The following is a 144,179-nucleotide window of genomic DNA, read 5'->3' on the forward strand; positions in this document are numbered from 1 at the left end:
TCATGCTTTTCAGTTTCTATCACGTTGACTTTGAAATCACTAAAGTGAGTATTTATGCAGTCCCTGTACTGTATGTATCACTGCCCTTATGGATGGCTTCCTTTGTTTTCGTGTTTCACATTTTTTAGACTGTTTCTGCTGACCACTTAATATTTCTGCAGCCCTGTATCCAGTGAAGACTGCAAACAGTTCCACACACATCTTAGTTTGATTCTGATGCATCTCCTGTACCTTCAGAAACAGCCTGGAGTTCCTCTTTGTCTTATCTGGATGTGAGACTCAGCCTCAGACTGTGGAGGAGGTGACACTTCAGTCTGTCTGCAGACTTTCAGTTTGTTATGTGAAGAAACAGATTAGGCGTGAAGAGTTTGTGGAGGGAGCTGCAGCAGACGCCTGGAGGGAATCTTTAGAGTGAATCAGATCACTGCTGCTCTCTGACAGCAGCTGCAATCGGCCTCCATTTAGACTCTTCACCCTGGGATATGAAGGGATGCGGGAGAGTTTAGAGAGTTAGCAGCAGGAACACACTGCAGAGGAGGCAAAAGAGCAGGGTTTTTCTTTTTTAGTCTGAGGACAGCAGGAAATCATTGCATCAGTCCAACACTTTGGTCTAGAGAAAGATCTCGACAGCTTCAGGTCAGACTCCCATAGAACATCCTGCAGATGATTCTTTAAGCAAATGTCTACCTGCGTATTTATCTGCAGTTGTGTTTAAACACTGGACCTTTACACCAGACCATGATCTTTCTCTAACCTGTGAGTGGTAGATTATAACCATGTATGTGGTAGTCACTACCAGAGGACATTATACTGCAAGATGGGATCTTTATCAAAAAAACTTTACATTTCTTGGCAGGTTGGGCTTGGAACAAAATTGTTATCATTGGACACACCAATGCTCAATATGCCCTTGATTTCTTTATTTTAGCCAACTGATCATGGCATGCATTGATTGATGTTCATCAGGTGCTGTTAAGGGTGGTTGCCTCCCTCTTAACATCGAAGCACCCCATGGCTGTGTTTTCAGTCCCCTGCTGTACACCCAGTACACAAAAACGATGAGTAGCCACACTTGACTCCAACACATTCTCTGACAACACAGCTGTGATGAGCCTGATCATTTAAAACAATGAAGGAGCCTATGTGAAGGAAGTAGAGGGTCTGACCCACTGAACAGCAACCTCCTCCTGAACGTCAGCAAGACTAAGGCTACTGAACTCTTCTGCATTCATGTTATTTAACAGAAACTTGACTCAACCCTTCTCTGAAACAGTTTCAACACAAACTGAACATTATTCATTAAGGTCAAATATCCTGCAGGACTGTTTTGGCTCTGTGTACCTAATAAACTGGAAACATGCATCACGAGAAATGAGGCTGAAAATGTATCTTACAGGAATGTCAGAAGTGGGCGACTAAACCACTGTGCGAATTCTTCAGTCAGCAAGCTGTTGCCAATCATCCAAAATGTGTCTCTCATGCCAGTACAGACATGTGTACTTGGCAGCAAGCTCTTATTTTCTGACTATTATGATTGTTTTATGGCTGTTTGGATGTTTAGAGCAGAGAAAGTTATCTGAATCTGCACCGTCTAGGACAAGTGGTTTGGTTGCTGTGGAAGCCTGGCCTCTGTCCACCAATCAGGGGCGGCAATCCTGGCCCTCCCAGGACGTCTGTCTCATTCCAGAAAACAGTCCTGGGAGCAGTTGGGAGAAGGTCAGTGAGCAGCCTGTTCAGCAGTGGAGCCTCAGTGTACCCGTTGCCCCATTGTCTCTGAATGAATGGGGGATGTCTAATTACTGGAGCAGTGACTGGGGCCGGCAGTCTCGTCTACAAAAGACTGGAACACGCAAGTTCGGTGCCAGAGAACAAATCAAAGCCAAACGGGTGATTAGAGGAGAATGTGGTTTACAGATGAAGAGTCCCCTCTTGGTGATTCTGTGATAAACACGAGACAAGAATGTTATATAATTATCCAAGGCATGAATGACAAATGAACAGATTTTCCATATGTCTTGGCTCTGATTAGTGTCGCTGATTACATTAAGAATCTTATTTTTGCCTTTTGTTTTGCAGCAGCATGAAGGATCTGCACTGATGGTTGAATGCTCTGCCTGCGATGAAACACTGCTTCTCGTCACGTCTTTGTTAGATAGGATTGCAGAAATATTTGGCGGTAACATTTTGATGTTCAAGCTTCACATGTTGCCTGCATTCAGGAATGTAAGTTTTCTCTGAGGTTCATGGGAGCTGCACAGGACGTCCAAATATCTGTCTAGTTCAACGACTTTCAGGCCAAGAGCCCATTTGTAACTGTTGGTTGGTTGTGAACTAACAACAGGATTTAAAGGGACACAAAGTTAAATAGCTCTGATGGATTGCTGTGAAATTTTGTACAGACATTAATAAAGCTCAGACAATTAATTATGATGATCCTGTAACTGGTTAAAATTTCTACTTGTCTGGTTCAAAACTGTTTTACTGTTTGCTTGCTAACATACCAAGCAGCAACCCTTGTGGCTGTGAAGTGAAGCCAATGTGGTGCCAAGAGTACCAAAACTTGCAGTTCCTCAAATGGCCACTTGAGGCTGGCTACAGAATAAGTCAATCTCCATGCACGATGTTAAAATGTCCAACCTCACAGCAGAAATAAACATGTTTACAGCCTGGTACAAAAAACTGTTGAGCTAATTTCACCACTCATTACAACTGTACTGAGTCTGAAATTATATTAGTTACGCATAATTTGCAGTGTGGCCACTTTGATTGGCAGGTGGGTGCGGCTACAGATTGCTTGTTTGAGCACCCAAGCATCATTCTGCCCACCTCAGGTCCACCAATGATCCACATCTTTGCTGATTTTTGTATTAGCAGGGAGGCGGAAGATGCAACTCAGCATATGCATGACCCGTGGGGTCCATTCTTTACACTGTCAGTGTTACATAATTATGCATGCTTAAAATGTAGAAATTATATTTTAAATGATTAATTATTATTATTGTGTTGCTAGACAGAAAGACCTACAAACAAAATATAAGCAGGCTATTACTATAACTGTACTGTACATATTAATACAAACATGCTATACAAGCTAGCATATATACTATGTTGTCAAGTTAACCTTTTAAATATCCATAAATCCATTAGCTATACCTGCTCATCCTTGAGGATTTCAGGGGAACTGGAGACGATCCATTATGTGTTGATATTAGGCGAGAGGCAGGATGCATCCTGGACAGAAATAGCATTACAGAATATGCTAGATGTTACATTGTAAAGGTTAACAGGTCAACTTCAAATACTTTTTTAGCAAAGGCCTACCTATTACATACCAACTGTAGGCACAATACCAGGATTATCACCTGTAAGACTCCAGGTTTCCAAACCGGTAGTTCACAATACTCACATTAATATCGTGTAGAGCTAAAAACAGCTGCAACTAAAAATATGTGTTTACTTGTACTGTCATAATTTGAATAGAAGCAGCAGCTCAGGTGTCCTGCAGGACCTGCAGTCCGCAGCACTCTGATGTTAAAGCTGTTCATCCAATCAGCAGTAAACAGGATGTGTTCTTTAGGAGGCAGACTGCACTGGATCATGCCAGAAACCATCAGTGACAACTTCTTTCAGTATAAATGAGCCTCGATGTGTAGTCTGTGGTATTGTAGCTCTGTTCACTGTGACGGCCAGCTGAGAGGCAGACTCCCTCCGTCGTCATGACAACGGGAGGCGAGGACAATGGCGTGCTGTGTCCTCCCTGGCTGGGCGGCGCTGATGATGACGACACGATGGCGAGAGAAAAAACAGCTGAGATTTGTGCTGAGCGTGACGCAGCAAATAAACTGTAATCAATGAAGAGTTGTTGTTTTTTTGTCATTTCAGCAAATAAAAGACATTTTTAATAATAGTTTGCAAAATATATGATGATCTTGCATTGACTCGTCAATGCCGGCCGCCATCTGTCCACGCCTGAAGGTTCGGTTTGTCGGCCTGGCTGTAACTGACTGTGGATGAGGACATGATGTTGTGTTGAGTCTAAACTGTACAAACAATAGCAGCTGTGTCCTCTGGATGGACTGGAGAGTCTCTCTCGTCTTCTGTTTGGATTGACGTGTTTCCTTTTGCAAAGCTACTTTCTTCTAACAATGGTTATATTTTGCAAAACCACATATTGTCAAGCTCCATTACCCATTTGGCTCTATTAATGGTTACGCTGTATGAATAATCTTATCAATGTGTTCTTTGTCCTGTTCAACACTTTCAAATCGTGGCCTTTAAGATATAATAGCAGGATCGATATTGTTAGTGCCCAGTGTCAGGCAATAACGTGGCACAGACATACTAGAGATACAAAGTTGAAGGAGCAATTGGAGCAGAAGTAAAAGTCCCATTCATTTTTCCCTTACGCAACTCACTTCCATGGCTTGATCAGCATGACACTACCTCGACTGAATAAAATATCATCATATACATTTGATAAAAGGTTGAAGATTAAACTCTCACAGTGCATCAGCAAGAAATGCCAAATCAGAATTCTGTTATGTGTGCAGCTAACGGTGGGTGGAAGCTAAATATTACAGTGTTGAGAGTGAGAATATTTTAAGGAAACACTGGATATGGTGAGAATGAAGTCAATATTTAGTCATGTAATGAGATTAAAGTTGAAATATTGTAACAAAGTTGTGAGAATTTGAAATTTACACCACGTGATAAGAGTATCACGTGGTGTGACATATTGTAGTTTCTAGTTTTACAGAAAAGTCCTGTGTACGGTACGAATATAATTTACACTTGGAATGTTAATGTGAACACTTATTTCATTTCTGCCTCTGATGGATGCCAACTTCTGCTAGCCAGCTAATAAATGCCAGTTTGAAAACAAGCTCAGTCACTAACAAGACATATAAATAATAAATTAGGTCAGTTCAATAATGGCAGATTGTGTAAAACTGGAAAATATCATGATATTCCTTCATGGGAGAATTTGCACTTTATTTTCGAAAATGGTAATTCCAGTTGTGTAGTCAGCCCAGATAAGCAACCTTAATTAGCGATTTTTGCTGTGTTACGTATTTCAAAAATCGACCTCAGATACAAACAGACCATACATAGCTCCTTTTGAATTAGATTAATAGATTCTATTGGTGTTAATTTTATATTTTATTTAGATGATACTGTCAGTGATGGCGGCTACAACCATTTTGACTAGTTTGAAGACAATGTAGTTCTTTTCAAAACTCCTCGATATCTCAGATTTGGAATTGTAACTTGGAGGTTGAATTGACGCATATTTACAAATCCACAAATCAATTTTTGCTTTTATAAATGAAAGTTAGACTTTTTGTTTAAAATTGCTGTTCAAACATGGGAAAACTACACGTTTCTAGAAACTTCTATAAGACTACACTGAGCTGCCATTGAACAAATAAATCAACTGTATAAATGCAAACCAGGTTCAAAAATCTATTTTAAAATACTTTTTAATCAAAGTGATACTAAAAAACGCAATAACTCTGTCATGTTGTGAACGTACAGCGGAGCAACACACTCACATCCAGAACTGATTCACAAGAACATCATCAGCAAACACAACACAGCATCAACAGCCATTTTCAATATATTACTGAGGATCCTTTTGACTCACTCACACATAAAAAAAAAACAACAACAACCAAGAACATCCATAATTACAAAACTACAGGTGATCATAGCGGCCATGGTCGAAGATCATTACCAAAATCAATTACTGAAGATAACTCAAACTTTTAGGAGTATGCTTCCTTGAACATGTCCCGAAAAAAGCAATGTAATTTGGCACTATGTACAGGGGAATGTGTTTGATTCATAGATGCCCAATTAATTAATTAATTCCAAATAATTAACAGAAAGACTCTTAGGGAGTGTGCAGCACATCAGCTAAACAATGTTGATGGACTAAGTCGTGACCTCAAGAAAAAGAAGCAGAAGTTTGGGGTCCATGTCGGCTCTCAGCTTCTGTGGAATACAGTGACAATGAACAGAAATAAGGTCAGAGTGCAGATTCAGTAAAAATACTGTGAGTTAATGAAAAAGGACTAAACAAATAAAGGCTATTAACTAATACTGGCTGTCTTTTATAAAATCAGTGAATGGACAAACAGTGGTGTCTTTAGTCACGTCAGTGACGGGTTGAGGTCGAATCCACTCAAGTTTTTAAAAAACTCATTTACATCATGATATGTCAACGTGTCCACCAGTCAAATTTTCGAATCACATCAGAGGAGCGACCCAGATGAAGCTCGGCCTCACACTGTTCATCTTTGACCTTTGACCTCAGCAGTGTGTCCCCACAACAGTGTAGGCGGCGGAGGTGGACGGCTCCCTGTGGATGGTATTGAACGGTGACAGCTCCAGCTCAGTGGTGGCGCCCTCGTTGTCGATGTCGCTGGCAGCAGTGGTGGGGGATCGGGGAGGGCCGCACTCATCGCAGCAGCAGCAGCAACAGTCCAGGAAGGCTCTCGTGAACGGCTGGCACAGGCAGAACAGCAGCACCGGTGTCACCGCGGACTTACAGAAAAGCAGCATCTGGCTGACCAGCTGCAGGATGTCCAGGGTTCTCCTGGGAATGCCGGCTGCCATGTATGTGTTGATGATGTTGCAGATGTTCTCTGGAATGATGCAGAAACCGTAGAGGATGGCCAACGCCACCACGGCACAGTTCATCTGGCTCTCCAGTTGGATCTGCTTCTTGCTGCCGCGGACGCAGGCACGCTCTGCGAGGCGGATTTTGCGGGCTGTGACCAGCGAGCTACAAATGGTGAACAGCGTTGGCAGGCAGAAATAGCAGCCAAAGTACCACCAGAGACGTGCGCCGTCATAGGTCAGTCCCAAGACGTAGAGCGTGTCCGGGAGGTCAGTGGAGATCCGAATAACGCAGCGTTCACAAGGCGTCACGTCGGGTGGGTCGCCATCTTCAGTGACCAGCTGCCGGATCAGCAACTCGGGCAGTGCCAGCAGCAGAGCGCCCACCCAGATGACGGCAAGCTTCGCTGTGGTGGACGCCCAGTTCTCGATCATTTCGTAGTACATCTGCACGTTGGTGGCGGCACGAAAACGGTCGATGCACAGTGCACAAAGTGTGAAGGTCGTGACCCCGAGAGAAGCCACCTGGGAGGAGAAGAAGAATGTCAGATGTTATGATTATATCCAGTTTGAATACATGCTTCCTGAATGTCCGTATTAATGGTACAGTTTCTATTTTTACTTTTAACATTGTGTGTTTGGATTTGACATGCAGTCCTGGTCTGTGTCTGCAGGCCGTCTCACCTCTCCACCACCGTCATATCAAGTGTGTGGAGCATTAGCAGACACTTCAATGCAGCGAATTCTCCAACAGTCGATTGTGGCTTTTTTTTTTTTTTTCCATACATCACATTATATGTTTACTAGGACTCTCTTTAATCTCTCTTTAAAATGAGTGCATACATTTTATGCTGTTAACAAAAACGGCTTATAGAAAAGTTGAATTACATATAAATAAGTGTATAAAATATGAACTGAATCATGAGTTAAACACTAACCAATGAAATATTTCCTCTGCTATGAAACTGGTGTATAAAATATGAACTGAATCACGAGTTAAACACTAACCAATGAAATATTTCTTCATTTACCCTGAATCCTGACCCTAATGTGAACCATGTGAAAACACACAGACACACACTCCTCTGCTCTGCATCAAGTCACAAACAACATCTGTTGTGTCTCAGCAGCTGTAAACACTTCACCCTGTCTGAAGGACAACAGACAGGCACACTAGTTAGCTTGTGTGTGTGGGAGGACACAGTGTGACGCTGCTGGTCATAAACAACCACAGTCCTGATGTCACTTCCTGTCCAGCTGCTGTTCCACGAGCTTCTGTTACTCAAAACAATAAAACATGTTCCTGACAAACGAGCATCGAGCTTCATATTGATGTTAACGATATGCTGTATGTTCATTTAGTAGCAATCAGCGCCCATGAAGATTTTCCACTCTCTCTCCTCTGATGTCTTCTTTCCAACTTTTATCTGGAATCTCTGCTGTCTAAACACTTCGACACTGTTTGGCTCTCTCTGTTCATTCTCATAGCTGTGCTCGTGTCCTATAGGGTGGACGGAGATGGAAAGACTCCCATGTTTACATCTCGCAAGAGTTCACGTCATCAGACAAGTTGAGATGGTTGCACGATTACAGAACCCTTTCCATTCAAAAGTAGCACAAACTTTACCATGAACTCTGTTGTTTCTATCCACCTATGTTCCGTGAATATTAAGAGTTGGTTCATGGTGATAAACAGCTCGGGCTGAAGAAGAAGACTAAAGCTTAAACAATAAAAACATGATGGAAATATGACACTTCATGTGTGCTTGTGAAGAAAGTCACAGTTTCTCCACACACACCTGATGTTTACGCCACATGCTTCATATACGTCAGGATTAAAGATTCTGCTCTTCTATAACCTGTCACGATGGGCAGAAGAGATTCAGAGGTTTTTTTTATTTTATTTAAAAACCTGGCACCTACATTACCCACAGTGCAACTCGACTGCCAACAGTTAGGCCTGAGATTTGGGTTCAAGCTTTGAGCTGCTAGTCTGCAGCAGAGATGAGGAGGGGAAGACTCACTCACTCATCAGCTCACTTCTTTTCGAACTCCACACTGATATGGGGCAACTTCAGCCACAAATATTTTGTTTATGTTGTGATATTTTGTGTTTTTTCTGTGCATATTAAATATATTTATAAAGACAGGTAGCTAGAAACACTTGGATGAGAGTTGGTCGTGTGAAGGTTAAAACAATTCATTTAATTTTAATTATTTATTGAAGTATCATGAATGATGAACACTGGTGACCATGAGGCATTGTTTGTTCTATTTTCAGTCACTTTCAGTATATTATTTAGATCAGAAATATCAAAGCTCTCAGTGGGCTTGTGGGTAATGGTGTTTATTAAAAATAAACAAAAAACAAAAAAAACAGAAACAAGTATTATTTGTGTTCGTGTGTGTGTGTGTGTGTGTGTGTGTGTGTGTGTGTGTGTGTGTGTGTGTGTGTGTGCACAGCAGTTTTCAGGTTTAATCCTCTTGATGTTTTGTGTGCTCCATTAAACATTAGAGGAGACAACAGGATTGATCTCAGATCTGCAGCTCTGACTGAACCTTTAACTCTGAATGAATGAACTACCAAGGAAGTAAAACACTGACATGTCTAATCTCAGCACTGTTAATTATTTTATTAAGGTCAAAAATAAATATTTGATAATAAAAATATTTTATTACTTCTACTTTTAGAGTGAAATCAAAGGACTGTCTACCCTAAAATGAAATATCTACTGTAAATAAAAGAGACAAAATGAAAAAAGAAGATGACAGTTGGTGAGATCAGTAAATATCACTGATGTCATGTAGGTCATCATGTCGGACAAAGAGCTGCTGCTGTTAAGAAGATTAAACTCAGTAAACATGACGTTTTAATATTTACATTTCAACTTCAGCTCAACATCAACAGGGATTACAAAATGTAATGTATAAAGTAGCCTATACGGACAGCTGAATATTGCAGCCATATGTGACGTGATTTCAATGGCCACAAAGTTGGACGCGTACTATGGCCTAAAGTATACTGTAGTTTTCAGATTTCATATCCAAAACAATCGATATTTATTGTGAAATTCAATAAAAAGTCTAAATATATCCAGATCTAATCTCAGGCCGCCATGTTTCCTCTGAGGAAGACTGATCAGAGGGGGGGTCGTCTTTCTCTAATCTGCAGCCTGATGTGAGGCTGATCAGATTAAAGACTCTTCACATTAGGCGACATTAAACCTGATTTAAATGCTGACTGCAGTCTGGAGCCACCGTCCACCTAAATCTACTCTGATCTGATCCGTTTACGTGAGCAGGAAAACGTGTCACAACAAAAACAAGACACATGCTGTAAAATCTTTTTTTTTTGTCTTCCAAAATCTTTGTAGAATTTTTTTCTCATTGCTTTTCTTTCCTTTGTGTTTCCTTACTGAGTTTGGGATTACCCACTTGAAGAGGGAATGTGGCACTAAAATGTCCTGCAGGAGCCTCATGTTATCTTTAATTGAACTTGAGAAATGATTTTTATATAAAACAGAGTTCTGTCCTATTTTTCCCCCATCTCTCACACTGGAAGGGACAATGATGATGATGTGAGACTTGAACTTAATGTCAACATATTGCATGTCAAAACTGATCTTTGTGCTCAAAATAAGGTTCTAGTGTCTGTTTTGATTTAAAAGCATGGCTCAGCTGAATTCTCTCGCATTCCCTGAACATCACGAGGCCAGACTCCGTGGTTCTTTGAGAGCCCTCAAAAGTAGCCGTGTTTCCATTCAAATGTCTTGCAAATTTTAACTGGATTTCAAACAATTTAGCAAAAGGAAATATGTAGTATTATTCTTATTATTATTATGTAAGTATTGTTATGCAACAAGATGGCATTATTTAAAGAGCACCAGCTGGACCTCAGCCGGTAATAAACGATGCAGAAAACAGCAAATCTGACATTTTGTGTTTGTTTCACGTATTAATGTGAGGAAGCAGTGTTGTAGTACTCTGGATCGGTTGAGACTGGCCTCGAGACCAAGAATTTGTCCCGCCACAGTTTCATAATGAACTCAAAATACTTTTAAAAGTCGTTCCACAGCTTTTCCACAGAGAATATATCAGCCACATGTTAGCTACCTGAGTAGACTGAATATTGTCTGGTCTTGGTCTTGACTCCAACACTGCGAGGAAGCTTACATCAGATCTGTGTGCAGTGATCATGGATGTATTATAGAGACATGGGAGGCAAGAGGAAGCTGTCAGAGCGGAAACAGCTGATCAGTCATGTGACTTAAATGTTTGTTACATTAGAATTTATTCCACCTTTCCAAAACACCAGAAGAGCGTGTGAAAAGGTTTTTGTGAAAAGTTTTTTAAAATGATGCCACTTCCATTGAACATCACACACAAGGCCTCCCAGTCATTGCTCCCTCACACCACTGTTTGCTTTTTATATGCCAGATGGGAGAGTTACAGCATAATTTAAGGGTGTTGTACCCTTTAAGACTGTAGCTGCACATCTTTGCAATCTTCATCTCTACATACGTCAAAATCCTGTGACTTTCTGCACTGACCCCATCACATCTATTGGAGAGATATTAGGAAGGGATCTCATGGCTGGTATGAAGAGGAGGGATGATTACAGAACCTGTCCTTTTAGGCTTTTTATTATGTTAGATCTACTTGTGTCACTGATGTGTGGCTCAAACATGATGTTAAGTGTCTCCACAGGCAGTCTGAAACTTTACAAACTACCTGTTACACCTGCTCTCGCCTGTCAACTGACATCTCACTCGTCAGCAGCATCAACCCCAGATTCAGACCCCCTCTCTCACCTCCAGGTATGGGATGATCCTGCACGAGAACTCCCCCAGCAGCCAGTTCTTGGTGAGCTCGTGGAACACCACGAGCGGCAGACAGAAGAAGATGATGACAAAGTCCCAGAGCGCGAGGTTGGCCAGCAGCGAGTTGGAGATGCTCCTCATGTAGTAGTTGTGACACACGATGCACATGACCGACACGTTCCCGATGATCCCCACACTGAAGATGATGGCGGCGGTGATGATGACCGCGTACGCCCCATACGACTCTGCAGTGACCGGGTAGAACGGGTTCTTCACCGGCCTCCCTCTGGTCCTCGGGTTCACCGGGACTAACGGCGTGGTATCGGTAAAGTCCGGCAGAGAGTAGTCCTCCTCATAGTCACTGGTGTTGAGTCCAAAAGGGGGTACCGGTTCTTGCTCCTGCGCCATGGCCGCGGGCAGAGCCTCCCACGCGGCCGTGGTTCCGTGCATCGGCTCGCTCCGCTTCCTCCTGCTGGATTTTGCGCTCCGTCGGTGCCGCCGGTTCTGTCCGTGTTTCCCCAGGCTACAGGTGCGTCCATGCGGAGTTTGTTTAAGCACTTCTCCAGGCCTGCACCCACCTCGCAGCGGCTCACTAGCGTTGTATTTATTCGTGCGCAAAGCTTCAGCTCTGGGTTCAGGTCGGAGGCGCCGCGCTCCATTTTGCGCGTCACTTTTACGCACAGCATGCCGGGGTATCTGTGTTCCAAGCTGATTACGGGGTGACGGATTTACAGTATCCAACCACAAGGCCCGCGCACTCGCACCGCGTGTCCCCCTATTGTCCTCCCCGATGGCTGTGCGCCATCTCCGGCTCTGCGCATTCCTGTCAGCGGCGGTGGATTCATAGTGAGGACTGAAAGTAGTCTTTGTTTTCTTCCACTGGAACTGACTCGCGCCGGCCTCGCTGCACAGCCACAAACACAGTAACCCCGAGAATGGAAGCAGCATCGTGTGGTTCTGTCTAACCCGTCAGACTGAACTGATGCGTTTTCCAAAATGATCGATCCATCTCTGATTTCTGATAATCAGTCCAAAAACAGCGGAGATTTTAACTGCCACAAAAAGTTAGTTTTCATTCATTTCTGAGCGCAAACAGCTTTCACAAAGTCTTTGGTTGTGTATCAGAGGTGCACCTGTCGGGTGTGGGTGCGTCCCGGAGCGGCTCCAGTCTGGAGGCATCACCAAAGAGACCAAAAACCACAGCGGAGAAAAAAGTCCTCAAACCAAGGAAAATGGAAACTGTCCGTTCAGACTCTCCGCAGCTGAAAGTGGTGGATGGGGGTAGAGTGGTCCACCTCCGTCTCTTGAAATATTTGTGCGCACAGCTGCTCCGGCGCGCTCGGAGTCCGGGATCGAGCGCGGTGAAATGGAGCCGGTTGAGACGCAGAGCTCCGTCTGAGAGAGAGGAGGTCGTGAGTAGGAGGAGGAAGAGGAAGAAGGCAGGAGGAGGAGGGGAGTCATCTGTCAAACCTGCTCTGACCCTATAATAAACTGTACAGACACACTGAAGTGTAATCTGTGTATCATTATGATATGATGTCATAATTATTATGTGAACAATCTTTTCAGGAAAACAAACAAAAAGACTTTTCCTGATTTTCCTCATTTTGGTGAAGTGACACTAATATGAATTTGACACATTTATTACAATTTCAAATGATTAATTTCCCAGATAGAAACTTTCTGTACTTGTAACTTTTTCTGTACAACGCAAACAAAAATATCAGTTCTCAAATTTATTTAAAAGTAGTTTGTAGTGCATACACTGTAAACCAAATATAAAATATTATACAACAATGCACATGGGCCAAGAAGTTTTGTGTTTTTAGTGACTCACGTACAGAAAACTGTATTCTATTACTGCGTGCAGACTAATATATCAATACACTTTTGACTTGAATACTTTGCTTCAGTTTATTATTAAATGACTAAAAGTCAAAGAGAAAAAAATGTCCCAGTTTGGTGAGAAGTCAAAGAAATAAAAGTAACTAGACTTTATTACGTTCTCATTGAATCCGTGTCAGAACAAGCTCTCAGGTCATTTGTGCCATCTAGTGCAAAGTCTGAGTGTTACACCAACACCAATCTGATGTCAGAGAATATTCAAGTGTTTGGTTGTTTTTTGACTCACAGGTTTTTACAGATCTATCTTCTGAAAGTAAAGCCAGCTTTAGCTTTGTCAGTTTAATCTGAAAATATTTAAATCCCCGTTTGGAGTTTTTTTTCCTGTGTTTGTTTCCACATATTTGATGGTCTCTAATAGCTGCTGGCCTTCAATGTACAGAAGAGAAACAGGAAAAGGCAGCAACAGAAAACTGAACTTCTGTGCAGACTGGAGACAGATGAAGATCAGACTCACCTCTGGACAATAAGGATGGTGTCTCCTGCCTAGAGGATGACTTTAAAACAACAAGGATATCCAAATAAGACATGAAGAACATGTGTACAAAGAAAGTAGACTGTACATTTATTTGCTATACTTACCATTTGTGTTCGCTCTGTACTGTATCATCTTTGGACCCACTTTATATCAATAAAGGACCAGAAAAAGCTTTTTATGAAGTGCATCATGCTGTCAGTTGACCAACAGATGGCACAATAACACTACAGATCAGGACGGAGAAGTTCTGCCAGAGAAGAGTTTGTTTTCAGGCTAAATGGTTTTCATTTGTCACTTTAAAGTTTTTTTTACTGATGAAAATGCATGCTGGGTGAGACTTGTGTCAGTTTAGACAATTAAAGAAAAACTCCTGGTTACAGAAACTAATATTTTTTACTTTTTATCTCAACAACAAAATCTGAAAGAAGTGTAACTGATCCTGGATCTGTGCAGGTGGTGACACACTGAACATCACAACCTTCCAGTATCAGAAAGCTTTTATTGTTTGTTTGCCATCATAACAACCTCCAACTGCATAAATACCAACAACCTCTTTTATTTTGAAAGTTATTAAAATGCTCAATGAGCTGCACAGGAAACATCAGATTGTTTAAAAATACACATCAGTCAGCAGTTTTATACATTTTTTGCAGCAACGCATTCTGTACATTTATTTTTTATGCAATGAACATGAAACCACGAAGGATGTAAATCCAAAATGTCTTTACTCGGCAGGTTTACCAGTGACCTTTGACCTGCAGGTGGTTCAGGCAGGTTCTGGGTCGGAGTGTGTGGAGGGGGGTTTGGTGAAAGCGGTGTGACAGATCTGATAGCAGGGTTGCTTTTGTCCCCCGTCGTCCTCTGTGCGGGACGCCATCAGACACAAATCGAGCCACGGACGCTCACCTGAGGACACATGCACACACCTGAACTCACTTTTACAGAGGAACACTGTATATTTCTGTGTATTGCTGACGTTGCTTCTTTGAATCTCATTATCTTAATTTGCTGGTTCAGACTTTGGGTTTTAAGTCTGCCACCTGTTGCTGGTAAACAAACAGTGATATGTATATTTGTAACTAGACGTTTTACTTTACGTTTAACTTTTTGTTACCATTTTGATGGTTTCAGTAACATCAGTGATTTCCTTCAGTTAAAGTTTCCTGCAACGTTAATACAATCAAACAAGAAGCTAAAACTTTAAGAAAATAAATTAAAAACAAGTGACCCTAAAATTATTTTCTTCCTTTAGGGCTGCAACTACTGATTATTCTAATTTTGGATTATTTTGCTCATATATTATTCTCAGTTAATCCTTTAAAAGTTTATTTCAAACTTTTAAAAGTCTATTCAATGTCAGAAAATACAGAAAAAATTGATCTGATGATTTAAAAAAGCTATCTTTTAGTTAAAAAAAGTTTAAAAAAAGAATAACTGAGAAGATCAAACTCGGCATTATTCTATTTTTCTGCTTTAAAATGACTTAAACAATGAACCTACTATCAAAATAATTTTTGGATGAATGATTATTTGCATAAGCAATTAACAATGTTTTATTTTTATAGTATCATTTTGAATCATTTCACTCTTGTGATGCACTTTGTGACACATGGTAAATAAACTAAAACAAAAAGGAATAAAAATATTTCTTAAGAAATAAAGGAAAATGAGATTAAAGCCAAGTCATCCCAAAGCACCTTAAATATTATATATGAGTTTTGGGGGATTTAAATGCTTTTGATTCTGAAGATGTCGCCTGCACACTGAAACAGCACCAAAGAAAACACTTCTCCTTTCTGTTAGCAAACTGTTAAAACTGGAAATCTTATTTCTTCTTTTATTAAATCTGCTTGATTAAAGAGTTAGAATTGAAGATGTACCAGTGCTGCCTCCTGGTGGACAGAGGGAGTCCATTGTTTGATGGATGCAGTTCTGAGCCTCCTGACTGGCAGCTACTTCCTCTGGAGACACCCCGAAGAACGACTTCTAAAGAAAAACACAAACCACGATTTGCACTTACTAACTCTGACTTTCTTTATCGGGTGTTTTTATCATGTTGTGTATTTTTCCTTTAACATGTTTATTTGATGTTACTACTCTTTACAATGGACATAATATATCATTTGGTAACATTTGGTAATGAACTCTTCCCTCTCCTTTTGATTTAAATCTGTCTTGAAATGTGATCTGAAACTCACGGCGTCTCTCCACAGGAAGGCTTCTAGCGTGTCGGTGGGATCCTGCACCTCAAAGGCCATCAGCAGGACGTACTGCAACAGCTGAATGCCGAGAGCTGCAGACCAGAACACCAGAGATGACAACACTGTGTAATATATTTCAGAGGAAAAAAAATGCAGCCGAGGAGCTTTTAGAACCTGCTGAATCAGGAAAAAGGAGAGGGAGTACTACATGAAACTCTGGACGAGCCTTTAAACCCCTGAACACAACAAGACAACACAGGACACAAACGGTAACAGTAACAGCTGAGAAATATGATTTAAAAAAAAATAAAAAATTGTCATAGTGGCTGCAGTTTTAAAACCCTCCATAATGGTGTACTCATGGATGAGGCCAGAGAATGTTTTTTGGAGAATGAACGAAAATCTACATTTTTCTTCGCATACAACAGGCAGAGGGAGAAGCTGACATTTTAGTGTGAGCTGTTTTCTCCGTGTTCTCCACCTCCACAGTTTTTTGTTTTCACCTTCCAGAGTTTGAAAGCAATCGTTTCCCTCACCTTTAGCAATGATCGTCTCATCGATCGGCTCGACTCCTTCGGCACACAACTCCCTGAGTGCAGGCTCGGAACATCGTCTGCACCTGAACCCATGCAGGAAATGACAGAGAGAAGAGATCAGCGCTCAAATGTTCTCAGTGATATTTGACAAAAAAAAATGGTGATTATTATCCCTTTTTATTAGTGGGCTCAGCTGCATAGGTTTAAGCACACAGCTACTGAACATCCTTTGGACAAATGTCTGTGGCCAGATGCTGAAAATCTACATCCAAGCCATTGTGTGTTTGTTTGTTAGCACTGCCAAAACCAAAGCTGTCCCTGAACACATCCTGTGTAGACACTGCTGCTCTGCTCTGATTGAGCAGCTAACTGTCTGATAAAGCTCTAACTGCGTGAAGTTCATCTGACCCGTAGTATTTCCTCCTGCCTCTGAACAGGAAAGGTGCAGACAGGTCGAGCAGAGTCAGGTGACCTCCCGATGACCTCACAGGGATGATGTTCTGGTATCCGGACACTAGTTGACGCGTTTCCTCCAAAGTCGAACCTGCAAGACAGCAGAACCTGTCAGCAGACGTCTGAGTTTAGAAGTGAAAACTTGACTTTTTGTGCGTCAGACTTTTGACCCGTTACCCATTAGGAAGATGAGCTCCTTGGTTCTGTTCTCAGACACGAGCTGGGAGGAAAGGTGAACAGTCAGAGGTTGCTTCAAGGATCCTGGGTTATCTCTGGGTGCGTCAATCTGCCCAGAGAGCAACCATGGAGGAGGACTGCAGGGTCCAGACTCTTTTGATGCCTCCAAGAAGAGATGTGCCACCAGTTCATCATCTGGGATGTCTTGCCTGGTATCACAGTGGTGAGTCATTTCATTACATTTTAGATTACATTACATTTAGAAATCAAACAATGCATACAGACACAAATGTAAAATAAACCTGAGGTTTTAACATTGTGTGTGAACCTACATGGATGTACACTTGCTGCAGTAGAGTTTCAGAGCCTGGTGGAGTCTGTGGGGTTTGTAGGATCTCAGCTGGGCTCTGACGTGGTGAACTCGACCCAGATTGGACCGCTTCAACTCAGACAGCGTCACTGGCTCTATGTCGTGAGTGCAGTTTCTCTCTGAGGCACGCAGGGAATCTATGACACATTAAACACAGTTGCCACAGTTTTCACAGATACAAGAGTGACTCTGATCAACTTCAACTTTTCTTATTAATGCTGCACCATAGAAACCTTCTCCTTAAGAAAATGGAAGTAGCATTTGACTGTATCCTGACCTTGAATATCATTAAAACATGACTTCACACAGGATTCGTACATACAACACTCATACACTAAGTGTGTCAGTACGGAAAACAAGCATGTTTAATGAACTTGTTATGATGGCACATTTAACCACAAGAATGAGCTTACATTGCAGCCTGTTTTGCATTTCCAATATTTTTCACATCATTTTTCACATAAAGGCTTATTTCTACCAAACCAGAGTTAATGATTCTTGGAAAATTGTTTTTTTTTTTTGCTTGTTTGTTTCTGTCCAGTTTGAATTGTGTTTATGATTATAATCCGTGAGGTAAAGTTACTGGTTTTGTCAGTGGAGTCTGGTCGCCTGTAGCAGTCATTTGTTTTAGTTTAAAATGCTGTGCTCTAGTGCAACATCTTGATATTTAGTGTCATATATAGAACCTTAAAAGTGTGTGAAGTTGTAATTCTGGAAACAGATGTATTTGTACACAGACAGCTGATAAACCAGCAATGTTCTACCAATCTGCTGGAAATGGGAAGGAAATCCAGAACCAATGAGAAACAACAGAAAGCGCTTAAAGTGCTTAAAGTGACATGTGGACTGTTTGCTTCTGTGGTGTGTTGCGTTTCATACCTGTGCTGCTCTCCGCTGTCACATCACCTACATCAGAAACAGAGAAACAATCAATGACTGAACCAGACACAGGAATACACAAATCAATAAGCAATAAGTAACACAGGCCTGTAAACAAACTGTACTCTAACAAACAGATTGTACTGCCTCACACATCCTGCAGCACTTGTGTTTAATAGAGAAAGAAAGAGAAAAAATAAGAACATAAAGACCTAATAAAGATTTCTTTAGAATGTGCTGTACAATAAGACCAGTGCGTATGAGTGGTTTAATGTCATAAATTCATTCTTCTCTCCTTTTTCATCCTTCACCTGCTGACTCTGGTATCAGAGCTCTTCAAAGACCTGGTTCGGATATGACTATGGCTGATTTTTTCCTGTCATTAAAACTGAATTACTTGAGTCCGTTCATAAAGAGGTTAAACAAATAAAACAAACAAAAAAAAAAGTCAGAGTTACATAACAGACATGAGGCCTGCAGGTTCGAACACGAGGAGAAGAGTTATTTTAAAGCTGTTGCCGTTTGTCTGCCTGTGCGGAAACCTTCAGGTCACAGTTGAAGTTTGGACTTTTTATTACATCCTCAGTGAAGCGTGGGCCTTTTACAAGGCTCTGCTAATGGAAGCAGCTCCCTGCAGCTTTAGTCCATCCGTCCTTTCCTCAGTGAAAAAAATTGGGAACGATGAGCAGTCATGATGTTGAAATTTCTGCTGTTGGTGAACAAGTTTTTCAATGAATCAAAATCCGGCTTGTTTTTTGGTCATGTAATGAAAAAAATTTCATTTTCAATCTCAGTCACTGGTACATAGACACCACAAAGGAGTTTTATTGGAGAACAGGACTGCTGGTGTCGTCAATTTGCTTCTATTTGAATCTATCCAGCTGTCTGCACAGGCAGAGTAACAGCTTGCTTTTCACACTCTACCCACATAAACACAACCTGGACATAAAACAGAACAGGCCTTATGTATCTGTTTTTTGCATAACTACAGTTTGCATCCTGTGTAGACACAGCGTTAGTGTACACAGGATGCATGCAAAATGCCGCTTCCTAACCTACTGCGAACGAGCAAACTCTAGTGACATTCCTTTTAAAAAATGTATATACTGTGAGCAATGTTGTGCTTACAGCCTTGTTTATCTATTTATAACTCCCAGCAGCTTCCAGATTTTGTCCAAATCTCACTTTTTTTGAAGATATCCTTAAAAAAGGGTGCTGTGGATCATATGGATGTGCCACTTCTCAACGTCTTAAATGAGGCAGGTATATACAGTATGTATCTGAAAAGACCTGATGATGACACTAATTGAAAAGATAAGGGATGACCATAATTGTTATATAATAATTCACCCTGGGTTAAACATGACACTGTAACACATTCCATCCCAAATTCCAGTTGATCTAGGCAACTTGGTTGTTTTAATATTTGATGGAAAAAAACGATAAATGTGAGACCCATCCAACATTCCTACCCAGAGACTCTGGTGGAGTTCCCCAGATCTCCAACAACGTCGAGTCATTCAGCTCATCATCCTCTGGGAAGGCCTTAATGGTTCTACAGATACATAAACAAGAAGAAAATCTTTAATGAGACTTACTCTCACGGATACATAAATACAGTGACATTAATCAAATTGTTAAAATTTCCTGAAAGGGATGAACCAACAAGGACTGATTTTAAACCCTGGATTATTTTATCTTATTGTATGTCCTCTCTAAACGGACGCTCCAAACTTTTAAACCTTTGAATGAATAGCAGCTGACACGCCGTGTCTACACTAGTGCTGGCCTAGTCTTTCCTGGTCTAATGGTGCAGCTAAAGCAGGACCAGTAAGAACCAGAGCGCAGTCTGCAATATGGAGTGTGTTTTCAACAACGACTTTATTTCTAGCCTCAGTTCTTTTATTTGTCCCTCGTCTCAGGCTGTACCTCTTCAGCTCCTGTATGTCAGGACTGTTTTCTGGAAGAACCCGGATCCCCCTGCCAAACGCCGTCCCTCCATGCAGGTGAAAAGCCAGGTGATCCACTTCCACTGACTGGCTGCTGGTGAGGCCGGGCACCTTACTGGATCCTGGGATCGCTCGTAGGTTGTAGATCCTCAGAAAGTCTCCAGGCTGATGAACACACACAAGAAAAAACATAAAAATGAAATATTAGAGGCATTTTATGAGTAAGTAGACATATGGTAAAAGAGAGGAAAACCTTGGAGCGCACAATTTTAGGTCATTGACTGCACTTATAAAGCTGTTCAATGCGAACAGGAAAAGGCTAACATTGAGCATAGGTTAAACCTCAAATTCTGATTAATGAAGGACCTGCTCACCCCAACAATGAGACAGAGCAGGAGAGTTTAGTGTCTAGCTTTTCAAGGGATCGTGTGGGTGTTTTAAAGGGTTGTATTACATTATATTATTAGAAGTAGACAGTGGTCTGCATGCCTCAATGTTACATTACAGAAGGCCTAACACCGAGCTTTGAGGTACATCCATGTGTTTTACTAGTATTTTATATATATTTTTTAACAATATATTTATTAACATTTTCTTACATACACATACACTTGTATATACATACATGTCGTTATATCAAATATGTAGGTCTATGCTCCAACGAAAGCACCTGTTATGGTACAAGTGTCATAAACAGAACAAAACCGAACAAACAAACAACCATTACATATACACATCACTAACACTCACTTCTCATCCATAAGACATTTTATGCGTATCTTAAGGGCTTAATACAATTGCGGGTATTTGAATTTATTTTTTGAATACGAATTTGTATTTAGTCCTGTTGTAAGGTTTACATGACTACTTATTCCTCCTCGTTATCATTTGCTAAATCAATACCATTAACAAACTTATTAAATGGTTTCCAGTTTTACTAGCATTTTAGTACTGGATTTGTCTTTGTATGCTCAATGATATTAGAAGTTTATAAATAGGACCTATTACATCCAAGAAGTAGTCTTACAGCAATACCACACAGCCACCAAGGAAGTGAAGCCAACGCAGAAGTGCCAAAAAACTGGAATGAACAAGTCAGTCTCCATAAGTCTGTGTATGTTAAAATGTCCTGCATTAATTGTGGCATTAATTGACGGATGGGTGCTGTGAGCTGTTTGAGCAACAAGGCTTCAGTCAATCCACCTTGCTAAGCATAAGCCCAACTGAACCCCACTATTTGACACTGCAGAGCTCAGATCAGAGTTACAGTGACAGAGCCAGACAGACACAACTTTCTGACTCAAACAGCTGATCTGCAGCTTTGTTTATTGTTTCATATCACGATAAATGATTCCGTTGTTTTGCAAATCTCCCTCTTTACAGAAAACATGTTTCGCACAGCATGGATGAACATGCAGGTTGCAAATTAGCATGACACAAACAAAGAAACACAGTGACACAGTACGGGGTAAAGAGAAGTCGAACCAGAGAAGGAATCTGACCAGCCAGGACAAAACGAGGAGCTACTTCTGTATGACAAGGGTGGCATGGACCAGAACGTGCAAATTATGCTGCAGACCTGGCCGCACAACAGACTCATAGAGCACTAACCTCTCATACCAAACCATAAAGGAGAAAGTCTACAGAGGAGAGACACAAAAGTACAATCAAGTGCTTAAAACAAACCCCAGATTCAGATGTTGTGAGTCTTTTACCCGTGGCTCACCATATGGCAAAGAATCCTGAAGATGAAAGATAGTGACTCTTTAGCGTTCACTCTCTTCAAGATGCAAACTTTAAGGAGGTTTGTTCCTATATGTATATCCATGTCGAATTAGACTAATCTATCTAATCCTCTTTTTGCAATACCTCAAAGACACAGTGACAGAAACATGCTTCATAAGGAGTGATCTGACATGCTTTGTTAAGGTGTTTCTAAATTTTCTGGTCTGTTAGTGTGGATCAAGTCTGGTGAATCAGCAGATGGCGATGTTGCACTGGTTTTACAATGAGTGTGGCGACAGTCATTCCGAGGCTGCTCAAAGGACTTGGCTCGAAGGGTTTGTCGTTTTTTTTTTTTTTTCTGCACAGCTCACCGTCACGACGAGCACGCAGTCGATAGAAATCTTTCCTCGCTCTCATCATCAACAAACACTTGAGTGATCAAGTATCAGAGGGATTCAGTCTGTTCAGATATGTCACTGAAGACTTTACACGACTGGTTTTAGAGCCAGATTCACACGCAGATACTGTACACGACCTATTATTGCATTATAGTTGGACAGCAGAATAAAGACTCAGGAAGTAAATCCTCTATAAATCCATTTTCTCCATATACTGAGTGAAGTTTGAGTCACTGTCAGGGTGGATTAACAGCTGATGTCCTGAGGCTTCTCCTCCTCTGAACGTCCACAGGAAGAGCTGTGAGATGAACTGGGAGGACTGGAGAGCTGCCAGAATTATCCTTTCACCTTGAATTATGCCCACATAACTGGATGATACCAAGACAAACTGGAGAAGCTCTGCCACTTACGTGAGTTCAAAAGGAATCAAAAGATGAAATAGTCTTGGTTTTACTTTCTCTGTCAAGTAAAACATTAAAGAGGAGGGTCTTTAATGAGATCAAGGCTAATTATGTAGTATCAATAGAAGACTAATATAAAATGATTTTTTTTCTTCTTCATCACACTCAATATTCCTCAACTGAAGTCAGCTTTCAGCAGCAAGGAGATCATCTTCATGAGGAAAATGAAGCACTGGTGGTTTGTGCAAACTCTCAAAACAACCTCATCCTGACAAGCAACTACTTATGGTTGTGTGAATAACACCTATCCTCTCTCATTGTTCCACCCTTAGAAAATCACAAAGGGTGTCTTTTGAAACAGTGTTAAGACATCAGAAATCACATCAAAAAAACACTCACTGGTCCACTAATTGTCCCAGTTTGTCAGTAGTTGACCCATTGCTTGCTGGTGTTTCTCAGCGAGTTAGCAGTAAACATTGTTACCACCAGATTGTAATCCGACATTAAGTCGCCAGTTAACAGGGTCACTCATTAGCTAAATATCTACATTTGATTTGCAAAGTAATCTGCAAAAACAACAACACAAAATGCTAATGTTGATATCACACTGTTGAGCCACCCTGCTGTGACAGCCCTGCTAGACGTAAGAACCTCTAAACTGTCCCTGATGTCATCCATTTTTAATCAAACAGATGCTAATTCTCTGTAAGCAGTGCAGAAAGAGGCATAGCCACATCTGCACAATTTGGAAATTCACACTAACCTCAAAAGATATTCCAAAAAGATCTAAAATGATGGAAAATATAACAGAATGATGTCAAGAGAAGCTTTTTGGTACATTTAGCATCTGACAGTCAGCTTCTACCAGGCGTAAATAATCTTGACATGATTTGGAAATATATCTGCTTTTATTATACAGAGCATCAAAAGAGTGTTTTGTAACATAAGATTTAAAATATCTTGGGCCTTGAAGGGGTCATCTGATCTGATCGTCATTAAATAAAAAAATGGAACAAGGCTGGGAGCAGTTCTCTCCTCTTTCTCTTTCTTTAAGTTTATGTTTTAGTTCTTGAGCAGGAAGGAAGGAAACATGCTATTTGAGTATGAATCATTAAGATCACATAAATCTCACTGTGGCAACGAGCAAACAATAGGACCAAACAGGCATTTTTTTATTTGCAGAATACCAGACCTTGCCTGGGTTTTACTGCATCTCTGGAGGCCTGGATGTTTAGCAGAATGAGACAGAAAAAAAAATAAGCAAAAGTAATCACAAGTCTGGCTTTGTTTTCTCAGAGCTACATGAGAGTTTAGCAGAATCCACCACCGTTTGTGTTTAAAAAAAAAAAAAAAAGTGTAGAAAGAACTGAGAGAGTGACTAATGCTGAAAAACACCAGAGGACAGACAGACAGAGTGAATAAAGGTGGTGCCATGTAGCATCCACTGTGATTCGGCCCTGTTGGACTTCCTGTTTGTATTCACATATTAAAGGCTCGGTAGCGGTCCTGAGGGTCCAGGTGGGATTATAATGAGCAGTCATTCAGCTGAGAGTAGCAGCACCTCTGGTCAGAGGATCAAGGTCACACTATGTCCAAGAGTGCAGTGGATCATTGAGACGGTTTTGAAGTTGGCAGCTTTTGATGGTAACAAAACTTTTCAGTTTTTTTTGTATCACCATTTCTGAAAGCATTTCAACACAACCTCTCTTTGTCCTTTTGGTTGTGGTGTACAAGTGACAGAACAGTGACAAAGACAATAACAGACTCAGATTTCAACTTTTGAGACAAATATGGGCTGCCGGGTGACCTTGTAATGCCCCAGTGCTCAGAGGTCTATTAAAAGGATTGTCCCGGTTTGCTGTGGAAGAACTCATTCTGCCCACAACCCCAACTAAACCTTTGGGATAAACTGGAATGCTGACTGACAGACCAGATCACCCAACATCAGCGTTGAACCTAACTGATGCTCTTCTGCTGGATGGGAGCAGATTCAACAGCTAGCGGAAAGCCTGACACCAGAACAGACTATTATGCTTATCCTGGTTTCATTTTCTCTTAAGTAACAACAAGATAATCTTAGAAAATAGAACCAGAGAAGAAAAGACAAAATGGCCTCATGGCTTAATCAACAATCCCGGCTTAAGAACCGACAGCAGGACAATCAGCGGTATCATTAGAGGTTGGTGACGGGCTTTTTGAGCTCTTTGACCAATCAGATCATTCAGCTGAGACCACATTTAGGATAATGGGTGCATTATCACCATCGGCATGTGCACAGGGGGAGTTCAGGGAACGTAGCTGTGGACACACTGGTCCACGGCTCGGAGAGTGATTGGCCTGTCTGACAGAAAATGGCTCCCTGCAGCTTCCCCTGCAAACAAACCATTTCCCTTTCAAAGAGGCTGAGGGAACAGAGTGAAGTAGCCTGTGGCGGCTTCTGTAAGCACTTGATCTGTATGAAAACTAAACACTCTACCGTCCGCCTACCACCAGACAGCGAAGATGCCACTGCCGCTGCCGCTGTCTCATGGTATTAGTGCTGCTCGGCTGCTCACTAAAAAGGGATTCCTTAAAATTCAAAAGATTGCTTTGGGCTTCCACGTCATCTCGTCAAGCTGAGGCTCAATATAGCAGCCAAAAACTTGTGCCCTCGCCGAGAAGAAGAAACTGTTCATTTCACACTGGTTTCTTTATGGAACAGGAAGAAAATGGGCTTTAAAAGCCAGACAGATTCAGTCTAATTCGACAGCGAGGCTCCTTGTGCTGGAAAATCAACTCAATGGGGAACTCGGGATGGAACAGATGGAAGTTCACATTATTTCTCGGCTGCACTCTGAGTCTTAAATAAAACAATCAAAGAAGGGACATACAGACCACTGTCATGACTGAATAATCTGTCATCATAGATATATTCAAATGGCTTATTTAATATCATCACTGGCAGCCGTGGCTGTGGCTCGGAGGCTTGTCCACTAATCAGAAGATTGGCGGTTCGATCCCAGGTTTGATCCCCTCCAGTCTACATGTTGAAGTGTCCATGGGCAAGATACTAAACCCCTAATTGCTCCTGAAGGCTGTGCCATCGGTGTGTGAATGTGTATGAATGGTTAGCTCCTCAAATTGATGAGCAGTTGGCACCTTTGCATGGCAGCCAGTGTATGAATGTGTGAATGAGATACATACTGTAAAGCGCTTTGAGTGGTCAAAAGACTAGAAGGCAGTCCATTTACCATTTAAATTATTATCAATGCATCTTTGGACAATTCATGACAAGAAATGTCAGTACAGGAATCTAGAAACAATGATCCCATTACAGTCTCTTCAGAAATCACTTAGAAGTAGAGCTGCAACTATTACTTGATGAATCAGAATGATTAATGAGAAAACGATCACACAGATTAGCTGATAATGAAAATAATTGTTGCAGCTGAATCAGATAGTTTTCAGTGCATCTCAACTTGTTATCAATACAGACACACAATGATAGCAAACAACCACAATGTTCTTTCTTACCCTATCTTCCTTCATATTTTTTTAAATCCACTATCCGATAAGATTAAAATAGGCCCATTCACAATAGAGCGGGATGATTGGGGAAAAAGTTGAGCTTGAAATTAATTAATCAGCTTTGGAAGCTTGAAAAGTCGAACTTTGAACTGTCACTACAGGATAGATGGATAGAGAAGCCCTGAAAGGTCCAGTGTCAGATTTAGGGGGCACTATTAAGAGAATGCCTCTCGCCCAATGTCAGCTGGGATAGGACACCACATATATCATCGCATATCGAAACCTCACATCACACTAGGAAGGAGAGATTAAGACGAGGGGGTTGCAATCCACAACTTTACCAGTAGATGCTATTAAATCCCTCACACTGGTCACTTGTGCATTAATACTCAACATGACTAAACCACTAAATAAACCACTAGTTTATTTACTGCATTCAGAGTGTTTGGAGAGGATCTCTGTTGTGCCTCTCAGTTTTCTCTCTTCATGAATAATACAAGAAGGAGGTTGAGGCAGTCATCGAGGCCACTGCGGAGTCAGACGGCCGCCAGGGAAGTGCCGAGCCTTACAACTCGGGGGGAATAAAACCCTTTAGCAGCAGAATGTTTTACTCAAACTGAGGAGCAGATTTGGACTGTTTTACTCTACATCAACATAACATTTGTTTTTCTGATTAAAAGGTTGATAAAGAGCCAAAAGAACAGACTGTCAGACAATCTGACAAAGGACAGTGCTGGAAAATAAAAGCTTCACACCCACTCACATTCACGCCGAGATAAATTTAAATAATCAAATGATCTGTACACGACATTCGAGAGCTGTGTAATGAAGCATCAGTGTGAAAGTGAATCTGAATTCTTTTTAACGTGACGCTCTGCTGACTCCTTAAGCGCCAGGAGAAGCAGCATTTCTGTTGCGGTCGCTGGTTTTTGGTGGAGGTTTGAGCCCGCAGGCTGACATGGAGTCTCATTTTCCTTAGAGCTGTGTTCACTAAACAGGAAGAAGAGTGGGAGTAAAAAGCGTGCTGCATTAGCGCCCGACCCCCCAAAAACATTCAGTGACATGGAAATGTGTACTCGGTTGAGTGTGAGTGCTAAAAATGAGATAATGAGCGGAAGCTGTCAGAGTTGAACACAGACTGAGGAGATCACGGTGACGATGTGAACACAACCATCAATGGCTCAGACTTTCGCCACAATATTTCAGGATGCGGCCATTACAGAAGCAGTTATGAAACACAACAGATGAAGCCAAATGTCCCCCCTTCTGGACACACAAGTAATTTCCACTAAGTATTTGGTCATTTATGCAGTACAGTGGAGAAAGATTATGCACAGTATATGCACAGTACAACTTATGATGAGTTTTGTCTGAGCATGACAAAATAGGTGGGCACAATTTCAAGTTAAATTGAATGTTTCGGCAGTGAAAAGAGACATTTGGATTAATCACGGTTAACCATCGCCCCCTTGGACAAAGAGCGTCAATCTTTGTCAAGATGGAAGTTGTTCAGCATGCTTCTGACTGATCTCCATTTTGAAGGAATTAAACCAGCCTGCATTACACGCTGGTTTATGATCAGAAATCATCAAACATGACTATGATTTCTTTTATTGTAATTTAAATAATTGTGTTGGAAAAGTACAGTCTAGACCCAAGTGGTGGGGCGACCGACATCACCATCGATCAAGCCATGCAGAAAAAAACAGATATTTGCTGTTTCAATTCCTGAGTGAGCTGTGGGGTTCAGGATTCACACTGAAGACAGGTGCAGGTTCAGCAGGAAGAGAAAATGAGGCGTGTTTAGAGGTAAACCAGGTAAACGTGTGCTGGAGAATCTGCTGAGGCGGGCAGAGAAAGACTGCAGGGGGGAGAGAGGGGAAGATAAATGGATGAATTAGGAATGGCAGAGTCAGGAGAAAATAAAAAATTAGTAATGGAGAATTGGAAGGGAGCAGAGACAGTAGGAGGAGCGAGAGACAGTGTGGGTGCGAATAATGGCGAGTGACGGTGGCTCTGGAGACAGGCGAAAAACTGAAATCCTGTGAAATGTGTGTATTAGTGTGTACCGCTCTCATGCTACACGGCTCACTCGATTCATGTCGGCATTATGAATTGAAATGGAGTGGAATCACACCAAACCATCGCCTTTGTGACTATGTCAGCATGCTGATATTAGCATGTAGCTCAGCGTACACCATTGTGAAATAGTTCGACACCAGCTTCCCCTCACAGAACAGCACAAGTCTGTTTATTTCAGATCACATAAAGCACACGTGCCTCCATTTGTTAGATTACAGGAGCTAAAGCGGATCAAAAGGTGGAGTTTTCCGTGCTCATGAACAGCACATTTAGCAGTTTCCTTCAGTTCTGTTTCTTCTTTTCAAAATGAGACTTGACAGCAGTTTACTGAGCTGAAGGCAGACAGAGCTGAGTGACAGCTGGAGCTGAAGAAGACCGTGTCAGATGTTTAAAGGTACTGACACAGAAAAAAAAAAAAAAACACAGTGCAAGGATTATATATTATATATGCAGGCAGACACATTCACATGTTAGGCATGTAAATGGCAGGTTTACTGAACAAATTCAAACAATTTTAAAAGATCTTTCCAGGCCCAAATGGATCAAGGTTAACTACCACTAAAAGCCTTTATGATAAAAAACAGCAGGCTAGACAGAAGCTCACAGACAGGGAGATGCATATGCTGACAGCAGAATGTAACCTATATAATAATGTTAGGTTGACTAAATATCAAAAGAAATTCTGTTCAAGCTTTTTTAATGACCCATGTCTAATTGAATCTATTCTATAAACTTTTGAGGGCTCAATTTTCCCTCAGATTCGCAACCTTCCAAGGATTTCAAGGATCTGTAAGGACCATGACGTGGTCATTCATTTGGGGCTATCCATGGAACCTCGGTGCAATGGACGGATGAAGTCTTTTAGTAAAGTTTATGTAACATGGATCCTCGCAGCTTTGCAGATAGAAACTAAGATATATTAATTGTACTTCTGTGACTCAAACGTAACCATCCATGTCGAAGTGTTAAAACCAGGAGAGACACAAAGTATATTCATTTACACAGAGACTAACAGCACACGGTGCATTATAATCTCCATGTTCATCACCTTGTCAATACAGTTTTATGTGTTCCTGCTGATGAAGCTGTGTAGGAGTGTCAGACTGACATTTTGTTGCTTTAAGGCTGCAGAGGTTTTCTTCCTTTCTTAAACAAGTACCACTCAAATAAATGTTTTCACACACACACACACACACACACACACACACACACACACACACACACACACACACACACACACACACACACACCTCCTTGTTTTCTTGTTCTCAGCTTCCCTTTTCATCATAATGGGCTCCTTTCTCTCCTAATGGCCTTCTTCTGACTGAACCGCCTCAGTCGATTTCACACAATATCACTGATGATTTCACCAGAGGAGCCTGGTAATTGGAGGAAATATTCCGGTTAGAACACTTCTTTAGCAGAAAGACCCTCACTGTGTGTCACTGCGCCTATGTGAAGTGAATTGACAGGTTTTAAGAGACACCTGTGAGAAAAAATCCAATCAAAGCGACATTTTACCTATAATACATCATTCAAAATCAAATCAAATCTTATTTGTATAGCCCAAAGTCACAAAGTACATTTGCCTCGGAGGGCTTTACAATCTGTACAGGGAGTGACACCCTCAAGACAATGGGTGCACATTATTAACAGGTTTGTTAAAGTCTGCAGTTTGGTTTTCTTGATGAACATCTTTGTCAGTCACTGTCAGTTACTGGAGTCACAAACTTCCTGTAGGAAAAAATGTTTTCTCAATTTTCTGTATTGCTGCACACGGCTACTCTTTTTTTTTTTAAAACCAAGTAATACACTCAGTCAAATTTGATTATTTATTTTGATTATTATCCGGCCAATAATCAACATTAGCAGGCTTAAATTTTTATTATCAATCATGTTCCGTCAATGCATTGATGTCACTGCATCTTAGAAGTGAGGTATTTCCACACCTCTAATAAACAGCATGTAAATCACAGAAAAAGGCCAGCACTGTGCCAGGAGTAAAAGTCACCTTAAGTCTTTTTTGTAGTTTAATTTGAAACTAATGGACCGACCCCTCAGATCTTGAGACATGTTGGGGGTCGGAGACCACTGAACTTAATCAACTGAGTGAGTATAACAAAGAGTATAATTTACCGACTCTGACAGTACAATAGGATTTAGTGTTAAGTTACTCTTAAGTAAATTTTTTTGAGGAAAAGCAGAAACCTAATACAATTATGATCTTAACATTAACATGATAGTGTTGTCATGGTAGCATTCATGAAGTCCATGGGGTAATACGCTAATAAGTATTTTTCCCATCTTCAAACACAGGAGAAGATCAGTCACAGTTTACAGTGATACTGTACGCACAAAGACGCAATTTCTGGTCAAACTGGTGAGACAAACAACACTACTCTACAATTATCTAATTAAAATCAGGGTACACATAACATGAGAAAAACATCTCCTGATAAAACCTGGTTAGTGTGCTCTGTTATGGAGAAACAACTGAATCTAAATTTAGCTCGCTGTTAATTAAATTTTTACACCTCAGACGAGAGTCTTCACATACCTGACGTCTTCTCGTACAAAAAAAGGAAAGTCTCTCACTTCTGTGACACAGAGCCTGGATTTCCTTTTCTCCAGGTTTTATTTCTCTGTGGTTAACTATGTGAGTTCACATCAGCTGATCATGGCACAGGTAAATGACTGTAAACGTACTACAACACATCTAAAGGTGGTTGAGGACACGTCTGGATGTAGAGTCTGATCAGTCAAAACAAGACCAGATTCTGGACTTCAAGTAAAATTATTCGTATCGCTCAAGATGACAAGTCTGTCTCTGTTTATAAAAACATATGGAGTACAGTGGTCCCTTGTTTATCGCGGGGGATACGTTCTAAAAATAACCCGCAATAAACGAAATCCACAAAGTAAGTTTTACAATTATTATACATGTTTTAAGGCAGTAAAACCCCTAACCACACACTTTTATACACCTTTTTACACGCATTTTGTACAGTACTCCCTTAGCCAATCAGGACGCAGAACACAATGCGCGTTCATACTGTACAGTACGCTGTAAAAAAAAACATGCAAAATTACACTGAAAAAATCCGCGAAACAGCGAGTCTGCGAAAAGTCAACTGCGTTATAGCGAGGGACTACCGTACTTTACTTTTGGGAGCCAGACAGAGTGAAGTATGTAATCCTGGACAGTTCAAAAGCTGATCCTAATAGAAATACCCCAAAAAGCCTGATCTGGACGGGGATACTCCAAAACCCTAATCCTAACCACCATACTCCAAAAAAACAGATCTTAAACAGGATACTCCTTTACCTCTTAAGCCCCAGGCTCTTTTTTCGGCGTCTGCTCGAAAATGACATAACCAAAATGATTATGAGTATATCTCTACAAGGTCTATTTGAATAATTTTGATATTATAATAAATAACTAATATTTTTTGGCTGCTGGTTTATTGAGTTTTCATAATTGAGTGACAGTGATGGTAACTGTTAGAACTGTCACAGTCTCAGATTTCAAATGACACATCGTTTGTCTGCGGAGCATGAAGTGTCAGAGCACTAGCAATGGAAATTTGAGAAAGTGAGTTGACTTTATGACGCTATACAGATTTTGATATTTGATAATTAATTTGCTTGGTGTTGGAGTTGTGTTTGGTGTGTGTAAATATGACTTATATGTGCTTGTAGCAGGGTTTCTCCTGTTTAATTTAATGTGACTGTATTGTTACGTGATTATCACAGTATTTCATGCTTTTTGTTGCACAGCAACCCCAGGGGCTTAAGAGGTTAAGCCAATCCTATCTGGGATACTCCAGAAATTACACTCTCATTTATCTGGTACTCCAATGACCAGATCCATAGAGGGATACTAGAAAAAAAAAACATCCTAAAAAAATTAAAAATACTCCAAAAAGTGAGAGATACTTGAGATGTCTGCTTTACTCTGGAATACTTGTGTGTATCGCAGTACTGTCTGTGGTTTGCAACATGGAACAAAAACACAAAGATGAACAATCTGCTTGGTTTCATGTGAATATTCTGCAAGTACATTTTGACTTGGTTTGGACATATTCAAGATATTTTTCAAAGATCAGTTTGAAAACTGTAATACTAAAGTGTGCAATGTACTGTGCAGTTCCTCCGTCTCTGACGCTTCAGGCTAGAGTCATTATAGTTTTCTCTCTGCTTTCACCAAGCTTTATTTAATCCTGTGTCCACAAGATGATCTCATTTAACACTGAACTTCAAACTCACTTCATGTTTCCAATTTAATAATGTGTTAAAGAAGTGTATGTTATAGCATTTAGATGTTGTTAAAAATATTCTGTGTAATGAACCATCTCTGCTTGATTGTGAAGAGCTCTTCAACACCTCCGGGGTCGAGTGTAAATGTGTGTCACGAGGACAGAGTGGAGAGTTATTCACAGTAAAGCAAATAGTCCATGTTCAGCCTCACAGGCTCGACATTTAACCGGCTCTGCAACAACAGACTCACAGATAATCACTTCATACATTGATTAATTAAGGAAATGAATGAAAATAAATTAACTTCACATCTGTAAAACATTGGTAAATAAAGCAAATATTAAAGAATATCATCAGAGTGATTTTCTATCATCATTAAAAACTCCACAGAAGTTCCCACTGGCTGTTGTGAAAATTAAACTGAGCTGTTAAGTGTAAAAGCAGAAAAACTTAAATCACTGCAGCATTTTTCTTTCATGATTCTGGATTTATTGATTCAAGGGCACACAGATGAGAGGTAGGTGATAGAGAAAGATTTTAATGATGCTCATCACCTTCAATAAAGGTCTGGTATGCTGGGACATGCTGTGATGTGCCCTTGATTTTAAACTTTAAACAGTTGTGATTTATTGGAGTGTGGTTGTATGAAGTACTTATTCATAGTCAGTGTATTACCTACTGAAGACAGTGGTCAGAACACCATCAGTTTGGAGAAGCAGAGGAGGACAAGCAGATTATTTTGTGTTAATGCGTGAGGTTCAGTGTTTTAGTTAGTTCAGATCCAACTGTGGACCAAGACAGTGGCAGAGCAGCAAGGTTTTATGAAGTCTGGTGTCTTTGTAGAGAGTGATATACTGTAACTGCTTGACTGCTTTCGAAAGGGCTGTCTGACATAAAGGTACATCCATATTGTAAACTCGTGATGATTTTTTTTGGGGGCCAAAATTTTCACCCACACAGTTAAATATAATTGTTCTTTTATGATTATATGTGAGAAATAAATTGAATTCAATTGAATAAAATATGTTTAGTGCTGGTCTTCCCATCTACTTTTCAGAACGGTGTGCAGACCGTCGTCTGCTGTAAAGAACACACTGATCAGTACTTCAGACAACCACACTTTCAATAATCTGAACCATCTCTTTCCAGGAAAATATCATTGTTGAATTGTTTTTGTTCATATATGTGTTCATATTTTTAGTGGAACAACTGTTCCTTTTAGACGTCCATTGTAGGGTTTACTGCCATTCAGCATTGTAGTTCCCAATTGCTCCATAGTGGTTCAACATTGCAGACTCCATGAAAGAGACCCATGACCTATGGCATCTGTAGATATATAAGGCTCAATCTAAGGTAACAAACATAATGATTCATATTTTACACTGGACCAACTTTGAGAAGAAAACACAATGACAGCCATACAGATGGCGTGTTTTTTTGGTTTTGGGGCACCTTCTCCAGTTTTAATATGAGTTATTTTTTTGAAGCGTCTTCACAGGTCACAGGTTATTATTGCTATAAGACGCAGGAAGAAAAATCCATCACACACAGCTTAAGATGTTATTTTGGTGATGTAGCAAAAAGTTTATTGTTCTTTCACATTTAGTTGTAATGTTTCAATGCTTTACCTAAAACTGACTTTATACTCTTAACTTCTTTGTTCACTTAATCATCACATCCATAGAGCCTAACTGAGCCCACTTACATTTTGTCAAGACACTGACACACCCCATGCCTAAAGAAAACTCCTCTTCCAAGTGGTGCAAAACTCCTGTGGTACAAACAATAACACTAACGCTCCCCCGGTACTCTGAGCTCCAGTCTGGGCAGCCTGGCTAACAAACTGAGCCAACATTGGCTAACAACTGCTGTAGTTCACAACACTTTACTGTACTGTCCATCAGGATAGGATCGATGGTGTGTAACTTGCCGAAAGGCGTTATGTATTCTCACAGGAGATTGTACCAGATGACAAAATTACGTAGATTACAAGTCAGATTGATATTACATTGATTGATGATTACAAGTCAGTGAAGCATCAAAATTATTTAAAATCTGTTATTTTATCTTAGAAAGGTTACACACAGATGTTTTTCCAACAAATGGAAAGCAGATTTTGGTGAGAGTTGCCAGACAATACCATGATCTCTATTCCTGGTCTTCAACCCTGATCAGAACGCCAGTGATCTGTGAGCACACTTAGACAACAGTAGAGGTGCAGTTGCCTTTGTTGGTGTTGCTCTATAATAAACTATACTCCCATATCTTACTTCTATTGCCGAGCCCTTGGGTGCACCTATCAAATGCCTTCCGCTTATACAGCTGAGAGCATATTCTATTGCTGTACTGAACAAGACGTCTGAAAACATCAAATTCTACTGAAGGTTGAGAGCTGAGCTGAAGCCAAAAACATCAAACCTCAAGCACTAAAACATCTGAGACCTGAAGGCTATAAAGATATGGGTCCGTTTAAAAACTTTCAGTGATGTTAAAATCAAGGTTACAGTCAAAGACAAACACTAAAGAGAAATGCTGCGACCCTATAGATGACTCCAAGTCAAGAAACAACAGAAAGGCAGTGAAACTACCCAGAGGTCATTGCAAACTCATTTATGCTTAAACATATTCAGACTCCTGTGTGTAGAGTCAAAAAGCAGCTGTGGCTGTGTGTGATTAGCTTTGCAGTAGGAGGTCAGGGGATGTGGTTTCCATAGCTATAATCAGTGATTTCTCCTGGTAGATGAGAGTTATTTGTGATTATTACAGGGAGGTTGTCCTTGTGAGGAAATAGTGAAAAGGACAAATGAGCTGCCGGGTTTCCTGCCAGCTCTCCCCTGATGCTACAGCCATCGTGCAGCTCCACAGGCGACTCTGCCCTTCTTTTGGTTTTATACATCGGTAATCAGTATAAAGGCCTCCGGGTGCTGAGATACCAAGAACAACATAAAAAGAAACAAAAAGGCATTCATGGCTCATACATAATAAATAGAAAGAGAGCTTTTACACTGGAGGGGATATTTCAAAGATGTTTTTTGATCAACTGTTCCCTGTATGAGAGTCATTCTATTGTTTTCTTTTTACCTACACATAGTAAGATGACACTGGAAAGCAACCAAACGATTGATATTCAAAATTATCAAAAGAAATATTTACATTTACCAACTTTTTTTGGATTTTTGACTGACTAGACAATTGAAATCAAAGGCACCTTCATTACACAATCACACAGACTGCCATTAACAACTTAAATAAGAATGAGTGGTTATGGAAGATGAATATATGATGATAATTCATAAAGTCTGGACCTTGAGTTGGTTCATGAGAATTAGACATCGATAGTGCTAGGGTTAACCTAACCCTAACCCCAGTGCTTTTTACCTCAGTATTATAGTACTCTTAATAGACTTATCTGTCAGTTATTTTTATAATGAATTAATGAATAATTTAGTCTATTAAATGTTACAAAATAGTGAAAAGTCAAAGCTTTTAAATACATCTGTTAAATGTGACAAACTGGTGTCAGGTAGATTGTCCTAAAACGATGCATTCAGGGTTCGATATGCTCAACAGAGCTTTGTAATAAACCTGTCTGAGAAAAACAGATCTGACAGCACAACACCTTCGACTACACAAGTGTGTGTGTGTGTGTACGTCTGTGTGTGTGGTTTGTCTTGTAATTCAATGTGACTTTGCGACCGACACGATGTAATTTATGTCTCAGAGCCTTGAATCAAGATGGATGTGCTTCCCCACTACAGTCACTCACTCACACACAGACACACACACACACACACAGACACACACACACAGGAAAAATCATAGCAAACTGAGAGAAATCATTATAAAAGGACTTGGGTGGATTTGTTCAGTGTTACATCCAATCTAACAAACTGAATGAACCAGAATCTCAGTGGACGCTGTCATTCCTCTGACCAACAACTACACACACACACACACACACACACACACACACACACACACACACACACACACACACACACACACAGAGAGGTCATATAACATGTAGGCGTTAAATCACATCACAAAATCATTTTTTAAAACACTCACTCTCATTTTGATGTGATTGTAGCACAATTTCAAAAGCCAAACTTCTTATAAATCCACATGCTGATCATGAAATCTGTTACAAAAGTGATCTTAAAGTCTGTGTAAAGGCAATTTTGAGATTTCTTTCAAAATACATTAAATATGTTGGAAAATAATGCTGAAAACATGTGAAAAGACTTTGAACAATTTATATTACTAAAATGTGTGTCAGAGAGAGATTTTTCAGTCCAAGATTCTTTGGGCGGCTCTAAAGGGTGTCTCGATGACACGTTGAGGCCACCCTGAGCATATCCCCGCAGTCACAGCACAGTAACTCATCTGACACGTTTCTTCAAAATTGCTGCTTGACTGCTCCCACGAGTGGGCGTGGCTTCATCACATTAAGTGGACACGCCCCCACAGTCCTGGAGCTGAGAATTCGTTTTTACCCGATTTTGACACCTAATTTCATAAACTTGTAAATATTTCTAATCATTCAAATTTGTCCGAACACATATTTATGCGTACTTTACACAGACTTTAACTTTATAATTGTTCTTTTATGATTATATGTAACAAATAAATTGAATTAATTTGAATGAATGAATTTCAAATTTGTCTGGGTGTTTTTTTTGTACTTTGTCCATTCATTATGTCCATTAAAAATGTGTGGCAGCAGTCCAACGGTAATAATCCACAAATCATCACTATACAAGATGCCCCCTTTTCGTCCTGTCTCTATGTGTTAGTCATTATTCACAACATCTATTTGCAGTCTAATAATAGCTACTAATAACGCTTACAATCAGTTATTTTTTGGTGAACACTTAGTGACACCAGAAGACTGTTAAATGTAAACAAGAGCATGTTCCCTCTTTGTGATTCACCACAGGTGCTAAATGACAACAACATAAAGTATAAGTGTAAAATAAAACATGTCAGAGCTCCACAGCTGTATGTTAATGAACCTCTGAGAAAAATTAAAACCAAATCTGAGAAGCTGAGAGGATCAAAGCTGCTGTTCTTTTGCGTGCGAGAGAGAAAGAGATGGGAGTGAGAACGGAGATCTCAGTATGCATCCTTTTTAAAAATTCACAGTGATTGTTGCGTGTGATCGGAGGTGAGCCTGAGGCGTTTTGAGCTGCAGAGAACAAACGGGTTTGTTTTGCAGAATAAAGAGTGAAATACATGTTAAACATGAAGACACAAGTCAATGCTGCACTGTCAGTCAATACAAGAGTCTCCATAATAACGGTGACTGGATTGGATTAAGGAGTTGCAGATTTAAAGTTTACTTGTTTTCTAGCTCACCATGCTTCATATTAAAGTGCTGATTCAATTCAGTATTTGTTGCCTAAGATAAATGAATTATAATGGGAATTATAATCTCAACAGGCCTGAGGTTTGTTTAAAATGTTTGGACTCGTATTGATACCACACCTCTGTCGTTTCTGTACTGATATTATAAAGATATTATTTGGAAGTTCTCAAAGCAGCAGTACTTTGCATTAATAAAACAATATAATACTGGTTATGTGTAGATTTGAATCAGGAATAATCTGATTAACAAAGATGTCACTGAGATTACGAATCTGACAAGATATTTAATGTTTAATTTAAAAAAAAATACTGTGACATTTTCGATTCTCAGACCTAGATCTTGTTTTTGATTGCAGCGAGCACACAGCACCACTGAACACAAACTCAAACCTCACCCACAGAAAATAATATCTGTAATCAATCATAAAATCCACAAAGTTATTCCTGTTTGTGTTTAGGAGTTAGATTTAGACACTGATTCCTCTGGTTCAGATCCAGTTGAGGTTCCTGAGGAACTAGAAAAGTTACTGTGGTGAGAAATTATGAATTTCACTTGATGGCATGAGCCAACACAAATCTGAATAATGTCATGTACTGTGAGTATCTGAAAGTCTATTCTGTGCACATTTCTGTTGATGACATGTCATGGTGCTATATTCATCACAGCACAGAACTCAGAATGCTTTAAATGTAAGAAAAGCACAAAGAAACAAATAAGTTCAGGGTGAAGTGAACACAGTACTGCACACACAGTACATATTAACCCTCTGAACATTCATGTAACTCTAAGTGTCACCATCCATCATTCCTCTTGGTTCAAACAAACATCCAACAGAAAAGATGACACGGTGCCTCTCTGATTCTGATAACTCTGTGAGCAGTCAGCAGCTTTTACATCAGGAACAATCACTCCATCTTAGTCTAAAATCTGAGAGAGCTCAGAGACATAACCTGTTTTTATCCTTTATTTATCAGGACAGCTGACTGAGGATGTGCACTTTACTACTCCAATAACTTTAGTGTGTTACTTTCATTGCATTTGTTTATGGCATGTCATACACAATAATGTTATTTTGCTATTTGTGTTGTTTCTTCTGTACTTTCTCAGTTTGACCAATGGAGTCTCTCAGTATGAGTTTGTCATGTTATTCCACCTACCTCATCCACCTTTTTAATGAATGATCTGAGCCGTCATTAGGGAGCTAAAGTAACATCAAAAGTTGGACAATTAGCAGAAACAGTCTTCCTTCATTCATATAAAACAAAGATTCAAAAACATTATCCTGTAATCTGACCTTAAACATCACCATCCTCTCTATGCCACGCAGAGGTTGGCTGAAATCAAAACTTTCTTCTCTTTAGCTCAGAAGCATTTGAAGCAAAATATCATCACCGCTGCTGTTAAAGCCAAGCTGATCACTTGTGTGAAAGATATAAGTAGAGCATGAAGATGTAGATAGTTTCTTCTTCTACAACAACAACGACGACACCAAAAAACAACAGAGGAAAGTTTAGAAGAGAAACCATGGAGTGTGTCATTGCTGCTGCTTTCTCTGCTTTCTTTTTCTGCCCACTTAATAAAGATATTCTGGTATCATTTATGGATGATTCACCCTGATCTGGATTTGATTAATCATTCAGGAACAGTATTCATGAGCTTAGTTTTTTTTGGAGCTCTTCACTTAAAGTTGTTTGATTTGTGACCAATTCTACTGCTTTAGCTGTTAGCATCTCCTGTTTGCACTGTAACCATGGAAATAACAACAACCACTGAATTACTTTAATACTGAAAAAAAGTAAATATGATGATTGAACGGGTTTGAAGTGTGTGTATGATGTCTATGGGTTCAGACTTGAAGGTGCTAGGGTAATCATAATTTAATAGATTGAACACAGTAACTCTAAACTCTGATGATTTCTTTTGTTTTTTGACGGTGAGCTCTGACCTTCAGCTGCTGGGCGAACTCCACATGGTTGTCATAGACGAGGATGTTAGCAATGAGGTTCTCTCTATCAATAGAGAAGGAGGTCGGTCCAACCATGACGTTCGGCTCAACTATCACCTTCAGCAGAGTGTGGGGACACCTGGTCCCATCCCACACCTGAAAAGACACAAAAAAATGACAGGTGATGAGATTCCGAGTCAAGGGCAGGACACACAGGTGTTCAGTGTTCTACCAAACATGGCAGAGGCTAAGAGACTGAGAAAGTTGAAGAGAGTGGAGACTGGCCCGAGCAAGAAGTTGTCAAAGTTGTTGACTTTTAGTTGTTGGTCAGAGCTTTGTGATATAAACGAGCTTCTTGCTGTCGGACTAGTAAGTAATATTAGTCTTGTGTCCATGTCTTGTGTTGTTGCACTTGCTTGATTCTTTGGCTGTTAGCAAAGTTGTTGCGAGTTTTTGATCTTCAAAACCCAAAAAATAGCAAATCTAACATAATGTTGATTTAAGATACAGTCAAAAGCTTCCAGTGAGTCAGAGTATTCATGTTCCTTCGAGGAGACATCTGCAGAAAGTGCAGCAGAGTATGACATGACTGTGCTGTAAAAAAATAAGTACATTATACTGGATTTACCATGTGAGACATTATAGTGCAGATAATTCAGCCACCCCTCTCTTTTTTTGTTTTTTACCTTGCCATTGTTTCAGGCTCACATAAAAACTCAATATTGCCATACAACACTGATTTGCAACACTGTCCATAATGGTATTGACACCAAGAGCTATTAAGGGAAAAGTTAGCACAGAATAAATGGTTTGGAAAAATCTGAAATGGTCAACAAATTTATATTATCACACAGTACGTATCATCATAACCAACCCTCTGTCCAACCCTAATTCTCCACAATTTCACTCACCTCCATTGTATCAGGGTGGAGGCAGAAAGAGACACCGAGACTCAAAACTTGGACACACAAGACCAAATCTAACTGACTGAGTAGATTCCACTAGAGAGAAAAAAGGAAAGTAAATACTGTTTAGGGGCTGCAACTAACAAATATTTATGTTGTTGTCTAAAAATGTTAGAAAATAGTGAAAAATCACTCTCAGCTTGCAGAGTCCCAGGTGACATCCTCAAACATCTACTAGTCCAAAATCCAAAAATATTCAGTTTACAATGATATGAAACAGAAAATCCAATCCAAAAATATTCAGTTTACAATGATATGAAACAGAAAATCCTCACGCATAGTAGTCATTTAGGTGCACAGACAAACATTTTTAGTCAGTTCCCATACACAGTGGTATCTTCTTAAAGCATTATGAAATTAATTTTAAAGATTTTTTTGGGCCTTTTTTGGGGGGGATAGAGACAGCTGAAGAGTGACAGGAATGTGGGGAGAGAGAGAGATGGGGAATGACATGTGGGAAAGAGCCACAGGTCGGATTTGAACCCTGGGCTTCCACAGCCTCTACCAACTGAGCTAAACACCTTGAAATTCATTTTAATCAGGAATAAAATAAAACAAATGCACAGCACACTGAGAAAATAACAAAGAAGAAAAAGAAAAAGAAAATCACCCATTGTAACCTCAAGTATATGTAACCCTTAAAAAATACTTGTGTAAAATACTCTACAAACTCAGTTAAATAAATCAAACTCAAATAACTTGAAAAATACTCCTGAGCACACATTTTACTGTTTTTGTTTTACATTTGAAGGATCTATTGAGATGTTCTAATGAAGCATCAAATGTTTGTCATCATATTTAATGAAGCCTTCAACTTAAAAAAAAAAACAAAAAAAAAAACATTCAAAAAAAAAGAAATTCTCAAAGGAAATATTCAGTTTGAATAAAGTGATTACATGCGAGTAAAAGCGTCTTAAGTGAAGGCGGAATGAATTGGATTTGTCGGTTGCCGTTTGTACACAGGATTTGAAGTTGGACAGAGACAGAGGAAGAAAGAGAGAGAGACCTGGGAAGTGAACAGAGTGAGAGGAAGTGCTGTTCAAAGCAGTTAATCAGAAAAAAAAATGTTCCTTGCTGATTGTTTCATGGTGGGTTTGTTCTAAAGAATGATGGTCGCTACGCTTTTAGTCCTATTGCATGTGTGACTAAGGCAGTCACACCCTGCTGCCCTGAGTGGGAGAAGACTAACCAGTCTGCTTTTTTTGTTGTTTTTTTTAAAAGGTATTTTTTTGGCATTTTTAAGTTTTATTTGACAGAGACAGCTGAAGAGTGACAGGAATGTGAGCAGAGAGAGATGGGGAATGACATGCAGCAAAGGGCCACAGGTCAGATTCAAACTCTGGGCGGTGGCGGCAAAGGACTGAGTCGTCTTACATGGGGCGGATGCTCTATTAACTGAGCTAACCGACAACCCACCAATCTGTTTTTGATGCAAAATAACATTCATTCAATTAGCCCTGTGCACCCCGCCTCTTGCCCAGTGTCAACTGAGACTGGCTCCAGCCCCAACCAACCCTAATAAGGAGAAGCAGTTAGGGAAAGTGGATGGCTGGATGACATTCAATTAAATGATCTCCTTGTAAAACCATCAAAATAGTGCCATTAGTTTCTGTCAAAAGCTCTAATTGTGTTAAACCAAACTATGATGAGAGCAAACTTTTAGCTGATGATGATCTCAGGTGCTTGAGGAAAGGTATAAAAAATGATTCTTTATCTAATAACCTTTTACGATTTGGAAGACTCTTGGTTGCATGTGTCCTAGTGTAAACAGCCGGCTCAGAGCAGAAATCAGTGAGAGCAGACTGGCAGCAGACCAGAAGTCATTGCCAAATCCTGCTCAAATGTATCAGCTCTATCAGCCTCGCTGGCAGGAGACCGGCTGCCACTAACAGCCTTGTTTCTGTTCTGAAAACTGAGGTGGCAGGTAAAACAGCTCAGGACCGAGATGAAATACGTGAGGCCAAATGACTGAAGAAGATTTAGTAGAAGACAGATGAAGACTGAAGGCAAACAGCTCTACTATTCCAAAGAGAAAAACACAACATGAACCACTTAAGCAGGTTGGAGATTTAAAAAGAAATCATATAGATGAAGGAAACAAGACAGCGACCAGCTTTCTAACAGGGCAACAAGGCTCATTAGCATCGGCAACAAGAAAAAAAAAACAGGTGAGTGTGGGTAATAAAAACAAGGCGGTAACAACAAATGGATATAAGATGACAGTAAACAGCCTCTGGGGAAGCTTCCTGGCGAGTGTGATGCTGCAAGTGTGAACACAGACTTTGTGTTGACTATTAGCAGGAAACATCACACACTAAATTTCACCTTCAACTCTAAAGTTAGTATCATTAGTATGGGCTGTAGAATCAACACAAAATTAAATCCCAGAGTCACGATAGAGAACATTAAAAAACATTAAACATTTTAGATTTAGGAATATGTGGAACACAGACACCCCCCGGTTAATCCCAACCACTGTGAAGAACCAAGAAAAGCTCGACGAAGCCACAAAACCCACCAAAGGATACGCTTAAAATTGACAGTGAAGGCCGACAGGCTGACATCCATCATGAACAACTCCTCTCACTGCCCACATGGGACTGTGGAGGCCTGAAACAGCTCCTTCAGTAACAGACTGCTACTCCCACCATGTCATTCAGACTCTTTAACACCAGCATGACTTTTTTCTATATATTTCTTATTAAGAAGTATTTCCCTATCAACTTTGTGTATGTGAGCGGCTGTGACAAGTAAATTTCCCCAGTGTGGGATCATTAAAGTCTATGTTATCTTATCTTATCAGGAATCCTGTTGCCAGAAGTAGCATAGTACTTATCTACTAGGTTTTCTAATAGATAAATAAAATGGTTAGTGGTTCTAATTCATCTACCTCAAAATCTCCCCTGTTGGGAGAGCTGCAGTTTTACATGATTAAGCGATTTGCTTCTACTTTTCCCAACTTGAAAGAACTCTGGAGGTTTTCTTTTGATTATCGTTCAATTCATCACCTGCTGACTTAAATTAGACACTAGATGACTATTCAAACAGTTGCCTCGCATATTAAAGATGTGGCCTTTACTGATGTAAACTGTTTATTTTCCCTGAAGCTTAATAAGCCGAATATCATGTTCCCTGTAATCATGTAAGAAATGGTAAATTATTATCATTATTATAAATTAATAAATAATTAATTTACCTACACCAAGGAGGTTATATTTTCTCTGCCATTTGTCTGTTTGTTTGTTTGTCTGTCAGTAGAATTACAGAAAAAACTACTGGCATGATTTTCAGAAAACTCATTCAAACTGAATTCCACTCATCCTGCATCTGGTTAGGCCAATCACAACCATTTATTTAAGATGTGGCACGTTCTATACAATAAAGTGACAGAGAAGCATCACTGGTCCAGATTTGGAGTCACACGTTTTGATGCTTTGCAGCAGGTCTGTCCAGTGGATCCACAAAGCTCATCAATCAAACATCATGTCAGTTGACATTTTAGTGCACTGTTTAGCTATAATTTGAGAAAGTTTGTGACACATTTTTAAAATGGACCAAGCACTGTCCCAACTTGCATGTGTCTCTCAGTCACACGTTTCCTTGCTCTGATTGGTTGTAGGTTTATATAATTGTGTCCAGATGCATTTTGCTCTGTGCCCGTTGATAACGCCCCCTGGAAATTGAAAATGAACTGAGACGTTCCAGACTAATTTGCATTTGCAAATTTGTGTGGTGATGCCAAGCTAATGAGGCGGAGAGCCTCCACTGTGAAACATATGAAATTGGAGTCAACACTCCATGCAAAGAGTTTCAAAATTGACTTCTAAGAAAAAAAACCTCCTTGGATCCGTTTGCAATATTTTTCATTCATAACTTAATTCTAGAAGTTCCATTAAACATGCTGGATTACGGCAGTAAGGGCTTATTTTTTTAATCATGCAACACTTTAATCCCAGAGTTTCAGTTTCATTCCACAAAATAAAAACAAAAACATATATAGTGCAGTACTTGTAATCTACACAGCAGTGCTGTGCCTGAATGCATCCTGTGTAGACAAAGACAGAGGGCTGAAGCTGCTGCTGCTCTGTTAACTTCAACTTTATTTATTTATATAGCACCTTTCATACAGAATTGGAGCCCAAAGTGCTTCACAGAGCAGAGTAAAAACAAAAATAGACAACAACTAACAGTTCTTAAGGTAAAAGAGCAGTTGCATTAAAAACTAGAGATTAGAACGTGCTGCTTTCACGTCACAGCTTCAGTCTTCTTCCAGTGCAGACTACAGCCCCATAATAAATACTGATGAACACAACTTGGCTCATTAGCCTGTAGAAATGCACCACATCGTTAGTAATTCAACTTGTTAGTTACTGCTGCAGTTTGTCTGTAACTTTCTTACCCTCAGCAGGGTGCAGGTAGTGTCGATGGGAGCTTTGGCAAGCAGCTGACATGTCAGATCGAAGTAGGCTTTGGGCTGAACAGCAGACAGAGGAGTTGTGGAAACCGAAGAGATGACAGCCTGCCTGGCAGCCCAGGATCGTAGCTCCTCCACGGTCCGACAGTCTTCCCGGTCGAAGTGGAAAGAGAGGCTGGAGGTCCGTGGCTCCACGTTTGCGCCCACCGCACCGTCAAATGTCACAACGGAGAAACCAAAGGTGTTGACCAGCGTGATGGAGTCATTGAAGAACTGAGTCTGTGACGAGAAACATGGAATGATTGGAAACATTGATTTATCTCCGAGCTACATTACGAGGCATCACAAGTCATGGTTACTAAAAAAAAAAAAAAAAAAAAAAAAAACCTTGACTCTGTGCATGCGGACAATGTCTCCGATTTTAAAGATTTTGGGATGGTTCTCCAGCTTATCACAGAAGATGGTGCAGCCGATCTTCTGGTTGGACTGATCAGTAATCTTCAGGCTGGAGCAGAAGTCTGTGGAAAGAAAACTTACAGTGGTCAGAGCTCAAACGTGAAGAGCCAAGGACTGAACAGTTCAGGTTCTCTTAACAGAGTTGTTGCATATCAACAGTTGTTCAATGAGTCTTTCCTCTGACCTTCTGAGTCAAATGGTGTGAGAGTTGATGTCGCAGTAATGTTTTGTTGATGAAAAGAGCAAGAACAGTCCTTTATGATGCTATGAGTTGGGAGTGTTATAAATCAAATCAAATCAATTCAAATCAAATCAAATCAAATTTTATTTGTATAGCCCAAAGTCACAAAGTACATTTGCCTCAGAGGGCTTTACAATCTGTACAGGGATTGACACCCTCTGTCCTTAGACCCTCGGTTCGAGTAAGGAAAAACTTGCCCACAAATGTCCTGCAGTAGTAGTGATTCAACATCAGTGATTAGGGCTATGTCTTTACTGTCCTGTGATGCATCAGGCCAAGCACACTCTCAGGGCTACATTGGTAAAAGTTCACAAGACTTTTGGTTCCTATATTGAGGAAGCACAGCCCCTGCTGTGCCTTCCTGAGGATACCTTTGGTGTTGAGGGACTGTATGAGTGTTGGTGTGATGCGTGTGACTTTCGATAGATGAGCTGTTGATAGAAAGTGAGTGAGTGTAATTCTCGCCTCAATCCTCAAGTCAACAATGATTTCTTATTTGTCTTATCGATATGAAAAGAGAGATTGCTCTCATCACACCATAGGGCTACATCTTCTACTTTGCTCCTATGGGCTCTATCTTCACGCTTGTCTGTCCACTCACTGTGTTGTCATGAGCTAATCTGATGTTATTCTTGTCATATTGTGTAGCATCTTCTTGGGTAAAATCAGCCATGTAAGAAAAAGCCCCACAAGAATAACTAAGGGAAACTGGGTCTACATTATTCATTTTTAATCTTAAACTTGACTTTGTTCAGCCGGTTAAGTTATCACCAAAATGACCTGGATGTAGATCCCTATGCAGTTGGCCAAATGTACTTTCTGTGTTCAATTTCTTAAACTTTGTTTTACCCTCACAGACTACAACAGAGGTGGTAAAAGCAAAGTTAGCATGACGCATAGCGTCACAATGGGAGCATTTGTGGGAAACACACAGGGGTGAAATAAACAGGAATGACCCTGGAAGATAGCACTGAATTATTAAATTATTTGACCAACAGGAAGCATATACAGGAAAAAAGACCAGGGTCAAGGACGGATCCTTTAGTAACATCACAGGAGAAATTAACTATGGAGGATGATAAATTGCCCTAACTGCTTCACATGTGTATTTAACTGTTTTGTCAGAGTATATACAGTATATGGGAGCTCTTATCCCACCTTTGGTGTTTGTTTTTGCTTTTAGTCAATATGAGCACCAGATTTGTGCCACTAGAGGTCAAGGAAACCATTACGTGGCAGAGGAACAATAAGAGATATTGGCCAAGCCTTACAGGCTTACCAATATCGACTGTTTGCAACTATATTAAGAACAGAGAACTTGCAAGCTTAGTAATCATAAAGGCCGACCTAAGAAGACCTTCTCAGCTGATGAAAAATTCTCGCCCTAATGCAGAAAAATCCCTGTATACGCCTTTGTGACGGATCACAGATGCTCTTCAGGAGGCAGATGTGCGTATGTCACCAGTCTGCAGAAGACTTCAGATGCCAAACCCGAGTGTGTGCACGTTCATGTTTATCTATCTGACAGGATTTGACTGTGTGAATATGACATCTTCATGGTGTGTGTGTGTGTGTTGCTACAGTGTCTGATCAGATGGATTTTTCTAAAATCTTTGTTTACTTTAAAAGACGCCTGAAGGATTCACAGAGATGATGACAAAGTCTGGACCGATTCCAACCTTGCTGCTTTCTCTTTATTAACCTTCCCAAAATACACAAGCATGAAGTACACAACTGAACATTGCTCCAGAGGTTCAGTGGTTTAGATTAATGCTGCTTCTTGTGTGATGTTCATAACTACTGAAGCTTTTAAAGCCTGAGCAGCCTGTTCAAAGCCAGACATCCATTATGAGATTATCAACAACAAAAAACTGAAAATATATTGTACCACTCCACTCCTCTCCACACCTTTCTGACTGTGTTACAGGGACATTTCCATCTGTTCTCACACAGCACCGATCCAGCTTTTATCACTCATTAAAGATTTTCTCTTCTTTTTAGTCTGACAGCTCATTTCTGTCTCTGAGGTTTATGTTCCCAGGTCTCATTTACCAAAAACATGATCAATCATTCTTACTTGCCAAAGTACTTACTGAACAAGTCACTAAAAAAAGTCTCAAACACAGCTGCTGAGCTGAGCGTCTTTGTCTGTTGGGCTGAAAAGGTTTTTAATACAGTATCTGTTCTTTAGCTCCACAGAACAGACGAGAAATTCATTCTAGAATCTTAGATATAAATTTTGTATTTGACAAAAGTAGAAAAATGTAGGGAATAAAACTTTTAAATAATTAATATAATATATATTCATATGTGTATATAACATAATATTGCAACCTGTCAAAACTAAAAATATTTTCAAAATATTTTATTTAATCACAGATTTTTAGACTGTGATTAGACATTTCTTAGAAGAAAATTTGACTTTATTTTTTTACAAAATTACTTTTTAATACATTAATACGATTTGAGATTTTCTCATCTTAATTCTGACATTTTGTATTTCTGACATGTTATTTGCTAAATCTATTTTCTATTATGAGCCATACTGAACATCTGTTGCAAAGTGATGTGACTGTCATTGCTAGTTTGTGACAAAAGCAGTGTCATTTTCACCGCCAGCGTACATGTATAGCATATATGCAGCAAATATACTATACCACCTTGGGCACATTATTCAGATAACACACGTCCATGCTGCTTGTTACACACAGCAGCTCTCCTCCTCCTCCACTAGCTGTACACATATGCTATTAAATCCTCATTTTTTGCCCTTCATCAGCTCTAGTTTTAAACTGACCTGTGCCACGGCTCTTGAACGGCTGTTTGAAGAAAACCACCACTCCGTACACGTTGACAACAGATCCAGTCTTCAGGTCACCCAGTCCAACGTACGTGTATTTTTGAGTCTTGGGTGGTCTGGAAACCTGAGGAGAAACAAAGCTGAGTTTAGAGAGGTGCCAGCATGCTATGTTCCATGTTAAAATTAACACATTAACAAACATTAAATTAGATTTATTTTGACTGAAGTTCTTCATGAAAGCAATTTAGATGTTCACCCCCTCTCACAAACCTCCGGGGAGGTAGTAGGTGTGTGGCAAGACACTGTGGGGTTCAATGCCAGGTATAGTTGAGGTATTTCAGATGGGATTACACTGTTCGACAGATCTTCCACCAGCATGTTTAAAAATTGTAAAATACTGTCAAACTGCTGTAACATCCCTTAACATGTGTTCTGATACGGAGCAAGAGGAGGCAGAAGCAGGTATGGGTTTACTCATTTTATGAACTCTAATTCCTGTTTATATTTACACAGTTTCCACTTCATTAATTCAGGTGTGGCTCCTCGTCAATCCCTGCGCATAATATTACCTCATTTATATGTATAATCATTTACCAACACATTGTGACAGCAGGAGCCTGACTGCTTTCGCTGCTGCTCTGTGTGCTGCTGTAACCTTCAGATGAAGCTACTGCTGATGCCAACACATCACTTTCTGCACGAGTTTCATAATAAATGAGTTTTAATGTGAAGCCAGAGGCAGGATTTAACTGTGAGACAACCACATTTGAATAATGCTAGCTACATTATAGCGCCTCCACTCCTCCTGTCACGTTTCACAGCCATCGTAGTTTTTCCTTCAAGAGGGCAAGAGGTTCAATCAGCAACTAAACCGCCAGATGCCACTAAATCCAACACACTGGTGCTTAAAATCTTAAACGTGCCCATAACAACAACAACAAAAAAAAGTACTGTACTGTCATAATGTCGTATTTGTACTGTACAGTCAATTACACTATTGCACTTTTGATATGAACAATATTTGCATTGTCACTGATGCTGTATTTTTCAGTGAAAGGAGAAAGAGGAAATGTTAATCAGAATTTCTGACTACTTTTTTGATCAAACTTTCTGTGGAACAACTAAATCGAAAACAAATGATTATTATTCAAGTCATTCTTAAATGTCTTAAACATGCCTGGAGGGTAAGTAATAGTAAAAACAGATTTTTTTAAATATTTTTCAACACTCTTGTCAGGAATTCAATTAAAACCCTCCACAGATGAAACAGACTGTTGTTACATTTCTGACAAAAGGTCAGACAACAACATTTATTGAAAATGATCAACTTTTTACTTGAGTGAAAAAAAAATCGATCATGCTGTGTAGTTAAGTTGTTGAGTTTGGTTTGGAATCAAAGACAAGAAAAAGATGGAGGGTGAAGTGATTAAATGAAGGGCAGTTTGGGCAAACCTCAAAGTCCAAATGCAACATAACAAAGAGGCTTCACAATAGAACAGCTCTGCATTGCATTAAGATCATAAAACCCTCTCCGTATTCTTTTCGGCTTGACGCTAGAATTTCTCTCTGCTTTTCAAATGGTCCTTCAGTGTTACCTGAATGAACATTATCCTGATGACTGTTCAACAATGAAAACAAACAGATTGCATTAATAAATGACTCTTACTGACCCTTTGGATCACCAGGGGTTTGTCACACTTGCAGTGGTTCTCTGTATAGAGAATGGAGGAGGAACACACATTGCATACAGGGCTTGGCAGAGTGGAGGAGAGTTGGATGACAGCTACGCTCATTGCGTTGCTGTGTGTAAAAGATTTGCAAGTAAAAACACACGGGTGACAGCTGATGTAATATAAACGATCCGAGTGGACTGAATATAGCTGATACCAATCAGTTTGAAAATGCCATGATTGATCCTTATACTGATCTTTGTGATCAGATCGGTACATCACTAGACTTGAGTGTTGCAGGTGATACAGGACGAGAAGCCTGATGTCACATCCATCATTACAGTGTTATAAATATGTGTAGACGTGGGTTAACAGCAGTCAAACATGCACGCTAACATCACCACCTCTGTATTATCACTGCTGACTGAATGACTGACTGTGATGAAGGTAAACTGAGGACAGGACTGTAAATGTTTCAAACTGTAAATGATTAATAATCCAGTTTCCTGAGATTGCCAGATTTAGTGTTCTTGGCATTTAACTAAACAAATGTCATTTCTGATAAATGTTAAAAGCTTAGACAACATCTGATCAGAGAAGCCAATTTCTAACTTCCTGCCTCTCTTTTAAAGTTTCTTGAGTCAGATGTGATTTTTCAGAGGATAATAGAATCTGAAAAATGAGCATATGCTCTTAAAAAGAGAAAAACAGACTTCAGTCCAACATTTTTTTTACCACCATTTGTTGTACAGCACAGATATAAGTCAGAGTGAATCAGTCTGCGTTGCATCTCTTAATTTATTCTGTTTTAAAATGTGAATCACTGCTTCATCTCACCTCTGTTACTGTTTTATACATCTGTCATTGGTTAAATATTTGATTTTCTTTTGGTTATACAACACTTCATACGTTTATTTTTTGGTATATTTTTTTTAAAAGATACATATAATTGTATCTTTAATAGTGTCAGCAGGTTATATCTGCAGTGTCTTCACCCAGAGTTCAGAGATGACTTCTATATTTGTTCCCATGTGTCTCTACAGGCCGACGAGCTTTAATCGCAGAAGTGCAACGTTATCACAGAGGAGCAGGACTGTGCCTTAACAACGTTCAGAATTTGGGATGAGCCATCATGCTGCTGAGTTTGTACGTCACTCAAAAAGTAAGGATAGTTAGCCTAGCTGAGTCACTGGCAGCTTTCAAAGGGTTACGGTTACCTCTGTTACAAAGGACTGGATCAGAGTGCACAGACTATCAACATTCACATAAACTGTAGGTCCTGTAAGCATGCAGGGAGCCCTCAAATCACAGATGGTACAAAATAAAGGTTAACAACATCAGCTTCCAGCTTCCAGTGTGGCTGTTGGCACTGAGGTAATAAAACGAATGTCGGTACAAAAAGTTATTGTATGAGATGCTGTAACTACAGAACAATCGAAACAAACAGTGAGGAGATATAAACTGATATCTGAGCAAAAATTGAAATAATTTAATTGGACACAGGGAAATCAAATTAGAATTATCATTTATTTATTTATTTATTGTACAGATTTAAAGGGGGCTGAGGGAATTTATTTCTAAGAGCTGTGTATTAAGGAATTATTCAGGTATTTTAAAGCTTTTTACAAAATATTTGTCTGGTAGTAATTGGGTTTTAAGTATTTAAGTATTTTAAGTTTGCATTGCGTAACTGGGCATTAATGGGTTATGAAACAAAACAAAATGTTGTAATATTAACACACACATTTATAATGGATTATGACACAAAGAAAAAGGACCATGAAGTTCACTTGAAACAATCTAATGTGATCAATACAATAACTCTGCTCTAACTTCTTCCTTTACAACGATAATAATGTCCAGATTTGACTGATAGTCAGAGAGGATTTAACTATATGTTTATTATTGGGGTTGTAGTTTGCACTGGAGTAGAACTGAACTACATTATATTGAAGGATGTTTTTAATACATGAGAAGGCTGTAATATTTGAAACACCTTTTAATCTGTCCTGTAAAACACCACCAACTAATACAACCTCACTAATAAACGTAAGGTAGAATTATGACCTATCTGACAATGTCAACAATAACTTGTAACATTTTAACCTTCATAAAGCTTCTTGGCAGAGCTGTTGTAGTAGATCACATTAGACTGTAAAGGTATTCCTGATGAAGTGGTTAGTCATTGTCCACTGGTCGGAGACAAAAGTGTGTCCATCAAAAATGCAATTTTTTATATAAATAATTAGATCAAGAGATTATTGAAAGTTATGAGGTTTAAATATCATCAAACACTGAAAACCTTCATCACCACCACAAAGACTCAGAGGTCTGGTGAGACCCTGACTCTGAGACAGCCAACAGATGACATGAAGTGTCCTGACAGATACAAGGCCTCCACAACACACTCCAGCAGCCTCTTCAGCTAACCAGGCTTTCGGACACTGACCTCAGTGGAGGGTGCAGGGCCCCTCTTGACGGCCGGCGGGGATGTGGGGTCACGAGGAGGCGGCAGGCGGAAGACCTGAAGGACGAACACAGAGAGGCGACATTATAGCCATCACACCACTGCTGCTGGAGTTCAGAATGAATCAAGTAAACAGCAACTAAATAGCCAACTGTACCTCAGAAAATAGTATTATTTAAGATTTGGTTTATGTAACAAATATGTCAATCAGCTGAGGGCAACCTGCATCCATAGACCCCTAGATCAAAATTGAGCTTTTTTTTCAATCCAAACAGTTTTAACCTCTTTCTCTCCACCCCCATTATAGAAATCAAACTCAAGATTACATTGAGATGCAGCTCAGAGCTATGGGTCAAGTTTTTTCGAGTCATATATCTGCGCTATTCAAATATTAAGATTTTGGAGTGTATAAAGGTCTGAACACAGTATAATAGTATATAGAAGTATATTGGTATTGGTGTAAAATGTAACCATTTTTGATCACTCTAAAATTAATAAAAATGTTTAGAATTCCTTCTAAACTTACTGCTACCAAGATTTCGAAACACTATATAAATATTCATGTTTTACTTTGGAATCAGAAACTTTTGACATTTGGAGATTTCTTGCAGAACTGGATTTTTCTACGAACACTTCTCTTGTGTAAATTGCTCAGAAACCCAGTTCTTGTCACGTAGGAAAGCCATCCATCCTCTGGATGCTCCAGCTCTCTAGTTTGTAGCTGTAAAGTTTCACGAGGCAGTGATTATTCTAGAGGTCAAAACAGGTTATTTTACACAGAAAGCTCAAGTTGCAGCCGCCTCACTACAATGAAATGGCTCCTATGAGGGCTACCAGCATCACACATGAATACAACTGGGCTCATTGAATCCACGAGAGTCTCAGCTTTCCCGGCACCCCAAGATTTATTCAAATACACTAGATGAGAATAACACACTTATACATGCAAAAGGTGCATGGTTTTTCCCAAAGCTGCATGGGATTAGCATAACATCGGCATGTGTGTGTAAAGAGGAGACTTGTGGGTCCCATTCTCATTCAGATGTGAGACAATGTCTATGTCAGTATTTCCATAGCCAAAATTTTGCCTCACTTGGGAGCATTTGGGGTGTTAGGCCGCTCCCTAACATGCTTGAAAATCAGTGTTAGGTCATCTAGTTTCATATGACACCAGTGTCTTCACTGTGGCTTTAAAACTCAGCCGGCACTGTATCTGAAGGACAGCAATATCATGTCGAGTGGAAGAGCTTTTGAATATTTTCTATTTGATTTTGTAAACCCTAAAATAAACTGGAATAAAGTTTTAAAAAATGTATTTGTAGTTCACAGTGTCTGTTGTGAATTTGAAGCTCGTTGTGTTCTTAATGTAGTGATGGCTGAGCCTGTAGGTAAAACATGAGAAGAAAGTCAAATTCATCAGCAGGTAAACAGAGACATGTCTCCAGGTGGTGGTGTTTTTGTTGTGTCTGTCTGACAGTAACGGAGAGTGAGACGCGGCTGAAGATGAGTCATGTTCAATTTACAGCTCGCAGACGATCTCATGCACTAAACACTGTTATAGCCTGCAGACTGAATCCATACACATGCACACACTTCAGTTCAGACAGAGAGGATGAGCAGTACCTGAGGTCATGACCCGACGCCTCGTTGCTCAGGCACCAGATGGTTTTAAAGTTTGCCATGTGATGCATTTCAAACGTGCAAAAAGATCAGAACAGGGCTTTTTTGTGTGTCTCATGCCTGATCATGTCATGTCGTTTTAACCTAGTGCCCAGAGACTCGTGAATGAACTGAAAACACCAACATGTATATGCATTTATACAGTGGATACCGATTTATATAAGCACTTACATAAATGCAGGCGTTGTCTCCTGACATCAGCAGGTTACAGGGGTGCAACTTGTCTTTATGGACTGTGGGAGATTTGCCCACAGTGAAGCCAGAGGCCACCACCACGTCCTGTCGATACAACAAGATAAACAATAAGCCGAGAAATCAGGGATTAAAGTTGCGAAAGTAGAGTCGTATAAATAAACATTCTTCCTTCCAGAGGGAGGACAGATTGAAGCAGCAGATGCAGCATCCTGGGAGACGTTAAGTAAGACTTCACAACAAGCCGCCGATGATAAGCTAGTGTGAAAAGTGGAGATTGTCTTTTGTTCGGCGTGTCAGCTGCCCCCGAGACAGCTTTAAATCCTGACAAAGGGACAGCAGAGTCTGAATAATCATGTTACAAAGACACACAGCCTGACAAGAACTCTGTGATCTACAGGCGAGCGCAGCGGCTCAGGCTGCGATGACTTTCTGACTTCACGAGCTTTATGGCACTTTGAGTTCCATCAAGACGGAGGATTATCCCTGATGTGTTCACTGTCCCCGTCCAGGTCAAAAACAGACTCACTGCTGTACATAGCGTCACACTGCTGTTGTGTACAGATGTGACAGTATCAGAGTAAACTGGCACAGCGGGCTACGACAACAATGTCTCAGACTTTGTAAAGTTCAAGGGAGCTGCAGAAAGTAAACTGTTCCATCAGAGCCACGAGACATGAAAAAACAAGTTAATGGAGCTCAGGATTACAGACCGGGAGGATGGCGCAGGGGTGGAGGACATCTCTGAAGCCTTCAGCGGTGACATAACTTCAAAGACAGGTGGCCTTGTAAATATTTATTTTTTTGCTGCAGGATCACATAGCTTACGCTTCTCTGTAATGGACAGATATTAATATCTGTGGCCGTGATTATCTGTGGTGCTGGTAGCCATGTTTGAGGATTATAAATAATTTACCTCTTTATAGTGCATGTTTGTAGGACTGTGTGCAGGCTGTGGGTTTAAAGGCAACTCTGATCTCCCACATGAATGGTGGACTCCACCACTGACAGTCTGATTTCATGAAAATCTAAAGGATGACAACTTCAGCCACTGTATGTGTGCTGCTATTGCTTAATTGCAAGTGTAACTTTGAGTTTAATTCTCTATTTATCTGTACCTTTTTCCTGCACTTGTGCTGCTGTAACACCCAAATTCCCCCTTAGGGATCAATAAAGGATTATGTTATTTTACCTCATCTTAAAGTTAAACAGATAGTTCCAGTTCATCACAACTAGTGTTATTGTCCATATCTACCTTCAAATGAAATATCATATTCTAGATAAACTGGTGGTACAGATTCATCAAAGCGCAGGATATTCAATTACTTCAAAGCATTGGAGGCATAACACGGCACGGTTCAGTGCGCATTTCTTCAAACTCACAATATGTAAATGAATTCATCTCATCCTACAGATTAACGCTACACTCATCATCACATCAGACGTATCACTTGGCTCATTACCTTATTCAAATAACAGGTTTTATGATCCAGAAAAAAACAAATTTCCACAGACACACCTCCCAAATATCGAAGCCTAGCTATTAATGAAACTACCATAATGCATTCTCATCATCATCACATGAATATTCATTATAAAGAGTCTTTCGAACTGTTCTTCACTCAATCTTCTCAGGCTCAAAGGAACCAGCCTCAAGGGAAGAACTTTTCCACACTGCTCTGTCTGACAAGGACACTTTCTCTTTTCATATTTATTATCTAATCAAATCAATCTGTCAAATATAATACATGTAATAAATCAGATATTGTTACAAGCAGAGTGATGGGGTGGGTGGAAAGCATAGACACTTAACTGTCTGTCTACCAGCGGGACTATCCATTAGTCCATCCTGTTACTCCTAGAATACACTCTCTCCAAGGAGTTGTTTGCCCTTAATATGAGATGACCAGTGTTTTCATTCTAACAACCGTCAGGCTAGTTTTCATTGTAGCATGATAATAATAAACATACTTAATTCTGTTAAAGGTTTGGCTAAGTTTAAAGACCCAAAACAACTCGGTTAGGTTAGTTTAAAACACATTAGTTACATCAATTAAGTTATGTACATAAGTTATGTTCTTTATATGTGATGTATGTTAAATACGTTAATTAAGTTATCCCAGGCTGGAATGTAAAACAGACAATGGAATTAGAAATGAAGGTCTGTGCCAAATTAAGACCTTGGTCTTTCTTTAGTATTTACAGTAAATCACAATAACGCACAAACACACATGTTGTTCTTAAAATATTAAGCAGCTGAATTGCTGATTGTACTGTCCTCTCTATGGGTTTCTGTGACATCTAAATAAAGACGGAGTTATCTGGGAAGGTGTAGAGCATGTGATCTTTACCAGAGAACAGACATCAACAGGATTTGTTAACACTTGGCGGTAACACAAGTGACACAAAGGAGAGAAAAGGAAACGGAAAATAACTCCAACTGTAAATTAGATTCAGCACCACCAGCCTGTACACGTACATCATCACCATCTCCAGCAGCATGTCTGCACGCACTAAATATAATGTATTCTACAGTTTGTACATCTTCCGTTTTTCCAGGACAGTAAGAAACCCTGAAGACTTATCAGTAGTGCATAGAATGTGGTGGATATTTAGATTATATTTTGATATACTGCATTTCTGTTTCCTTTTTTGCATTTACCTGACATAAGCACTGAAAAAACTTCAAGAAAAAAATAAGACCACAATAACGGCTCGACCCTCATATATGTTTCTATCCGAATAATATCTCTGATGACAGAGTGAACCTACTCCTTGGTTGACAGCTTGATTGAAGTCCTTGGCTAGGGTTCCCATCAGGACAACGTTAATGGATGACGCATCTGCTTGGGAATCTTCTTCTGCGAAACAGACACAGAACAACACAAAGAAGGAAGATCCAACATTCAGATGAGGATGGGGAGGCATACAGGTGATGATCTCTGTCATGTATCAAAGATACGTTTTTGAAATCAAGAATATGTAAATATTAAGTCACAAAGACAGGGAAAATAAGATTGACTGAACTTATGCAACCCTATCAACTATTTGCCTCATGTTGCAACTATAGATCCAAGTGGATGAATATCCCAAGGCTCAATCCTGGGGTCTCTATTATTCAATATTTACGTTTCCTTTAGGCCAAATTATAACTCAACAATAAAATCGCCTATCATAAATGTTCAGATAACAGCCAAATTTATCGTGCTTTGTCCTATCATAAATGTTCAGATAACAGCCAAATTTATCGTGCTTTGTCAGTAAATACAGTCCTAAAAAATGTCTAATTTGTTTTTTGTTGCTTTGTAAATGAACTTCCAATGTATCCTTGGGCTGGGTACCACAATATGACCCTCATCGACAAATCTGGTGCTGTGGTCATGTGTATTATTACAGTAAACTAAAATTACACATTTTGTTGCCCGTCTTAAAAATCTGGTGGACAGGAGCCCCTTGTCTTGCACTCTGACTGACACTTCGAATGAATGGGAAGCTAAAGTAATTTGTTTGCAAAATTGATGAGGTTCTGTTCATTAGTGGTGCCTCAAATGCCTCATTTAAGTAACAGATTAACAAAGCAGTGAAGCAGTTTTTATAAAGGCATCTGTGGTGTTGAATCCAAAGTGCTTCCACACATTACATCTCAGATAGCTTGCTGTTGTGCTTATCTGTTCAGCACAGCTCACTAGTTTTATCTGTTTTGTGGTAACTGTGAACAGTCTAGTTTACTGATCAAACAATAGGTCAAAAGATAGATACGCACACACACACACACACCCTGAATCAATCTTTTAAATGCCATACCAAAGGAAACAAATAGGAGAAAGATTAGTGAAAGCATCACAAATCAACCACAAAATTGCACCAGCAGCTCACTGTACCAAAGCTGACAGACGTTCTTTAAACCAACAATACAGAGGTGGTGGACCTGCTCATCTTGCAGCAGGAGACACAGGCAGCGTGTCAGAGAGTTTTAATGAATGGGAGAAAGAATGTCCCCGCCACAATAAGAGCCTCAGCTCTCTGTGGCTGTTTAATCAGGCTGCTCAGAGATAAGAAGGCCTCGGACAAGAAAACAATGAGACACAGTTGCCTCCTCCTGCTTCTACAATACAGATCGTCTAAACAGCTTAACACACACATATAATACACATATAATAGGTCTACCACACACACACTATCAACTCTGCAGTACTATGCAGCTTGAGCTTCTTAGCCTCTTTTAGGCTCCTAGTTTTAGTTTAACATATTTAGGGTCTGGTCATTTATAGCAAACAAGCCCAAACATACTGTGCTCAATCAAAACATGTGAAGTCTCATCAATTTGGACAAGAGGAGGTATGACGATCAAACCACAATCGCCCCCGTAGCACTGTACACTGTTCATGCAACACCTATCAGGTTTTTTTCTGGTCTTGAACGTTAGTTGGTCATGCCTTGTGTCATTTGTGATTCAAAAAATGTTATTCATATTTTAATTAAATCAAGTTGGTGGTGGAAGACACATATTTCAACTCACATTGAAATCAATGTATCCCAGGGGAGGCAGGCTAGTGTTTGCATGGCATGGTAATATTGAATTAACCACACTGTAACAAGTGCACAGCTTATATATTGGTTAGCCGCTATTAACGGCCGATATATATAAAATATAGCAGTATTGAACATTTGACATTCTTATTAAAAAAAGAAGAAACTTATTTCAGTCCCAACTCTGCAAATTATATTTTCTTTCCTGAGAAGAGTAAATTACATCATGTGTCAATTAAAAAAAAAAAAAAAAATCTAACATAATAAATTGAGGATTTTTCTCCTCTAAAAAACACATGGGAAAAGTTTAAGACAAATTTTCAAAACTTTAAACCAAAGTACACAAAGATATTATTTCTGGCGGTGACTGACAGGTTGCTGAATGGGCTCCTCATGGCAACAGTGCCCTTTAAAATGAAACAACACTGAACTCACTCATATATGAGCCTGCTCTGAAAACTAATTTCTAAACACAGAGAACCCAGCAGGCAGCTGCTTAAACCAAAAATGCAGGTACAAACAGACAGCTGATACACACACACACACACACACACACACACACACACACACACACACACACACACACACACACACACACGCACACAGCCAAACACACTTTGAGAGTTACCTTGGATGACAGTTTTCAGGATGAAGTTGTCAGCTGCTAACAACACCAGCGGACCTTTACGAACCACTTTCCCCTGGAAAAATACAAAACACCAAACTTTGAGACAAACTGAAAAGCGTTTAGCGCTGACTGAAGCTCTGCTGATTTTCTCTGAGGGCCTGTCAACTGATCAAAGCCACATCAGAAAACTGAGCAACGTTGATGAGCGCCTCTGGGAAATGAACTGCGAGGCGGAAGGTGGATTATCCTGCTCCTTTGGTTTTCGTAAATATATTCCTGTAGCGTATTAATAAAGAACATGAAAATAACCTCACATAAAGAAAAAAGAAACTTGCTGGATGCAAACAGATGGAGGCAGGTGACAGATAAATGAAAAGGGAATAAGGGGAAAAACACTGATAAATACATGAACTCTACAGAAAAGATGTAGTACGTGTGAAGTGCTTTATGAGTTTGGTTGAGTCTGGACTGGTTTTACTGTCTGGTGTCTGGTGTGCGAGCCTAAACCAGTCTGAGTTTATCTATGTTAACCCTTGGACGACGACTACAATACTCTCAGCATTAGCGGGGTAGCATCACAGCTGAGCAGACGATGGTGCAGAGTTAGCGGCATCTTCATGGAAAGTAAAGAAGTAAGAAACACTTCACTTCTTAAGGCTTATGGTTTATGTAAAAGCTGCAACTTCACTGTCACTCATGGTTCATATCATTTTCCACTTGAAAGGAGTCACATGTCCTAGTGGTAAAATACGGTATCAATTGTCAAGTCTTTGGCTTAATGTCAAACTAGTTTTTTTTTTTCTTTACATCAGTCAAAGCCTAATTTTTGTGAAAATGAGTGATGTGAGCTCTTTCTTTTGTTCCAGTTAAACCTCTGTCAGCAGCGTACTGAATGAGCTGTAACTGATTTATGAACTTTAAGAGAAAACACGTGAACAGTCTCACAATAATGCTTGTATGTCACAAATGTGTTGTCATAATGATGTTGTCGTGACAGTGATTCCTGTCTGAAGTACTGTATGTTTAGACACAACAGTTCTTAGAGTGAATGGAACATGAACATGTATTTATGTAACACAAGGAGGTGTCTGCTGCGGGAATGATTGTGATTTCTCTATGTGTTGGTTTTGGAATTCATTGGCAGTCTTAAAATGTATGTGCTGTTGGAAATGAGTTATATATAAATGTTATATGTTGATATTGCAGTTACCAAGTCGACTTGTACTAAAAGCAAACGTGAAATATTCTGTAAATTACAGGACACTGTTCTAGTTGTGGCTGAAACGTTAGACCAGAGTCAACGGTCCCACCCAGAGGTAACAGTATTTATAGAGTAGATACAGTTTCTGTCTTTGACACAAATATCAGTCTCATTATTGTGTAAAAATGAAAAGCCTCTCTGATTACAGGCCTAGTGTAAACAAACCTTGACTGTTTTGTTGGAGACGTCGGTGCTGTTGCTGATGAGCAAGATGGGAATGCTGGTCAGGTGTGTGGGTATCTGGGCGCCTGACCCCGCCCCCTCCGACAGCACACAGACAGGCATGATGTCAAGATGACCTGAGGGGCATGAATCAAAAATTAGTTTCTGTTCCAACAAACTGGGTGACAAATAGTTTGCATTAGAGTTCTGATTCATTAACCTGATTCTCGGTTTGTGTAAAATTGAAACGTGAAAATGTTTCTCTGGTTTGGACGGAAGCGAATGTCAGTGGTTTCAGGCTTTAAATCTGTTGCCTGTCATAGAGGAGAGGACACACACAGACAGCCACTAATCCGGCCTGTGATCTCTGATTTTAAGGTCTTTGGTTTAATGTCCAGTCTGACTCTCCTCTACCAAAGACCACTCATTACCAGGAGAAAACCTCTGTCAGAAAACGCCAGATCCATGTCGACAGCACGACGGGAGGGTTAAAGTCTGTGAGGCATTTCCGAGAGAAACCCAGAAAAGTGTTGGCCATGTTCCCAGCAGGTAGCACGTTGCTTCCTGTCAGAGCTTGTTAGTTAGATTTGCGGCAGATTTGACTTGCGAGTCCCTCTGTGGAACCGAGTCGACCGAGGACGGCAGAGTGGGAACAGCCTGCGAGGCAGACGAGTTGTTCACTCAGCCGTACAGTCAGCTGCTCGGTCAGGCAGAAAACCCAGCCAGGAAAAAATAAAATCAAGTAAACGTGATTTAGGCCAGAGGGGAGGAGCCGGAGCCGGAGGCCTGAATTAGAGCACGAGGAGTGATTCATTCATGAGTTCAATGCTGCACTGTGCAAAGGTACCACAGAGGATTTCTGCATCTGACCTACAGCTGCTACTAGTCACTCCAAACCTCACAGAGCGGCAGGTTCAGACTCACCCTGCCAAGAACCTGGAGCTGCAGCTCGCCTAGCAGCTCAGAGATTTAAGCAGCTTTCATTCTGGTGTCACTGTCACACATAAACAGGTTAAAAAAATAATAAGATTTTAGTGGGTTATACAAAACCTGTTGATTACCTAAAGCTGAGCAAACATTTGGTTCAGATTTTTTGTTCAGATCATCAAAACGCAAACTAAGACACAATAAGGCTATTACTCTTTTTAACCTTTTGAAAACTGACAAACTATGTGGGGAAAAAGGTAAATTCAGAATGCATGACACAGCATAAAGCAAGGTGATCTAAATATAGTAACAGTACAGGTCACACAGAGCAAAGACAACTTTCTACGTACAATAAAGCCTGGTGACCACATCCACACCGAAAGTGACCGAACGTGTTTATCTGTCAATTTTCTGAAGACTGTGAAACACATTACAGGTCAGACGTAATATTACGTAATATAATAATGCAGCTGTTTGTTGTTGAGCTCCTACCTGGATTTAAAACAGTTAGTCTGGGAAATTATTGGCCAGTTAAGCACACATACACTCAACATCATTCATGAGTGGAAGTGAATGCATACTTTCCCTCTGTGCACAAAATATTTCTCTTCAGTTGAACGATGAGTAAAAAAAGTGAGTCAAATCCGTATTAATGAACATCAATCCATCCACCTGACAGGTGTGGCATATTGACATGATGACTAGACAGCATGACTGTGATACAGGTGTGTCCTGGACTGTCACAATAAAAGTACACATATTTATCAGACACTGAACTATTTCACAATGGACTACAGATCACATTTTTTACTTTTTACTGTGCCAGGAGGGGAAAGTCATGACCCTCCCTACTCCATATTCCAACAATATTCCAATGAAGGCAGCAAGTATGTCATGCTCTCATTTGTGTTTTAAATTACTTAAAAAAGGTCCAGTGTGTCAGATTTAGAGGACTCTATTTACATAATATGGCAGAAATGGAAAATAATATGCATAACTATGTTTTCATTAGTGTATAATCACCTGGAAATAAGAATCATTATGTCTACAGACGTCTCCCACAGTATCCCAGAACACTCCCAGAAAAAACTAAACGCTAAAACTAGCTCGGACTTTTTTCTGCCTTTAGCACCCAGCACAGTTCCTTCTTCATGCTAGGAAGAAGAGAGTGAAGGGAGGTGGTTGCAATCATCAACTATACCACTAGATGCCACTGAATCATTAAATGATAAGCTTGTAACAATTGTACCATCTACGTGCGAGAGAGGTTGCTGTCACATACACCTATAGTCTTGTTGAGTCCTTCAGGACTCCTATATTTAATGTCACACTAAGGACATCATACTCGTGGAACAAGTGGCTCCTCCAACTTCACGTCTTTATTGGCAACTCCATGGCCACACTGCATCCTGACAAAAAACCCAGCTGCATGATGAGATCCTAAAACCTGGACCTGCTGGACCATATCTGTACATGCAGATATGGAGCTGACCCATAGCCCCTTGTAGCCGGTTTATATGTCAGCTTCATTTAAATGAATGGTCTAGACTGAGTTTCTCTCACAGAGCAGCAACATATCAGAGACCACCAGTCGGCTGTAAACAGTCTGCTGATCCCCACGGTGGGACAGCAGCTGATCCCTGCCAAATGATGGCTGGGCCACTACGAGCAGACGGCGGCCTTCCTGCTCCTCGGAGCGTCACAGTAACCCACCGCTCAGCTGCTCCGGGACACTCATTAACTCAAAGGGTAACTCAAGTTCATCCCAACGACATCGTTCATGAGGAACAGAGAGGCTGAGAGGGATAGACGATAGATCTCCAAGCAGCAGTGAGCTGCTGAACCATGGGCAGTTAGGAGTGCAAACCAGACACGACTGTGATGGTGGGAGGACGCTCGATGGTCTTACAGACTGAAATATTACAGTTCTGTTTCCATAAAAAGATGGAGAGTCGTGGAGAGTTTTACTCGCCAAAGGTCAGTTCAGTCAGTGGAGAGAAAGTGCACATGAATCAAGGATTTGTGATGCTGAGATGTTTATTGAAGCTTGGCCAAGGAGAATGGAGGATTTATCAATATACGTCATCATGGCGATTCTGAAGAAGCTGTGCTCTCTGGCTTGCACTCAAGACAATGACACAAATACTGTGTATATAAATGGTCATACTCAATGCTTCTACAGGATAAAGGTATTTGACAATTGGTTATTAGTCTATAAACAAGAAAAAATGTTTACACTTAGTGGTCCGACATTGTTATCTGACTTTTTCGAGACTTCTACTGTACATTATATACCTCTGACTATACTATACTTGGTTATCTTGCATAGAGCTGCTCTGCTTCTCAGGGAGAGACGTCAGTGTCCCCATAACAATGTAAGATTTAACACTGTCCCTACAGTGACCTCAAGACATATGCTTGACCCTGTGAAAACCTCATATGTGGCAGTGTGGGGTAGAAGATTCCCTCAATTGTCACGAGTCGACACATTCAGTGGAGTAAATGCACAGTTATTAATACAAATAGCACAGCAGTAGGGCTGGGTATCGATTCAAATTCCAAGAATAGATTTGATTCCGATTCTCAAGACTGAGAATCGATTATCATAATCTGATCCGATCCAATCCGATCCGATCTCGATTCAGGTTAGTGTTATTAAAACCATTTTTTTGGTCGCCTGAAGCCCTCGTTTTCGACAACGGAACACGGGCGCATATCTCTGCAAATGTAACCCACAATCGTCTCAGTTAATTTAAGAGAACGTACAGAAGTGGCTGGTAGTTGTAGAGTTTTCCTTGAGTGTTCTTTTGTCTGTAGTTTTATTATATTTTCGGTGAATTTCCATTTTTCCCACGTTAATGAACGCATCATAGTCATTCCGACGGCCATTGAACGCACCTTGCATGTGTTAGACGCCGTAGTGTAGTTTAAACACGGTGCACGCCTGTTTCAATTCAATGACGGGACTAGTGGGGTTAAAGTTCACCGGGGGAAAATGTATTAAAATTATAATTTAACTAAATCGATCTTTAGATGTACGAATCGATCTTAAGGAATTAATATGCAAATTGATTCAGAATCGGAAAATAGATTTTTTCAACACAGGCCTACACAGCAGCACTGTACATGACTCTCTCTGAGCACCCACTGAGACACAAACCAAACTCTCAACTTGCATATTTAATTACTATTTTACCATCTCCAATTTTCCAAAGTACACTCATTAATTGTGGACAGAGGTGAGCTCCTCACACATGCACACACAGCGAGCTCAGTGTTGGCTGCAACCCCAAGGTTCCTTTTCTACGACATAAAAGCTCCAGCTGCCACAGGTGTACGCTCCAGCAGTTTCACCTATTGAATAAATAAAAAAAATAAACTCGCACAGCTCAGTAGGTGATTTCAGGGGTTTTTATCAGGTCAGGAGCAGCTTGCGAGTCCAGGGCGTTGAGAGCGTGTCAAGGGAGAGCAGCTCTGCAGTGCTCAAAGAACCCCATTTATTAAAAACCATTTAAAACCACACTTGAGCACTGAGTCACGGCCTCTCTGTGGACAAGAGCAGGGGAAAAAAAGACAGATAGACCAACACACCCTGGACACAAACTCTCCTGTTTAAATTGTCTGACATTCACAGTACACTTCTTCCAGGGGTAAAAAATAAATAAATAAATAAATAAAATACGTTAAAAAAAGCCTCAAACTCAACCTTTTATTACAAACCTGAACCACAGACCACAGTTTGCTACACTTACATTAACAATGGATGAAATGGCTGTGCTTAATATGAAAAATGACAAAACCTGAACAAACGCTGCAGTTCCCCACAGCTTTGTGGACGATTCTCGCTTCTTTCAGCTCCAAGCTTTGGTTTAACTTTACATTTCATTTACTGTTTGGTTCATCAGCAGGCAGCTGTTTTTAAATAGACAAGATGCATAGACAGATGCTCTGATCAACCCACTGTACAATACCAGCCCTGCAACAAATGGCAGTCAGACAAAGTTAGAGACCAGCTGGTTCTAGCAGCTGATAACCCAGATATATTTCTCAGGATTGGTGAAGAACAAACCAGGAGATATTCGTAGGCAGCTGGTTGCACACACCATACCGTTTTTTAAGGTCATCATAATGATGATCTATGCTGTGTTTACTGTTAGTTTGTTGATTATGACTGGCAGAGCCACGTTCGATGCTGCTGTAAAACACTCACACAGACAGAAATTTGCAGATTTCGTTGTTAATTTTTCGATTTACTGGTGGATGAGTGTCTGACAGTGATGGACAGGATGCAGGAGGAAGATGAAAAAAAGAAGAGCTGGAAAAGAAAGAAGAATCAACTGTGTCCTGTCGCTTCATTGCTGCCGCCTTATCCACCGGCATTTTACCTGAATCCAAAGCAAAAGCTCAAACTACACCAATGATATGAGTTAACAATGTAACTTCAGCTAGCTTGCAGTCACAAACCACTGTACAAAGTTCTACATCTTATCACAGATCACATTAACTCATGTAATCATAGTGAAGCATGTGCACAGGGAACCATGCTGGAGGCAGGACAAATCATATCAGTGAGTGGACATGAATGTGTATCTTCCCCCAAACTACAACGAGCGAGGATGCTGGAGCGATATCCTCACTTCTGGCACAGCACAATTAAAAGGCACCAATCCAGAGTCAAACAGCCCTGCAGCAGCAAAGACGAGTGATCACTGAACATAACAATCGCACCATTTATATATCCAGACAAATGTTAATAATAACTCCAATCTTTAAGCATGCTTTTGACCTTGTTACCATTTTTTGTTGCAATTAATTTAATTGATGAAATCTTGCCACATACAGCAAACTTACAGACTTACAGTGACACTACAACAGCTACGTGGTGATGTCAGGCACAACGTCCTACAACTACACCAGTAAATCTGTTGTTTACTGCAAGTATGTAGGGACAGTTGGTTATTCAGTCATTTATTTTCATGTCGTTTCATCTGATTCAGAACAGGCTTGAAATGTTCAGTATTTCAGTAGACCTGGAGGAGGCACAATGACACACTGTCGTGTCGTGGAGAGGGTTTTTATCTATGCATCCCCACAAATCGTCTGTCTTATCTCCTCACCCTCAGGTTGGATACACAGACCTAAAAGCTTTATTTCCATGCAGGAATCAGAAAGATCCTCCCAGAGGGCAGTAAGAGGTGAACCTTCTTTCACCACATGCAGCTGATAAAAAGAAGCAGCTGACACTGGTTCATAATACAACATAACCATTGTACACACAGAGATGATTGCTGCGTCTATGAAATAACCACAATCACAAGATGCAAGAAGTGACTATAAAATGTCAAAACCCCCCAAATATACACGATGGAAAGCAGTAAAGCATTTTTGCTTGAAAAATGACTGAGTGATGAATCAATCGCCAAAAAAGACTCAAACATCCAGCTTCACATGTAAGTGACAGATTAGATAATTGTGAAAGGCTTTCGTAGATGGCATCAGCTCATAAACAGAAGCACTAACTGTTCCACAGATGCAATAAACACATTTCTACTGATGTTAATATTACATATGGCTGGTCAATTTCTGACTTCAAACTAGCTTCATATCTGTGGCAGACTGTACTGGGTAAGCATATGTCCAGTTTATGACTTTTAAACTAAGTTCGGTCTGCTGTTCGAGGATGTCACCTGCTGAATCCTGAGATTCAGGATAGGACATTTTAATACGGGCTCTTAGAGAGACCGACTCACTTCTGCGGCTGCTTGATTACAGTTTTTTAGCACTTCGCATTGGCTTCATTTCCAGGCACCAGAGGTTGCCGAACATTTACTTGACTCCAGAGTAACTGACAACATGTCAAAGAACCAGCACCACTACATTGATCCACTCCTACGCAGACTAGATAAAGTTTATTTCACTGCTTCTCAACAGTGGCCGGTAAGGAAGGGTTGATACAGATTGTCCATGAGCTTCAGACTTGAGAGTAGGGGTGGGCGATATATCGAATATACTCGATATATCGCGGCTTGTTCTCCGTGAGATGTATAAAATGACTATATCGCGACCATCGAGTACTTCTCACGTAAAAGCCGTCAGCATTTAATTCTCAGGAGTTTTGCCTGTGTCACTCCTGGTGCTCCTCACAGCACGCAGCACACTGCCCCGCCCACCCAGAAAAATCCCCTGCGCGCATGCGTACTTTTTGTATCAGGTGAGGAGAGACAAGGCCCACTCCGGAGGCGTACGCGCCGCGTAACAGCTGCGCCGCGGTCACCGGAGCAGATCGCCGCCAGTCTAGTCAATGAGAGCACTCACACAGGGCGCGCCGCGGAGCATCTCAGAAGCGTCTCCCCGCGCCACGGTGCGAGCATTCTATAGCATTTCTATTTTTGACGCGAGCCGCTGCTAAACCTCAATACGCAGTTCATGTAGCTTTTTACAACTTCACATCAACGTTACGTCATGACCGGTGGCACCAGGTGATCAAAGATCGATCAAAGGGTCTCAACATGAACGACGAGAGACTAATTGTTGTGGAACAACACACAATAATTTATGACAACAACATGCTTTTATAATCTCTCTCCATGTTGTGATCTTGTGTGGAATACGGCCGGCTCGCTACGCTGCCAAGACACCGCCCAGTGTGAGTTGACGCAGGGCAGAGGATGCAGCTAAAACGCGGCGCAGCCGTTACTAATCTAATAGAAGGGTCTACTTGAATCATCATACTGATGTTTTTTTTGCACAAAGGGTTGAATTTACATTCAAGTGATTTACAGGAGAAATAAATATCGGATATATATCGTGTATCGCGTATAGCTTAAAATATCGGATATTGGTTATAGGCCATATCGTGCAGCCCTACTTGAGAGCTGCAAGTTTGCCCAGGTGTTATGTTGTTTTATTGATTATTCTGTAGCTCTAGGTTAGCCTGTTTAATTTGGCATTAGAATTTTTCTGGGAACTAACATACAACATAATAAATATAATATATAAATTGATATACTATGATGCTAATATTGGGTGAGAGTCAAGTGAAACTATGTAAATGTTAAGCTTAGTTTGAAACCAACTAATAACCAGAGCTAACTTTTTTTTCAAGTGCTCTTTTATGAAATGCTAGCTCAGGATATTGGTCACTCTAATTGCCATGGGTGTGAATGTGAGCGTGAATGGTTTTTGTCTCTATGTGTCAGCCTTGTGATATACTGGCGACTTGTTCAGGGTTCTGCTGGGATTTGATCCAACCCCCCTGCAACCCTAATTAGAATAAGTGGTTACAGAAAATGGAAATGCCATTAAGGCTAGCAGGTGAGCACTGTGCCAATGTTGTTAATCTATATATACTAATTACCTGGGTGGCCATTTTTCTGTGTTTGTTTTACATTATTATTATATTATTATTATTATTATTATTATTATTATATTATTTATCAAATGACTCTTGGATTTTTTTTTTACCCATATCTGTATGAAAGTAGCTGTTGTGTTATTATCACATGCCTGATGATAATTGAATAAGTTCTAAACAAAGATGCCTCTATTATACCAGCAGCAGTTAAAACAGTGTGGAGGAGTTTAATGAGAAGGTATATAAATTAAATTTCTTTCCTCGTTTCAACACCTTTGTTCATCATCTGTGATGTGAAAACTTCACATTTCCACACAGTCAAAGATATAAAAAGTGTTGATCCTAATCATACTACAGTTCTAAAACCCTGCAGCACGGAGCGTTTCTCCAGCCTGGCTGCTGACAGCTTTGTCAGCTTAAGAGTCAATCACACTGAACGGTAGAGAGGAGGTGGTACCAACATCTGTTTCACAAAGTAAAAAGTTTAAAATTTGATAATGTTCTGCACCGGTGCCGAGCAGACAGCAGAAACAAGTTGCGCTGCCCTCTGTTAGATAATTTTGAGACAGCCTGCCATGCTGTTATCCTGCAGTGCTGTGTGCACACACAATGACACAAAAAACATAAAACTTGATGATCCAAATTACTGACATTTAAGTGGCAAATCTGACACAGTATGGAAAAGAGTGTGTATGTTAGGTCTTCTGTGTGGCTGATGTTTGAAAACCTCTCCTCGGGGTAAAGTAAAAAATATGACTTTAATATAGTGTACGTTCTGTGCTTGTAGAAGCAGATTTTTAGGGCTTTTCAAAACTAAAACACAGAAGAGTTGCTGACTGCAGGCCCCATAGTGACAATGGAGACGATTAGCTGTTTTAATGGGCTCCAATGGAGGCTGCACCTCACCTATAAACATTATTTATGATTCCAAAAACTTTTAGCTGTGAGCTACTCTGGGCTAAAGCTGTCAGATTAGATGACAGAATCAGCAGGTCTGTAATTACAGTATCAGAAAGATGACAACTTAATAATATCCTTTAATTGCACAGGTTACAATTGTACAAAAACCTCACAGCAACGTAAAATATCAAGAGGGTATTGTGGTGGATAACAGATATTAAAATGACGGCCCATCATGGTGAGGATGCAAAGGAAAGCTGACACACTCGATATCAACCTGTTAACTCACATCACAAATAAAAGGACAGACAGTGTAGATTCAAATATGCTTTCTAACACTAGTTTTATAGCTTTAGTGGTGCTCTACTTACTACTTCCATGTTTATGTTATTGTCACTTAACATTACTGTCAATGAACCCATGTGCAGATTTTGCACCTGAAAAATGTGTCACTTGAGCTGCAGGGACGTTTTTAATGTGAAAGCTACAGGATCCACTGTTTGGATGAAATTTAGAGTGCACCTAAAATGCACTATAACTAGGGATGTAATGATACACTTAACTCATGACTCGATTCGAGTCACGACTTTTTGTTCGCGATACGATTTTTTCACGATTTTTTAAATCAAAATGAGCTACAGACAAATTATGACCAAATAAAATTATCTTTTTATTTGTAGGAAAAACACATGACAAATATCTGCTTTCTTTAGAAACAATCTCACAGTAAACTGCTCTTAACTGGTGTGATGTGCAGTTTTCGTTCACAGGTGGCATAACCAGGGCTCTAAATTAACTTTTTTGATCACCAGCCAATGTGCGGGTAAGTTTCTGAAGTTACCAGCCAATCAGAATTTCCACTAGCCACATTTTTTCCGGCAAAAAAGACAGATTATGAGAGCAACTGAATTAATTTGATATTTTATTAACTAAAGCTTTTAATTAATCTTACAATGAAGTTGTGAACTTAAGTACATACAAAAATTATCCCAACATTTCATTACTCATTAACCCATTACAGTACATACTATCACTATCCACAGAGCACCTCGAGCAGCGGAAGCCAGACACAGAAAAAGCAAAGAGAATCCGGTGGATTTTCAAAAATAAATACCCCGTGCAAACTGCTGGTCGTAAACAGACAAAAGTGAAACTAATTTACTACGTAGCATATTGTACATGTAGAAGCATGTTTAGAAGAACATACACCGGGAAAATGTCAAATCTGAGCAAGTCTGGCGGGCTAAGTGCTCGTTCTGAAACATTCCGGTGGGGTTTGAAGTCACATGCAGGACGGACCAAATACGCCACGCCACGCAACGCGCGGGAAGCCTGTTCGACCAGTAAGAGCACGCGTGTGTGGGTTCCATTCGCCAAGAATCGCGATTCATTTTTTCTGTGAACCGATGCGAGTAGTCATGCATTTGTAGTGATTTTTAATCGTGTCACGATGCATCGTTACATCCCTAACTATATATACCTTTACAAGTGAACTTAATTTGACCTTCTTTAAACTTTTAAATGCACATGTCCAACTGTTCAATGTTTCAGTACTTATTGATAACCTGCTGTTCTCTGCCGAGGTGATCAACCACAAAATTGTCTGATCCATGAATCGACCACTAAATGTTCTGGTCAATTCAGTTTGTATTTTAAAAAGTCCTCTCATCATGCTGTTCACATTTTGACATCATGAACCTAGACAAAACCTAACAATCCATCAACAGTACCTGGTCAGTGCGAGGCTTCAAATGGGATGTACTCAGAGGGAAGTTGCCACCGAGCTTAGAGTGTCACTGAGAGTCACCAGCAGGCTGCAATAGTTGACAGCATCGTTGTCGGGCTGTATTTGATGCTCATGGACATTGACATTTTTTGTTGTGGTATACCCACCACTGTTGTTAGCTTTTGTTTCGATAAATTGTTTGTGAAGAAATTACCATTGCATGTTTTTACTTAAATGCCTACTTGCATGAATACTATCACTGTAGCATGAACTTTTTCCATTTTCCATAAATTCACCTGAAAGTTGAATACTTTAACTTTTGTGAGAGTGTATATCGAACATGAGTTTCAGACAAGTCATTGATTTTGTTCGAACCTGTCTCTGTCCCAGCAATGGCACACTCTCGAGAGAGGCTTCACAGAAGATATACAAATTACTAAAACTAATAATGTTCTGCAACACACATTCCCATCACGAAACGACGTTCAAACATTTCTAACAAGGTTTGGAGACTGGCCGAGGGAGATGTAAAGTATATAACACATACCCTACATATCTTTGACGGATCGCAATGCGCTGCTGTAACTCACATATATTATATCGTGGAATGAACTAGGAAAAAACACAATACCTCAACTCTTGACATACACCAAATCAGCATGTCCTAAACAGCAAGGCTTCTTACTAACATATGATGAAATGCATCAAATAAACAGACGAAGTTAGGGATGCAGGCCAGTTTCAAATAAAGCCTGGAGGAAATAAAGCCAATCTGAGGATTGAAAAAGAAGAGCCAGCTATATTTTGGCTGCCAATAGCCTATGGTAATATTGTGAGATTATGCCCAAAACATATTGTACTATATTTCTGTATTACAACAAATATTTATTTAGTACTAGAGTCAACTTGTGAGCTGATAAACGGTGAGTGAAAATGTCTGTCGGTGTAAGCTGCCATGTTTACTCTTACAATGTCAAAAATAAAGGAGACAGCACAAGAAGATGTGAATTAAACCATCGTGCCAAAAAAAGGACTTAAAACTTTCCTTTTTTCCACATCGTATTCAACATGATTTCTCTTGCTGTGATTTATTTGTTTCTGTTGCTTGTGTGCATATACTTTGTGTGTATTGTAGCACTTTGAGATTTCATTCAAATGTAAAGTGCTTTATAAATTAAACTTATTATTATTATTATTATTATTATTATTATTATGTATTAAACATCAAATGACTCACCAAATGATTTTTTTTTACCCATCTCTGTATGAAAGTAGCTGTTGTGTTAATTATCACATGCCTGATGATAATTGAATAAGTTCTAAACAAAGATGCCTCTATTATACCGATAATTGAATAAGTTCTAAACAAAGATGCCTCTATTATACCAGCAGCAGTTAAAACAGTGTGGAGGAGTTTAATGAGAAGGTATATAAATTAAATTTCTTTCCTCGTTTCAACACCTTTGTTCATCATCTGTGATGTGAAAACTTCACATTTCCACACATTTAAAGATATAAAAAGTGTTGATCCTAATCATACTACAGTTCTAAAACGCTGCAGCACGGAGCGTTTCTCCAGCCTGGCTGCTGACAGCTTTGTCAGCTTAAGAGTCAATCACACTGAACGGTAGAGAGGAGGTGGTACCAACATCTGTTTCACAAAGTAAAAAGTTTAAAATTTGATAATGTTCTGCACCGGTGCCGAGCAGACAGCAGAAACAAGTTGCGCTGCCCTCTGTTAGATAATTTTGAGACAGCCTGCCATGCTGTTATCCTGCAGTGCTGTGTGCACACACAATGACACAAACAACATAAAACTTGATGATCCAAATTACTGACATTTAAGTGGCAAATCTGACACAGTATGGAAAAGAGTGTGTATGTTAGGTCTTCTATGTGGCTGATGTTTGAAAACCTCTCCTCGGGGTAAAGTAAAAAATATGACTTTAATAATAGTGTACATTTCTGTGCTTGTAGAAGCAGATTTTTAAGCTTTTCAAAACTAAAACACAGAAGAGTTGCTGACTGCAGGCCCCATAGTGACAATGGAGACGATTAGCTGTTTTAATGGGCTCCAATGGAGGCTGCACCTCACCTATAAACATTATTTATGATTCCAAAAACTTTTAGCTGTGAGCTACTCTGGGCTAAAGCTGTCAGATTAGATGACAGAATCAGCAGGTCTGTAATTACAGTATCAGAAAAGATGACAACTTAATAATATCTTTTAATTGCACAGGTTACAATTGTACAAAATACCTCACAGCAACGTAAAATATCAAGAGGGTATTGCGGTGGATAACAGATATTAAAATGACGGCCCATCATGGTGAGGATGCAAAGGAAAGCTGACACACATCGATATCAACCTGTTAACTCACATCACAAATAAAAGGACAGACAGTGTAGATTCAAATTATGCTTCTAACACTAGTTTGTAGCTTTTAGTGGTGCTCTACTATATTACTTCCAATTGTCACTTAACATTACTGTCAATGAACCCATGTGCAGATTTTGCATCTGAAAAATGTGTCACTTGAGCTGCAGGGACGTTTTTAATGTGAAAGCTACAGGATCCACTGTTTGGATGAAATTTCAGAGTGCACCTAAAATGCACTATAACTAGGGATATAACGATACACTCAACTCACGACTCGATTCGAGTCACGATTTTTTCACGATTTTTTCAAATCAAAATGAGCTACAGACCAATTATGACCAAATAAAATTATCTTTTTATTTGTAGGAAAAACATCTTTCTTTACAGAAACTCTCAAGCAGTTTGTATTCTTAGAAAAAGTGCAACTTACATCTTAAACAACAAAACACATGACAAATATCTGCTTTCTTTAGAAACAATCTCACAGTAAACTGCTCTTAACTGGTGTGATGTGCAGTTTTCGCTCACGAGGTGGCGTAACCAGGGCTCTAAATTAACTTTTTTGATCACCAGCCAATGTGGCTGGTAAGTTTCTGAAGTTACCAGCCAATCAGAATTTCCACTAGTCACATTTTTACTGTGCAAAAAAGACAGATTATGAGAGCAACTGAATTAATTTGATCATTTTATTAACTAAAGCTTTACATTAATCTTACAATGAAGTTGTGAACTTAAGTACATACAAAAATGATCCTAACATTTCATTACTCATTAACCCTTACATACTATTCAAGGTCTAATATGACCAATTTTTTGTACATAACAATAAAATAAAAACATTCAAACTTGCGAGCAGCACGTGTCATTTTCCACAGAGCACCTCGAGCGGGCGGAAGCCAGACACAGAAAAAGCAAAGAGAATCCGGTGGATTTTCAAAATAAAATACCCCGTGCAAACTGCCGGTCGTACAGAAGTGAAACTAATTTACTACGTAGCATATTTGTACATGTAGAAGCATGTTTAGAAGAACATACACCGGGAAAATGTCCAAATCTGAGCAAGTAAACAAAGTCTGGCGGGCTAAGCGCTTGCTTCTGAAACACTCCCGGTGGGGTTTGAAGTCGCGTGCAGGACGGACCAAATACGCCACGCTCACGCAACCTGTTTGACCAGTGAGAGCACGCGCTGTGCGGGTTCCTATTCGCCAAGAATCGCGATTAATTTTTTTCTGTCAACCGATGCGAGTAGTCACGCATTTGTACCGATTTTTAATCGTGTCACAATGCATCGTTACATCCCTAACTATATATAATTAATTTGACCTTCTTTAAACTTTTAAATGCACATGTCCAACTGTTCAATGTTTCAGTACTTATTGCATAACCTGCTGTTCTCTGCCGAGGTGATCAACCACAGAAATTGTCTGATCCATGAATCGACCACTAAATGTTCTGGTTCAATTCAATTTGTATTTTAAAAAGTCCTCTTCATCATGCTGTTCACATTTTGACATCATGAGACCTAGACAAAACCTAACAATCCATCAACAGTACCTGGTCAGTGCGAGGCTTCAAATGGGATGTACTCAGAGGGAAGTTGCCACGGAGCTTAGAGTGTCACTGAGTGTCACCAGCAGGCTGCAATAAGTTGACAGCATCGTTGTCGGGCTGTATTTGATGCTCATGGACATTGACATTTTTTGTTGTGGTATACCCACCACTGTTGTTAGCTTTTGTTTCAATAAATTGTTTGTGAAGAAATTACCATTGCATGTTTTTACTTAAATGCCCTACTTGCATGATATACTATGACTGTAGCATGAACTTTTTCCATTTTCCATAAATTTCACCTGAAAGTTGAATATCTTTAACTTTTTGTGAGTAGTGTATATTCTGAACATGATAGTTTCCAGACAAGTCATTGATTTTGTTCGAGACCTGTCTCTGTCCCAGCAGTGGCACACTCTCGCAGAGTCTGGCTTTACAGAAGATGATCACAAATTAACTAAAACTTAAATAACGTCTCTGGCACAACACAATCTGTTCCCATCCATCGAAACGACGTTCACAACATTTCTAAACAAGGTTTGGAGACTGGGACGAGGGGAGATGTAAAGTATATAACACATACCTTAGATATCTTTGACGGAGATCGCAATGCGCTGCTGTAACTCACATACATTATATTATATCGTGGAATGAATTAGGAAAAAGCACAATACTATTCAACTCTTGACATACACCAAGTCAGCATGTCCTAAAACAGGAAGGCTTCTTACTAACATATGATGAAATGCATCAAATAAACAGACGAAGTTAGGGATGCAGGCCAGTTTCAAATAAAAGCCTGAGGAAATAAAGCCAATCTGAGGATTAAAAAAGAAGAGCCAGCTATATTTTGGCTGGCCAATAGCCTATGGTAATACTGTGAGATTATGCCCAAAACATATTGTACTATATTTCTGTATTACAACAAATTATTTATTTAGTACTAGAGTCAACTTGTGAGCTGATAAACGGTGAGTGAAAATGTCTGTCGGTGTAAGCTGCCATGTTTACTCTTACAATGTCAAAAATAAAGGAGACAGCAGAAGAAGATGTGAATCAAACCATCGTGCCAAACCTCAGCCAATCAGAACAAAGCAAGGCAGAGGGGAAAACAGACAGACAGACTGACGGCCATGTTAAGACACTGCCTCACGGGTTGTCGAGTGAACTGAACTGTACCATGATGATCGAGTTGTTCTTGTATATGAATTATGTAATATATGTGTAACTTCTTTTTTCTTATAGGGGAGGGGGACGTCGCCTGTGGCTAGTTGACCTCTCTTACATCTTATGTTTTGGATTTTGCACAATTTAATGTGTATGCAAATAAAATGAAATAAAGCTGTCTCGTGTTATTGTACTCCAGCGATGTTTGTGTGAAGAGCCTGTTTTATCTGCCTTGTAATACATAGTTTGTGTTTTGTTCACAGCCTCTAACGCAACCCAACAAATCTCCTATTTCCGGGATAATTAAAATGTCTTATAGCTCGAGAAACACCCAAGAAATTGTAAAGAAATGTTGTAGATGTACCTTCAGATTGATTAATCCTTCAGCCCTAAGTTCAACCTATCAGTGTTTTTTTACTACTGCACATTTTTCAGACCGGACATCGAACAGCTTCATCTCCTGCTGCACAGATTCAGTCTGCTCTTTAACCACAACACCAGTGTCTGGAGTCTCTTTTTCTTTTTTTACTCCAACCAACAAAGTTTCAGGTGAAAAGGGTGAAGTAAGTGGCAGGTGGTCTCTGTAATGCAGCAGCCACCGAGGCAGAAGAGGAGAAATATCAGGACGCCACATCCAGATGAAAGTCCAGCGTCCTCACCCGGGCACACAGCTGTCCAGCATGGGGTCGCCGGGGTCACTCATTGTGTGATCTGTCCCACAGCGAGTGGCCGCCGCTTCAAAAGCAGGACGGAGCGCCTGACTTTTAACTCTCACGGGCAGGTCCAGACAGGATGAGCAAGCTCTTCACGCCTCATCAATATTTGTCTGCAGCTCCACACGAGAGGAGAATACAGGAGCTGAATGATCAGTGGACTGAGCGAACATTTATACTAGGAGGGTTTAATTTGTAAAAGCATCTATTTATGTTGTTTCAGCCCTCTGTGGCATATTTCTTCCTTCAAACAGACCTCTACCAAACTGCCTCCAGAGTGTATGAAGCTTAAAATGCCTGCTTGGTGTTTCTGTGTGTAGACATAAACATATCTGGTCCAAAATGATGATATAAGCTGTCCGGCGAGGGTTGAAGGCTGCATAGCAGTAAATTTAAGAGCACAACCTTGCATCACCTCTAACTTTCTCTGTGATCATTCATTTTAAATGCCAATATAGCTGAATACACAACAGAGCTGCCGTCATTACCCTGTTGTTATGCTGATTTTGCAAGACAATATTGGGGGTCATAAAGATTTTAGCACCGCAGTGCATCAGTTTGGGAATGACGGCTGGTTAACATGTCGTGTTTACGGGCCAAGATGAAATAAAGAAGTAGAGCTATCTGAGTCATCCATCGAGGAGACACCAAATCGACTCACATTTTGTCATGATTGTGTACACAAATCAATGCAGGAGCAACAGCATGGCAGGATGTAAACTTTAGAAAGTCTCAAAATGACCACAAACAATGAAACTGTGATGGAAACGGACAAGAGTGATAGAGACGGAGGGCAGCATGACGCCAGATAGCGTGAGGCTCCCACAGTCTCTGCTCCACTGATGACTGTCAGTAAAGTGGGCTAATAAACAAGACGGTAGTAGAACGTCCTCTACTGCCGTCTACTGTGATTGACTTTTCGTCTGACAGCGCTGTCAGATGCCCGGCAGGAGAGACGCTCCGTGGTGTGCTGGGATGTTACAACTGACCTAAAAGCAGGACGCCCAGTTGTACTTTGCCTGACTGTATGGAAATGTGATCTCTTCACATCACAGATGACAGAGAAAGGCATTAAAACTGGATTCTTTTGATAAAACATGAGACTTTTGGGCTGACGTAGGCCTGGAAGTTTAGTGTGGCACTAAATGAACAGCTGAATCGTCGTGTTGAACAGTCAAATCAGATCTGACTGACAAATTCTGAGTCGGTTATATCCCCATAAATAAATATTTCAGACTCGTTCAGGTGGCTGACAACAGAAGCAGAACACAGAGAGCAGGAGGAGACTTAGCGGAGATGTAACCGGCTGTCAGTCTGCAGAGTAACAAACCATGTGTGAAGCCTACAGTCATGGGAGTGTGGCAGCAAAGTTCAGCAAAGACTTTCTGTCAAATGATTCTGTCAACTGTGTCTGTAAAGAGAAACAGATGATCAAACAGCACAGCTGTGTCAGTAGGGTTTGTTTCTGGTAATTTAGTCAGAAAACATTATAACCGTTAAACAATGATTTGGTCAGTTTAACTGTGGACAGAGGTCTCCACAAAAACAACCTGGAAACACTAATGTGGACACAAACCATCTCAGCCCCTCCACTCCTGTAGAAAGAAATAGGCTGTGACTTTTTTGTTTAAACTAGTTTGAAATGACAGTTTGTTCCAGTGAATTCTAATGTTGTCTAAAGGCCTGCAGCCTCTTTCCTTTTAGAAAGTAAAGTGGACTGCGATGCCATTTTCAATCACTTCCTCCAAAACAAAAGTTGTAAAACAGCAAAACCCATTTTCTGGGTTGTAAGGCCCACACGCTGTCATCCCTTCATCTGATTAACCAAGCAGCGCCTCAATAAAATGTCAGCAGCAGAGAAAACAGGCAGAGTTGTTTCCCAAACACGATAACAACCTAGGCTATCTGAACAGAGGAAGTGAAGGAAATAAGAAAAATAAACCTTAAAGTGGTCCACTCACAGCGGCTACATCACATCACACTGCAACAGCTGATCTGAACCCGAAAAATGTTAAATCACATCAGCTCTGTACGGTCTCATGTAATCCCATCAACTCCACGGGTATACGCTTTTTATTTATTGGGGAACAAAGTGACCCTGAAATATCTCTGCTGTTTGTTTTGAACGCTCACTGATGACAGAGACGACAGGCTGAAATGCTAAAACAATTATCACATCTGTCACATGAAGGACGAGGAGTCAAAGCACAAACTTAAAGAGCAGAGGAGAGTATTAGTTCCAAAGGAAAGCGAAGACAAACCGATCACTCATCAACAGGTACCATGGAAAAGTGGTAGGCTAGACTGTGCCAATGGTTCCCTCAACCAAAGTCTCAACCAATGACAGTATAAAGAATAGACAGTGTATATGTGAGGTCACCCACAGGTTTCCAAAGTGCTGTTTTGAAGCTCAAAACATGCAGCTCTTGCCGCTGACTCGTTGGCCGTCCGGCCTCTTCCGCCTTCTGGCTAATATAAAATGGGCCAAGACGTGGATCATCTGTAACCTGAGGGCACTTTCTCTGTGGCAAAGCCTTCTTGATGATACAGAAGGCCTAAGTCTTAGCATTTCATTGATTTCTTTTAAAAGTTTTAATTATTATTTAACATATTCAACGCAGGTTTTAAAAAATATCAGCCACAGTGAAAAGCTGAACACAAGCAAAATTTTTGGAGCCTTCACCCTCTGTTAAACGGCCTCGTCCTGAATGAGGAAAATATGCAGTCAAAACAACCAACGCTAACAGAACAATGGCCAATTGTCAGAGAGAAGAAAACCAATTTATTAAAAAAAGCATGTATGATTATTAAACATATATATAATAGAGACTCGTCTGTGGTGCAACATTCACAGGGAATAATCTGCTCAAACATCCTGCACTTAACACCTTCACTGTTTACGTTTGTCAGTTTATTCTGTCATTGTTATGCGTTGGATATAATATGAAACATGCATAAAAGATGTCACTCTTATAGAAAAGCAGCCATTAAGAAAAAAAAAAGGGGTTGGGAACCAGTGGCTTATGCCACAAAAACATAATGGAAAAACCACTCACTGTAGACAGCAGCCACACGATGTGAGCACTATACGTCGGAGGAAAAGCAGTGATATAGGGCATATAGCCATCACAACACATCAGGGAGGTGGCATGTGCTAATGTACCAAATACCTGCACGCATCAAAACATTAGTCAAGGAATCAGACACTAAAACAAAGTGTGTGCTGATAGGAGAGCTGCCAGCCACCTCACATTTATTGTATTATTATTATTATTATTATTATTATTATTATTATTATTATTATTATTTTATTATACATTTATTGTACTGGAGAACTGTGAGCCAGCAACCAGAAAACAGAGAGTACCAGACAGCTGTTTGTGTATTGTGACCTGTCACCTCCTGGGTTATGTAGTCTTAAGGAGAGTTATAACAACTAATGCTAACACGAACACTTACGTCTATGCCAGTATGTTTAGTTTAGTTTAGTTTAGTTTAGTTTAGTTTAGTTTAGTTTTAAGCATGTCTTCATTTCGACTACAGCAACTGTTTGCTAGTTAGCCTGTTAGCCACCTTTAGCATGCAGAGGAGCCACTCTCGTTTCTTTCACATCGAAGCAAACTCCATTAGAAAAAGCTCATGTTTAAGGTTATATTGATGCTCTGCACACACACACGGTGAACAGAAGATAATGTACAGGTTTGGATGAATAAACAGACCCTCTGTGTTACTTCGGCACACATATAATACATAATGGCACACGTCTTTGAAGAATATTTCAGCTTTCCCCTCGAACTGAAAGCGGTGGATATCAGCATGTTTTTGGAGGACAGGAAACACATCGCGGTGAATTGGCTGTAAGCCGAATTATTTAGGACGATGTACACATGTCTAACATGTCTAAACCTGATCTCTGCATGCTGTATGGTTGTCTCAGTGAGTAACGCAACCTAAAACGCAGTTTCACAATGGGGGTTTGCCATGTATTCAGACAAGTGGCGTAAAACTGTCACTAAACAAGCTTTCACAAACTATTTAACAACATGTCGTGTACTGTTAATGAAAGGGCAGATCATCGTGGCAGAATACCCATCGCCGGGTAAGGAAACAAAACATTACAAACTTACCGCTGCAGGAGTTTGGTTTGTTTTCCCTCGCCTGGTTTCAAATTGACAGGCTGTGATAACGCGCATGCGTGTAGGGAACCCCAGTACTGGCGAACAGTAAGACATGAAAACAATACACTACACTACAAAGTAATACAAATATGATTAAATAATAGTAATACAATTATGATTAAATCATACAATTATGATTAAATAATAGTAATAGAATTATGATTAAATAATAGTAATACAATAATGATAATAAGAAAAAAAATAAATCAAATAAAGGGTACATACAATTAAAAAGTAAAACCAAGTCTTTTAGCTTGGGCATTGTTGTTTGTTTTTTCCTTTTGTTTAATTGTTTTCATCATCAACTTACAGTGATAACACTTCAGTTGATACATCTTATCCCCAAGTCTTCAGACTTTATAACAAAATCTGAGGGTTTTTTTCACCCTACTCGTCATACTGTTAAACTGATATTAGTGCTTACACCTCAACTAATACTTAAAACAATACCTAATTCCCATTAGTTATATACTTTAAATGACACTTGAACTGACAATAGATCTATATCAGGAATTTCACTTCAGCTGAACCTTCAAATTCAATCTGTCAATTAAACTTTAACTAATATTATACATCAAGATATAAACATCAAGCGAGTGCAACAACACAGGCATAGCAGCCAGCTAATAGTCCAACAGCAAGAAGTCCAGCTCGGCGTCTGTCTTTCAGCCTTTTATTTTATGAAGCTCTTGGCAACAACTAAAAATAAATCCCAGGTTTACGCTTGTCCAGCGGTTTCTTGCTTGGTCACTCTATCCTTTCGCTTCTTAGCTACAAGGACTCAAACATTTTCAGACATTAAAACCAATTTTAAGTGTGTCGCCTGCAAAATGTCAGTGATGAGCACAAGCATTTTCTTCAGGAAATGTTGCATTGTCCAGTTAACAGTTAGGCAGGCTCCATTCCCTTTGTCCAAATTAGTACTTAACATAAAGTTAATTGCAGTCTTCATTACATCTCTTTAAAAAGCTGTAGTAGGCTGCACAGATGATGCATTATGACCCAGATACTTCAATGTAATTAGAATATTTTTCCATCATTGCACTGATGGCAGCCTTTCCAGAGCTTCACTCAGCTCTGTGTGACAGCAGTTTTCTGCCTGACATGATCTGGAGTCTGTTAAAGAGAGGACGTGTGATACTGACATCAGGCAGGTTGACCTGCCAGCATCCAGACTCCACTGGAAGTGACAGGAGACAACTGAGGAGGACTTCACACTCCTCCCGGTGATTGGTGTGTTTGAGAGGCACTGCTGCAGCACACTGCCCTGTCATGTCAAAATAAAGTGAGCTGCTGAAGAAGAAACCCAACCTGGGAGCATCTGTGTTACAATTATTCCCTGATCCATGCTGGCCTGTCCGTCAGACGTCATGTGTCATAGAGATCCAGAAAACATACAAACTATTTTCCTGCTACCTTGCACACATTGCTCATGTGAATCATTTTCACATCGTCTCTCTGAACTTTCAAAGGTTGAATTCCCAAGGACACAAGTTTGAAGTTGGTGTACTACTCTTCGCACAGTAGAGCGGAGCATAATTTGTATCGCTGATCATATGAAAAATATCCTTGAGCCTTACCACAGGCAGGGCTAAAAATCTAAATTGTGTCCAGTGGTACACAAGTCAGGATGTCTTTAAAATCATTAAGAATCACCTGCTGGTGAGCACAAATATCCAGAAGGAATTTCATATCCGTCTGTAAGCAATCAGTGAGATATCTCAATCCCTCTGTATAAATCTGGATCAATCAGCATCATTATGTGCAGGACAGAAACAGCAACTTCCCTTTCATCAAACAGCAGCTCTGCTCTGAGCTATCACAGTGTCATATTCATGTTACATTATAGATAGTAACCTCAGAAGCTTTTACAACCAGATTACTGACTGTTTAATTAAATTGAAAAATGCCAAACACTCACAGAGCCTGTGATAGAGAGCATAATTCTGCAGCTGTATTAGCAGGAGGCTCATTACTCAGCACTAATGAGTTTCTCCTGCAGAGACACACCACAGCAGCAGGCCCGAGGTTCTGTTCCTGCTTTATGTTTCCAATCAACTGTCTTGCTGTGTGAAGAATATCACCAATAAAATACATACATGAAGCTGTCTTCCAGATGGAAAACAACAACTTCCATATTGTTCGATTTGGCCCTGTTGCTGCCTGGGGGTGGAGGACAGAGGGGATTCATTAGCTGGTCCTGATGGATACTGATCACACTGACCTCAGGGTCATGACCCCAAGTATCTACTGGATGAGGCTGTGATGCTTCTCCATCATGATTTCAGAATCCACTATAAATGTTTCAGATTGATGCAGTCAAATTTTGGACTTTTTATGTTTTATGTTTGCTGTTGTGAGTGTGTTAGAGAGAGGATCTACCAAATTCTTGTCAAACTCGGTTTTGACAGGTCCAATTGTTCTTTAGCCTGGCCCAGTTTGCATAAATTAATGTTTCTCATGGTATGAATTGGCATATGTTTAGATGACTCACATGAGAACGATGTATGGCTATTTTGTGAGTAAGAAGGAGGGGTGTTATGTTTGGGTGCTGGGGTATTATTTTCACAATAACAATAGTGGATGAGAGAAATTGTCTCATATCAGAGATGTACCTGTGAAACCCCTTTATACACTGCTCCAAAAAATTAAAGGAACACTTTGAAAACACATCAGATCTCAACAGGAAAAGAAATCACGCTGGATATCTTTCCTGATATGGAATGTGTAATGTGTTAAGAACAAAAGGATGCCACATCATTAATGAAATGAAAACTATCAACCTACAGAGGGCTGAATTCAAAGACATCCACAAAGCAAAAACATTATGTGGCAGGCTAGTCCATTTTGCCAAAATTTCTTTGTAGCAACTCATAATGGTACTCAGTAGTTTGTATGGCCTCCACATGCTTTTATGCATGCCTGACAACGTCGGGGCATGCTCCCAATGAGACGATGGATGGTGTCCTGGGGGATCTCCTCCCAGATCTGGACCAGGGCATCACTGAGCTCCTGGACAGTCTGAGGTGCAACCTGGTGGCATCGGATGGACCAAAACATAATGACCAAGAGGTGCTCGATTAGATTTATGTCAGTCGAACATAGGGGCCAGTCAATAGTATCATTTCCTTCATCCTCCAGGAACTGCCCGCATACTCTCGCCACATGAGGCTGGGCATTGACATGCTCCAGGAGGAACCCAGGACCCACTGCACCCCAGCATAGGGTCTGACAATGGGTCCAAGGATTTCATTCTGATACCTAATAGCAGTCAGGGTTCCATTGTCTAACCTGCAGAGGTCTGTGTGTCCTTCCAGAGATATGCCTCCCAAGACCATCACTGACCTACCACCAAACCGGTCATGCTGAATGATGTTGCAGGCAGCATAATGTTCTCCACAGCGTCTCCAAACTCCAAATTCACGTCTATCACATGTGCTCAGGGTGAACCTGTTGTCATTTGTAAAATCGCAGGGTGCCAGTGGCAGACCTGCCAATTCTGGTGTTCTGTGGCAAATGCCAGTCGAGCTCCATGGTGCCGGGCAGTGAGCACAGGGTCCAGTACAGGACATCGGGCCCTCAGGCCACCCTCATGAAGTCTGTTTCTGATTGTTTGGTCAGAGACATTCACACCAGTGGCCTCCTGTAGGTCTTTTGTAGGGCTCTGGCACACAGCAAACCATCTGGCAATGGCACATATTGATGTGCCACCCTGGAGGAGTTGGACTACCTGTGCAACCTCTGTAGGGTCCAGGTACTGCACCATGCTACCAGTAGTGATACTGACTCTAGCCAAATGCAAAACTAATGAGAAAATGGTCAGAAAAGATGAGCAGGTAAAAAATGTCAGCAGCCTCCACCTGTAAAACCATTCCTGTTTTCAGGGTCATCTCATTGTTGCCCCTGAATGTTTCATTAACACCAAAACAGATGAAAATGATCCCCCAAACTACTTACCTGACCGGATCAATATCCCAGAAGTTGAAATGACTTGAATACTCTGATTAAAAAGTGTTCCTTTAATTTCTTTGAGCAGTGTACATGACTGAGGTGCAGATGAGGGACACAATATTGCAACATTTCATCAGTATGTGCTAGGGATAATCAGAGGTTGACGATTTTGGGATTTGCCGGTTTGAATGATCAGACCCCCGTCACTTTTAGTGATGTAGCTAAATTTGAAAAGATTCTGTGGCGCAAAATTGCAGTCTTTTACAGAACATCTCACAGCAAACCTCTCTCACATTTTGCTTCTCAGATCCGTGAGAAACATTCCGCCAACTTTAGTGCTGAACATATGCTCATTCATATCGTTAAAAACATTATGTCAACTTTAGTTATAAACATATGCTAATTTATGCAGCTGGAATATTACCTCACCACCGCAAAGGCTCAGTCCTTGCCGCGGCAGCCCAGGGTTTGAATCCGACTTGTGGCTCCATCCCGCATGTCATTCCCCATCTCTCTCTCCCCACATTCCTGTCTCTCTTCAGCTGTCCCTGTTAGAAATAGAGCTTGAAAAGGCCAAAAAAAAAAAAAAAGATATGATAATTTATGCAGCGGGAGGATTATATCAACTTAATTTATGCAAATGGGGCAGTGCTAAAAACAATAGGACCTCTCAAAACCGAGTTTAGCAAGAAGTGGGTAGATCCTCCCTCTTGTTGTGAGTTTTATGTGTGCATTGTGTGTATGTGTGTCTCCCCAGGAAACTTAGCATGATGTATAATTTATCAAAACCCTCTGGTTTGTCTTCAAGGTCTAAGTCTGCTTAAGAAAAAGAGTTGCGTGGTCCGACCATGTCTAATATGAAAGTGTTTCTACCTGTGCTTAACATTCCACTCTGGATGGTGAAGTGAAAAGCTTGCCGCCTCCTCCTGGCTACCTCCCACTGTCTCTCTCCAAAAACTTTGTGATGACAAAGACCTACATAAGACACAATGCCCTAATCGTACAAATGAGGATAATGGAGCGGACTGTCCTTGAGACATCAATTGTTTTGCACTCAAGTTTTCAAATAAAAAAGTGACTGAAGTAGTTGTATGAAGAATGTAAGAACTTGAGAGAGACGTTCATACTCTGCCTACATTCACACCTCCACACCAATCACAGAAAAGTGACCCTGATTGTTGGATTGTCTGACAATTTCACGACTTTTCGAATCTGATTTAATAATTTATTCTAATTGAATCCAATCTAGTCTAACAAAGTAAAGCCTATTACGTAGTGTAATCTAGCTTTAATAAGCTTTTGTCCATTTCCTAATGTAATCTACACACATTTAACAATGTTTTTGTCTGTCTAAGATAATCTGATCTGATCTAATTAAATCAAATTTAGTTTAATGTAATGTGATTAAATCTAATATCATATCATATCATATCATATCATATCATATCATATCATATTTATTTCACTCTTTTATTCAGCCCAATCTAATCTGATTTTAGGAATCATAATCATAATCTAATCATATCTACTTTGGTCTCATCTCATTTAATCTGATCCAGTCTAGCCAAATATTATTTTCTCTATTCTCTAATCTAATATAATTTTATCTAGTCTAATCTAATCTCTAGTCTAATTCAATCTAATCTAGTTTCAGGAGACTAAAAAATAAAAAAAACTACAGCAGACAGTATTGCCAGTACTCATAAATATTCCCATTAAAATAGGAGGTCAGACGTGGGTTGAGTGGGTGTTAGTGTCACCCAGCAGCAACATAGATGACACAAAAATATGTCCATAAATCCTGATGCCAACTTTCCAGCAGCCTCAGGAGCCCGGGAAGAGAGGGCGGAGGAAGAAGAAGAGGAAGAGGAAGAGGAAGAGGTGATTTACTCGTCTTGTCCACCCCACAGATGAGCTCCATCATCCATGTGAGTTTCAGGGCAGGCCCCGAGGAGTGGTGGCTTTATATGGTGTTGTTGCAGACAGAGAGCTGAGGGGACAGAGACCTGTGATCCAGACGGAAACATAACCTCAGCCCTCTGCTCTGTGGTCACAGCTGTTCATTAAACTGACAGTAGCCCAGTTTGAAACAACAAAACTACAGTTTGCTCCAGGTTCATGTCAGCAAGTTTCTACCTACAAACTAGATTTATCCTTTATTGGCCCTTTTTAAATGTATTTACAGAATACCAGTGAGTACTAGAGTATCAGTCGAAAGTTTGGACACATGATCTTTCTTTTTATTTATTTTGTACATAATAGATTAAGACTGAAGACTATGAGGTAACAAAGCTAAATATGATTTAGATTTCAGACTTTTCAAAGTTTCATGGGCTACCCTCCTGGAATTCTTGAAGGAGTTTGCTGGCTACTTTACCTTTGTTCTGTTCGATTGCGGAGGCCAGGTCATCTGATGCAGCACTATCACTTTCCTTCCTGGTTAGATTTTTAGTTTTTTGGTCACTGATGGTCCCACTGAGTACAAACTGGATGGGATGGCATGTCGCTGAAGAAGAATATAGTAATAATAGGGACCCTGAATATTTAATATTTAAATTGCAGTGTCATACATAGTGTCAACAGCAAAGCACCTCCACATCATCGAACCTCCTCCAAGCTTCAAGTTGGGAACCATACATGCAGATACCATCCATTCACTTTCTTTGCATCTCACAAAGAACCAAAGAAACCAAGTACAGTCCTTGTATTTTTTGGCCCAAACAGTTCTCAATTGACAATGAGTCTGTTAGTTGGGAATATTGGGAAGATTTCTGATTAAGTAAGTGTAATGAACCTATCCTGTGCAGCAGAGGTAACTCTTGAAAACTCTTGGTAATGAGCTATGATCAAACTGGTTCATCACAATTAACACTGTAGGGGACATAAATGTGTCTGTATCTACAGGTGAACAGGTGAACAGCATCATGGAGAACCTGTCATGGACATCACGTATCTCTACCCCAGGAACAGCCTGTTCACACTTCTGTCTGGCAAGCAATACAGAAACATTTGCTGCCGTACTACAAGATGGCTTCTTTTCTCAGACTATGACTCCTATATACATCCTCCATACTCTACTATACACATGATTTATTATTTATTTATCCATGTATATAAATTTTGTTTTGTGGCATAGAGGGACTACAACATGCATTTCATAGTACAACCTTGTGTTGTAGACTGATAAATAAATAATCTTGTACCTTGTTAAGCTGCAACAAAATATTGATTGATATATGAATATTACATTAATGCACTAAAATGTTTCATTTATATTACATTACATTTTGAAAAAGTTCACTAACAGCTGATTTTTTGTGGTCTACTGAGTACATCAACTTTGTACTTCATTAATGTTGCAGGAGGAGGTCAGGATGGATGGTCGGCTGCACACAGTGCAGGACTTTGACACCAGAAACAAGGATTCACATCCCGAGTCATGCATGTGGTTAGATTTAGGCTACTGAAACACTTAGGATCAGGTTGGGGAATGATATTAAGTTACTGTTGATTTTTTAATGTGTAACTGAGACGACCATCATTCCCTTAACTAAGTGCTTTGAGTTGTCTGAATAGAACAATACAAAACAATTATGCTTGTGGTTATGGTGGATATTGTAGGGAAACAAAATGGAAATTTTGCATTTCAGCACAATCTTTCTGTTTGCAGAAATGTATCTTTGCAGATACATTCATTCAGACCATTTCCCTTTTTTCTCTCTTTTTTTAAATATATGTTTATTGTTTTTCAAAATGAAAAAAAGAACATAGGACAAACAGAAAAAAGAAAAAAGACCACCCACCCCAAAACTAACAAATAAAACAAAAAACATGAACAGGATCAGCACATCATAAGTACAGAAATAACAGCCACAGTCATGACAATAAAATAAACATACATATTTACAAAAAACTGTACAAAGTGAAGGGTAAACTGAGCAAGGTGTTTCACAGTGACCAACACATTAGTCCTTTCCTTGAAACAGTTGCAGTACAGGGTCTTCATTATAAAGTCTGAAACTGCCCCTTTATCAGCAGGGTCAAATTTGTTTATTGCCTTAAGGGCCTCATGCTCTACCAGAATTTTAGTCAGGTAAATGTGCCCTGACATAATTTTGAATTTGAAAGAACCGAAAAAGGAATGTAGGAATGTCATATTTAGCTACAAGTTGTGGGCAAAAATGCCACTGATGTATAAATCACCTATGTTGCAAATGCCTTTCTGCTTCCAGAGGAGGAAAACACTATCAGTCAGACCTGGTAAAAAAGAATGGTTTTCACTGTGGGGTTGACTGATGCCACTGTGGGTTCCTTAGGCAGGTAAGACTCACACGGATGAGGTTTTAACTGGTTTATTTTCAGGATTTGTTATGCACAATACACAAAGCAGCTCTGTCAGTGTCGTTCGCAGGCTTCTGGTCCTTCAGGGCTGCCGACATCCAGGCACGCGTGTCTCTCGTGCGTCTCCTCTCTCAGGTCCAGCACGCTACTGTGTTTTAAAAGGAGAGAGTGATTAGCTCAACAGGAAACCGGTGTGCTAATCACTCTCACCTGGCGCTGCTCTCCTGAGCCCTCTCCACACCTCTGTCCTGGTGTTGCCAATTACAAAGCTGTGGGACTGTTAAGAAGAGTGGACAATTAAGTTTTTTTTGCAAAGCATTCGTTCCATACACAACCATGCAGGACAGGAGTCTGCCTCAAAAGCAGGACCCTTCTTCCACCATGTGGAAATGGATGTGGGTATTATGTGGAAATGGATATGTGAAAGTGTGAAGCCCAATAATACAACTTATAATTTGGTAAAGCAAAACCTCCTATATGCTTTGGTTTTGATAGGTGTTTTTTTTTAGAGATTCTAACTGTTTTATAACTCCAAAGTATAATAAGCGAGTTTAATTGCTTGAAGTATGATTGCGCAATAAAACATGGAATGGATTGGAAAAGATGTAGAAAGCGGGGTAATAGGATCTTGATTGCATTCATCTTGCCAATCATGGATATTGGGAGGGTTTTTCAAAACTCGATATTGGTTTTGGCTTGCTCAGTTTTGCTTTGCCAGTTTAATCGGAGGAGATCATTTGACAGTCACTCTTAAATATGTAAAAGCTTTGTAGGATTTCTTAAATGGAATGAATTGCAGATATGCTTTGTTAACTGCTGCGGAGACTGGCATAAGTTTGCTTTTCTCCCAGTTCATTTCCCTTATTTCTTAATATTCATTAAAACCATCAAGTATCATTTCAATTTCTTAAATATGCATTTGTGTTGGCTGATTAAACTGGAATTTTAGAGTAAAAGTTGTATGAAGAATCATAGTCAAAGTAAATAAATTCTAACCTATTATTTTATGATTTCTTATACTGTTTTGTATATTGTATTTCATGTACATTATGTGTGTTTTATCACTGAGCAAATGCTTAATCTTGTTACAGGGCAGATGTCTTAAAAACAGTACAGTATATAACTAACACTGTGTGTAACTGCTGGAAAATGTGTTTACTGCAGTGAGATAAGCAGTTATTTATAAATGAAAAGCTCACACATTTGATGTCAAGAAAGCTGTCAGAAATCTTTGGCACCCTCTCCTTGCCCAAACCTGGAAATAGTATTAGCTGTAGTGTACAAATCTCTCCTTTTACACACTGCCTTGAACAGATTTCTTCCTTCTCTGCTCACTCCAGAAGCCAGCTTTGTGACTTTAAAGTCTCCCCTGAGGACTCCAGAAAATTTAAAAAACAACCGAAAACAACAAAAAAAGGACAAAAAACTCAATAATTTAAGAACATCAATTTACAGAATTGGATATTGTCCATTAGTGCATTTTCAGTTCAGTTTCAAATTACATAGTAAAAAAAAGTTTAGTTCTCAGTCACGACTGACATCCATCAGTGAAATTACAGTAAGTGCAGAAAAGCTGAAGTGGAGGTAATTGTTTGCAGAATTAATATACAAGTTAACAATGAAATTGCAAATAATATTTTCATGAAGTTAATCGCCGTGGGCTGAAAGTGTGTGTGTGTGTGATCGACGATAATGGAAAGGAGATGAAAGAGCTGAATAAATGATAACAGCACAACAAAGAGGGATGAAGATCTGGATCATTACAGTTACAAAGCATGAGAGAAGACCTCAAATCTAATCAGGCAGACAGAAATATTAATTCTGAAACGTCTGATGAAATGAACATTCACTTGAGGTCTACAGAACTGAAACCATGATCAAGAATAACCTGCCAAAAGATTCCAACACACTGTGGTGTGATGTTCAGATAATGAATTTAATTTTTCACATATTCATACTTTCTTGAATTGACAATTCAATCAGTGGATACTGTCTGTTTAGACAGAATTGTGTGACATGAATCAATGATGAATTTGGTGAATGTGGTAAAATCTAAATGTTTTAGACTAAAACATACAACATAATGAAGCATTTTGCTGTACCGGTCACATCAAGTTAAGAATTGAATGCTCTGACCCCCTTGGTAACTGTTATTATGTCAAATGTCCTATTTATGTAGAATATGTACATAGTTTACAATATTAACAGCAGCAGGCATACCATCAAAATTCAAAGTCATTTTTTTACTAGCCGTGGTAGCAGCAATGTCGGCCCGTCTGTCCACCTCTTCTCTCAACTATTAACTATCAAGCACTGGATGGACTTGCACAGTTTTACCGCCTCCAGACAATGAATCGTGTTCCCCGAATGCCCACCATGATGATGACAGGTTTGCTTCTAATTACACTGAATTTTCTGCAGACATTATATGTTCTCTTCAGGATGGTGTTACCTCAATTTTTTATCCAAGGCAATCATGAGGTTGAAATTTAAATTTGTCCAATAATTTGGTTTATGACCAAACACTTGCAAAACTTAAAATATTACCAGCAGAGTCACTGGTACCATGTACTCTTTAGTGCTAATTATCAGATATTAGTTTGCTAACATGCTGAACTTTTCCATCCATATGTATTACTATTATGTGAATATTAGTTAGTAGAGTTAGTTTATAAGTTAAGCAGTAGGTAACGCCAATTCTCCAGTAGGAAAAACCAAAGAGAGTGCATCAAGATGACGTAATTAAAAGAGTGCATTATAAGCTCATGCATGTTTCATGTCAGGAAGATTACATCAGATCTGTGTGGAGTGATCAAGAATGGATTGTAGAGCTGTGAGAGCCATGAGGAGGCTGATGAGTCATGTGACTTATGCGACTATGTTCTCTATGTCAGAACTTGAAAAGTCTTTCCATTTCCCCTTAAGAGCATTCATTCTTTTAATTAAAGTAACAAAAAGTAAAAGGCAAAAAAAAAAGAAAAAAAGAATCAAATTACAACAAATGTCACATGAACATGTTAGTATGTTAACATTAGGATTTGGTTGAAAGCTTGGCTGTAAGTACATCCTCACAGTGCAGCTAACATGACTGTGGACTCTTAGAGTTGTTCAAACAGTTGATATTTGATTTCAGACAGAAGCTGACCCAAGCAGCTTCTAAATGGCTACTATGCATTTTGTCATTTCATCGCTCCAAAAGTTCCAGACAGATGATATTAGCTGTGGGTAGTGACATTAGCTTTATGTTTCCACGGGACACCTGCATGAAAGGTGTTAAATATACACCTTTGGTGGAGCAGCATTGTGTAGAATACAGCTACATTTGGAGCATGTGCACAGATGCTGACTCGTAATACAATCATCTAAGTATGATTATTGTCTGATAGAGAGGAATAATGTGATGAAGCTGTTTGTACACTGCAGTAATTCTCCTCCACGCTATGATCACTGATGGAGTAAACTGTTAAGATGCTCTGCTGTCACAAACTGTGTCCTAAACTGGAATTCAGTGGGTGAAGGCCTCACATGCAGCGTAGATTAACAAGCACCATGGTGTTGCTGTAAAAACTCTAAAGACTGTCCAAACAAGACAAAAGTAGAAACAGTGAATTTATAAGCAGAAACAGAAAGTACAGTACTTCCAACATACTGTATTAAATAAAGACAGACCAAGTGGATTACATTCTGTACACAGAGCTGTTAATTCCAGGGAGATTTCACTTCATGTTCATTACTTCAAAGTTTGAGATCGGCTTGCGTCCAGCAGCAGCTATAGGTGAGTAACTGTACATCATCAGTCGCTGCATAAAGACACACTCAGGAGACCTTGCTGGGGTAATAAAGGTTTACAGAAGAGCGGTGACCGTTAGCGCTCTCAGCTGGTCTCCCGTAGCTTCCCACCGTCTCGACACCTCGTCCTCAGAGAGTCATTAGTCTGAGCGGCAGGCCTGCAGGAGGCCTCAGGATGAAACAAACGGCATCTTTATGAGGCAATGCTGGACCAGAGGTGCAGATATAACGAGATCGAGGAGAAGGATCGTTATGGAGTTTGTGAAGTGTGAGTGGGCGTGTGACATCGTGTTTGACAGCAGTAGAGTGTCGTGTCAAGGCCTCTGGACAGACTGATATGGTTAGTTAAATGTCTTTAAGTCTCCAGAGTGTAGGCCAAGAGCTGAAGAGTTCCTGATAATCACTCCACGGTGATATCCACATTTAGTTCAAACATGCTGTTATACAGAGTGTCGCGCTGTAGGATGTTCTGTTATTTAATTATTTCACTCATTTAGCCTAATTATGAATCACTATGCTGATTTGATTGGTTTTATTCAATTCAAAGACTCACTCACTGAATATGTAGTTTGTTCAGACACATCTTTGTTCATACTTCTTCTGCCTGGTGCTGGTTCAAGCTGATACATTCAGTGTAACAGTAGGTCCATAAAAGTACTGTATATAAGGTTAAAAGTGTCCTCACTGCATTGTCTGCTCTGCTATAACACTGCCAGCTTGGCTGAAAGATTCAGCACCAGAGAAGTCGTCTGTTCGATTCCATTCATTCTTCTTCCTTGTCAAAACTTGGCACCTACATTTTCCACAATGCAACTCGACTGCCAATAATTCAGTTGGAGATTGATATGTTACCAAGACCACCATCTTTCTTTAAACAACTGCTATCATCTACTATCTTGCTGGTAGTTGGTGGATATCGTAAGAAAACATTGTCACAGAACATTTTGCATTCACATTATAATTTGGACGTGTTATGTTCGTTAGTATGTTAATGTAGCCTCAAGCTGCTACCCTCACATATATTTTTGAGCATGGCCAACTCCAGGATTAACTGCTTTGGCACAAAGAACGTCAGATCCTGAGAGCCTTTTACATCCACCTCTTTCCTCCGAGCCACCTCAATAGCAGGCTGCTCCCGTTGTACAGAGAGTTGGTCTCTGGTCAAAACACTGCTGCACAACAGAGCAGACCAGGTCCCAGGCTTCACACACCTCACATTTACACACATTTAGATACTCTATAATATGAAGCCAGGTACAAATGTCATGAGCTGACTATGTCCCTCGAGTGCTGCAAGCCACAAACAGCTGTTTCTATTTATTTTATTTTTTTTAGTGCTCTAATGAATGCATGCTTCAAACAGTAGCCTTATGTTGTTGTTATTAAGCCTTTCTGAGGTTATTGCATATTCATCGTGTGGTCTGGCCTGTATTAGTCAGGACTGTGCACTGCAGCGCTTTCCGTGGTTCTGATCCTGCTGCTGAGAGCAGCTCAGGAGCTATCCAGCTCCGTTGGAGAGCGTCACGGCACACAGTCCTGACAGCAGCACAGCTGTCGGAATGCAGGGAGGATAAATGGAAAAAGCCTCCTCTGTATTATTTGGAATGACATTCACATTCAAAGTGATGGAAATTTACTGAAATGGGTTCAAGTGGATTTTATTTTCCATCTTTTTACTTATAACATTACTTACTCTTACCATTTTCTTAACTGTATTTTTATTCAGTTTCATTGCCGGTACTATTCTGCATTCAGTGTATTATATTTTTGCTTACATTTAATTTTTTATTATTTATGTATCATTAAATATGACATTCTATCCCTGTTTTTATGTTAAGTTCATGTCTGTTTTAGGAGACTGGTGTGAGTCGTTAGTGTCGTTAAGTGAAAGTGGTGGCAATACATCAGGGGAAGGAAACACTTCATCTAGATTCTAGATGAAAACATGAGTAGATGGCCGAGTGGTTTTATGTAACCAGATTTCACTGCTTCCTGTCCTGTCTTTTCTTTTTGGGTGTGCTTCTGTGTGCTTCCCACACCAGGCAAGGATTTCAGACATCCTGAGGTCATGATTCAAAATTCCCAGAAAAGGTCACTTCCACCTTGTTCACTGGTTATTGTTTTAATGTGGGAAAAAAAGTTGCATATTCACAACTTAAAACTGTGTAAAACAGCTTACTGACTCTCGTAGAGACGCAGCAGCTGAGTTTGGTTTAGCTGGCTGCTCTCATAATGACATTGTGGAAACAGAGGGGGCCTTGTTTAGTCAGCTCCATCATCAGCACCATTACAGAAGCTACAATATTTATTTAGTTGTTTAATTAAAAACTGTGTGTGTGACAGGGACTTTCCTCTCAGTCTGATAAGACTCTGGAGAGGTTATTTGTAAGAAGACTCTAAATTGGGTTTCATGTGAAAGATGAAAGCCATTCACCTCGTACAGGATCTCAATTATCATACTTCAACAGTGGAGCTGTGCTAAGAGAGAAAAATGGCTCATTATTGGAATTGTTCTGGTGTAAACATTTGATTAAAGGCACTCTGAATTCTGCTCTGCTGCCCAATAACTTACAGTTATAAAGTGGTTTAACTTAATGAATCCTGGAGGATGGCTTTGCACCAGTTAGATTTAAATAATCTCAGAAGCTCATTAGTCAATCAGAACTTTAAACCGCCGTAAGTAAAAAAAAACTTAAGGAGAGGTTTCTCTAATCTTACAATTCTTCATCATGCAATTACAGCAACGCTGCTGCACACAAATGTGATGTGTTTGGCATTTTGCATAATGACTACAAATGTGCCAAATCCAGAGGGAGATGACGTTCCTCTCCTCCTGTTAGATCACACACCCAGAGATAAAAACAGAAGAGTGTGAATATGTTTAATCACGTTGAAACTGATGTTAAAGTCAGACTGCCACTCAGTTAACATGATCATATTTTCACACGGTGAAACACTGCTGGAGATGGAAAATATAATTACGCACTTGATGTTGATTTTTAGCTCAGTTCATATAAAAAATACCACCTAGGTTTTTACGTGTATGAACATGACGCACAGCTTTATGTGTCACACCAGATGTTCCAGGCAGGAGGAATCACCTTATGGATATGTCCATCAGGAGGTGTACGTGATGAAATTGATGAATGACACACTGACGATGCCTCTGGTGTATGCTTTAACAGAATGTAATGAATTTTAATTAGGATTTATAACATGCTTCTGTACGCCATGTGTGTGTTGCCTTTAGGACATTGTACATTAAAAGGGTTGCTTGATCAACTGTATGTGTAATAAAAGAGTTTCTGTATAAATTAATGCCACTCACTTCCTGCTTGGACTTTCTGTCTCGTGTGGAAGCTGGACTCCCTTTCCTCACCTCTTGCTGTGTGTAGCTCAGCTGTGTGTGGTTTTCCTATTGGTTCTGAGGGTGGGCCTTGGATGATGCTCGCAAACTGCCTAAAATTGTTTCCACTCCTTATAGTTCCCTTTGTCTCTACCAGAGGTGGCTGGGTTTACATGCTGTTGATGTCTCACATCGAAGGTTGATTCCTGGTAAGTCTTTTGAAAAGGAACTGGGGTTCACGTGCAAAACTATATTAACATTTCAGCAAATATCCCACGGATGGGGAAATTATACTCTATTTTTATTTACATGCATTTTAACTCAGATACACACACATGCAGTACAAGCCATAGACATACAATTTTGGAGAGAGATGGTGGAGTGATAGGCAGCCCCCCTGAGAAGCACCCTGCGAGCAGTTGGGGGGGGATCTGTGCCTTGCTCAAGGGCACCTCGGCAGTGCCCAGGAGGTGAACTGGCACCTCTCCAGCTACCAGTCCACCTTCCATATTTGGTCCTTGCGGGACTTGAACCGGCCACCCTCTGGTCCCAATGGACTGAGCTACTGCCACAACCATAGGCAAATGCCCTGGCCGTAGACTAATTGCATTATTGGTAAAAAAAAAACTCAAATAATCAAGGATCACTCAATAAATGCCTTCTTCTTTCTTCAAGCAACTAAAATTGATCCTGTATCAGCTTGTGGCTATAGGTACATAGTTTGTAACTGCTCTCAAACAGAGCATGCAACTGTTTTCGATCTAACACCGCTATAAGTAAATTATTTGTTACTACATTCGAAAACTGCAAATCCCGACTGGAAAATGAAATTTGTTTTAGGGTCTGACATGGCTCTGAATGAGGTTTGGTTAGGATTATGGAAACACTGTGGTTTGGGTTGAAGTGATTGATTCATGAAGGTTAAGGGTGGAGATGCACAGATTGATAAGCCGGTGACCAGAATCCGGTGTTTTTCAGCTCGATCAGCTTTGAGGTTAAATTTACATGCATACTGAACCTAAGGGAAAAGCAAGGTGAGCAGAATAAAGTAGTGTGTGAGTAAACACTAATATAAGTTGGGTCAGTAGTACTTTTATTTATTCTGAGATTTCTTTGAGTTGGGAGATAGTGGGAGTTTTTTGTTAGTGCTGTCTTTTATAGTTCTGAAAGAAAATGAGAATTGGTAGTTATAAAAAAACAAAAGCAAAACATTGACTGATGGTAGGAAACACATTGGTTAAAACCTTTGTTTGCAATCATTTAAGTCTTTGTTACTTTTGGGCACTGGCTGAAATGACTGATGCTGTCAGTTTTGTTTTGGGAAGGCAATCTCTTCACTACTTCCTCCTTTGTTCCCTGCAGACAAGAGTCTTAAATCTTACAGCCTTTGTCACAGAACAATTTTGTTGTTGTTGTTGTTTTTTTGGCTCTTTCCTGCTTTTGTTTCTCCTGGAAGAAAAGTCTTAATCTGAAAGGCTTTTTGTCAGTGGACATCAGGAATAACATTTTGCCGCCACGTTCACGACACAGTTCTTGGGGACAAATTTATGAAAATGTTCTCAGATTTCTACTTGCAGTTATATCCAGTGGTGTGCTTATGTTTGGTTTGTCAAAGATACTGGGTGTTAAAAAAACCCCCAAAAAACAAACTCAGAAACACATCTGTAATTTCCACGCATGTGATCAATAAATCAATTTGACTTAAAACTGATGACCTGGCTTACAATCAGACATTTCTCCTTGTAGAATGCAAGCACAAATGAAGGTTTAGTGTGGACTAGCTGGTCACTTTGTTTTAATTTGACACACTATAGATCATCACATCCTTGTTTTAAATTCAAGGACACCTTGCCTCTGGCAATTTATTCCTCACCCCTTTAATTAATAATCCCTGTTACATAAGGTTCATAAAACAAAGTTCACCACAGGTGTAGGTGTAACCCAAACTACCAACATAACAAGCAGGAAAATCACCAACAGTATGTGGCTTAAATTTAGACTTTACATAAAGGTAAGAACATTTCCATGTCAATGTAAGATTTTTATAAATAACTACTTGCATGGTTTTCTGCGTGACTCATACACAGAAGTCCATTTTATAAATGAGACCCCTGATCTTGTTAGTGAAACAGCACTCACATTGTATTCTAACACAACTAAAACCTGACATGGGTCATGGCAACTCCGGCCATGTCCAAAATTTAATCTCTCCAGATAATTCAGTTTCCAAAAACCTTGAAACTTCAGCCTCAATTGATTTCCATGTTTTCACCCCAGTTGAAGGTTTTTCAGGCTCCTTTGTGGGTTCAGAAAACTCAGTCAGACTTCTGGTGGCTGTTTACCTCTTCGCTGCACTAAATCACTCTCCAGTTTTATATCAGTTGTTAAAATGGGGAAGAGATTTTCCTGAGCCTGTAGAGTCTGAACTCTGTACTGCAGAGGGAGCTCCTTTATGACCTGCAGGTAACCTGCAGGACACATTTTATCAGCATCATACAGATGTTCATGTTTGATTTGATTTCTTTCATGCCTGATTACCTATTTACTCTCTGCTGTTTAGTACACAGTAAACTCATATTCTTTGCCTCTACAGTGACCCAGGCTCGTCTGCATTAATATTTCACGTCGCCTAAAAACTTTAAATGGGAGTGAGGCGTGCCAGTCTTTAATTCCAACACGTTAAATAATTGATGCTGTTGGATTTTGATGCACTGCAGAGCTTCAGCAGCGTCTCCACTGGAGCAAATTTACATCCACTTACCCACTGATCTACATTCCCCATCAGGCTTAGGGAGTGCCTGCCAAAACTAAACAGGGAGAGACAGAGAGAGAGAGAGAGAGAGAGAGAGAGACATCAACAGTATCAAGTTAATTCACTGTTCAAGTGCTGCAGGTCTTTGTATGATTGTTGAATTGCTTCCTTTATTCAACAATGAATGTTCTTGCATATTCTATATTTTACTTGCCAACAAATCTCATCCACAGACCAAACCAACAATTAATGGATGTACTAACAGGTATTGTGTGTATCAGTCTGAAATCTTCCTCCTGCAATAGAAATCACACTGTTGCACTGGGTCACATGTTCTTTCATAACCATGAACACACACTCCGTTCTGCTGCCACAAATACTCAATAGATCAATGGCTCTCAACCTTTTAGAGTTACAACCTCCCAGAATAATAACACTGGTATATGAAACAACCTCCACACCTTGTCTGCTCGAGACTATTGGGGATTGCTGTAATATAATACATGAAAGCTACTAAACTCACACAAGAGGGCTATTGATTTACCCACAGCCAGAACAACTAATGTAATTTTGGCTTAAATTTGTGTTTTCAGATTTATTCAAATAAAGGCACCCTACATGTTTGCTTTAGGCAAAGAATAATATAGATAGAAATTCATACTCAGATTACTGAGGTAACTGGGGCTGTTAACATGTAGGAATATGGTCTATAACACTGGTTCTCAAACTATGGCACAACTAGTGAGTGGTATGTGGAGGAGTCCTAAATATTTTTCTAAAATGGAATAAATTAATAACAACATATTATCAAAATACTACAACATTTTGAAAGGTGAGCTAAAATGTGACATCAAGATAATAAGAGACGTGGCTTCAAACAAGTGTGGAGCTCTGATTCTTGACATGGTTTATATTAGGAATAAACCTTCCTGCTGTATGAACTATTATTCCATATCTGCATAAGGTTGGCTCTGTTTCAAAATTTTAATTCCTGAAGAATCATGTGCAGCTGGAAAATCCAAACGCTTTGATTATAACGGGGGTTTTCGGGAAAGTCCTGGATTTGGATCTCTGGGTTTCTCTGTGTGGCCTTTTTACTTCCAACATTTTTATTTTAATACATGACATAACATGAATGAATGACTTCTTACTTCTCTATTTTCTCCAAACAGTTTTACGTTGCCCTTAACCTGTTATTTAAAAAAAATTAAAATTAAGAAATGATTTGGTACCACTCGGTACAAAAGTTACACAATGTCACCTTTAAGAATGTCTTTGTTTTTTTGTTTTTTTTAATATTGCATGGTTCAAAATGATCATATTTCAGTCAATGCTGATAACGTATGCTAATAGAAAAAGGAGTGATGATAATACAGTACATGCTTTGACTTCCTGAGATACAGCTCTGCAGTGCTGTAAGCTGACTGGATCGCATGCAGCAGATAGATAGATAGATAGATAGATAGATAGATAGATAGATAGAATGCAGTACGTTCCACCCACTTGGGACTATGAAAAGATTTCACATCATTTAAGTGAAAAATCAAGGATGTCACTGATGAAAGCCGCAAGCCAAAACATGTTGGTCTCACAACATTCTTTATACAAGAAGAGCTGCTGGAGCTCTGACCTTGTCATGTGAGAGGCGACCCCTGGTGGAGCACACGCTTATCAATTGTTGATGTAGCTTGGTTTTATGCAGTGGATCTCCTCACTAATGCAAATATGACTCGCTGTCACCTAAGAATGATGCATGAGTGTGACTCTAGATTGCATTCCTAATACGATTAATAAATGCAAAATTGCTGCAGGACTATTGATTGAGTCCTTAAAGGCTTTATTTGATTTAGGTCTTCATATTTTTGGAATCAATACTGTTCTATTTATTTTCACAGACTTGGACAGAGTTTAGCTAACTCTGAAGCTTCGAAACATCCAAGGAAGTCGTGTTTGGTGATAACATCAGGTCTTTTTCATACAACACTACAATCTAAAACATCGTACTTATCTACGCGCTTTCCACAAACATCTGGTACCATTATATGTTTTATTCTTGGTGAACCAAGTGATTCAGGTTTCTGCTTTGGTACTTGACCTGTCATGTTTTTTGTCTGTAGAAATCAGCACCAGAGGTATTTTAACATAACAGCGGGTAGCTGCTGTTTTTCCTTCAGCGGGGCAGAAAATGTGAAACGCTTCAGGGATTTTGAACAGGCTCTGAACCGAGACGTAAACTCCTAAAGTGCTTTCATCACTCCGGGGACAGACAGGATTTCACAGCTTTCTGCAGTGAATCCTGACGCCTGGGACTAAAAATGGCTTTCTGCTGTGAAATACCTGTAAGAGCAGCAATAAAAGGAACAATGATGGTGCTTCTACTAATGACAATCGTCATTTTAAAGACTTTTATAGACTGAAAAAGAGACACTGTGAAGTTATAAATCTGGATCTGAATGCTTTTCCCTACAAAACATACACACACATGATGTGCTCATAAAATGTGACATACTGTTACAATTTGAACCACAATAACATTATTGTTATACGCACACCGCACTTAAAGAGTTCCCACTTGACCAACTACAACAGAAAAATACTTCATACGCTTTTCTGCATCAGTATCATTAATATCAAATAATATATAATAATATAACAATCGCAGGGGTCCTTTGTCTGATTAACAATTATCTTTCCTACACATATTAATAATAATGTGAACATAATGAGGTCTGCTCTCTATCTTTATAAACAGATATCTGTATCGGGGGACCAAGCTTTTAGCATTGGAAGTGTTCTGGTTTCTGTTTGTAGTCGGGGTGGTATTGATCACGTTTGAGTCAGCTTTGGTTTCATGCAGGTGAACAGTCCATGGGGAGCACAAAAGGCTGAACACACTGGCCGAAACACAATCTCAGAACCCCACTGGCTGTCATTGCTTTGACTTTTTAGTAGCATTAAAAAAATGTATCTGCATTTATATGATGATATGTGTTTCTATAGATGAGCAAAAATCTTCCTCATCATCCTTACACAGTTACTAATCATAATCAGACAGCAGAGGAAGTCTTGGTCTGTATATCTGCAGGCAACACCGGAAACCCCAAAACATCAGCTGTTGCCCCCAGAGGATATATTGTTGTCAAACGATAGCCAATGGGTTCAGACTGAATGTGTCCATTGATCAGCATTATAATTATATTGTGGTAACAAGGTATTACGGTAATATCAACATTTGCTGATGACTCAGATCATTCACTACACATGAAAAACAACATGTGGATGAGGTTTCTGAGACAGAACAAAAGAAACTGACATTTTTTCACCATCAGAAACAGAAGAAGTATTGGTGAAAGACCTGACCTAAAGCAAAACTCTTTCAGTAAAATCCTCCTGTTCTGACATTTTTATCAACATTTTTCAATCTTGCTTAATTAACTTGAATTGCTTTATTTTGCCTTGCTAATTAGGGTATCAATGATGCACTGCTGTATCATTTTACTGCAGATTCATATACATGAATTATGCACCAGTTCATATACTCTATATGGATTCTATGGTTGTTGTAATGCAGCTATGAATCTTATCAACTAGAGATTGACTCAGTTCCCCACTCTAAACAGAAACAGGAACACACACATGCATACATGTGAACCATGGTAACAATGGACTGTCATATATCCCAACATGTAACTGGTGTGTGATAAATACCATTCCTCTGATGCGACTCTTCATAGCATTTTAATTTGCCCCTAAATTTCTTTCTTTTGGTATGATATCTTCAAGAACAGTTCAGAAAATAATAAAATCCCACTGAATTAAGAACTTCTATCAGTTATTCTTGGCACATCTGAAGCTTTGAGGAACCTCACCAAAATTATTTATTACTTATTGCATCATCATAGCACAAGAAGTTATTAAACATGAAACAACAGTAGAGAAAACCGCTGTGTTGCATTTAGTTTTCTCAAAGTTCTAAGTTCCAAGAATAATGAGCAGAGGCTCCAGTTTAATCAAATGTAAATGTTATGTAGGTTTTCCTTTAAATAGTACAGCCTGTGTATAGTGAGAGAATTGGGTGAGAGAATGTATGGCGTTATGTAAAGAATTATATAGATTTTTTAAGTCCCACTTAGTTTTCAGTCAAGGGGAAGCTCTATCACTAATTACAATTTTAAAAACAACCTTTTTCTTTGAGTGTAAAACATGTGTATAAAAACTAATCATAGAAAACAGTACTATTTTTTACTCCTGAATAATAATAATAATAATAATAATAATAATAATAATAATAATAATAAATGTTTTAAACATTTGACTTACTTCCAACTACTTCTGACTTTGACACAAACAAACTAAACAAAATGAGTCTCTGATTTTAAAACTGTGTCAGCTGATATGCAAAGTGACAATATACACAAACTGTCATAAAGAGGGAGAGACATGAGATGACATGCAGCAAAGGACACGGGATAGAATTAAACAGGGGTCACTGTGATCAGGTCTTTAAGCCTTGATACATGGAGCACTTGCTCTGCCAGGTCAGCTCCTGGGTTTCTCCCAACTGTGTAAATTTATCTGACCATGAATTTAAATAAGGCATGAGACATGTTCAAACAAAATACCTCTTGAAGACTAAGGCCTAAATCATAAGAAATATATTTATATAGGTAAATAGGTAGATAGAAATTCCTAATATACTACTACTAACAACTGATTGATCGCCCACACACACACACACACACACACAGGGATAAATACATATAATACAATGTAATACAAAATACATAATACATTTTTACACTCATGCACACTCCATTCAATAGAAGCATGCACACCCACAGACAATTACAATATAATTACAAAGTTCATTATTTGTCTCAGCAGGAGGTTCAGTGGTTTCTCCGTTAAAAGAACATTTTTAAATTAGCAGCTGGAACAAAAGACAGAAAAACCTGCAGACTGTTCACCACCACTCAGATTCAGCTGCTCGTACATCTTCAACACCAGAAGCAAGAAAAGCTACAACGGTTGGAGGTCACAGCTGTATGCACGATGACTGTGAGAAAGGTTTAGTTAGTCAGGTGTCAGTTTTTGACTGCTGGTTCTCCATTTTGTTTGTTGAGGACACACATGCATGTACACGATTATGGGGTGCCGTTTGTAAAGCGTCTCGCTCTGAAAATAACAGCAACATTTTGTCACATTTAGCTAAAAACAATGTTTAAAAAACTGGTTTGAAGAGATCCATGTCCAAGAGTCCATTTCCCCGGATAAGATGGGTTTTATTCGTTATTTGCCACTATAAACACGCTCTGACCTTCTCAAGCTTTTATTTTGGCACTTCCTGTTACCGGCATTTGAATTTGCATTTTAGCTAAATATTTAGTTTCACCCGAAACATTTAGCTTCAACATTTAGATTTATATTTATATTTAACATTTAGATTTATATTTAACATTTAGATTTATATTTAACGTTTAGATTTATATTTAACATTTATATTTATATTTAACATTTATATTTAACATTTAGATTCATATTTTTATTTAACATTTAGATTTATATTTAACATTTAGATTTATATTTAATGTTTAGATTTATATTTAACGTTTAGATTTATATTTAACATTTAGATTTATATTTAACATTTAGATTTAACATTTAGATTTATATTTTTATTTAACATTTATATTTATATTTAACATTTATATTTATATTTAACATTTAGATTTAGATTTACCATTTAGATTTAGCATTTAGATTTAGCATTTAGATTTTACATTTAACATTTAACATTTGGATTTAAATATTTAAATATTTAAAATATCTCTAAGTTCACAAATATTGTTCTAAATGTGCAAAAAAGTGACTCTCAAAAATTCAAACCAGTTTTTTAAACATTGTTTTTAGCTAAATGTGACAAAATGTTGCTGTTATTTTCAGAGCGAGACACTTTACAAACAGCACCCCATACACGATCACACAGGTGGCGTCACACATTTGCAGTGGTTCTTATCACTATTTGATGGCAGCAACATATCAGCATAGGCCGTGAAGAAGAAAACTGCTGATAGGTAAACAACATTTGGTTTCATGTCAGTGGAGTCCATCCATCCAGTTTACATAACCGCTTATGCATATCAAGCTTGCTGGGGCTGGAGCCTATCCCAGTAGACATTTGGCCATTAGTGGGATACACCCTGGACAAGTCACCAGTTCATTACAGGGCTGAAACATGGAGACAAACAACCATTAATGCTCACATTGACACTAATGGGCAACCTACTGACCTTCATGTCTTTGGACTGTGGGAGGAAGCCTGAGAACTTGAAGAGAACACAGGCAGGACCAGGAACCTTCTTGTTGTTAGCCGACAGTGCTAACCCACTGACAGCATGTTGCAGTTGTTATAACATCTGGGGAAAAACTGGGTGCGTGAGAGAGTGAGGAAGGAAGTCAGTGAATATGACTAAACATAACATGAATAAAACTTTCATACATTACCGTGTGACGTCACATTTTCTCTCTCATGATCTCACGCTACTTCATGTCATCAAACTACATCTTTTGTTATTGTTTTGTTTGATGAATGACGCCATAATGGCAAAAACATGGCATACTGTGCGATTAATTTACTGACTTTCTGCACCTTCAATAGACTTTTACTGAGCTCATACAAGACAAGCAACAGAACAACTAAAATATAAAAAAATATTTGATAAATAATCAGCAGGAAGGTAAGAAACTCATTTTTATTGCACACACAGAACAATTACCCTAAAATGTTTCTGTGCACGTTGTTAACTGTGGTTCTTAAGGAGCAACTAACTATTTGCATGATCAGATCAGTGACCTTGAGAAGCTGCAGGATTTGACCGTCCTCCCGCTTCACGGTGAAACACAGCAATCTTCTCTGTCAGTCACCAGCGGTGTAACTATTCTGACACTCCAAATTGAATTTCCAACTTTTGTCTTGCTCTGGCTTTTTCTCCATCAGAAGATTTATTGAAGTGTCACTCTGAGTGGCGGTACTGCCCATTTATTTTTCCATTATTCCTGCTGATAAATATTTTTTGATGTCTCTTGTTTTGTTGTGGCAGTCTGAAAGTGACACTTGAAAGTCACAAAAAGACAAGGAAATGCTGCAGGGAGCACTTAACGTTTTGTTTTATCAATGGCTCTTCAAATGCGACTCAAATTAAAGTAATTACAGCACAGGTGAGGCACACACTTAATGGTGTTTTGACATCTGGCTTAATTACTAACATGTGGTTATTTAATTTGTGATAAAATGTATTTTTCTATATTCATCAACGTTCATCATTTGTTGAACTGCCATCTAAAATCAAGCTACAGTGTCTTAAATGAGATGCTACAGAAAACATTGTACAGATGTAACTGACATGAACGGGAAAACATCTCTCTACAAATAAAAAGTGAAAAAATTAAATATTTCATACAAGTTTAGCTTGCAGTAGATTATTCGACCTCCTTTGATGAGTTTAGTATGGCAGAATGGGTTGATGTTTGGTTTATTGGTCATTCAGTGGGTTGGTTTACATGTTCAGTGTTCATCTAGTTTTCTATCAGTCTATCCCAGAGTTCATCTGAGATAAACTGACAGAAAAATGAAAAGTGCGCTGTTGATGTTGAGGTGAACAATTGTGGACTCAAGATGCAAACACAAACTCAAGAGACTGAATCAGTTAAACACAGTTTATTGATTTCACAAAGGAATGTTGATTAGGAGATTTAATGAGGTGGTATCTGGGGTGGTGTTAGGCTGGCGGTGGCAGGATTTTACGGTGCAGGCGTAAAGACGGGACAAAGACTAGAGTTGACCATTGCATAGTTACGACTAGGGAGACTGAATGATCTTGTGTCATGCTGGTCTTTTAAACTACAGTTTTTGATGAGGAACAGGTGGTGAGGTAATCTGGCAGGTGAGAGGGAAACTGGAGGTCTGACGAGTCCACATTTCAAATTGTTTGTGGAAATCATGGACGTCATGTGCTCTGAGCTATATTTATGTTTTGCAAAATGTCACAACTTTTCTAGAATAAGGGTTGTAGATAAGAGAAAAACATTTGTCAGCATATGTTATTTCTGATCTGATCTCATTATATTACTAATTCAGTTTCCTTTTGTGTAATTAGAGCCTCAATGGGGCACTGTTCCCCATACATAACTGCAGACTGCATGAAATGTGACAGGACAAGATCTTCACTGTCTCTGTACATGCAGACATGTTTCTGAATATGCAGCTGGATGATCTGATCTTGATCTCATGAGAGGATTAAACTTTCAAACTTTGAACTTTAAAACAGTAAATCACCAACAGTTATTAATCTAATTCCCTGTGGTGGATGTTCAGTGTTGAGATATCTGTTTCTGTTACAGTCAGTGATGGTTGTCAGGGGTAACAAAAGCAGATTAGATGAGGGCTGAGAGCTGACTTACTGCTGCATGTGACACAATTGTAATGTCAAAGAGGTGCATTTGATTTTTATGTACACAGACAAGACAGAGGGTTTCAGCCGCTGCACCTCAGCGTAAGGCGACGTTTGAAGACAACATGTCGGATGACAGTGGGGGACGACTGATGAGTAACAGTCGAGCTAAAGGCTCCACGTCTCATCTGCAGTGACAGATTCAGAACAATGACAATGCAGCACAAGACAGCAAGACAAACGACAATATTACACACATGTCATTTGGGATTGGACAGTAAAGCATGTTACATAATCTGAATTTGCCAGATACAATAACTGCAATAAATAACTCTAAAACGATTGTGTCCATAAACACAGCAACAAAACAGAAGACTTTACACATATTAATAAATCACAAAGTTAAAACATTTTTTTCAAGGAAAAGCACAAATTTATAGATCAAACGATGGATCCATTAATCGACAAAGCATTTGGGGATTGATTACATTAATTGATAATGATAATACACTGAACAAAAATATAAATGCAACACTTTTGTTTTTGCTCCCATTTTTCATGAGATGAACTCAAAGATCTAACACATTTTCTATATAAACAAAACAAACAATATTCTCTCCAATATTGTTCACAAATCGGTGTAAATCTGTGATAGTGAGCACTTCTCCTTTGCCGAGATAATCCATCCCACCTCACAGGTGTGCAGGCTGGCCACAATAAAAGGCCACTCTAAAATGTTCGGTTTGTCACACAGCACAATATCACAGATGTCACAAGTTTTGAGGGGGCGTGCAATTGGCATGCTGACAGCAGGAATGTCCACCAGAGCTGTTGCCCGTGAATTGAAAGTTAATTTCTCTACCATAAGCCGTTTCCAAAGGTGTTTCAGAGAATTTGGCAGTACATCCAACCGGCCTAACAACCACGGACCACGTGTAACCACACCAGCCCAGGACCTCCACATCCAGCATGTTCACCTCCAAGATCATCTGAGACCAGCCACTCGGACAGCTGCTGCAACAATCGGTTTGCATAACCAAAGAATTTCTGCACAAACTGTCAATAACCATCTCAGGGAAGCTCATCTGCATGCTCGTCGTCCTCATCGGGATCTCAACCTCACTCCAATTCATCGTCATAACCGACTTGAGTGGGCAAATGCTCATATTTGATGGTGTCTGGCAAGTTGGAGAGGTGTTCTCTTCATGGATGAATCCTGGTTTTCACTGTTCAGGGCACACAGCATGTGTGGCGTTGTGTAGGTGAGCGGTTTTCTGATGTCATTCTTGTGGATCAAGTGACCCATGGTGGCGGTGGGGTTATGGTATGGGCAGGCGTATGTTACGGACGACGAACACAGGTGCATTTTATTGATGATACTGTGAATGCACAGAGATACCGTGACGAGATCCTGAGGCCCATTGTTGTGCCATTCATCCATGACCGTCACCTCATGTTGCAGCATGATAATGCACAGCCCCATGTTGCAAGGATCTGTACACAATTCCTGCAAGCTGAAAACATCCCAGTTCTTGCATGGCCAGCATACTCACCGGACATGTCACCCACTGAGCACCAATTGCCTCACTGTCTATTCAGCATCTTGATATGCCACACCTGTGAGGTGGGATGGATTATCTCGGCAAAGGAGAAGTGCTCACTATCACAGATTTACACAGATTTGTGAACAATATTTGAGAGAAATGGTTATTTTGTGTATATAGAAAATGTTTTAGATCTTTGAGTTCAGCTAATAAAAAATGGAAGCAAAAACAAAAGTGTTGCATTTATATTTTTGTTTAGTGTAAATCACGTTAGGCTTTTTTGTTTAGTGTTTAGCTATGGAAACAGCTTCTACTTAACAACCTTGGGGGAAAAAAACACTGATAGCTCTATTTGTACAAGACTAGAATTACCAGGAGACCTCGTGATTTCAAAATTCCCCCTCTCCGTCTTGTTTCATGCGGCGTGTCCTTCATGAACGCACAGCAAAGTCTGTATTTTATTTGAATTTACCAAAAGCAATTACGTCAAATGGTGCGAAGGCACACCGTTTGGGAAAATATTCACAAAGACCTCTCCTCTAGTGCACGCTGCCATGCATGTCATCCATCTCTTGCGAGATTTCACTCTTCTGATGGATTTGAGCTCTTTCTGTGAGTGTGTCTCCATGCTGTGTAGCTCGAGATTAAATCAGAATTTTCAGTTATAGATGTCAAAACAGCCTCTATGATAACTGGGAAAAAGGAGAAAAAAAGGTGCAGAGAAAAATATTATCACATAACCTTTGTGTTTGGTGAAATATGGTAGGTAATTGGAGGTGGATTATTTATTTATTTTGCTTTATAAATGGCAGATTCACAATGGATTAAGATCAATTATTACAAAGGTCCCTGGGTGTTACTAGTCCTGTAGGAATAGGGTTTTTAGATTTGATTTTATTACTTGATAATCAATTCAAGTGATTAAGTCTCCTACAGTCTTGTAGTAAAGTGAAACCCAACAAAACATTAAAGTCTGTGTAAAGGGGGTGTTGACAAGCTCAGTTGGTAGAGCATGGGTTCCAGGGTTCGAATCCGACCTGTGGCCCTTTCCAGCATGTCATTCCCCATCTCCTCTCTCCCCACATTCCTGTCACTCTTCAGCTGTCTCTATCAAAAATAAAGCTTTCAAAAAAAATGTTTTCTTTCAAAATACATTAAATATGTCGGAAAATTGTCGCTAAAAACATGTGAAAAGACGGAACGATATTACTGAAATATGGAGTTAGAGGTTCAAACTGTTTTTTACCAGTTTTCAGTCTAGGATTTTTCGGGCGGTCCTAAAACAAGGCCACATGACGCATTGAGGTGCGCATACTCCTGCCCCCTAGTGCAACGGTATAAAAGCCTTCAGTGCAAGGAGGAAGATACACCTGTAACGGGACGTCTCTTATATGCAACAGCAGCTTGTAGCTATGACAGTGAATCTATGTAGTGAGGTCTGAGTTTACGTGTGCGCACACGTACGAGAGACACCTGCTTGGGTGTGACCACCTGCCAGGTGCGTCGTGCCGTGTGACCCCCCCCTTGCTTCATCAAAAAATGGCAACGGAGCGATAGCTGCAAAGTGACGATAGACAGCGTTTCACTGAGATACATGACTTATGTACGTTTGGACAGAGAGAGAAAGACACAGAAAGACAGATTCATTCAACTCGCCTAGAGTGGTTCAGTAGACATGCCACACAGTCCTGGAAAATACTGCTAATTTTTACCTGATTTTGACACCAAATTTTATAAATATTTTTAATCATTCAAATTTTGTCTGGGTGGTTAATAAACTGAAAACACATATTTATTTTGATTTACAGGGACTTTAAGGACAGTGCTGACAGACTAGAAAACCATTTTTAGTGGCATCAGGCCAGAAAATGCTTCTATGTGTTGTTCTAGAAGGTGTTGAAATATTAGGTGCAAGGAACATTCACTAACATTGATTAAAAGGCAATGAAAAAACTCTTTACCAACAGGCACTATGACACACACTGTTCTTGAACCTGACTGTCTAGTCTGTAGTCTGAGACCTGTTCTATTCTAAAGATGTTCTTTAGACTGCAGCTATGCACATGAAACATGAGCTGTAACGCAGTCTGTGTAGACTTATTGATCACAAGTGAAGTGTATCTGTTCCTTCAAATGCCCTTGATACAGCAGTAATGTGTCTAGAGCAAAGAGTTTTTTTTGTTTTTTTTGTCATTTCACAGTTTCAGTTTTTTTTTCTATGACAGCGAAAGACTAAAGCTGCTTTGAATACAGATAAATCATTCATTATATATTTACTGTGTCGATAATGAATTGCAAAAGTGACCCTGCCACAAATGATTCAATCTCATTGCTGATGAGATGTTGTCAAACAGCATCTGTCACCGCTAACAACCTCCTGCACGCTCTTATGACTGCATTTTACAACTTTTGTTACAGTTTGGTACAGTATACAGACATGCAGTGTAATCAGGCACATCGTAGTGAACTTGATGCAGATTAGTTCTGAATTTGAATTTAAAAAATGATGGGTTTTTTTGATGATTTATTTTTTTTGGCATCAGGGAACAGTGCAGTGGTGGAAAAAATATTCACATCCTTTACTTAAAAGTAAAAGGTCACTCGAAAACCTTAAAATGTGAGTATCATCATCAGGATGTACTAAATACAAAAAGTAAAAGTAGTAAAATGTTTCCTGTTAGTGTTTTAATATTATATCTCAATATCATATTAATATTACAACTGCATTAATGTCAGTGTTGCATTTTACTGCTGTAGATGCTGAGATCATTTTAACTACTTTCTATACTGCTGGCTAGTTTAATCTACAGCAATGCATCATGGTCTATAAGATTATGTTTTTTTATAGCATAAATGTCTTGTGAAAACCACGTATCTCATGAGCTCAGAAAAACTGTTTTCAGCTTTATGTCCATGATTTCTCCAGCTAATCCAGTATGTTCTTTTGTTGGTAAAGAAGTAGGAGAATTCTCTCATCACATGAAGGAACACTGTATCCTCTCTTTTTTCGCAAACATTCAAAATCAATACATCTGGAGATACATCACTCGAAATACTCTAACGTACAGGTTCCTTGAATTTGTACTTGTTATATTTCACCACTGTAACACTGACATGCTTCTTTCCACAAAACATCCTCAAATAAAGTTTGTTGTTTGTTTCTGGTTGCTTGTTGTTCCTAAGAAAACATCTCAGCATCCTCCTGTACTTCATTTTACTCCCATTTTGAGACATTTATGTTTATTCAGTAAAAAACCAAAACCTTTTGACTGAGTATATTTAGCCGCTTAAGTTAAGGCCAGTGCACAGCACAAGCCATTCATTGTCTATATTTTGAGCGAAGGTGTAACTGCAACGTGTTTTTGTTGTCTGACGGGGACTACCATGATCCTCTGCTGAATTTCTGTTTCTTCACAAAAGCATTTCTTTGTTGAATCTCTTTAGGTGTTACTCATCACACTTATCTGTCTACAGCATGTGTTCTTCGCGGCTCCTGCCTCATTCTGAATGCATTACACCAAAAACATTCAGCCCCTGTCAAACAGTACACCTGTACGCCTAGATACACTTCACTGACTCTCTTCTTCCCCGTTGTCCTATTTACATTCCCTCCACTGCTCATCTGCTGAGGAGAGAGAACAAGCTGCTGTAAAGCTCGCTGCCCAGAATTATATAAGTGTGTGTTTCTGCTGGCATATAAATACAAAAACAAATATAAAAACACAAGATCACTGCAGTGAAATGTTGAGCACTAAAAACAAATGGCACACATCAGCATCCTCATCGTGTTTGTTTTGTAATCAGGTTGATCCATTTCTAAGCTAAAGGAGTGTTTCCTACCTGATGGATAGATTGGAAAGTTTCCTCTAAACTGTTTTTCTAAAAACGGCAATATGAGAGGGCTCATTTGATTCTACTGAAAGCTTAAACATAGACCCTTCACATGAGCCAAAAAAAAGAGTTAGGAGTTGGGTGTCAAGACATGCATTACCACCACTAACTGTTAAACCATTGCAGAAGAAAACACCACGACAACATCTAAGAGGTAACACCCGATAAGGTGGATGATGTGGATGCCAGTATGGCATTAACAAGTGCAGTGGAGTCCATTAATTTCTGATTATGGACATCTCGAAGTTTTTCCTAAGCCATAACTGTCAAACCGAGCATTGCAGCAATCACTCCTGTCCCCCAAGGTTCTTATACAATGGAAAGACTGTTCACTACTATTTCTAGTCTATTTCCAGGCTGAGTTCATGGAGCGCTTTGGCTCAGCCACATACAAGCCAGAAAGCTAACATTGTGGTGTCCATTATCAGGAATTAAAGGACACCCTGCAGCCCATCAGAATCATAACCACGTTTTTCACAACTTTAAACCTTAATATCATCAGAACGGGTGTGTTAAAAAAATAAAATAAATCACCCCCTTCACAGTTGTCATAAACAGGGAAATTAGCTATAGAGACCAAAACATTGCCTGAACCATGCTGTAAACATGTTTAATTCTGCTGTGAAATTGAGGAATCATAGTTTTTAGCACTTCTGCATTGGCTTCATCTCCCAGGTTGCCGCTTATGCTGATGATACACAACTCTATATGTCCACACCAATACCCTCACTGCCTGTCTCCATGGTATACAACTATAGATGACAAACAACTACCTGAAATTCAACAGTAACTGTAATACACCTTATTGCTTCTAAATCCACACTCTCAAGGACAAATATCTGCTTCCTTCCATTTGTCCAGACCACCAAACCTATTGCAACACTGGTTAAGAGTCTTGGTGTAGTCCAGGACAACACCATTTCATTCTCCAGCCACATAAACAATATCTCTGACGGAAAGCTGGGTGGCATCCCCAACAAATGTATCCGACAACAACTCAGTCAGAACTCTGCGGCACACATTATCTCATGTATAAAGTCTACTGAACATGTCACTTCTTTGTTGATTCAGTTATACTGCTTCCATGTATCACTTATCAACTGTTACTGTTAACTGTCAAAGCACGTCATTACCTGTCCCCTGCTTCACAGGCCTTATTCAAACTTATACTCATTCCCATCAGCAGGGCTACTGGCACCACTGGCCATCAACCTCCTCGTACCCTGCACCCAGATTCCTTTCCACCTCACGCCCATATACTAGACTCCATCACAGACTTTAAAACTATTCTTAAAACACATCTTTTTACTCACTATACTTGTATTAACTACATCTTACTTCATAAGAACAATTCTAATTCATTATTGCCAAGTTGTTTATAGCATGTCTAATTTGTTGATTCTTGCTGCTTGTATGTTTTCGATAGTATTTTTTTTTTTATTTACCTTGATTGCCATGAAAGGCACCACTAAATAAAACGCCTGACACCAACAATGGAAGATGATCCATCACTGAGTTGGAGTAGTGTTTGTTTGCATTTGACTGGTCTATATATCCTCTGTCTCTTTGCATTTTTTTTCTGGAGCGCTTTGTTGCATATATTGCTTCTGGTTGTTTTCTTCTTGTCTTCTGAATGTTTTAAAGCAAAGAGACATCTCTCCTGCCTCCTGCTCTGTACTTAAGACACTGCTCTCTCTCCACTGGACATTTAGGTCACGTTTCATGTACATCATGAATTATGATCATGCAGACTGCTTTCACCATATTTTATTGCATCATGTTGCTCACCACACCAACTCTTCTGTCTCTGCCTAGCATAAAAAAATCTGTTAGACTTTTTGGCATTTCAACTCTGTTTCTAATGCACAAATTGAAAATGTAGGGGGGAAGAAGCACTGTGAAATCCCAACACAATATCCATTAGCTATACCCACTTATCCTGTTAGAGGGCACTGGGGAGCTGGAGCCAATCCCAGCTGACAATGAGCAAGAGGCGAGGTACAACCTGGACTGGTCGCCAATCAATCACAGGTCTGACACATAGAGACAATCATTCACACTTGAGTCACTGCTTAACCAAACCTGCATGTCTCTGGACTGTGAGGTGAAACCAGAGTGCAGACACAGGGAGAACAACACAAGGGACTTAGTAGGTTTGAATCCAGAACTTTATTACTATGAGGTAACGGTACACTGCACCACTGATCAGACTGACCAATATTAATATACCATTTTCATAAACCCTGCAGTGGAGGTAACCATCTTGGAACAGCATGGCATGACTACAGCATAAGACTCAGTGGAGCTGTTGATTGTTCATCTATGTGTTTTCTTGGTTTTACCATGTTTCAGGAAGTTTGACCTCAGAGGAACAAATTACCTTCATTTTTATCTGCAGGATCTCTAGAAGACTTGGAAGAAGCCTCAGCTCAACTCCCTCTGAGTCCAAATCAATAACAGCAATGATGTGGAAAAGAAATGAAAGTGAGTGTCCTTGTTATGTTATGAGGAAGGTTATCTTAATCACAGTTGGGATGTGGAGAGGCTGAGTGTGTCGGTAACCGTGACACTCAACTCATGTTCGTCATCATCATGTAAATTTCTGTCACATTAAAGTATTATGAATGTATTAAATCTATATAAATACATTAAGCACAATTTATTTCAATAAATGGAAGGGAAGTTGTTGCTGCTAGCATTCGTATGGTAAGTTATCAGCTAAATAAAATTTAGTGTTGCTGAATTTAGTTTTGTCTGTCTGTCTGTAAACGCACCCTCAGCTCCAATGTCACTTTCTTAAATACACTGGAAAATAAGACATAAATAAATTGATTGTGATTTGATCTAAGTGGCCTGCTAACCAGAGGCAGGCTGAGATCATGAATCACAAGAGAAGCCATCTTGCCAGGCATCAAGCTATCTGCTTGTGTTGGAGCACTGCGGTTTAAACCCACCTGCATCCTGTATGAAACTACTAGGAGCTATGGCATGAGCTATCAGGGTGATTTAATGCTATGTGTGCGTGAGAATGTGTGTGACTTTGCTTGAAAAAGGCTGATTAAGAGGTTAGTCTAGATGCTGTTAACAGCATTTTACCCTCTCTGCACTGGTACAAAGTAAAATCACCTACAAAGCTCTTCATGGTCAGGCACATCATATCTTAGAGCTTATAGCTCCCTATTACCCTACTGGAACACTGTGTCCCAGAATGCAGGGTTCCTTGTGGTTTCTCTAGACAGTCACGGCCAACATAAGCCGGGTTTTGGTTGAGGTTTCTGCCTCTTAAAAGAAAGGTTTTTCCTTGCCACTGATGCCAAGTGTTTGCTCATGGTGACCTGCTCTATATAACATCATATCTGATTACTTTACGTTTGCCTGTGACTTCCCAGATGATCTTGTGTAACCAACCATCTTGCACATTCAGTGTACTAGCCATCCATCATATAAAACCCTACTTGACGTTCAGCTCCCTGTACACATAATTGGGATAAAATTATTTAATAACATGGCTCTTGGCTGGATAGAATGGATCAAATTCAGATTTTGGGGGGTTTGTGACAGCTGGTCCTTTTCCAATGGGAAAATTCCCTTCTTAGTGCCATTGTGTCACATAAAGATACCAGATGTTGTAATACTTTTTGCTGTCACACCACAGTTCACACTCCAGCTCTATTCCTTGAGGCTTTATGATTGTAACTAGCAGCTATATCGTGGGTAAGAGGTGTATTTAAAACTTTTTCAAAGGACATAGTTAAAGTTTTATAGCTTATAAGGCTTTCATCCCATCTCATAATAATATCTAATAATTTGCAGCCTAGCTGTAATGGACTAAAAACGGGCTAATGAGCTGAAGAACTCAATCCTGTCAATCTCCTTCAAACTAATCTTTCATTATTTAAAACCTTTTAAACTGCCCAATCTGCCCAATTAAATAAAAATGAATAAATGATGAAAATTTAAAAAAAAAACACTGAGAAGGAGACAAGCGTATACCCTAACCCTAACCCACCCACTTTGATGTCACCCACTGGTTTGTGGACCCTTTTGAGGCCACAAATTTGGAATTATGGTCATTTTGGTTTTTGGTATTTGGAGTCTGGTTGCTTTTGCTTTTGACAAAATGGCAGCCTGTCTGGTCACAAATGTCCTCTTTCTCTACTTTCTCTTTTTGACTTTTGTGGGCCTGATGTGTCAAAGAAGACTAGCACTGAAACCATAAACTCATGAGAAAAATGTTTACTGAGGTAATAAATCAAGAGGGAAGTTGTGTCATTTCACCATAAGACTATAAAATCATACATCTATTTGCAGCCAAAGGTGGCCATTAAAACTAATGCAGGTTTAAGACAGCGTGTGTCGTCAGATGGTAAAACATATTTTTTATGTTGAAGGTTTGATTGATGAGTCTCTCTGTAATGAATCACGTAGTAATGGTTCATGTCAGTTTAATCATGTTTTTCGGGTCGGTACATCAAGATGGGATGTTTCATTTGCATTTTACTGTATATTCATTCATTCATCCATACAGTTTCCATGGTTTAAAAAAACAAACAAAAACAAACACTGTGCTGTGCACAATCTATTTGCTATTTTTAAGCATTCTTTGTTTCACTGACTCACTTGCCTGCACACGTCAGACACTAGTCGAACCTGGATCAGATGTTAAGTGTCACACTGTCCTGGTTTCTTTCTGGTTTCATGATGATCATTATACCTGTTTAATATCATCATGTTAGCACTGTCACTGAGCTCACAGCGGAGACACTTTTTTTTTCGAGGGATATGATTTAATTAGGTTGTTTATGACACGCTGAAGGTGATTTGCAGTAAAACCAACACTTCATGTAAAGTGTAACTAAAAATAGACACAGGTGCTGAACACACAACAGACACACAGTACCGCTGATACACACCTGCACATTGAGACACAATCAGCCCGACACACATTCTCTCCAGCAGCCTCCTCTTCATCATCTCCCTCCGGGTCGAAGGCTATAATTAGCTGTGGCCCCCTGGGGTCCCTGCAGGCACAGATGACCCATTCTGGATGCTCTACAATTAATGATTCACATGCTGTCCTGTCACGCACACAGTATATTATTTACTGTTAACTTTAGCTGTGAAGGAAACACCGCATTTTTTTCCCATCAAGGCATCGCTATGAGGCACAGTGTTTATTTACAAATACACCCCGAGGATTGTGGGAAACAGAAACCATCTCTAGAACCAAGGACGATGTCAGCAGGTAATAGCTGTGGGTTTTTCTTCTTCCCTCCCATCCTTCCATTTGTCTGCAGATGTCATTATCAGAGGCTTGTTGCACAGCCTGGGTCTCCTCAGTGTTATTTTTCATCATTTATTATTTTTTATTTAATTGGGCAGATAAAACAGTTTAAAAGGTTTGAGATAATGAAGGTTATTTTTTAAAACAAACCTCTCAAGTTTAAGTTCTTTATTTCATTTCAAGAACTTAAAAAGGTAATTCATTCTAATGGATTTGAGAGAATAACTCTCCTTTCCTCAGATTAGCTTGAAGGAGATTGACAGGACACTGAGTTCATCAGACTTGACACACAATGACTGATGACTGACAAAAACAAATGACTCCTCAGTCCATTACAGCTAGGCTGAAAATATTTTCCTTATTCAAATTATTATGAGCCTCAACTATGTCCTGACAAGGCCTCCAGTATTAGAGCTGGACTGTGAACTGGCATAGTAGCAGCACAGCTGGTATCATTACATGACACACACTGGCACTAAAAGAATCTTCCCATACACAGTCATTTGAAAGGATCAAGGTCAAGTCAAGGACCAGTATCACAGTCTTTGACTTTGCCTCTCTCTTGCTCTGTGACTGCTGATGTGGAGGCATGCATTTGCTAACATGTTAGGTACCGTGAGGGTGATTTATAAGCATATACATTTATTTTTATTTTTTTTACTTTTTGCCTTGGCTACACCAGGGCCGGCCACTGGCTAAAGCGGGCTATGTGGTTGCTAAGGTCACAACTGCTAGAGGGAGCCACACATTAAATTGGACTAACGTTCGTAAGTCGCTCTTCACTTTATCCGGTGTTAAGTTGACTGACTCGCTCAGGACCTGCCAACTCTTGAGCAATAAACATGCTCTCGCACCACACTTCCATTAACCAACATATTTATATTTCTTCCTTTCCTCCTGATCCCAGACTGCAGTGCTGCATGGTGTGACGTCATCAGTTATCAATTTGAAGGCATCACAGAACTGTATTGTCATTCTGAGTTTCTCAGTATATTTGTGTAATTGGCTTCATTCAGCTGTTCTACTGGCAGCAGCACAGTGTCTCTACCTCTTCTCTGGCACTGTGAGTTACTATGGTTACGGGAACACCCTGAAAATTTGGAATGATTTTCATTAGTGTTATGTATTATGTAGCCTGATTGTTCCTCGATGCTGAAATCTTGTATCACAACATGACAAATCTCGCACCAAGTAAAAGTGAAACCTCAAAGCCTCTACCTCATGAAAACTTTATGTTAAATTTCCCAGCATGCAGCATGCATCATCATCATGCTTTGGTAGTTATCCTCGCTCCTATTGAACAGGCAGGACCTCTGCTTAATATCTTCATTTGGCTTTGGTTCTTTGTGGTCTTCAGTAAATATTTAGTTCAAAAATCTGACAAAACCAAACCAAATAGTTCAGATAAGAACTCTTTGTGTCTCACTTTCCAGTTTAATAATAACTATTTCTTTTCAGTTTTCTGGACGAAATGATCCTGCAGGATTCATGATCTGTGAACAATTTGTGTTTACTGTTACACACATGATGTTTCTGTTTGTAGCTACTTGCCAGTGATTTGTCCATCTCTATTGTGTGTGTGTATGTGTCTTCATTTAGTTATTAGCAGTGTGTGTGATTTGTTGACTGCACTAGTATTTTGGAGCCACAAACAAAACTTGTTTAGGGTTACTAAATGCCTAGGGCCCTGTGTTGCTCTACGCTACAGTTAGAAGTGGCATGATGAGGTATGTCTCACTGCATGTTTGGAGTTTATTCTCTGGCTGCAGAGAGATGAAGAATGTTTTTCCTCAGCCAATCACAGTGGAGGAGCAGCGGGACAAAAACCACAAAGATCGTCACAACCTTAATTTTTAGGTGCTGAACAAAGACAACAGTGGAGAGGAAATTAATGCTGCTGGTCTCCAAGTATCCATATCTACACCACTATGCATGCTTGAAGAAACATTTCGTTCACTTCAGGTCTATCAGGTAAAGCAGCAGACAGCTGAGTCATCCAGTCACCTCTGTGGATATTTCATATAGTAGCAACCATAGTGTCTTAGCTGGACAAATGTCTCCAAAGCTCTCCCTGGGTTTTTTCAGCTGAGAGAAAAGCACACTGTCTGGACACAGTCTCTGAGTGCAGCTTTACATTTAAAGCTGAAATGCAGACAAGACATTGTGCTGATGTTCTTGACTTTCAACAGTTTATTGTGACTGTGATGAAAAGGTGTACTGTACCGACACATTTGACTTAAAACCAGCCCATTCATCCAACAGACACCTCAGGAAACAATCTGATGTGTTTCTGCTGAAGAAAGAAAGAGCCGTCTGCAGAAATAAACTGTCTGCAGACTCATGGTTATGGATGAGTTTACATTTAGAAAAAGTCAATTTGTTAAAACCATTTTCCATTGTGCAGTTTATAAATAGTCCACGAGATTCCCATGAGATGTAAAACGCAGATTTCACATGCTAATCATCCATCTGATTTACATGTTGATATCACACACAATTCATCCTTATCTGAATATGAATATGTTCAATCTGCAGAAATAAGCACATGCCTCCTCCTACATGTGCGGAGGCATTATGCTCGGAAAATGTCAGGCATAATGTGTTTTCAGAAATAAAAAACAAAACAAAGGAAAACAGCATGTGGAGTGTGGCAGCAGTTTTTTTTTCAAAGGGAGCTGATGACGAGGAACAGACAAGCTGTCAGCTCAAGTGTAGTTTTATTCTTTATGACTTGGGAGGATTTGTAGTTTCTGGACAGTTTAAAGAGCAGAACAGGGAATCACTGCACTTTACTCCTGCAGTTTCATCACATATGGCATTTTGAGTTCAGATACAATTTTTGTTTTTTGGGGCCAACCCATAAATCAAGAGTGCGAAACGAAAACTCAGCTCTTTGGGATTAATTTTTTCTGAAATTATCAGTTAAAACATCTGAGATCAGTAAAGACAGTATTATCTAAATTGAAGCATCGTTTGCTGACAATATTGTTGTGGCAAATTTAAAATGGTACCGAATCTACCATTAACCCCTGCAGGTTTATGTATTTGCAAAGAAGTTGACTTCTTCGACTTGTTATTTCATTTCAGCATTTATTAACAATAAATGTGTGTCAGCAAACAGAATCCTGGTTGACTGTCGAAGAAAGAATGCTACGTTTTCTTTGATTTTAGCCCTCGGAGCAATTGGAGGTTTCATTCAGACAGTGATGACTGAAAATTGGAGCAATTGGAAGTTTTGAAGATGGATTGATGGTACATGGGGTCCTGAGGAAAATTTGTCTTTTTTTGTGTGTCTCTTTAAAGGGAGCTCAGGAAGGTCCCTCCTCATCTTGTAAAATAGCCTCTTTGATTGTCTGGAAAGTGTTCATGCTCATCAGTGTGACGATCAATGAAGCAATCAATCCCCCAAACTAAATATGGTGAATTTGATTGGGTAGTCCGACGGCAAACAACTTTGGTTTCATTCCCTCATCCATGTTCACAGCTTTCCTCATCAGTGCTTCAGTCCTCTACAGCTTTATCCGTTTTTCTGTTTAAATCCAGACCATATTTTACAAAATGAACATCCTGATGTATGGAGGAAGACTTGAAACTGGAGAGTGAGACTATTGATGAGGAAACTGTTTAGTGAGGTAATAAAGTGGGAAGTAGTACCCTTTCCTCATAAGACTCAATACAATCAGACCTCTTTTTGCAGCCAAAGGAGCTGGCTCTGCTGGCAAGTACTAATAATGCAAGTTTAAAAGTTTAAGTCTTGTATAATGCATGAGGTTACAGTGATTCAGGCACAGGAAGATGAAATCAACAGTCTCAGTCTCACTGACAATGGGCTGACAATGAGCAGCAAACCTGTTAGTATCACTGAACAAATAAGAGATGGATGCAGTGATTCAGAACAGTGGTTCCCAACCTGGGGAACCTGTGACCTCAGTCAGTCCCATCAGGTCATTTAGCTGTTAGCTCCCCCCTGCAATCAGAGCATCACTATTTTATGAATGGAACATCAAAGTACTGGTGACTCAGCAATACCACAAGAGAAAGAGCTGCTATATCTTGAGAGTTTACTTTGGTTTTATTAAAAGGACGAGACTCTAGCCTCTGCCAGAAGGAATGAATGAATGAAACATCAGGACATTTCCTTAGTCGTCTTTAGTTTATGAATGCACAGGATGTGTGTATAGGACAACTGTTGGGCTGTAAAAAAAGAAAAAAATGTTTACCTCGAAACCCAACCGTCTGCGTCTGCGGCGCATTGTGTGAGCGTCGTGTATTTGGTCCGTACTGCACGTGACTTCAAACCCTACCGAGAGCAAGCGTTTAGCCCACCAGACTGTGTTTACTTGCTCAGATTTGGCTATTTTCCCAGTGCATGTTCTTCTAAACATGCTTCTACATGTGTAAATATGCTACGTAGTTATTTAGTTTCGCTTTTGACTTTTTTTTTTTACATCCATCAGATTCTCTTTGCTTTTTCTGTGTCTGGGTTCTGCCCACTCGAGGTTGTCTGTGTAGATCAGCGTGTGCTGCTCGTGTCAGGCATCAAAAATAGAACAGATGCGTAATTCACGCGTAGCCGAGCGTAGAGACGTTTCTGGGACGCATCTGAAACGGACCACGGCGGGGCCAGTGGGGTTTGATACATTGACTAGAATGGTATTACTTGCGATGACACGATGTTCACGCAACGCGCCGCAAACAAAAGACACATTTGTTTCATACATTCAATATTAACTATATGTTGAATGTTATTGTACGTTATTGTATGTTATTGATAGCAACCCAAAGGGAGGAAAAACTGAACCAGTGACAGGGTCATGGGTGGCCAAAGCACACTGATGCAGATAGGGAGTAAGCACGTAGTCTGATCCAACAGACAGACTACTGTAGCTCGACTTTCTGATAGAAAGGTGTCAGAGCACACAGCACATCACAGCAACAACAATGACCACGTGAGCATCAGAACTGGACCACAGAACAGAAGAATGTGGTCCGGTTTGATGAATCACATTTTCTTTTACATCACAGCATGACCTCCAAATTTCCCAGATCTCAATCCAAACAAGTCTGAGTCGGTGTATGTGATCGTGAATTCACGATGTGTTTAAAATGTGTTTCTCTCACTTTCTAAATACATGTGTGTATAAATATTGCAGTAGCTCATAGAGTGGGTTGTTCAGGGTGAGCAGTGAACTGACTGACCTCCTCTGAACCACGACGGCTGAATGTGTCGCTGCAGCTCAGAGACCACCTGGGACTGAACCCACCTGCAGCCAATTAAAATGTCCAAGAGCCAGAGAGAGGCAGTGACCCCCCCACCCCCCACCCCCTTCCCCTCCTAACACACACACATGCACACACACATGCTGTCAGAGCTGTGAATCAATATCTGGGAGGTTAAAAATAAACTTTTTGTGCGTCAGAATCCATCAGGGCTGACGACTTGTGAAATCAGCTGACAATGTGACAGGAAGGTTCCCGTGAAAACTGGGCGGGGAAACACTGAATCATTTGTTATATTCTTTATAAGCAGCAGTTAAACTTACAATACATACTGATGACTGATGATCACAGTATCTCAACAATTGATTTGATTATTAAATGATTCCTGCAGTCTGCAGGTGGAAAATGGAAGCTCTCTCTTCTCAGCTGCTGTTTCACTGCTGTGAAGAAGATATTTTCACCAGGGTTGGGTATTTATAGCAGCGGAGGACTGTTTGCTCTCCACAACTATGAACATTAAAGGAGCTTTACACAGCAAACGAGTAGTAGGGCAAAAATGCCATACTCCTACAACCTGGAGAGGGTCACAGCACGGACAGCTGAAGGAGCCAGCGGGCTAATCTTTGGTAGTTTTTCTAGTTTGTCTTAGAATTAGTGATGCTGCATCAAGCTGTAACATCTATGCCTGTGAGGTAAAGCCAAGGCAGAAGTGGCAACAACTGCAGTCCCTCAAACAGCCAGTCAAAGTATTTTTTGTGTGTATTGTCAGAAAACAAGACAGGTATAGATACAGTAATGATGTGATTATGGCTGCTTAATTTCAACCATTAGTCATTTCCAAGCTGCAGCACTGTAGTTTAATGCAGAGTTTCAGGAGCAGGAACACACCTCAGCCCTAACCCTCTCGCCCTCTTTCGCTCTCATATTCTGCACCCACCCCATTTCTCCCTCATCCTCCTCCTCTCCATAGGGTCTGGAGGGGGGTCTGTCATGCCTGGGTGCTACAGCGGATCCACGATGGAAGCTTCCCCACAACTCAGCAACAGACTGAAGAAGTACAAGAGTTCACTCTTCACTCACAATCTTTCGTTCTTTCTTTTGCGTTTTAATCATTATCAGCAGATTCATGTTCAAACAGTACAGCTCCTCCCTGTGTCAAACTGTGACTGACCCCAGTCGATGTTAATCACATATAAGGGACAGTTTTCAGCATTTTGTCATTTCAATATAAATCTAATAAGCTTTTCTTTGAATTGATCTACACTCCCTCGTATCCTCCTCCTCTCTGGAATGCAAATTCATTAAAACAATGTAAACTCTCCGAGAGTAATTGGCCCCGGGGCCACCTACAGCGGCTGGATGAAAGTGCTTAGTAATGAGAAAAAACTACAGTGCGTCTGTCAAAGAGCCAATTAAGCTGATGTTGCAGGATTTCCTGTCGGTATGAGACTGGTTTACCGGAGATAAGTTGGAGAGAGGAAAAACTGACTGTACTGAAGCCTGTTGTTTCAGTCTAACCCTTCTGTCGAGTTTGTCCGATAACTTCTGGTGTTGTGTTATTGTTGTAGGCAATTCCATTTCCAGACAATCAAGGATGCATGTCAGTGACGTCAGTTCAGTGATGTACGTAACTTTATATTTTTGGTACAGCCTGTCAAAAAATTAGGGCTTCTTCCAGACTGTTGGGGTTTTGGAATATTGTGCAAATGGTAAACTTTAGATATAAATTGCTGTTTAATGGTCCAGTGTGTAAGATTTAAGGGCATTTATTGGCAGAATATGGCAGAAATGAAGAATAATATTCAGAGATATGTTTTCATTACTGTATAATACCTGAAAATAAAAATCTTTCAGCACTGGCTCTGAGAAGGCTTTTTGCATTTTTTCCACAGCCATGTAACTTCTCCATGTTAGGAAGGACAGGGTGATGCGAGTGGTATTCAGTTGTAATCTGCAACTTAACCTATGGATGCCACTAAAAAATCCGTCTCTACTAATTCTCCTTCTCCTTCTCTTCAATTAGCTCATTTCCCTCACCTGGTTTTCCCCGCCATCTACTCACCTGCATCCATTTGCTGGTCCATGTCCACCTCACCCTGCCAGATTGTCTTATGTTGTTTTTTTTGCCAAGCTCTCCAGCGACTCCAGTTTTGTCTTTTCGTTTTGACCCTGTTTTGCACTTCGGATACCTGCCTGCCCTTTGTTGGATTTGTTTGCCTTTTGATCTTCTGGTTTTGACCCTGTACCTGGACTGACTAATATGATTTTTTTTTTTTTTAACTTGTCTCCTCTGAGTCATGCTTTTGGGTTCTCCTTGCCAGTACCAGCATCGTGACAAATACAACGCTGGTGAATAATGGGATTTATATTTTAATAAATTGGGAATTTTTTTTAATTAACCACAAACATACTATACTAAACCATACAACTATTATATGAACATAAAAAGCTAATGTTGCATGTTGTATTTAAAATACAGTATTATATTTCCATACATGGTAAGGGTGTGGGTGAACCTGATAGAAACTGGCACTGACACACACAATATAAATAAAAATAAAGTCTGACAGTCACTGCAATTATTTCCAGAGTTAGAATTGGTGCCTGTTTTCTTCATTAGATCAGCAATCTAGGTGAGCAGTCTGTCTGTCTTATTCAAATTCTTACTTTGGACACCTCAGTGGGATGAATTATTTTTTCCTTTTGTTGATTACTTTGGCACTGTCCACCCTGGAGCTGATTACTTTCTGGCAGTCACTTCATAAATACAACCAGTGTATTCTGCCAACCTGATTCTTTCTCTGCAGGAACAGAGTCAGCCCGCTCAGATGGTTCTCAGGCTCAGCCCAACACTCACTGCACCAGAAGTACTCTGATATTATTGTATTGCTTCGGATGCATTGAGACTTTATGCAACAATGGCGATAGATTGTTAGAGTGTCAATCATCAACTGGTTCACCACGAGTTTCAGTGTTGAGACTACATCATTACAACATCCAGCCACTAAAGAAGAATAAAAACATATAAGTCATACCTGCTCCTGCAGGAGTAATAGACATCATGTGCAGGCAGCGGAAGCTTTTTCTGCCGTCAGGACAGTTTTTGGTTTGATAGTTTAGTCAACAAGGTGATTGTTTTTCCTAAAACTTAGAGAAAACAATTAGAGTTAGAAAATAATCCTGCATTGTAGAACCAATCCAAAGTCTTCAAGGAGGTGACATCCATTTTCAGTGTTTTAAAGTGTTGCATGTGACAAAGTAATTTTATCTCCAGTTTGTTTCACTCCTGAGGAAAATGAAGGGAGGGCATTGTTTCAGGTGAGGCAGTCCTAATCGTGGGGGGCATAAATTTGTTTGAAATCATTGTTGCTGCTGTTCAAGCAATTACTTTGCTTATAGAAGTCTTAAGGAAATGAATAGGTGCTGAGATCTCTGATCATCTGAAATCACAAGATGAATTTGTTTAATTTGTATGCTAACATGGTGGCTTTTATGGATCTAGTTTATAAACGATTTCCTCTTTGCATGGTCTTACCCGTCATTTGTGGATGCAGTGATTAACTGTGTTCATGGACGTTGCTTTTTGGAAGTGTTCATCAGCTCATGCTGCGATGTCCAGAGCAGAGTCATGTCTGTTTTTGATGCAGTGCCATCCGAGGACCTGAAGATCACAACCATCCAGTACTGGTTTTCGATCTTGTGCCTGTGTACACGTTCAAGTGTACCTAAAAAGTGTCTTAATTACATTTTTTGTGTGTCTATTTCAATTGCATAGAACATTTCCATCCATTTGAAATATAGTTTTTATATAAAACAAACTTAACGTGAAGCAAGTAATAAGATTTATGTAACAGTACTAATAAACTCAAAATGACTGCATTCATTTTCATTTTTTGGGCAAACAAATTGGCATTATTATTATTGAATGCATAAACCTGGCTACTACGACACCACTGAGTAGTGGAACCACATTGAGTTTATTAGTACAAGTAATCTTATTACTTTCTTCACGTTAAGTTTATTAGTTAATTTATATTAAAACTAAATTAATGTAATTCAAATGAATGGAAATGTTCTATGCAATTAAAAGACACTTTTTTTTTTAGTGCATAAGTGACCTAAATAAAATATAAACTTAGAATCAACAACAATTGGTTATTTTTAAGTAACCTATATCAATGATGATTTGACTACATTAAGTCACACATTTTTGGTTCAGGTCATCCCTTGACCTCCACCGATTATGTATCTTTCCAAGTGTGATCCCCCACCATGAACTGGTGCCTGTGTAAACATTGCTGGGTCTTAATGGTGATCACATACAGGGACTCTTTGGATAGTTCAGATAGACTGTGCATATTCCATCTTGTGAAATGGCTCATTGCATGGGTAAAATATGATTTCAATAAAAGATTTAAATGCAAGTCTCCTTCAAAAATGATCCATGACTCACTGTAAGGTTTGTAAAAAATTTAAATGCCAAATACATACTGCTACGTAAAATAAAGGTATTTTAAATTTTGCTCAAACTCTACTGTGTGCCTTGGATCATTTTGGAAAGAAAATTGCATTTAAATTTTTCATTGGGATCATATTTTACCCATGCAATGAGCCGTTTCACAAGATGGAAGTCTGCATTCAAGGGTTGTTTGAACCCTTAAACACAGTAAATCTGAAACTGCTTCAAGGACCAGAAGTCGTGCTTGAACTGAACTGGAACAAGTTTTATACAACTGGGAGCAGGAATCACAAGCTGACAGTTACAAGGGTCTGAAATGATTAGTTGATGAGATCTTCCATGAAGTTTTTCATAGTGAGTTTTTTTTTTTATGCATTCAACAACTGTAGTGTTCATATTTTTTCTGACATGTTATTGATTGGTGCCTTTTACTCCCTCTCTGTAATATTCTGCAGTCTGTAATTTACATGTTGAGACATAATTGGCTCCTTGTTTTTCAGAGCTATGGTGGTCAGAGGTTACCACCACCACATTAGTTCCATTTCATTGAACAAAAGACACGTGACCTAATTAAACAACCACTGAACTCTTTATGTAGACATATTCAGGCAGCTGAAGCTTTGTTTTTTCATCCACTTTGGTTCTTCTCATCTAGTGTTTCAATAAATATTAAAAAAAACACACACACACACACTGAATATAACTCACCATGAGCTGCCAAACTGTTCCCACTGAACAACACACCAGTGAGACCAGTAAAAGATGTTGATACACTGTGTCTGAAACCTTTGATATAAAAATAATCTCTAAGTCGATCGCAAACAAATAAAATGTTGAACTGTTGGAAAGTGAGAAAGTGACAGACAGACAGAAGTAGGACAGGCGTCATCCTGCAGTTAATGGGCCACTTTGGGACATTGGTGTCAATATTTATGTGAACAGAAATAATCAGGTCCAACTCATTAAACCCTCTGTCTGAGACGTGAACTCTTGTCAGGGTGTCCTTACAGTTCCAGGTTAGTTTAAATATCAATCAATAGCACTCTCATGTCTGCCTGTTAATCATAAGGTAGAGCTAGCAGCTCGTTAACATAGTTCAGCAGAGACTGAAAATTTCTGAAGGCTACAAAATGCACCTATCAGGACCTCTGAAGTCACCTTACATCTTGTTTGTTTAACCCATGCAAAAAACAAAGCTTCCTGGACTCTCAGCTGGTTTCCTGATAATTACTCCATAAAACAAAATACAAACTGAAAGTGTACTGGGAGATGTACAGTACCCCTGAAATCTCAATACAATCAGAAGAATGGCAGATAAACATGAATCTGACTTTTAGACACAGTTGGAGTGTAATGAATACAGACGTCCTGAAGCAACTCTACCTGAAGGCTATAAAACTGTTGAACCAGAGGACAGTGAACACCTGATCAAACAGAAAATCACAATATCCAAACCTGTAGAGAAATTCAGATGAGCTGTTTTATCTTTAGTATTTATTTCAGCGTGAAGATGGAGGTTCTTCCCTTTCACTTGGCTGCGAGTGAACGAAATGGGATCTGTGTCAGGGGAAATAAAAGCAGGATGCCCGGAGGCTTCATCACTCAGACTGTACCTGGCCTTCTTCTTCTTCTCTGCCAGCAGATGCAGAAATATTCATTACATGCATGAGGAGTTCTCTCTGGCAGCTTGTATTGATCCGGCCTCTCCTATTCCACAGCATGTATTGATCACATCGACTGTCTTTTTTTTTTAAAGTCTGTAATGAGGAGAACATTGTGCCAAGTTTCCTGCCAGACTCAGGTTTGTATGATGTTAAGGTCAAACCAGCATGGATTGAGTTTCTGTTCGTTTCCTCCTCTGCAGATTTATTGTGTTGAGACATGTAATATTTTGTTCTCTTGAATAAACCTGTCACGTCACTCCAGTCACATCTCGTCAGTCATTCTCTATTCACACTATAAAAAATATTCCTTCAGGTTAAAGCAGAAGCCACATTTGAACACTTCCTCTGTGTTTGAAGAGGATGGATCCACAGTGGTCTACACTGGTTATTTGCCTCATTTGGCTCAATTTCTCCAGAATAAATGACATCTATTTATTTGATTTTTAATTTTATGGCGCAGTTGCTGTCATGTGCACCAACAAACACAAGGAGGCATAGTGAGTTCGCATCTAACAGACTGACTAACATGTTATCAGTCAGCACTGGCTTGTTTTCTGATTTGGTCAGTAATTTAAATATTTCTTTCAATTTTGTTTTGAAAAACAATCGACCAGTCAGAGTTTTTCTAGGTGAAGAACTGGACTCATAGACAGTGTAGCTAAAAATGGACATAGTCTCCATGACATTTCTCAGGAGTTGCTGTGAAGCCAGTCCGGCTTCCACTGGCTACAGGCTAAAAAAGGGCAAATTTAAAGTGTCAGCATCAAAGCAGCCATGCCCTTAATTATGCATTTACAGCCATGCCATTTGATTGGAAATGTATCTTCCTATATACCCAGCTACATCTAGTAGCCTAATTGATGACTATTTTATGTCATTATGGGAAAAAATTATATAATTTGGCATTCTAGAGCAAAAGTTGTATTTGCTATATTTCAAATTTATACATGCCAGTATATGAGTTTAAAAAGCCTATTTTTGTGGGATTACAGTGAGTGTCAAACAGTACATTGACTCAGTTTCTTTTTCTATGAATCAAAGAGACTATTACCTTTATTTTGAACCACACATACTTAGTGTCATGAAGGTGTCTCACAGTAAAGAATCAATAGCTTTGGACCACAAACTGTAAAATCAAGAATACACCACTCCCCACAAACCATAACAAAACAACAATAATGTACATTTTGTTCTTATGAGCACTTATTCACTTCTTAACTTCTTCTCAGAAAGATGGAAGCATGGCACCGACTTGTGAAACATTCCTTTATTATAAATAGATCATTTGTATAAAAAACGGGCATGCTTCAATTCAACCATGACATTTTACAACCAAAAGCTACCAATCAGTTAGCCGAAAACAGCGACGTACTCATCTCATAATGCAGGTCGACAGACGGACGACATGAGACAAGAATCAGAAATTTTCACAACCACAAGTTTTTTTGTTTGTTTTTTTTAAACGTACAATTAGAATAACAACAATTATGGTTGGTCCCCACACTTTCTTTTTTTGTATTTCTTTTTGAAGACTTGTTTTAATTTTTTTTTTTTAAGTTACCATCCTTCTGCTTCCTTGTTGTCTCTTGGATGGTTTTGACTTGAGATCCTTTCAGGTTTTTGGTGCCTTTCAGGCCCAGTTCCTGCTGTCTGTAAACATAAAAACACCACAGATGTGTTGGTTCAGTTTGTCATTTATCATTCTGATCCTTTAGTTTGATCAGAGCACCTTCTTTGTGTCTTGTGCTCTGATGATATCACCTCTGAGTAAATGTTCCAGGACGTCCACGTGTGGAAGGTGTCATTTTTTCACATGGCATGGTTGGTGTAGCTGACATAGGTGTTTTTTGTTGGCGGCACTATGGAGAGAAAAGCAAATAGCAGGTTGGTAAAATATATTTTTTGGACTTTTCAAGCTTTATTTAACAAAGATAGCTGAAGAGTGACCGAAAAAAGGGGAATGAGAGAGGGGGATGACTTGCAGCAAATGGGGCAGAATTGAATCCTGTGCCACTGCAGCAAGGACTGAGCCTAACATACATGGGGCCACACTCTACCAACTGAGCTAAACGCCACCTGCATGAAGGTTTTTGACTGTTATAACAGTATGTGTAACCCTAATATGGGACCCAGACTAGTTAGACAAAGCAAATTTGTTTATTAGACATAATAACTTATGTTATGATTTAGTGTATAATATTTAATAATAATATATATGTATATAAACTGAACTGAATATCTTCTTGTTTGAATAAACTTCAATAGCATAGTGTGAGTGCCCACATCATGACCAGTTTAATCTGTACAATGTTGTATCATTTGGCCATGCCTCATCAAACTGTACAGCGTAAGTACATGATGAATAAAAATGTAAGGTTTTTGCAAAGTTTAACAAAATAATCTAAACTCAAAGCTTCACATGCTCGACTTCACAGTTATCAGTGAATGCACACTGTAAGGTTTGGCTTGACTCACAACCACACATCACGCTAGAGTTCATGAGAGGCTTGAATGAATACTCTGATGACCTTGTCCCAAAATCCTTTGTTGTAAAACTTTGGCCCTTGAATGGAGGACCACTGATCTTAAACAGACTCAAAGACTCAAAGAAATTCACTGAACTCCTGCTGGGAATGAAGCCAAATTCCCCAGATATCATCAAGGTGCGGGAGATACTGGGAGGAAAGATTGACAACAGAGACAAAACCCATTCACAAATATTGATATTTTTCACAGGCTGCGGCAAACCATCCCCACACTGCCACCCCCTTGACCTGCAGGTAATACTGGCAATTGAACTTGAAATCATTCTTCGTGAGACAAAGCTCCAGAAGGCTGAGCAAGGTGGCCATCTGGCTTGTTTATTTTTCTTCAAAAGGAAGGTCATCTTCGAAGACGTGGCTGAATAGGTAGCAGTGAGAGGAATCAATTGTGTCTGTGCTTGGAGAAGGCTAAGGTGGTACATATGCAGTAGAACCATATTAGCCATTCAGAACGTGAACAAAGCCATTGATCTCTTCCCAGGAAAGAGGCCAGATTCCCCTGATATCATTGAGGTACTGCAGATACAGAGGGGGCAGGTTTGGACCATTCAACCAGCTGGATATTTGAATAGACTGGAGCAAAGTGTTTCCACATTAGCACCCCTGTGACTTATAAGTAATACATTAGGATGAGTCTGTCTCCCTGTTTAAGTACAGGCTTGGACACAAAAACTGAAGAGGTTCACTGTAGATATTGCATCTTATGTGGAGTCAGGAGGCCAGAAGTCTTGAAAAATCTCCTTGACGGGGCTGTGTTGTGCTAGATGTGATAGACTCTGGGCCTAAAGTGATGCATATGATCAGCAACTAACACTTAATATACTTATTACTTAATACATATTCATTCTTAGTTGATATTAAGAGCCCTGCCATGTACACAGACAATATTCCCCCATGGTATTGTTGACATAGCTGAAAGTCACATAAAATTATGTTTTTTTCTTTTGTATATTGTGTTTAAACTGACCACCGTCACTGTTTAAATTAGCATTTTTAACATTGTTCTTATATTTTGTTTAATCTCTTTGACGTTCTTTTAAAATGTTTAGTTTTTTTCCCCTGTGATTTGCTATCTGTTCATTTGGGTGGTATTATATTTAGATTTCTCTAATTTTGATTTTGAAAGGTGTGATAAAAATAAAGTTTATTGTTATTACGTTTATTCTGAAAGAAAACAAGTGGGGAAATACTTTCGGCTGTCGTATGTGTTAGGAAAACGAGTTAGGAAAGTCACAATTTTGGAAACAGGTTAAATAATGTTTCAATTTCGAAGCAGACAGATTATTGAGAAATTACCACAAATGCGTGTTTTAGAAAAACTAATCTAGCTCCGTCACTTGACACAAACTTCGTTAAACTTCTGCTAGTGTCCCCTCGAGGCTGCGGTGTTTACTATCTTCACAATATAAGCAAACACCATTTATATAGCTTCAAAAGTAGTGGAGTGAAGTTTTTCCTCAGGATATTTCTAAAGCAACGGTCACAGGGTCACAAAAAAAAGATTTATCCTCTGGAGACCATGAATATTCATAGTAAATGTAAAGGTAATATATTCAGCAGTTGGACTAAATAAGCCTCACAAGCGTTTTTATCATGTGTAGTGTTTGGTAACTGAGTCTTTGTGACTCCTTCCCGTTGAGCGCTCATCACGATTAAAGAGGAAGTTTGGCTTCGTGTAAGGTTGAGAAAGTAAAACTGATGTGAGAGCTGCTGCTTGTTAGATTAAGCAGATCAGTTCAGTCAGCTCGTCTCTAAAGAGTAAACAATCCGCCATCTCCCACTTTTCTGCTGACGGGCCGAGAAGTAGCTTTGAAGTGTATCTCTGTAAACAGTTTGGCTTCATCAGATCTGGTCTCAGGTGACGTCTAAACAAACCCATGTCAACTTCCTGTTAAATCCTCATTACTGCAGAGAGGCTCAGGATTCAGACTTCATCGAGAAACTGACACTCTTCCTCCTACATTACCTTTGTTCAGAGTATTTCACAGTATTTAGTATAAACCGTCTTTTTGCTTGCTGCTTGAATACCTTTAAGGTATGTTAAAGAAAACAGTCAGGATCTCAAGGCCTCTGAAACACACTATATGGCCAAAGGTATGTGGACACCCAAGTTCGACGACATTAAAAAAAACTTACCGCTGGCCTCCACACCCTCGCACAGCTCTGTCTTCACCTCACCATTGGGTCGTTCAGCCGCCAGCTGTGACAGCTTGCTGGTCATGGTAGCAGCGGTGACAATGGCCTTGAAGCTGCGTTTGCGCTTGGGGACGTTCTGCTCGGGATGGAAGATGATGATGTAAACCTTCGGCATGTAGAGCATTCCCAGAGAGACGGAGGCGCTGAGGCTGAGGGAGACGGTCAGCGTGGCCGTCTGGATGTACATCTGTGGAGAAAGTCAGAGGAGGGAAGTGAATGACAAGGATGAGACGGTTGGATGTTGTCTTTAGCGATCATGACCATAACTTTCACGGTTTACTTCCTGTTAACTGTAAAATAAATGGGAAAGAAACAGAAACAAGAACCAAAGATAACATGCAACGATATTTTGATTGTTCTGTCCATAACCCAAATATGATCAGTTTACTGTTACAAAAGACAAAAGAAAACCAGACAATATTTTACCTTTGGAGAAGATGAAATCAAAGAATTTGGGCATTTGAAAAAAGATGGATCATCAAAATAGTTTTTAGATTATTTTAACACTAGACTCTATAGTGCCCCAGAGCACCCATTTCATATTTCATAGAGACATGGGCTGTTTTTTGCCGTTTGCATGAAGGACTGACTGGGTCACGCTGACACTACCTACTACCGCTGTACAAAAACAGCCACATATTTGGTATCAACTTGAAGAGGGAGATGTGTTTCTTTTTTCATAATGAAAACGGCTTGTGGTTGTCATTTTTTTTCTGTTTTTAAATCGAGCTGTTTGTTGATTGAGTGAGATAAAATGCTCATTTGAGTGACGGTTCTCAGTAAACCGCAGCAACATTTGAGTATTCTACTGAGGTCTAGAAGATAAACAACTAATTAAGTGTTGCATTTCATAGTATTCTTCTGAGGGACATTAGGTGGTGGTAATGTGCTAAGAAATGCAGCAATGTGCCAAAAAACACAAGAAAGCCGAAGACGAAAAAACAGAAAATTCTTCTTTGAAAATATTATATAAGAAAATGTATTCAACATGTTTGTTAGACCTGGAGGATAGACTGAATGTAAAAGGTTTACAAGAACACTGCCTGTAGTTACATTTGAATTATGTATTGCATCCAAATTGCTAATTTTTTAATTTTGCCCTGAAATTCTTATAATTCACTTACATTAAATTCAAGTTGTGTAATTACAAATTCACTTCATGAAAATAACTCATGCCCTCAAACACTTGAATTACTTATTTTTGTCCATGAATTTACGGAGGCCTATGGGGAACTTGTTTAGCTGTGTTGTTACTGTATGCTCTGAATTAATTCAATATACTTAAAATACGTAAAACTGAATTAATAACTGTATAACTGTGATATGTGGATTAAATGTTTTTGTCTTATTTTATGTTTACAGGATCTCAAAGCCAACAGTCTGGGTGCACCTCCCTAACTGATTGGAGTAGCAACAATAACTCGACTTTTGTTCCTGCTGTATGCACCATTCAAAAAAATATATGTTTAGCACCAGAAGGTTTCTTGTTCAACTCCCCCAGCTGGATGGGGCCTTTCTGTGTGGAGTTTGCATGTTCTTCTCATGTCTGCGTGGGTTCTGTTCAGGTACTAAAGCTTCTTCCCACAGTCCAAACACATACAGGTTAAATGGTGACTCTAAACTGCCCATGGTTTCAGAGTCCACCATGCTGAAGATTGGTCAAACTAAACACTGGCTCGATAGGAGCTGTTGTTCTTTCTACTACACACTGGCAATCAGCAGCTACACCACAACATGCCCAATAAACCCTCCACACTGGTCCTTTAATTTACACATAGACATTAAACACGAATTCTAAATCTAAATCTATGAACTTTATTCAGTTGTCTTGTGTCTCGCGGATCTCTGTTTCAGCTGACAGTGATGAAACCATTCTTCACTTCACTACGTGCAGATAAACCTGATGATCTGAACAACAGGATTTACTTAAATGATGGGCCGAAGGGCTGAACTCAGCAGTAATAATTCCATCAGCCTTCATTAAACAAACAGATGGTCGACTCTGCTCGGTTCATTTACTGGAATCAATCTAGTGACTCGTGTTTGTGGCTGATAATTTTGTCTGCTCAGGCAGATACTTTGGCTGATGACCAGCCGTCGTTTACAATTTTTACTCTCCAGCTGACTGGTGGAAAAGTCAGAGTGGTGAACATGCACTTTGCTGTTGTATTGTCGTAATGTAAGAAAGTGTTTTTACTTTGCTTTACTTTGCTTGCTGCTGATTTTTCACATTAAAAGCCTATCAGCAAAGGCAGAGATTATGCTCTTTGAGCCTCTGGAAGACCTTTAATGTGAAACATCTGCAGGAAGTGATTACTTTCACTAACAGTAACCCTAGGGTGTCCTGGGAAATAAATTCATCCCTAGTCGTACATCTGCAGGATGTTTTCGGTAAGTAGTTTAACTGTTGGAGCTCTATCATGTGAGCAGCTGGACGATCATTAACTGATAATCGCTGTCTCTTTAAACAGGATCAACAGCAGAGCAGAAAAACACCAGGAGTCCCTCTCTCTCTCCTCATCTCAGTTTGACAGATGACCCTGAACACATCATTAGGCTCTGTGCTGCATTTATGAGCCAATACAAGACTATCGATTCACTGTGTTGTTATCTTTGTCTGCAGTGTGCTGTGAGGGCTTCCAAGCGCAACTATGAGTCTTTACCGACAGAAGGAGGCATTTAAAGACCTGATTCACAGTCACAATCTGATCCTGAACACCGATTAGACTAAACCACATTATCACATGCTTTTTTAACCTTTTATTAAACATCTTAACCAAACAACATCATCGCTGGTTGTTAAACACACAGCAATAATTCCAAACAGCATACTTCAAGGAGAAAAGAAAACAAACTAACAATAAATAAATAAAATAATAATGAGTTGAATTAAATTAGCTTTGGAGGGGGTTAATCAATATATAAACACAAATAATTCATAATTCTAAGGTGCTCATTTTCTAGTTCTCTTAAAGTCTGTGTAAAGTAAGAATAAATATGTGTTCTGAGTTTGCCAGACCAAAGAAGAAAGTGTTATTAACCACCCAGACAGATTTGAATGATAAAAAATATTGACAAGTTCATGAGATTAGGTGTCTAAATCAGGATACAAATGGGCAGTATTCTCAGCTCCAGGACTGTGGACTGACTGAAGCCACGCCCCCACCCCAGTCAAGAAGCAATTTTGAAGCGACTGAAACGTTTTCTGAGTTTAGAAAATGACATGACTAACTTTGAAACACTCTACAACTATAAGAAAAAAACCAAGTAACCGTAAGACGTCTAAAAGCCATTTGAGGATTGGATTGTTGATACAAAGGAGAGGGACGCATCTTGTCCTGACGCCTGTCTATCGGAAATAGACTGAAAAGATGTTAGCAGCTTATATCTGTTTGATGTGGTAACAAATACATGGTTGATTTGTTCTTTTGGCCTTTTCAAGCATTACTTGACAGAGACAGCTCAAGAGTGACAGGAATGCAGGGAGAGAGAGATGGGAAATGACATGCTGGAAAGAGCCACAGGTCAGATTTGAACCCTGGGCTTCCGCACCAAGGACTGAGCCTTCGCACATTGGGCAGCTGCTCTACCAACTGAGCTAAACGACACCCCTGTAGATTGTACCCCTGATTGTAATGAACGCAGCACGCCATCTGATCTTTGTTTGGCGGCTGCATTTCCTGAATAGTGATTACTATCAGAGTCAATATTCATTTAATGTCAATTATCAATAAATACTGTGACAGAGCCGAAACAAGACACAGCCGCATCAACACGGGAGTTCTGGGTAAATGCAGAAATCTGTGTGTGTTCAGCTATAACAGGAAGCATTAAAGTGTTGTTGTTATTCTTGTTGCCACCACAGAGGCTGATAAAACTTGTTTTAGGGTAAAAACTGACTGTTTGCTGCAGCAGAAAAAAACATTGACTCAGCTGAGTTAGCAGAGATTCAAGCTCGCTCAACACACACGCACACGCACACACACACACACGCACACACACACACACAGAGCATGTAGCTCTCAACCAGGCAGCACAAACTTCTGTTTCCTCTCCCCACCCTCCAGCATCTGTCATAACACACCTGTGCACATGCTCCCACACAACACCGCCTACCATCACGGCCCAGAGACCACCCATGTTCCCATGGCAACTGCCTCATGTAAGTTGAGGCCCGGGTTAATGGTCCTCTGACTGAGTGTCAAACTGACAGTAGGGAATCCTCAACGGGGCACCGTTCAGCCATCAGGGTGGAGAAGAAGGAGAGGATGGAAGGAAACGTGGCAACAGATGGCTATTTTCCCCGCAAGATCCCAAAACAACGACGACAGTGATTCCATCAAGGAAGCGTTATGAAAATGTATGACAGACAGCGAAGCGTAAACTCATTTGTGGGCCTGAGAGAAAAAACAAGCACTGAAGTGATTTATGTAGCCTCTCCGACACAAGCTGTTCTTACAAAACCAACACCACGAACAGTGTGAAGGTCAGAAGAGTCTAATGACGATCCTGATCATTTGAGTCCTTTAGTGCTGAGTCTCTTCCTTAGCATGCTAACACAGGAAAATAGAAAATGACTAGTCCAAAGTCCAAATATGGTCACTTCTGGCTCCAAAAAAAAAACCTTGATGAGATGTCCATAATGCAGAACCTTCAAAATGGTTGTCCACAAACCTAATGCTTAAGTTTGACATTGATCAGATTGACAATCCCATCACCCTCTGCTATACATTGTGTTTGTAATGCTAACCCTGTTGGCTCAGCAGGTAAAATATTTCCTATGTGGAGTTGTCAGTCATTGCTCTGGTGTAAGCAGCAGTTCCTCTGTTTGGAAAAAGCATCTATGAATGTATAGATACAATCTAATCACATCCGCTGACAAATCCATAACCAGCATTATGGATGATGACATAGTAGCTCCAAACCTTTTAGCTTTTTAGCAGAACTGAAAAGCATATTTCTTAAATTTTGCCCAAGGAACCAGCCCCAATTTAGACAGCATTTTTTAAATTTTAACAGCAAGGTGGTAGATTATTATTTATCTGGGGGAAATGTGTCTAAAATGATGCACTCAATGTCTAGAATATTTCCATCTGATGAAATGCTACAGCCATAAAAAAAAAAAGCTTTATGTTTCACTCAGTATAAGAACCATCGACTTTGCTCCTGAAGTTTATGAAAGTTGGGCAGGTTAATGGACTTGAACCCTGTGACAGTACAACGCTCTGTGTTTCTGACCTGGATGCCACCTTCTTGCCTGATCAAAGCAGAGTTGGTTTAAAGCTCAGGACTGTGGGAGTTTGATGTGAGAGCAGCTGAGACCTCGAGTGAAACTGGAGCATCTTTAATGAATGTCAGCAGGACAGACCAGGTGGATGAACCAGACAGGGTCATCCAACATGAGAATATTCAGTTGGCTATAATTAAAAGATTTTTTAAATCATTTTTGAAGATATAAATCATCTAGTTAACTAACTATCACCAAGACAACGGCAGCACATTGATCTGAACTGATTGTTTCACAAACATTGGACACTGTTGCCTACAGGCAGGTTCTCCATTTACTGAACTAATATGCAGCCGTGATCGAGTTTCATGAATAAACTAGCACAGACTCTATGCTGTGTCACTGTAGTACATTCTCAAATCTTTCCCCTCCTCTCAGACACAAGTACATACTGTACTCTGAGCAGTAATAACGTTTGAGATAATTTTTATATTTTGTATTGGCATCTATACAATTCCACTCAGAGGCAGCACATATTGTACTTGAGTGAGACCTCCAGTAGAGAGAGATCCAATTGTAAGGCAAAGAATCTGGATGTTCCTGCAGTTTTAATGTCACTCATCTGCTATATGTTGGAGTGGAGCTAAAGTTCACTGAACCCTCCTAAACGGCTTCAGGAGTTCTTTTAGAAAAAAAACAGCCCTGTATTCACACATCTCTGTACTCAGATGTTTCAGTGAAATTTACAAAGATAACATTTAACTGCATTTATTTTTCTTTTTACTCATTTGTTTTCAATAATTGCATGATCCCTCACTGGCTTCTCACTCAGATACATGGCCAGTTGTGTTAAGTGCATTGCATGACCAAGAGGGAGGTATTGCTTCGAGATACAACAGTGTTTGTAGACAGACACATTTTTATCCTCAAAATGCTCTGAGCTCTAACTGATGATGTTTTTAGACTCAACTGGGGTCTGCTTTGAGTTTCAGAATGAGAAAGGCTTCTGGGGCTTTCAGGGATCTACTGAGTGCTACATTAAAATGTTAGGTTTGTTAATCCAGACTTGATGTAATATGTAATCCCTCCATGGTCTTCTGGGTCCGCCCTGTAGTCTTGTCCCAGTTGGACATCCTGGGAAAGCAAAGTGTCCTTGTCGGATACTGAACAGCCTTACTAGCCATGTTTCCCTCATTGTATTCTTATGTGCAGTTAGAAGTATCACAGTAGGAAAAGGTTGATAGAAAGGTACAATTCAATTCAAGGTTATTAAGCGCTCACTTGAAGTGGGTTTTGCAGTTTATGAAGGATATTTAATGTGTTATGGGGATATGGAAACACATTTTCTGATTAAGATGTATCGACAACTGATCTCTTTTCATTTACCTGTGTCATCCCAACTGAATGTGATGAAAACTGATGTTTTTCTGCTGAGTTGACATTTGCATGTGTATCCTGATGAGGTGACGCACATCATTGTGCAGTGACTCCTGTCAAGATGTCACCCTGTCCAGCCACCGTATGAAACTAATTTTACCTTCCTGTATTTGCAATTTCACTCTGGCATTTATTACCCAAAACTCATGACAATTGGTGAGGGTCTGGACATAAAAGTCTGTTAAATTGAGAGCTTTGCCTTGAGACTCACCTCTCATATGCTTTTACACCTTTACCAATCTACCTATCAATCTCGCAGTCCTTCTTACCCAGACTCTTGAACAACACCGCCTCTTGTGTCATTGCTATGTCAATGCTGCCTATCTAGAGCTAGTCTATTAATCGTTTGGTTCAGTCAAGACATTTAATGATATCATCTTGTATTTTTCTCCTGTATTTTGCATTATTTTCTGACCTTTTATAGACCTAATGATTAAAATTCAATAAAATATCCAGCTGATAAAAATTGTAATGAAAATATCGGTGCCCCCCTAAAAAATGCATACACCTGCATATTTCAGGTCAGATTTCGGGCTGGATTAGTTTATTTTTGTAGATATTAGGCGTCAGCACATTCCTGTTCATTTCTGTCTCTTGTCTCTTCTGTAACCTGCTAATATGTTCTCCTCATTTGGCCGGGAGCGACCTTTCCCCTCGCACAAGATAATAAAAAGCGCTGCTTAAACGACAGCTATGGATGGCAGGCAATAACACTGTGGTTGCTATTGACTTTCTCTCAACAAGTCTGAGACTCATGAAGAAGATAAGCAGCATAGTGAAACTAATCGCTGCTCACACACAGTTTTTTTATGAAGAGAAGCAGGATAAATTGGTGGCAGGGAAAACAGCAGGTTGTTATGATGTTCATCAACCAAACAAACATCTGAGTGAGTGTTGTGGTGTGTGTCATGGTCAGGGTGTTACGTTTTTTGGTTAGGGTTGAGACACAGCGGCCTGTACAATCGATTAGACAATCAAATGAGGCTTTCAGAAATCATCTAATCTATACATACCTCACATTCATATCACCTATTATCTATGTCATGATTCCGACTTGGCACAAGTACCTTTATTTTCCCTTCAAAATAACACTAAAAAAAGACAACTGTCATTTAATTTTTCATCAGCAGATGCACATCTCCCCACAGCATTTCCAAGTGGTATTATTATTTGTGCTGCCGTCACAAAGATTGCTTTCCATTTTCCTCATAGTCTAGCTCTGTGGAAAAAATAATCAGCACAACTTTGTAAATAAGAGAGCAGAAAGAATGAAGAGGTAAATTGAAATTGTCACAATTTTATATTGAATATGGGAGCAGATGGAAGATGTTGTAATGATGTGCATTTCACAGTAATAACACAGTTTGAGTAACGTTATGACTTTGCACAAACAGCAGTAAACTTACAGGATTGGGTGTGGGAATGGAGGGGTAGTAACGTAAATGTTCATCAGGAGAAAAAGTTAGTGTCTAAGTATATCAAGTCTCTTTCCCAAGAAATGTCATGCAGAAAGAAATGTATAGTGGAAGCAAGGCTTATATGGAACCAGTCAGATTTAGGAGGCTCTATTTACGTATTATGGCGGAAGTGGTTGTTGTTAAAGTAATGCAGGTACAAAACACACACAACTGTAACTTTAAAACTGTAATGTCTCTCT

The 144,179-nt window shown here is 39.7% G+C and overlaps 3 protein-coding genes across 4 annotated transcripts in view; all 3 read right to left on the minus strand.

Annotated features, from left to right (window-relative positions):
* Nucleotides 1-5,462: 5,462 nt before the first annotated feature.
* Nucleotides 5,463-12,996, minus strand: LOC104927982 (prosaposin receptor GPR37). Its single transcript, XM_019267589.2, has 2 exons — nt 11,433-12,996; nt 5,463-7,146 (listed from the first exon to the last, which is right to left on the minus strand). The coding sequence occupies exons 1-2, from the start codon at nt 12,387-12,389 to the stop codon at nt 6,313-6,315; spliced, it is 1,791 nt and encodes a 596-aa protein (XP_019123134.2). The 5' UTR covers nt 12,390-12,996; the 3' UTR covers nt 5,463-6,312.
* A 1,261-nt stretch (nt 12,997-14,257) lies between these two features.
* Nucleotides 14,258-82,469, minus strand: pot1 (protection of telomeres 1 homolog). Its single transcript, XM_019267597.2, has 20 exons — nt 82,378-82,469; nt 61,539-61,672; nt 60,113-60,185; nt 57,727-57,815; nt 54,934-55,041; nt 53,065-53,139; nt 48,943-49,069; nt 45,836-45,966; nt 45,434-45,727; nt 40,070-40,225; nt 20,367-20,551; nt 19,910-19,992; nt 18,438-18,464; nt 17,521-17,695; nt 17,189-17,397; nt 16,967-17,102; nt 16,559-16,641; nt 16,020-16,114; nt 15,702-15,807; nt 14,258-14,727 (listed from the first exon to the last, which is right to left on the minus strand). The coding sequence occupies exons 2-20, from the start codon at nt 61,656-61,658 to the stop codon at nt 14,588-14,590; spliced, it is 2,412 nt and encodes an 803-aa protein (XP_019123142.2). The 5' UTR covers nt 61,659-61,672; nt 82,378-82,469; the 3' UTR covers nt 14,258-14,587.
* Nucleotides 82,470-132,673: 50,204 nt separating this feature from the next.
* The window catches only part of grm8b (glutamate receptor, metabotropic 8b), a 125,072-nt gene continuing 113,566 nt past the window's right edge, over nt 132,674-144,179 (minus strand). Inside the window, exons 9-11 of one of the 2 annotated variants that reach the window (XM_027273216.1) lie at nt 135,799-136,045; nt 132,881-132,978; nt 132,674-132,769 (exon numbers count right to left, since the gene is read on the minus strand). In XM_027273216.1, coding sequence (XP_027129017.1) covers nt 132,929-132,978; nt 135,799-136,045 — 297 coding nt within the window. In that variant the 3' untranslated portion in view covers nt 132,674-132,769; nt 132,881-132,928. Of the gene's footprint in view, nt 132,979-135,798; nt 136,046-144,179 lie in introns of both variants that reach the window. The other variant, XM_027273215.1, reaches the window with a different exon arrangement.

This window comes from Larimichthys crocea, chromosome XXI (genome assembly GCF_000972845.2).
Source record: "Larimichthys crocea isolate SSNF chromosome XXI, L_crocea_2.0, whole genome shotgun sequence".
In the NCBI taxonomy this organism is placed as follows: Eukaryota; Metazoa; Chordata; class Actinopteri; family Sciaenidae; genus Larimichthys; species Larimichthys crocea.

What these genes read in the sequence shown, in the direction of transcription:
- LOC104927982 (XM_019267589.2), bottom strand. Translation starts at nt 12,389, where the DNA reads ATGCTGCTTCCATTCTCGGGGTTACTGTGTTTGTGGCTGTGCAGCGAG. An exon ending in GGATCATCCCATACCTGGAG is followed by an intron (nt 7,147 to 11,432) that starts GTGAGAGAGGGG and finishes TTCTCCTCCCAG; the next exon opens with GTGGCTTCTCTCGGGGTCAC.
- pot1 (XM_019267597.2), bottom strand. Translation starts at nt 61,658, where the DNA reads ATGCCTGTCTGTGTGCTGTCGGAGGGGGCGGGGTCAGGCGCCCAGATA. An exon ending in TCCGCATGCACAGAGTCAAG is followed by an intron (nt 45,728 to 45,835) that starts GTTTTTTTTTTT and finishes TTCTCGTCACAG; the next exon opens with ACTCAGTTCTTCAATGACTC. An exon ending in TGCAGCAAGTGTACATCCAT is followed by an intron (nt 17,398 to 17,520) that starts GTAGGTTCACAC and finishes CTGTGATACCAG; the next exon opens with GCAAGACATCCCAGATGATG.